This window comes from Acipenser ruthenus, chromosome 24 (assembly GCF_902713425.1).
Source record: "Acipenser ruthenus chromosome 24, fAciRut3.2 maternal haplotype, whole genome shotgun sequence".
Lineage (NCBI taxonomy): Eukaryota > Metazoa > Chordata > Actinopteri > Acipenseriformes > Acipenseridae > Acipenser > Acipenser ruthenus.
This window is the reverse complement of record NC_081212.1, coordinates 11,608,546-11,752,724: the sequence shown is the minus strand read 5'-3', so window position 1 is coordinate 11,752,724 and position 144,179 is coordinate 11,608,546. Positions and strand designations below refer to the sequence as shown.

Genomic DNA, 144,179 nt, shown 5'->3' with positions numbered 1-144,179 from the left:
ATTGTACAGATACTTTGCTCATGATCATTTTTATGTTCAGTTTTGCAAATGCCGGAGATAAGTAGATGAAATCCCAATATCTAATCACCAGGCAAGTTGATTGAAGGGTTGCTATAAATAGCTTTCACTAATGCTGTAAAGTGGGGCTGGACACGTTTGAATGTTTGATTTAAAAAACTAAAAAAACGGATTAAAGAGCTCAGGCAGAGGGAACGAGTGAAACCAGGCCACAATAAAACAAGCAAACAACAAAACTCAGCTTAAAAAGCAATGCATTGCGTCCTCATCAAAAGGCCATGGAATTATGTGTGTCAGTTTAACCGGGCAGCGCGCCAGCCAGACCCTGGCAGCATTACTATATAATGCACATCCTGCAATGGGAGATGTTTAGCAGCAGCTTCCTGTCAAGGAATACAGCAAAGGAAGGGCCGTGTTTTCTGCCTAGTCTGTTTAAAGACTAACCAAGTCTGCACCTCATAGCATTGGACAGCGGCACAAAAAACACATGCACTTCTGCTTGAAAATGTATTAGTAAATGCATTAGTAAATGCACTTGTAAATGTTTTAGTAAATAAGAACATAAGAAAGTTTACAAACAAGAGAGGAGTGATTCGGCCCATCTTGCTCGTTTGGTTGTTAGTAGCTTATTGATCCCAGAATCTCATCAAGCAGCTTCTTGAAGGATCCCAGGTGTCAGCTTTAACAACATTACTGGGGAGTTGGTTCCAGACCCTCACAATTCTCTCTGTAAAAAAGTGCCTCCTATTTTGTCTTCTGAATGCCCCTTTATCTAATCTCCATTTGTGACCCCTGGTCCTTGTTTCTTTTTTCAGGTCGAAAAAGTTCCCTGGGTTGACATTCTCAATACCTTTTAGAATTTTGAATGCTTCAATCAGATCGCCGCGTGGTCTTCTTTGTTCAAGACTGAATAGATTCAATTCTTTAAGCCTGTCTGCATATAACATGCCTTTTAAACCCAGAATAATTCTGGTCGCTGTTCTTTGCACTCTTTCTAGAGCAGCAATAGCTTTTTTGTAGCGAGGTGACCAGAACTGTACAAAATATTCTAGATGAGGTCTTACTAATGCATTGTAAAGTTTTAACATCACTTCCCTTGATTTAAATTCAACACTTTTTACTATACAGCCAAGCATTTTGTTGGCCTTTTTATATCTTCCCCACACTGTCTAGAGGAAGACATTTCTGAGTCAACATAAACTCCTGGGTCTTTTTCATAGATTCCTTCTTCAATTTCAGTATCCCCCGTATGGTATTTATAATGCACATTTTTATTGCCTGTGTGCAGTATCTTACACTTTTCTCTATTAAATGTCATTTGCCATGTGTCTGCCCAGTTCTGAATGCTGTCTAGATCATTTTGAATGACCTTTGCTGCTGCAACAGTGTTTGCCACAAATTTGCTTACTATACCAGAATCTAAGTCATTAATGTAGATTAGGAATAGCAGAGGACCTATACTGATCCCTGTGGTACTCCACTGGTTACCTCGCTCCATTTTGAGGTTTCTCCTCTAATCAGTACTTTCTGTTTTCTATATGTTAACCACTCCCTAATCCATGTGCATGCATGTCCTTGAATCCCTACTGCGTTCAGTTTGAGAATATATATTAGTAAAGCTTCTAGCAGCTGGTTTGCCTTTTTAAACAGACGTCTGGTTACATGCTAAGTTCTAGAATGGTCCCTGTTTGCAGTTCTAGAATGGTCCCTGTTTGCAGTTCTAGAATGGTCCTTGTTTGCATGCCTTTCTTCTCGGGGGTCAAACCATGTCACTGGCTTGGCTGCAAAGCATGTCAGTCATTAGGGGAAGCTGCTGGTTGTTAACAATAGGAAGTGCAACACTACCTCAAAGAAAGACATGAAAACACAGCTTCTTAACCAGTATGGTACCAGGTCAAATATTTTCTGTAAGGTGTTTCTTTCAAAACTTCACAAGCAGTGTGGAATAGTGGTTAGGGCTCTGGACTCTTGACCAGAGGGTCGTGGGTTCAATCCCAGATGGAGGACACTGCTGCTGTACCCTTGAGCAAGGTACTTTACCTAGATTGCTCCAGTAAAAACCCAACTGTATAAATGGGTAATTGTATGTAAAAATAATGTGATATCTTGTAACAATTGTTAGGTGCCCTGGATAAGGATGTCTGCTAAGAAATAAATAATAATAATTTCAAGACAGTTAAGAATGATGTCATTATTTCATAAGCCATAACCCCTTTCTATGAATTAGTTTTATAAATTTGAATTAAGTTCAACTGCAGCCCAGCACTCTAAACACTGAGCTATTCAAACCCACTGTCTTCCACACTGCAGCCCAGCGCTTTCTCTAACCAGAGCTACTCAACCCCACTGCCTTCCACACTGCAGCCGAGCGCTTTCTCTAACCACTGAGCTACTCAACCCCACTGCCTTCCATACTGCAGATACTCTTTTTGACCATGTTAAAATCTTGTCTTCTCAGGATGGAGCGGGATGCTAGTTTTGCACAGAAGAAGGCAGAGAGAGCCACAGTACGAAGTCATTTCCGGGATAAGTACAGACTGCCAAAGGTAACACATTTATTATACACATATCATCATCACTGAACATGCACAACCCTGTGCATTGAAACAACACCATCAATATTTATTAGAATGTTTGCATTTATTTTTGACAGCATAACAAACACCTGATTATTATGTTCCAGAATTAGTAGAAATAAAAGAATTTACTAAAGGGAATCATTCTTTCACCTAGGCATCATTCACGGTATTCATGATTCAGATTTACTAACACAGCACATTATAAACCCATCAGACATCTCGTAGCTGCAGATTTACTCACACAGCACATTACAATGTGATTGTCCACAGAGAAGCTGGTACAACTGAAGCCTGGTTCAATGGTCTTAGTAGAAACATATTGCCATGACCCATGCTGAGCTCAAACATGAAACGTAATAAAAAACAGAAACAATATAATAATTGGAAACCGTATGGAATGAATGATACATGGGTGAGAATGGGTCACATCATGGGTCATAGAGCTCTCAGAATCATGTCTAACCTACCGCAGGTACACCAGAGTGTAACCCTGTATCTGCTCCCCTGCAACACTGGTGAATGTAAGAAATACATCACAGAAATACACAGTACCACATATCCATCCATTAAAGTAATTGTAGTAAAGAAAATCCTTTCATGCATTTGACCTGTCCTGCGCTTTCCTTCGCTGTGCAGGCCTTAAACGTGCAGTTCTCAAACACTGATTTTCATTTTAAAACGTAACATCTGGTACAAAAATAGGTTAAAAAAAGCTCTCTGTTTGCTTGCCTTGCCTGCCAGGAATTCTGCTGCAGCTTCATTTCCAATGTAATTTCCACCCAGCAGTGTCTTGGGGGACAAAATGCAAAGCTGCAAAGCATGTCAGTCATTAGGGGAAGCAGCTGGTTGGTTACTGAAAGGGAAAAGACCCACAAGGGGTGGGGAAATGCCACTCTCTGGGTTCAAATGGCAGAGGAAGTGCAAGACAATCTGAAAGAAAGGCTTTCAAACAGAGATTTCTTTAATATAGCGTACTACCAGATGGGTTCAATTGAAAATGTGTTTCTTTCCAAACTACACATTTGAGACGTATCTATTATTATTATTATTATTTATTTCTTAGCAGACGCCCTTATCCAGGGCGACTTACAATCGTAAGCAAATACATTTCAAGTGTTACAATACAAGTAATACAATAAGAGCAAGAAATACAATAACTTTTGTTCAAGCAAAGTACAAGTGTGACAAACCACAGTTCAATAATACAGCAGATAATAGTGATAGTTACATCAGGGTATGATTAAATAGTGATAGTTACATCAGGATATGATTAAATACAAAGTACTACAGGTTAAACACTTGGCAGATTACAATATTCTGAAGTACAGGATTAAATGCAGTAAAATAGGGGGCAGATAAGAGCAAAATAAAGCACATTTACATGAAGGGTGATAGTGTCGCAGGATACAAACAGAGGAGTTCACAGGTGCTGTTTGAAGAGATGAGTCTTAAGGAGGTGCCGGAATGTGGTCAGGGACTGGGCAGTCCTGACATCTGTAGGAAGGTCATTCCACCACTGCGGAGCAAGGGTGAAGAAGGAGCGGGCTCTGGAGGCAGGGGAGCGTAGCGGAGGTAGAGCTAGTCTTCTAGTGCAGGCGGAGCGGAGAGGTCGAGTGGGGGTGTAGGGAGAGATGAGGGTCTGGAGGTAGCTGGGTGCAGTCTGGTCAAGGCATCTGTAGGCTAGTACAAGAGTCTTGAACTGGATGCGAGTGGTGATCGGGAGCCAGTGGAGCGAGCGGAGTAGTGGAGTAGCGTGGGCGAAGCGAGGCAGAGAGAACACCAGGCGGGCAGCAGAGTTCTGGATGAGCTGGAGCGGACGGGTGGCGGACACAGGGAGGCCAGCCAGGAGGGAGTTGCAGTAGTCTAGGCGGGAGAGTACCAGGGCCTGGACCAGGAGCTGGGTAGCATAGTGAATGGATGCTCATGGCAGGTAAAATGTTGAAATGATTAGCTGAAGTTTAAAGTGGCCGATGCAAGGTGCCCCTGTCTGCCCTCCCTACAGAATGAGCTGGATGACACTCAGATCCAGCTGGCGGGTGATGAAGTGGAGCTGCCAAAAGAGCTGGCCAAGATGATCGCGGAAGACAACGAGGAGGAGGAGGTGAAGGACTCGGTCATCGGGCAGCTGGCCAGCATCCAGAACCTGGACCTGGACTCTCTGAAGGACAAAGCACAGGCCACCATCGAGGAGCTCAAGCAGACTGCAGAGAAGTGCAGCGTGATGTGAGTGAGTGAGCTCTGTCTCTCTCTCATACACGCTCACTAACCCTAACCCTAACCCTCTCTCTGTCACACACACACTCTCACTACCCTAACCCTCTCTCTCTCACACATACACACTCACTACCCTAACCCTCTCTCTCTCAATCACTCTCACTAACCCTAACCCTCTCTCTCTCACACACACACACTCTCACTACCCTAACCCTCTCTCTCTCACACACACACACACACTCTCACTACCCTAACCCTCTCTCTCGCACACACACACTCTCACTAACCCTAACCCTCTCTCTCACACACACACTCTCACTACCCTAACCCTCTCTCTCTCACACACACACTCACTACCCTAACCCTCTGTCTCAATCACTCTCACTAACCCTAACCCTCTCTCTCTCTCAATCACTATGTCTCACTCTCTCATTATCTCTTTCAATCTCACTCACTCTCTCACTCACTCATTCTCTCTCTCACTCCCTCACTCACACACACACACACACACACACACTCTGACCTCACACACACACACTCTCACCTCACACACACACTCTCACCTCACACACATATGCACACACTGACCTCACACACACACACTGACCTCACACACACACACACTCTGACCTCATACACACACACACTCTGACCTCATACACACACACACACATACTCTGACCTCACACACACACACACACACACACACACTCTGACCTCACACACACACACACTCTGACCTCACACACACACACACACTCTGACCTCACACACACACACACACTGACCTCACACACACACTCTGACCTCATACACACACACACACACACACACACTCTGACCTCACACACACACACACTCTGACCTCAAACATACACACACACACACACACACTGACCTCACACACACACTCTGACCTCACACACACACACTCTGACCTCACACACACACACACACTCTGACCTCATACACACACACACACACACACACACACACTCTGACCTACACACCACACACTCTGACCTCACACACACACACACACTCACACACACACCACACACTGGTGCACACACATTGACCTCACACACACCACACACTGACCTCACACACACACACACACACTCACACACACACCACACACTGGTGCACACACACTGACCTCACACACACACACACACTCTGACCTCACACACACACACTCTGATCTGACACACACACTCTGACCCCACACACACACACTCTGACCTCACACACACACTCTGACCTCACACACACATGCACACACTGACCTCACACACATGCACACACTGACCTCACACACACACTCTGACCTCACACACACACACACACACACACTCTGACCTCACACACACACACTGACCTCACACACACACACATACACACACTCTGACCTCACACACACACTCTGACCTCACACACACATGCACACACTGACCTCACACACATGCACACACTGACCTCACACACACACTCTGACCTCACACACACACACACACACATACACACTGACCTCACACACACACTCTGACCTCACACACACACACATACACACACTCTGACCTCACACACACACACACTCTGACCTCAAACATACACACACACACACTGACCTCACACACACACACTCTGACCTCACACACACACACACACACACACTGACCTCACACACACACACACACACTGACCTCACACACACACACACACTCTGACCTCTCACACACACACTCTGACCTCACACACACACACACACACACACTCTGACCTCACACACACACACACTCTGACCTCAAACATACACACACACACACACACTGACCTCACACACACACACACTGACCTCACACACACACACTCTGACCTCACACACACACTGACCTCACACACACACACACACACACACACACTGACCTCACACACACACACACACACTCTGACCTCACACACACACCACACACTCTGACCTCACACACACACACACACCACACACTGGTGCACACACACTGACCTCACACACACTACACACTGACCTCACACACACACACACATACACTCTGACCTCACACACACACCACATACTCTGACCTCACACACACACACACACACACTGACCTCACACACACACACTCTGACCTCACACACACACTGACCTCACACACACACACACACACACTGACCTCACACACACACACACACACTCTGACCTCACACACACACCACACACTCTGACCTCACACACACACACACACCACACACTGGTGCACACACACTGACCTCACACACACTACACACTGACCTCACACACACACACACATACACTCTGACCTCACACACACACCACATACTCTGACCTCACACACACACACACACACACACACACTCTGACCTCACACACACACACACACTCACACACACCACACACTGGCGCACACACACTGACCTCACACACACCACACACTGACCTCACACACACACACACACACTGACCTCACACACATGCACACACTGATCTCACACATACACAAGTACAGAGAGAGCTTCACAGAGGTGTAGTAGACATTGATACTACCAAGCTGTTAATGAATTGCGTTTTGTATGAAAGTCTAGTCCATTGTGTTGTGTGTGCCCCCTGCCCACCCCAGCAAATCTGTTAATACTGAACCGTTTCAATAAAAAGTGGAAAGACATTTCACAGATTTTAGGAATATGAATGTTGATTCAACCTGAATTTTGTCTAATTCATTTATATGTCATCTGGTAAAAAGTCAGGGGAAGTTAGAAGTCATTACATAGACACTTTTTGTCTAATTTCTGTGCTATCTTCTTGATATCTTTACTGCAGATTTTACAATGAAGCAGTTTTTCATGAATTTCCTTACAGAATCCCACTGGGACATGATTCTAATCTCCAGTATATTACCCTGAAGAAACCCTCTGCTCACAGTTTTGGCTCATACACAAACTGACATTAATGTTAGCCAGGTTTCCTAGCCAAGGTTAAAATACATATCAATTGAAACCCATACTGGTGACAAACTAAAGTGTTACTGACATTCATCCTTTCATTGTAATTGTACAATTTCCAAGAATGATTGCATTCATTTACAGAACTAAGTTGTGTTTTGCTTTGTTCCTATGCTTTACTACACTGGGATTTGCCTACACACACTCAAAAGAGAGGCACATCAAAACTGACATGTGCATACTGACGTTCTTCCATTGCCCTAGTAACAGTTTGTAGTTTCTGTTTGTAGTTTGCAGTTTCTGTTCCCACTTTACATAGTTCTCCCCACATTCTGAATTCTCACACATTAGTGGTTCCGCCCACAAACTGGAGCTCCATCCAATGATCTGGCACCTTGCTATCTACCCCCCACCCCCATGGAAGTGCTGTATTATGTTGGTGGGTAGTCTTTAGCTGAGATCATTCATACAAAAGTGATGTATATATTGGGAGTACTTGTGTCTTTCTCAGTGTTGTTCCATTAAAGAATGACTTTTTTGTAAATAATCTGTGATACATAATAAATAAACTACATTTCTTTTTTTTTTCAATTTAGTGGTCGCCAATTATTTGTATTGTTTTCTCCCCAATTTAGTAATTAGCAATTATTTTTAGGCTCAGCCCACCGCTACCACCCCTGCGCTGACTCGGGAGGGGTGAAGACGAACACACGCTGTCCTCTGAAGTGTGTGCCATCAGCCGCCTGCTTCTTTACACACTGCAGAGTCACGATGCAGCCACCCAGAGCTACAGCGTCAGAGGACAACGCAGCACTGTCCTCCGACAGAGTGGACAGCATGGTCCTGGAATCCAGACGCACTCCTAAATAGGAGGCTGTCCTAGGGTGTGAGCTGCTCTTTGCTGTCTGCTAGGGTGTGAGCTGCTCTTTGCTGTCTGCGAGGGTGTGAGCTGCTCTTTGCTGTCTGCGAGGGTGTGAGCTGCTCTTTGCTGTCTGCTAGGGTGAGCTGCTCTTTGCTGTCTGCAAGGGTGTGAGCTGCTCTTTGCTGTCTGCAAGGGTGTGAGCTGCTCTTTGCTGTCTGCAAGGGTGTGAGCTGCTCTTTGCTGTCTGCTAGGGTGAGCTGCTCTTTGCTGTCTGCAAGGGTGTGAGCTGCTCTTTGCTGTCTGCAAGGGTGTGAGCTGCTCTTTGCTGTCTGTGAGGGTGTGAGCTGGCTCTTTGCACGGTTCACTGCCAGACCTAGCCGATGCAGGTGGTCTGTGATGAGTTCCGTGTGAGCCACTGCCTGCGCTGGAGACTGAGCACAAATGAGCCAGTCGTCCAGGTAATTGAGTACTCTGATGCTTCTGTCTCAATGGGGCCAGAATAGCCTCCATTCACTTCTAAAAGGCACGGGGAGCTAGAGAGAGGCCGAATGGTGGTACCCGAAACTCGTATGCTGTCCCTTGAAAAGCAAACCTGAGTACCTCCTGTGTCCTGGATTTATGGGGGTGTGAAAATAAGCGTCCTTTAAGTCCACCAGTCACCTGGTCTTTTTGACTGCAACAGGGCACCATCGCGTTTGGGCACCAGGAAGTACCTGGAGTAAAACCCTTCCTCCGTGAAGAGGATGAACTGTGCAAATAGCCTGCTTCTGCAGCAAGGCTGCTGCCACCTCCTGAGACAACACCAACGTGTCTCGCTGGTCTGTGACTAATATTTTAGTCACGTCCCAAAAGGGAGGAAAACAATAACAAAAACATACAGCTTCGCCGTCTTATTTATAAATACATATAAATAACTAATAATAGTAATAATAATAATAATAATAATAATAATAATAATAATAATAATAATAATAATAATAATAATAATAATAATAATAATAATAATAACCAAAAACATATATACAAGCAGGGCTTTGCCCTGCCCCTTTTTAATAATGTGCAGGGCTCTCTCCTGTTGCCCTGTTACAGGGCAGGTAGCATCTTTGGGGCTTGCGCACCAGTGATGCAATAGCGGCACTAGTACAGTGCTGTATAGAATGCTTTACCAACACCCGGCACAGTACTATAGCACAATGTACGGTACACAGAGAATGGTGTCAATGGTACGGTGTGGTGCACGGGTCATGGTACACGCAGTACGTGTAAACGGTGCGGCACAAATGGTACAGTGCACACTGCATGGTTTTTGCATGGTGCACGCAAAGTGTGCAATGCATGGTACTGTGCAAATGGTACAGTACGGTTCTCAATGTATGGCATGCACGGTACGGTGCATGGAGCACGGTACCCCGTTACGGTGTGGTGTAAACGGTACAGTACAGTGCACAATGCACAGTACCCCGGGTACAGTGCAAACAGTACGGAACGGTGCACAGAGCACGGTACCCCGGGTACAGTACGGTACACACGGTACGGTGCACAGAGCACGGTACCCCGGGTACAGTACGGTACACACGGTATGGTGCACAGAGCACGGTACCCCGGGTACAGTACGGTACACACGGTACGGTGCACAGAGCACGGTACCCCGGGTACAGTACGGTACACACGGTACGGTGCAGAGCATGGTACACTACCGTTACGGTAACATCGTTCACTAAGAACGGTGGTAGATCAGTTACCTACAGTTACTGAAGAAGCAATATGCAGGGATGCCCACCTGTATAGCCTCTGGCTTAACCAAGTACAGTCCTAAGACTGGAGGAAGCCCGCTGTCAAAGCCCCGACAGCCTTCGCTGTGGCACTGCAAGCAGAAACCAGATCCAAAGAGAGCTGAGCCTCTGGTGAATCGGAAAGGTAACCTCGTTCGATGTACAAAGCACCAGCGGGAACGCAAGCAGGTCTGGGACCTACAGTTACCACGGGAACGGAAGCAGGTCTGGGACCTACAGTTACCACAGGAACGGAAGCAGGTCTGGGACCAAAAGTTACCACGGGAACGGAAGCAGGTCTGGGACCTACAGTTACCACGGGAATGCAAGCAGGTCTGGGACCTACAGTTACCACGGGAACGGAAGCAGGTCTGGGACCTACAGTTACCACGGGAACGCAAGCAGGTCTGGGACCTACAGTTACCACAGGAACGGAAGCAGGTCTGGGACCTACAGTTACCAGTGCAGCTTTGATATACTGTATCTATTCAGGTTAGATGCTATTAAAAGATAAATACCCTATGAGGTATTGGTTACATTTCGTACTTGATATGAAACTACTTCACTAGAACCTGTGTGTGTACACTTCAACAGCAATTCAATACACTTCAATAGCAATTCAATACACTTCAATAGCAATTCAATACACTTCAATAGCAATTCAATGCAATTCAATGCAATTCAATAGCAATTCAATACACTTCAATAGCAATTCAATACACTGACAGCAATTCAATACAATTCAATAGCAATTCAATACACTTCAATAGCAATTCAATACACTTCAATAGCAATTCAATACACTTCAATAGCAATTCAATACACTTCAATAGCAATTCAATACACGTCAATAGCAATTCAATACACTGACAGCAATTCAATACAATTCAATAGCATCCAGTTCAAGACTCTTGTACTAGCCTACAGATGCCTTGATCAGACTGCACCCAGCTACCTCCAGACCCTCATCTCTCCCTACACCCCCACTCAACCTCTCCGCTCCGCCTGCACTAGAAGACTGGCTCTACCTCCGCTACGCTCCCCTGCCTCCCGAGCCCGCTCCTTCTCCACCCTTGCTCCGCAGTGGTGGAATGACCTTCCTACAGATGTCAGGACTGCCCAGTCCCTGACCACATTCCGGCGCCTCCTTAAGACTCACCTCTTCAAACAGCACCTGTAGAACTCCTCTGTTGTATCCTGGGACACTATCACCCTTCATTTAAATATGCTTTATTTTGCTCTTATCTGCCCCCTATTTTACTGCATTTAATCCTGTACCTCAGAATATTGTAATCTGCCAAGTGTTTAATCTGTTGTATTTTGTACTCAATCATATCCTGATGTAACTATCACTATTTAATCATATCCTGATGTAACTTTCACTATTATCTGCTGTATTATTGAATTGTGGTTTGTCACACTTGAGAATTATTGTATTTCTTGTTCTTATTGTATGACTTATATTGTAACACTTGAATGTATTTGTATTTGCTTGCGATTGTAAATCGCCCTGGATAAGGGCGTCTGCTAAGAAATAAATAATAATAATAATAATAATAATAATAATAATAATTCAATACACTTCAATAGCAATTCAATACACTGACAGCAATTCAATACACTGACAGCAATTCAATACACTTCAATAGCAATTCAATACACGTCAATAGCAATTCAATACACTTCAATAGCAATTCAATACAATTCAATAGCAATTCAATACACTGACAGCAATTCAATACACTTCATTAGCAATTCAATATACTTCAATAGCAATTCAATACACTGACAGCAATTCAATACACTTCATTAGCAATTCAATACACTTCAATAGCAATGCAATACACTGACAGCAATTCAATACACTTCAATAGCAATTCAATACACTTCATTAGCAATTCAATACACTTCAATAGCAATTCAATACACTTCAATAGCAATTCAATACACTTCAATAGCAATTCAATACACTTCAATAGCAATTCAATACACTTCATTAGCAATTCAATACACTTCATTAGCAATTCAATACACTTCAATAGCAAGTCAATACACTGACAGCAATTCAATACACTTCAATAGCAATTCAATACACTTCAATAGCAATTCAATACAATTCAATAGCAATTCAATACACTTCAATAGCAATTCAATACACTTCAATGGCAATTCAATACACTTCAATAGCAATTCCTGCAGCAATTATTCAAAACAATCCATGACTATGAAGCACACTGAAGCTCCGCTCAGATCGAAGCCTGCATCCAGGATCAGATCCCTTTAGTATAACTGGACCATGAGGCAGCGTTGAGCACTGGGGTGAGTGTGGCACAGTGCAGATTTAAAGAGAGGGATGAGAATTGCCCTTGAAATATATATCTAGAAAAGCTGAGGTTTCCCCACAATTAAAATACTTAAGATAAATACAGTTTTGCTATAAAAATGATGCCTGTACTGTATTGGTAAAAGAAAAGGGTGTTTTTAAAAAGTATTTAAGCTTCCATGCATTTGAAATATGCAGATGTAGCTTGAACCTCCAACCGCAGTGTATCGACGGTAATGTAAATAACACCAAGCTCCAGACAATGAGTTTCAAACTTTAAACATGCTTGTGTTTACAGGTAAGAACTCAACTTCACTATGATGAATACGATAATGTTCCTTCTGGTAATTGTCTATTTATTAGTTTAAAAATATTTAGTAAGATGTGACCAAGAGTGAGTTTTTGGAACATTGATAAATAGAGATGCGAGAGTCTGTGCGATGCATTTAAACACACAAAATAATTTAGAATCAGTAATATATTGCAATTAATCTGCTATAATAATCGTGTAAAACATTTTTGGTAATGTATTTAGTTGTTATTGATATATATATTTATTTGCACAAAATGTATTTAGTTGTTATTGATATAAGAACATAAGAAGAACATAAGAAAGTTTACAAACGAGAGGAGGCGATTCAGCCTATCTTGCTCGTTTGGTTGTTAGTAGCTTATTGATCCCAGAATCTCATCAAGCAGCTTCTTGAAGGATCCCAGGGTGTCAGCTTCAACAACATTACTGAGGAGATGGATCCAGACTCCCACAATTCTCTATGTAAAAAAGTGCCTCCTATTTTCTGGTCTGAATGCCCCTTTATCTAATCTCCATTTGTGACCCCTGGTCCTTGTTTCTTTTTTCAGGTGGAAAAAGTCCCTTGGGTCAACATTGTCAATACCTTTTAGAATTTTGAATGCTTGAATCAGATCACCGCGTAGTCTTCTTTGTTCAAGACTGAATAGATTCAATTATTTTAGCCTGTCTGCATACAACATGCCTTTTAAACCCGGGTCTTACTAATGCATTGTAAAGTTTTAACATTACTTCCCTTGATTTAAATTCAACACTTCTCACAATATAGCCGAGCATCTTGTTGGCCTTTTTTATAGCTTCCCCACATTGTCTAGGTGAAGACATTTCTGAGTCAACATAAACTCCAAGGTCTTTTTCATAGATTCCTTCTTCAATTTCAGTATCTCCCATATGATATTTATAATGCACATTTGTATTGCCTGTGTGCAGTACCTTACACTTTTCTCTATTAAATGTCATTTGCCATGTGTCTGCCCAGTTCTGAATGCTGTCTAGATCATTTTGAATGACCTTTGCTGCTGCAACAGTGTTTGCCACTCCTCCTATTTTTGTGTTGTCTGCAAATTTAACAAGTTTGCTTACTATACCAAAATCTAAATCATTAATGTAGATTAGGAATAGCAGAGGACTTAATACTGATCCCTGTGGTACTCCACTGGTTACCTCGCTCCATTTTGAGGTTTCTCCTCTAATCAGTACTTTCTGTTTTCTACATGTTAACCACTCCCTAATCCATGTGCATGCATTTCCTTGAATCCCTACTGCGTTCAGTTTGATAATTAATCTTTTATGCTGGACTTTGTCAAAAGTTTTCTGGAAATCTAAATAAACCATGTTGTACAGTGCCTTGCGATAGTATTCGGCCCCCTTGAACTTTGCGACCTTTTGCCACATTTCAGGCTTCAAACATAAAGATATGAAACTGTAATTTTTTGTGAAGAATCAACAACAAGTGGGACACAATCATGAAGTGGAACGAAATTTATTGGATATTTCAAACTTTTTTAACAAATAAAAAACGGAAAAATTTGGCGTGCAAAATTATTCAGCCCCTTTACTTTCAGTGCAGCAAACTCTCTCCAGAAGTTCAGTGAGGATCTCTGAATGATCCAATGTTGACCTAAATGACTAATGATGATAAATAGAATCCACCTGTGTGTAATCAAGTCTCCGTATAAATGCACCTGCACTGTGATAGTCTCAGAGGTCCGTTTAAAGCGCAGAGAGCATCATGAAGAACAAGGAACACACCAGGCAGGTCCGAGATACTGTTGTGGAGAAGTTTAAAGCCGGATTTGGATACAAAAAGATTTCCCAAGCTTTAAACATCCCAAGGAGCACTGTGCAAGCGATAATATTGAAATGGAAGGAGTATCAGACCACTGCAAATCTACCAAGACCTGTCCGTCCCTCTAAACTTTCAGCTCATATAAGGAGAAGACTGATCAGAGATGCAGCCAAGAGGCCCATGATCACTCTGGATGAACTGCAGAGATCTACAGCTGAGGTGGGAGACTCTGTCCATAGGACAACAATCAGTCGTATACTGCACAAATCTGGCCTTTATGGAAGAGTGGCAAGAAGAAAGCCATTTCTTAAAGATATCCATAAAAAGTGTCGTTTACAGTTTGCCACAAGCCACCTGGGAGACACACCAAACATGTGGAAGAAGGTGCTCTGGTCAGATGAAACCAAAATCGAACTTTTTGGCAACAATGCAAAACGTTATGTTTGGCGTAAAAGCAACACAGCTCATCACCCTGAACACACCATCCCCACTGTCAAACATGGTGGTGGCAGCATCATGGTTTGGGCCTGCTTTTCTTCAGCAGGGACAGGGAAGATGGTTAAAATTGATGGGAAGATGGATGGAGCCAAATACAGGACCATTCTGGAAGAAAACCTGATGGAGTCTGCAAAAGACCTGAGACTGGGACAGAGATTTGTCTTCCAACAAGACAATGATCCAAAACATAAAGCAAAATCTACAATGGAATGGTTCACAAATAAACATATCCAGGTGTTAGAATGGCCAAGTCAAAGTCCAGACCTGAATCCAATCGAGAATCTGTGGAAAGAACTGAAAACTGCTGTTCACAAATGCTCTCCATCCAACCTCACTGAGCTCGAGCTGTTTTGCAAGGAGGAATGGGCAAAAATTTCAGTCTCTCAATGTGCAAAACTGATAGAGACATACCCCAAGCGACTTACAGCTGTAATCGCAGCAAAAGGTGGCGCTACAAAGTATTAACTTAAGGGGGCTGAATAATTTTGCACGCCCAATTTTTCCGTTTTTTATTTGTTAAAAAAGTTTGAAATATCCAATAAATTTCGTTCCACTTCATGATTGTGTCCCACTTGTTGTTGATTCTTCACAAAAAATTACAGTTTCATATCTTTATGTTTGAAGCCTGAAATGTGTCAAAAGGTCGCAAAGTTCAAGGGGGCCGAATACTTTCGCAAGGCACTGTATACTTTGCAATCCGTATATTTATTTGCACAAAGGTCATTTTGCTGTTTAGTTTACTGTTTCAATTTCAAATGAAAAGTTAAACTGCAAGTAGACAGAAACCTCAGTGTGATAACATTAGTAAATAACAGGAGCTCTGGTGAATTACAATCTTAAAGCAGTGTGGAGTAGTGGTTAGGGCTCTGGACTCCTGACCGGAGGGTCGTGGGTTCAATCCCTGGTAGGGGACACTGCTGCTGTACCCTTGAGCAAGGTACTTTACCTAGATTGCTCCAGTAAAAACCCAACTGTATAAATGGGTAATTGTATGTAAAAAAAAAAAAAAAAAATTGTAAGTCGCCCTGGATAAGGGCGTCTGCTAAGAAATAAATAATAATAATAATAATAATGTTTCTGTGTTTTGGATACAGCAGCTTAGTGCATCCTCATCTATCTTTGTCCACCTGTTTGCCATTTTCCCAACGTTACTGTGATCTCATTTTTCTTCCCATTGACTTCTGTATTGACCAATACATTATAGTGAAATAAAAGTTTTAGTACACCTGCAATGTGAGGGGGACATTTCCCCATCATTGAAAAAGTGAGGGGGACATGTCCCCCATGTCCCCCTATAAATTCAAGTATATTTCTAGCCTGCTCATTGTTATTGTTGTACTAAGTGCACTTAATACTGTGGCAAACTTGTAACTACGTCACAGTGTAGTAAACATATCAATCAGGTGTATTCATTATTATTTTAATCCTCCCAGCCGTTTCCCTAAACTCCAACAACAGCACGGCGTTCCATTCCTATACAGCAAATTGTCCATTCTGAGCACCATCTGGCGCTTTACGAGCTAACGCGGCCTCTGCTTCCCAGAAGGAAGTTTGAAACTTTGTTTTGTAAAACAGCCAAAGAGCCCCCAGTGTCGCTGTGGCTTTCCCATTCCTTTCGCAAAGGAAAAAACCTCCCGCTAGTTTCCATTTCAATAGCAGGGAGACTTGCCTCTATGGCAGTTTTCAAGTGCGTGTTGAAAAGAGAGAGTGTAAAATATATTGCTGTGAACCCTGAATCCATTCACAGCCTGCTAGGCGTGAACAATCTTGCAGCCAACAAAGCACTATTCCAGGCAGGGCCAATCTAACACAAAGGAAATGAAACGGACCAGAAAATGCTATTCTCGTCAATTCACTGTTATCAATCACGGCTTAAAAACTCCATCCAAGAGAGGGGGAGAGCGAGACGAGTGCCCCCTTCACCAACACGCACAGCTCGTTAGTTAGTTTTCAATAACCCGACTGCACGCAGTTAGCCTCCTAAATTTGCGCCTCAATTTATCGCTAAGCAGAAACAGATTTGTTTTCTCGCGTGAAGTGCTCTGCAGATGTGCCATTTAAGAGATGTGCATGCGGGAAAAAATGCTCGGCAAAACAAACATAGAGGGAGCAGCAGCAGCAACAATGTTATGCTTTGCTTCCCTCTAGTGATGTTTTTAAAACTAACCGAAGCAGGGAGAAAGTTGAGGGGACCACACAGGTTGCGGGTTTCATAACATTTAGAAACATTTGATTCTGTATGTGACGTGGCCAGATTGCCAAAAAATTGCGTTACCATGGGAATGAATCCCAGGGATGACTCGGCAGGGAGAGCCAATCCGCGAGCAAAAAACAAAAGAAAAAAGTTTTCCTTTCTCTGTTTTGAAGGGAGGGGGGGGGGGTCGTAGAATGGAAAATAAGTAAACGAAGCGTGAAGCGCAACAGTGAGGGACAATGCTGCACGTACGAGAGAGAGAGAGCGAGAGGGAAAGACGAATGCTGCTGAGAAACTGCACAACCTGCATCCCATAAACCGAGACAAATTGATGTTTTGCTGACAGAGCCCGAGCCCGCACACAAAGCCCGAGAGTGGTTTAAATTCCACGTTCTTTTCTTTATAAAAAGCTGCAGTGTTTTGTTCTTACCGTTCTCCTTTCCTTGGAATCATGTTGCTCCTGTGGAAATGATCTCAGTCTATATACAATGTTTTATTAGTATTATTCTCTCACTGTCTGGATTTATTTCCTCTGCGAAAAGCGCTGACGTGATTTTAATCTCTGAAGTAAAGGCAAGTGACAGGGTGGGTGCACTGTGTACAGACTCCGTCTGAAATCAATGTAACTCACAGGCGGAAAGGGGGAGCAGCAGTGGAAGTAGCCGCAATGCTGCTGGCTGTGTTCGCACTGGTTTGTGAGACGAGGCTAGTCTGAAAGCACCGAGCGGAGCAGGAGCAGGAGCAGACGGAATATAATCGAACCACGGCAGCAGATCAGAGCAGTGCTCGAACCTGCCATGATAACTCTGTGCGGCGCCCTGGCGCTTTTCGGATGGCTGCTGGTGACTCTCGATGCCCAGTATATTTGCTGGCAAGCTCTGCTCAGGTGCCAACAGGAGAAAGACTGCGAACTGGCGTACAATCAATACCTAACAGCCTGTGATGGTTACTTGAAAGGCAACAGAAGACAATGCCCCAGCCACTGCATCAGCGCCCTGGTCAGACTGAACCAGACCCGGAATGGCCCGGACCTGGAGAGCTGTGACTGCGGTCAGGACGCGCAGTGCAGGAGGGCCAAGCGAGCCATTGAGCCCTGTCTGCCCCGCAGGTATCCTGGGGACGCGTCTGGTATTGGGTGCACCGAAGCCCGCCAACGCTGCGAGGAAGAGCCTGACTGCCACCCCATGCTTACAGCCTACCTCTCCAACTGTGGGCAGCTGTTCAACGGCAGAAAATGCACCATAAAGTGCAAGACCACTATTCAGCAGATGCTATTCATTCCAAACGGGGTGCTCCTCAACCGCTGCGTCTGTGACGGGGTGGAGAGACCCTTCTGTGAGGTGGTCAAGGAAAACATGGGGAAGCTGTGCTTTGGGGACCAGGGCTTCTCCACCATGGACCCAGACGCCGAGGACTTGTATGAAGACGAAGATTACGAGCTGAGGCCCGACAGGGAGGAGGTAGAGTCGGATACGGTGTACTCCAATCACCCGCCGTTCCTCGGCGCAGTGGGGCTGCAGATCGGGCTGATACTGGCTTGGGGGTTATTTTGCTGACTGGCAGCTCAAAACAAAATGGATTTAAAACGGAACAGTATTTAACGCTGGAAGATACAAAGGTGATATTTTGGACGCATTACATTATATACTTCATGACAGGAATCGTGGTTACTAAACGCGCCACATTGGAATACAGCGTTTGGGGAAATGCTTAAATTCTTCCCCAAGACTCACGAAACGACCGAGGGGGAGGAGGGGAGAGCGTTACTCTCGCTCTTGTCCCGGATAAACAGAGTGCACACGTGGAAGCAACTTATCTGTGTAACATTGGTGTCTGAGCGCTTCGTGGGGGCTGCGTTATTAAGACTTTAGACAAACACGACGAGGGTGCTGTTTCTGTTTACTCTCCTTCCTCGACACTTCAGAGCTGGCATTGTGGTGATCACACTTCAAATATTTGTGGTGAACCTCAAGAGAACAGGCAAGGAGTTCGGATCAAGCAGTTAAATTAACTCAAGTGCTTCCCCCCTCTCCCCCTCTCTCTCTCTCCTCGAGTAATTCCTGTTGAAAAGGACTCTCTCTCCCCCTCTCCCCCTTTTCTTTTGCAGGGGAGGAGTGCGGTCTCGGACGTAAGGCTACACGAAACGAGACGGGGGAAAGTTGAAGGCGTAATTGTTTATTTAATGTTAGCAATTTTAAGTGTTTTGCCAGAACACAGTGACCGATACTTTTTTTTTTTTTTTTTTTTTTTTTTTTACAGCATATCATACAGACATTCAAGGACAGGTTTTGTTAACCAGAGTCCACATTTGAAAACTTTAAACCCCTTTTTTAGATGCTCGATTCCCAGTAAACTGTTACAAGGATGGTTTTGTAAGTTTAAATCAATGGAACAATGGGAGCTCATTTTTCCCCAAACCATATACGGTGATATGCTGGATATGACGTTGGGTTCAATAAACAAGCTGTTTTTAGTCGAAAATATGTTTATGTTTTAGTTGCCGCGTTGTATTCGGGTCACAGAACTGTAAGGTGTGAATACGCTGTTCTTTTTACTCCGAACTTTATGATTCAGTCGTGTATATCTGAACTGCTGTTTATTGAGTTTACTTTTAAACCCAGACAGGCAGTAGTACTAATATGAACGGTTCATGACGTTTTGGCTATTTGAAGTACTTCAAAACAAACTGAAGCTACCGGTACTGTTTTGTTTGCTTGACTTTGTCCTGACTGTACGCATTCCTTCGGGGTCAGGCGGACACGTTCTGAATAACTAGGGCGTTATTTTATTCATTATAGCCTTATGACCCACACATACATTGAGAAAAGTGAACGACTTTTCAATTGAAGCTTTTAGAACTATCTAAATTGTTATTTTTGGTTTATGTGAATGTTTACATTTGTAACTTTTTCAACAACAAAAAAGGTTATTTTTTGTACAGGAAAAAAATAAATGAAAGCTATTTATGTGTTTTTAAAAATAAAAATTGAAACAATTGACAAGGTTCTGAACCTGTTTTATATATTATTCACCCTGAAGTATATATTAGGCAATAAAAATGTATCGCTTTGAAAACGTTTACTAATATAAACCCGAATTATTAAACGCGCGCTAGTGCTGAGTTTAGAAATACAAAGATACACTTAGTAAGTTAAATGACACACGTTTAGACAAGTAGTCTTTCTCAGTGAACTGGGATGCATTTGAACTGAGCCGCAGCATTCAGTGCACAAGGCGTTGCTTTAATTGGGAGATTGTCTCCCGAGTTTCCATTGAGAGGCTCTAATGTTAGCTGTGGAGACTGCCCGCAGGGGGCGAGGCAAGGAAATGGTTTGTTGGCGGTTAGCAATTCTTCACAAGGATAATCTGCATATCAGTGAGTGCAAATTATTTACCATTTAGCTAATCGAGACAATTTGCCTCCTTACAATGGTCGAATGGTGCTCGAATTTGAGGTAGTCTATCACCGTGCTTCCAGTGCAGTAAGCAGTGGAATCCATTCTCCGTTATGTTCATAGGATAAATGCTTTATGAATTGATAATTAGGCGCGCATTGCTATTATTTATTTCGTCAGTATGCACGCCATCTTGTTTATCTTTTATACGACCTGTCATCAGTGTTACTCACGAAACCACAGGTACACCTGTGCTGTATTGTGCACGAGTCTATATTTAAAATGCGCGACCTTTTTGAGAAACGTAGACATTCACTAACACGCTTTGGAGCTGTAGAAGGTAGCTATAGTGCGGAGTTACATATATTTTAACCGAATAACTAATTTACAGAAATGACAAGAGTGGAAACACGAAAGAACTGCCACTGTTCAATTTCAACCAGGGAATTAGAAAACTAAGGGGTTTTTTTGTATTCATTTATTCTATTTATGTTGTGTGTGTGTGGTGTGGTGTGGTGGTGTGGGGGGGGGGGAGTTTAAATAAAATTAAAAAGACGTTAAAATGATGTGGTTATATTAAGCTTGCCGTTATCCGCGTGAAAATGGAGTTACGTAATGTGCACGGGGCACGTTATACCAGTACACTCACTTCACCAGTGCTCATAAGCAGACAGACTGGAACACCAGCGTCGAGAGGCTGAATTAGCATCACCCAGCCCAGAGGCACACAGCTCCGGTGTTTGCATTGACATGAGAACACACTGAAGGTAAACATGCACTGTTCTGCTCCGCTACAGTAGTAAATGCACCAATTATCAGTACAAATGTTCAACGGTCTTCCAGAGCTAAGAATGTAAAACAAAGTACATAGCCAATCAACACGGTTATACAAAGTGACAGGAGGAGGGCTGCTCACACCCCCCGTGCTGCAGGTAGTGACAGGAGGAGGGCTGCTCACACCGCCCGTGCTGCAGGTAGTGACAGGAGGAGGGCTGCTCACACCCCCCGTGCTGCAGGTAGTGACAGGAGGAGGGCTGCTCACACCCCCCATGCTGCAGTTTGTGTAGCAAGGAGCAGCAGAAAGGTGAGTGAGTGTGTGTGTGTGTATGTGTGTGTGGCTTCCCAAAGCCGCACTATGTTTAGCAAACAAGAGCCCTCCAACCTGCATTTGTGATCCCCAGCCCTGGATAAACACGCTGAGAGGTCTGGAGAGATTGGGCTGAGTTCTGGGAATTCAATCAAAACAAACAGGGGGAGGGCTACAGTGGCAGCAGTGTGCTGCATTTTAAAGAGAGGCTCTGGTTTTCATCAAATTCTGTGAACCTGAGCGCCCCAGACACACGGGACAGAGTGCCAGCTTTGTTTTGCTGCCGCACAATGTCCCATTCATGGCTCTGAAATCTCCCTTTCACTCTCTCCCTGGGGCAGGGGGCTGGGATGAGGGCTTTGGGGGCTCGGGCTCCCTAAAGGATTAGCCTACCCCCTTAATAAGCAATCTGTTCTCAGTCGCTCTCTCAGCCTCTCGAGGTAATTAACAATATCAATAGGGGCAGGAAGGCCAATGATGGGAAAGACAGTTTCTCCAGCTTGAGAAAAGAAAGGACTAGAAACTGTGTGGCCTTTTGATGTGTTCATGATGAAATGGGGGCAATTGAAGAGACACTAGTAACGTACACATGGGTTTGGGGCTAAAATAACGCTTTGAAAGCAACAGAGTCTCACAGCAATGTTCACAACCATTCCTGTTTTATTGAAGCCTTTGAGCACTTTCATGTTTTCAGCTGCAGGAACACAAGACCCCATTAAAAGCTACTTGCACCTGCTGTTACAAGCTGCAGCAGCAGCACTGGAGGTAATGAACATGCAAGCTGTGTTACAGAAACTCAGAAATGAAATCCCTAACAACATGAACATGTTCAAATGGAATTAGAAAACGATTCCGTGCCATCAGCCAATCAGCTTCCAGCTCTAGTGGGCTTCTATCAGACGGAAGATGCCCGCTGGAATGTCACAGCATTAACTGTCAATCACATTTAAACTTATCCACACAGTACCAGCTTTTTCATTGTGACCTGTCTAATAAAATTAAACAAAAATCTATTGGACAGCAAATACTAAACAAAGACACAAGTGGTCTTAATTTATATTATTCTCTGCCAAAACCAGCCAATCAATACTCTGCACTGAAGCAACCAGTCCTGTACCTGCAACAACCAAATCAGCCAATCACAGCCTGTCAGCCCGACTAGAGCACAGTCTCTTTCACCAACAACAAAGCGAGACACGGACAGTTCAGTAATATTGCTCCATTTAGATATCTGCCATTGTCCAGACAAACTAGAAGTAACTATGACACGTACAAAGTTATTTGTTTAATAAAGTTATTATTTATTTTGTTTCTCTAATTATGTATGTGATCCTTTAAAAACATTTTCAGGACTATTTTCCTAAAATGTTTCTCAGCAGAAGGGTACCTGACGAATCCTTACAAGTTTAAGGTAAATCTAGGTTTAACACATTTAATGTACAGGAAAGTGCTGTGATGAAAGACAGGCCTTGTGATAGTTACTGATTATACACATTAAACATTTAATTTCACTGCAGTGTAGGTTTTCCTTGCTGTTTGCAATTTGCCTTTTCCAGTTTTCATGCTGTGTTTTTACACAGATAACATTCATTTATAAGTCATGTTGCCACCCTTATTGACAAAGCATGACCATTGGGTCCAGTTTAAAAAATATCCTACTTATTTGACAATCAAATACCACAGCTTTCAGGTGTTCATATTATTTAATTAAATAAGGCAAATCATATACAAATCAGTTCTGTTTATTTACAATCAAATTGAACAATAAATTAAATTGACCAATGATTAGAATGACTTTGCCTACCCAAGCACTCTAGCACTGTCCAGCTTGTCAGAATCACCATTCATTTGAGTGATTCAGCACACAGTACACAGTTCAATAGTACATTGAATGATTATCAAAAGTAATGTCAAGCTAATAGAAGCAGTTTTCTAGTATCCCAGCCCCCAGGGTGCAGGCTCAAGATGCAGACCTCCGGGAATAGGGAATGTGTTGGCAGCAATCTCTTCATAGGGTCTGAAAGGAGAATCTCCACAACACATTACTCAATTAACCCTAACCCTACCCCTACCCCTAACCCTTCAAATACACATACCCCTACCCCTAACCCTTCACCTACCCCTACACCTTACCCTAACCCTACCCCTACCCTTTTACCTAACCCTTCCCCTACCCCTACACCTTCCCCTAACCCTTCCCCTACCCCTTCACCTACCACTACCCCTTCCCCTTTACCTAACCCTTCACCTACCACTACCCCAACCCATTCCCATAACCCTAACCCTACCCTTACCCTTTTACCTAACCCTTCTCCTACCACTACCCCTTCCCCTACCCTTTTACCTACCCCTTCCCCTACCCCTTCACCTTTACATAACCCTTCCCATAACCCTAACCCTACCACTTCACCTACCCCTACCCCTTCTCTACCCCTTCCTCTACCCTCTTTTTGTGTTCTTGTTTTCTTTCACCCAGCTCCCCAGTCTAACCCTTGCAGCTACCTCTGGTCTAACTCATTTTACACAACCCTCACTACCCTGTATCTTTAACCTTCAGCTGCAATACATCCAGCACACCGTACATTTCATTAAGTAACCTTCAGCTGCAATACATCCAGCACACCGTACATTTCATTAAGTAACCTTCAGCTGCAATACACCCAGCACACCGTACATTTCATTAAGTAACCTTCAGCTGCAATACACCCAGCACACTGGACATTTCATTAAGTTCTCTATATAGCTCTAGGTGTTCTTTTGATTCCTTTTCAATATTAAAGTCTAGTCTATAGTTTCTTTTGTCCTACTGGATACATGAGAATTCAGATGACACGATTGAACTTGATCGATTTTGACAATTGTTTGCCCTTTTGGACGCTGCAATATTGCATTTAACTGTTTAACACTGCGCTCAACTGTTTGAAGTGGGAATATTGATCCCATTACTGTCCCATTAGTCAGGCATCATAGGCAATACCAGATCTTATTCAGACTAGGGTGTTCTCTGTTAAATCGGGTGACCACATCCTGTTGACTATCTGCACCACACACATCCATTCCTCTCTGTTAAAGACATTTCACAGAACTGAATTTCAAAGCATCTGGCAAGGGGGGTTTACTGAACTACTGTAGCTTCATGGCATCGCAGATATGTTGCCTTGATCAGCAGATCTCTGGGTCCAATATTGTCTTGAGCTTGCTGCAGTCCTGAGAAATCTGTGCCGGACTGGGGTCCCTGGGTCTTGTTCAGGGGGTGAGTTGCTGGGAAGTGCTGGGGTCCCTGGGTCTTGTTCAGGGGGTGAGTTGCTGGGAAGTGCTGGGGTCCCTGGGTCTTGTTCAGGGGTTGAATTGCTTGTGCTCCCTCACTACGAGGAAGCTGAGCTCCAGGGAGCCGGCCGAGTCACTGCACACAACAAGCTGGGACAGAAGAGAAGACACGCAAAGGGGACGGTTCATGAAAGTGTTACTTAAAGCGTACACGCAAACATCTTAATCCTGTTTGTCAAACAAACGCATCAACAAATAAATAAACACACATTTACAAAGGCATCCTTTTACTATCAAAGGGGCGACAGCATCCACCATGCAGAAGAAATGCAGCAGTGGGGCTGTCCCGCCCAGCCGTTCAGCATTCCTAGAAATGGATTGCTCCACAGGGATTGAAGATATGTACAACTCATGGGGATATGTACAACTCAATCTGTATTGGCTTCCCTCAGTCTCCTTAACCTCTCACAGTATCAGCATCATGACTCCTGCAGCACAGTCTTCAGGATCTAATTACTGCATCACTGAAATCATTCAAATACGAGTCCTCTGGAGTCATAACATTTCACACATAAATAAAGAGTAAAACTAAAGAGACTAGCCAACCTGCATACTGGATGTTTGCTTTCCACAACCCCAAGGCCTGTATTGATCATTTAGACAGTGGTCTGGACTCTTGACCGGAGGGTCGTGGGTTCAATCCCAGGTGGGGGACACGGCTGCTGTATTTATTATTATTATTTATTTCTTAGCAGACGCCCTTATCCAGGGCGACTTACAATTGTTACAAGATATCACATTATTTTTACATACAATTACCCATTTATACAGTTGGGATTTTACTGGAGCAATTTAGGTAAAGTACCTTGCTCAAGGGTACAGCAGCAGTGTCCCCTACCAGGGATTGAACCCACAGCCCTAACCACTACTCCACACTGCTGTACCCTTGAGCAAGGTACTTTACCTAGACTGCTCCAGTAAAAACCCAACTGTATAAATGGGTAATTGTATGTAAAAATAATGTGATATCTTGTAACAATTGTAAGTCGTCCTGGATAAGGGCGTCTGCTTAGAAATAAATAATAATAATAATAATAATAATAATAATAATAATAATAATAATAATAATAATAATAATAATAATAATAATAATAATAAAGTGATGCAATCCATGCCGCTGCCACAGGTCTCCATGGTGCAATGTGGAGTAATGGAGCTCGGTGGAGTTCCTGTGTTTCAGCTGCTGGGTCAATGCCCCAAGCTCCAGAGGAATGTGCTTCTCCGGCAGCAAGGCAGACAGCACAGGGAGCCTCAATTAGAACCAGACTGCAAAACCAGGCAGCACAACCAACACAAACTGCTTTCAATTAAACCAGCAGCTTTCAGTTTCTCCAATTAAAATGTAATCTCGTAAAAAACATTCTTCTATGTCTGCTATTGTGTGGTGTTGTGTGTGGTGTTGATTAACCCTGTCATTGCCAGTATCAAACTGAGCTACATTTCAGTAACAGGAAAACACTTTCCAAACAAAACATTCAGCAGCAGCAGCACTTATGGTTCTTATTTTACAGCAGCTTTTCACTATCACACTGCCTGTCTCCCAGTCCCTCAGCTCTAACAAGTAGACCACAATGCCAGTCCCTCAGCTCTAACCACTAGACCACACTGCCTGTCTCCCAGTCCCTCTGCTCTAACCACTAGACCACACTGCCTCCCAGTCTCTCAGCTCTAACCATTAGACCACGCTGCCTCCCTCCCCAGTCCCTCAGCTCTAACCACTGGACCACACTGCCTCCCAGTCCCTCAGCTCTAACCACTACACCACACTGTCTCCCAGTCCCTCAGCTGAGTGGTCTAGTGGTTAGAGCTGAGGGACTGAGAGGGAGGCTGAGTGATCTAGTGATTAGAGCTAAGGGACTGGGAGGGAGGCTGAGTGGTCTAGTGGTTAGAGCTGAGGGACTGGGATGGAGGCTGAGTGATCTAGTGATTAGAGCTAAGGGACTGGGAGGGAGGCTGAGTGATCTAGTGATTAGAGCTAAGGGACTGGGAGGGAGGCTGAGTGATCTAGTGATTAGAGCTAAGGGACTGGGAGGGAGGCTGAGTGGTCTAGTGGTTAGAGCTGAGGGACTGGGAGGGAGGCTGAGTGATCTAGTGATTAGAGCTAAGGGACTGGGAGGGAGGGTGAGTGATCTAGTGATTAGAGCTAAGGGACTGGGAGGGAGGCTGAGTGATCTAGTGATTAGAGCTAAGGGACTGGGAGGGAGGCTGAGTGGTCTAGTGGTTAGAGCTGAGGGACTGGGAGGGAGGCTGAGTGATCTAGTGATTAGAGCTAAGGGACTGGGAGGGAGGCTGAGTGATCTAGTGATTAGAGCTAAGGGACTGGGAGGGAGGCTGAGTGGTCTAGTGGTTAGAGCTGAGGGACTGGGAGGGAGGCTGAGTGATCTAGTGATTAGAGCTAAGGGACTGGGAGGGAGGCTGAGTGATCTAGTGATTAGAGCTGAGAGACTGGGAGGGAGGCTGAGTGATCTAGTGATTAGAGCCGAGGGACTGGGAGGGAGGCTGAGTGATCTAGTGAGTAGAGCTGAGGGACTGGGAGGGAGGCTGAGTGGTCTAGTGGTTAGAGCTGGGTATTTGTACTCATGCTTGTTGAAACACTTGTCTAGCAGTTTGTAATACTCACAGCTCCTGACAGACTCGGAGAGAGGCTCCCTGTCCATCGTGGCTTCAGTCTGGGTCTCTCTCATCTGCAACACAGACACACGCATTCAGAACCAGGCACACAGACAGGGAGTACTGCACATACTGCCCCCTGGTGGAGACTGTCTTCACACCAGGCACACAGACAGGGAGTACTGCACATACTGCCCCCTCGTGGAGACTGTCTTCACTCCAGGTACACAGACAGGGAGTACTGCACATACTGCCCCCTCGTGGAGACTGTCTTCACTCCAGGTACACAGACAGGGAGTACTGCACATACTGCCCCCTGGTGGAGACTGTCTTCACTCCAGGTACACAGCAGCCAAGAGATACAGAGCAGGTTCACCACTACAAACCCTTCAAATGTGTTGCTTGTTTTTGAAGAGGGGAGATTATCTATTCAGGAACACACAGTTAATTAGTAAACAAGGGGTCTGAGTTGGGATAACAGGCAATATATATCCTAATCCCAGTCGTTTGCCATTGCTACCCAACATTTAACATATAACATTTTGGGATACATTTAAAAATACTAAAGGAAACTCAATGACAATCGTTTTGACCATTTCATCACCGAGACACAGTTGAAACGCCTGTCACTGAATTTCTAAATGTACCACTACTTAGTGTTTAATAGGGAAGGATGAAACGTTTTGGGGTACCACTGCATTGTTAAATAACTCATCTGGATATGTTTGAGGGACGCTTGTCTATCCAGGGATACCACGACATTGGTTTAATCCTTTCAGAACAAACATGACCTTTTGAAAGCCTGTCGGAGAGTCTCCAATGTAATAAAAGTCTTACCTTCAGCTGCTCTTTGAGGTACTCTGCTCTGCTCATCAAGCTCTTAATCTGGACGATTAAAACAAAAGCATCACAAGAGAATCTAGTTTAGTGGCCACCGGTGGACATACACAACTGGGTGTCAAGTTCAAACACATCTGTAGTTTAATTAACTACAATGAAATGTTTAGTCATTCACTAAGCATTTACACAAAGCTGAAATACTCACCACGACATTCATTCACTATGTTATTTATTCACTTCGTTGTTACAGTTTATTTGAGATTATTCTGCACTATTTACTAAATTGGTTTATGCGTTTGTCTGTGAATTGTGCTGCTTTGAGAATGGCTCTGCAGACAGCGGTGCTTCTCCCTCTGGCTCTGCAGACAGCGGTGCTTCTCCCTCTGGCTCTGCAGACAGCGGTGCTTCTCCCTCTGGCTCTGCAGACAGCGGTGCTTCTCCCCCTGGCTCTGCAGACAGCGGTGCTTCTCCCCCTGGCTCTGCAGACAGCGGTGCTTCTCCCTCTGGCTCTGCAGACAGCGGTGCTTCTCCCTCTGGCTCTGCAGACAGCGGTGCTTCTCCCCCTGGCTCTGCAGACAGCGGTGCTTCTCCCTCTGGCTCTGGAGACAGCGGTGCTTCTCCCTCTGTCTCTGCAGACAGCGGTGCTTCTCCCTCTGGCTCTGCAGACAGCGGTGCTTCTCCCCCTGGCTCTGCAGACAGCGGTGCTTCTCCCTCTGGCTCTGCAGACAGCGGTGCTTCTCCCTCTGGCTCTGCAGACAGCGGTGCTTCTCCCCCTGGCTCTGCAGACAGCGGTGCTTCTCCCTCTGGCTCTGGAGACAGCGGTGCTTCTCCCTCTGTCTCTGCAGACAGCGGTGCTTCTCCCTCTGGCTCTGCAGACAGCGGTGCTTCTCCCTCTGGCTCTGCAGACAGCGGTGCTTCTCCCCCTGGCTCTGGAGACAGCGGTGCTTCTCCCTCTGGCTCTGCAGACAGCTACTCCTCCCTTGTGACAGCAACCACAACTCTCGCTGTCTGCGGTTGCCCTTAACAGTTCTTCCATATACTTTTTTTTTTTTTTTGCAGTTCGCAGCTGGGTCAGTAGGGTGCGCTATTCCCACCTGACACCATGTGTGGTAAAGTGTCCCGGCCAAGTCCAGTCAACCCCCTTTAAACACTAGACCCAGACACAGTAACTGCAAGCTTTACGCACGCTCACAGTACATACTTACACACATACACAACTGTGCACTAGTTTTGAGATGCTATGACATGAATTTTGCCTATAATGTCCTTTATCTTTCATGATAAAAAAACTCTGAACCTCAGTAATCCAAACTGGCCTATGATCCGAACCACACTGTCATGATGAAATGTATGCTCATAGCAGCTATCGAAACCAAACATCATTTTTAGAATTCGATAACTAGTATGTGTGTTTTGTCAAATGGCTCTCACTCATTATCAAATCACTAATCGGAGCAGGGTCCAGTCTCAGTTGCTTTGGGTTTGTACCGGGAACTATTGCAGCTTCTTATTTTAGCAGTTTTAAAGAAACTAATAATTGGAGACATGCAGTCCAGCTGCAGTGTAGCGGTGTATACAATACAGAGCAATCAGCAGGCATGCTCAGTCCTAGACAGTTACAAGACAAGCTCACAGACAGGTAAAGACAGATAAAGAGAAACATGACAAGAGCTTAAGAAGATCTACAGAAGCACTCAACATGATTGCAACCATCACAAAGAACAAGAGAATAAAAGGGCCACTTGAAGCTACTTAATTTGTATTTTTCTTCTAGATTTAGTGTGTCAAATTATTTTACCCCAATTATCTCCCAAATTTAGGACTGTCAAATTGTGCTCCCTCACCGCAGCAATCCCACGACCACTACAATTGGCCAGAGCCAACGATCCTGGTGGAATTGCCCATAGCTGCTTTCTCTTTATGGCGCGAAGAGACTGACCTGCTCCCTCTCACACCTGGGGCCCGGAACTCACCTCACTGTGAAGCAGATCCCTCCGCCTGCCTTGGGGTTCCGCTGCAGCAGGACAAGAGAAAACAAATCTCATCAAAACTGACAGGTTCTCAGATAATATATGTGACGGCGTCGTGTGCAGGGTGTCTCTTATTATAGAAGAGATGTAATATTGTGCATTTGGACAAGGGGACCGCAAAGCTCAAACTGTGTGAAATGAATACAGTAAGAGACACCCTACACATGATGTATTAACACTTATTATAAATCACACAAAGGAATAGCTTTAAAATGAAATATATTTATATTTTGTAAAAGATAACCCCCCACCCCCATTTGTGAAATGGTTCAGTCCAGAATCAACTGCTATAGTCCCTGAATAATGAATATAATGAATAAAGTGCAGCCAGAGAAACGTGTGTTTTTTGAAGTTTGTAGCAATTTCAGGAATATTTTCTTCAGAGAAACTAGTGTCAAGTTCATCAATATTTAAAGAAAGAGTGAAGTTAATAGGATGCTGATGTGTGGTGCTCCATGCACACAATGACGTCTGTACACATCTTAAGATATACTAGAATTCTGGCAAAACTTCACTGTGACTGGTTGATTTCTGATGCTTAAGTATGTTAGTGAAATTCATCCCCTGCCACGGCTGTAAATACAAAATCAGAGCATGAAACAGCAAATCACCAGCACCTCCAAATGTACAGGGTATGAAACAGCAAAATCACCAGCACCTCCATATGTACAGGGTATGAAACAGCAAATCACCAGCACCTCCATATGTACAGGGTATGAAACAGCAAATCACCAGCACCTCCATATGTACAGGGTATGAAACAGCAAATCACCAGCACCTCCATATGTACAGGGTATGAAACAGCAAATCACCAGCACATCTATATGTACAGGGTATGAAACAGCAAAATCACCAGCACCTCCATATGTACAGGGTATGAAACAGCAAATCACCAGCACATCCATATGTACAGGGTATGAAACAGCAAAATCACCAGCACCTCCATATGTACAGGGTATGAAACAGCAAATCACCAGCACCTCCATATGTACAGGGTATGAAACAGCAAAATCACCAGCACCTCCATATGTACAGGGTATGAAACAGCAAAATCACCAGCACCTCCATATGTACAGGGTATGAAACAGCAAATAACCAGCACATCCATATGTACAGGGTATGAAACAGCAAAATCACCAGCACATCCATATGTACAGGGTATGAAACAGCAAATCACCAGCACATCCATATGTACAGGGTATGAAACAGCAAATCACCAGCACATCCATATGTACAGGGTATGAAACAGCAAAATCACCAGCACCTCCATATGTACAGGGTATGAAACAGCAAAATCACCAGCACCTCCAAATGTACAGGGTATGAAACAGCAAAATCACCAGCACCTCCATATGTACAGGGTATGAAACAGCAAAATCACCAGCACATCCATATGTACAGGGTATGAAACAGCAAAATCACCAGCACATCCATATGTACAGGGTATGAAACAGCAAAATCACCAGCACATCCATATGTACAGGGTATGAAACAGCAACATCACCAGCACATCCATATGTACAGGGTATGAAACAGCAAATCACCAGCACATCCATATGTACAGGGTATGAAACAGCAAAATCACCAGCACCTCCATATGAACAGGGTATGGCATCGAGGCTCAGACAAGTTCCTCCATGTAACCCAAGATTACGATCCTCTCAATAACCAAGCTTCATTCCAACTGGTTAAGCAGTTCTTTATATGTTAGTAAACATGTGGGAGCTACATATGTGCATGTGTACATAAAGACAGAGGAACAGGCATCTCTATGTACCAGCAGACTCGCAATAATAAGAATGATCTTACCAGGTTTCACCTCATTGGATAAGCAGATTTGTATAAATGAGACAGAACACGGGACCCTGGAGAAACCTGTGCAAATCCACACCTTTTTTACAGACTTTTGGCACTGGGCCCAAATACGTATAGCAAAACCATAAACAAAAAGATTAACACAAAGACACATGTTATTAGATTTCTGTCAACAGTTTACATGACATTTCATTACACAAGTTTGCAATGTTGTGTGATTGCAAGTAACGAATAAACAATTACTACAGATCTAGAGTTTCCACAATATTTACGATGCTAAAATATCTAGAAAACTGTAAATAGCCACTTTGAGGACAAGTAAGCTATCTTGCTGTATATGCCCAGAATCTGATGTTCTCAATAACGCAAGCTAAATAATACGAATAGCAAGTTCAATTGGACAGGCGGCTCTTCAGATATATGCTGTAATGTGTGAAGTGGGACATACTGATGTATGGCCGCCTCCATTATATCACCTTCACAGGGGATTTCATACACAGAGGGAGACAGAAATGAATAGAAATCAAAGAGAGACTGGGTACCACATCTCATATATGTAAAACTGCACTGTGACATACATAGGGACACCTCCCCATACCCTCAGTGCCAGGGATATGCATCTCGTGTGGGAGATCAAAAGCACACACTCCCAGACAACTCTGTGTTCAACAGTGGTGTTCTAAAACCTATGTGAAGATACATATAGCATTAATATACTGAGGAGCTATATCTGATTCACAAGAAATACTAGAAGTAACCTTAATCTGGCTGACATGCGATGGCAAAATATCAAATTCAGCAGAAAGGTTTTTCAATAAACAGCAAATCACCAGCAGGCTTTTTGTTTCCAAAATGAAAGAACAGTAACATATGGGCTATGCAATTTCAATTTGAAACAGATGAGCCTGTGCATATACCACACACAGGCACTGGCATTCTCCGTGCAGCTAAGGCAGCCCACATCTGGCTTTCAAACTGCACTCGACTGGAGCCCTTTTTCACTGGGTGAGGTAAAGCGATGGCTCCGCTTATAAACACTAACCTAATAAGAACAACATGACACAGACAGCACAAGCAAAGACATCCGTTTGAATACATGCCGGTCCATGACTAGAAATACAAGTCAATCAGTATCATGAAAAAGATCACTGTGCCCTGCATCCATCGTGTACACATGTACAAGTCCAATGAAGATAGCCTGCACCATCATGTGCACATGCACAAGTCCAATGAATATAGCCTGCACCATCGTGTGCACATGCACAAGTCCAATGAAGATAGCCTGCACCATCGTGTGCACATGTACAAGTCCAATGAAGATAGCCTGCACCATCGTGTACACATGCACAAGTCCAATGAAGATAGCCTGCACCATCGTGTGCACATGCACAAGTCCAATGAAGATAGCCTGCACCATCGTGTGCACATGCACAAGTCCAATGAAGATAGCCTGCACCATCGTGTACACATGCACAAGTCCAATGAAGATAGCCTGCACCATCGTGTACACATGCACAAGTCCAATGAAGATAGCCTGCACCATCGTGTGCACATGTACAAGTCCAATGAAGATAGCCTGCACCATCATGTGCACATGCACAAGTCCAATGAAGATAGCCTGCACCATCGTGTGCACATGCACAAGTCCAATGAAGATAGCCTGCACCATCGTGTACACATGCACAAGTCCAATGAAGATAGCCTGCACCATTGTGTGCACATGCACAAGTCCAATGAAGATAGCCTGCACCATCGTGTGCACATGCACAAGTCCAATGAAGATAGCCTGCACCATCGTGTACACATGCACAAGTCCAATGAAGATAGCCTGCACCATCGTGTGCACATGCACAAGTCCAATGAAGATAGTCTGCACCATCGTGTGCACATGTACGAGTCCCACAAGTTTAGTAAAGAAAAGTCTTAATCATCAGTTATTAAAAGTGGGCATGACCTCTGGTATGATTCATCACAGCTTGCACTACACCAGCAGCTCTCAAACTTTTCCTACAGTCGTTGGGTCCCGCTTTAAAGTGACTTTGCTCTGGCACAACTCCCAGCTGAAAAGAGTAATTTACTAATAAATGACAGAAATCATTAGGTTATTATCATAACTCTGGTTCCCTGAAATAGAAATATATCCATTACACAATGGGTTACCCTATTACACCCGATTCAAATGAACACTCTACCAAAGCTGCGTCTTATGCCCGTGACATCAGCACGCCTGTCTCCACCCCCACAGCAGTGCCATACATCTTCTTCAGCCTAATGCATATAATTCAAGTACGAAATGTATTCCATTACACAATGGGTAAGCATACCCAAGCCGTCACAAGGAGATGACTTGCAGAACAGACGAGACCGATGGCTTGCCATACTTATAAAGCACGGTAATGTCCACAGAACATAGAATTACCTCATGCATGTGCTTCTGAATCCGTCTGCTGTCAGCACTATGGTTCCAAAGGCAGGGTTCTGAGGATCCAGGACATTAAGCCTGTAAAACCTTGTGAAGGTGTGAGGAGTGGCCCACACCATTGCATCGCAAATGTCAGAGACTGATGCACCCTGAAACAACACCCAAGAGGTAGCAAGACCCCTGGTGGAATGACCTGTGACCTTCTGGAGGGAGCAAGTTGGCTTGTTCGTAAGCAATCTTTACTGTCTCCACGATCCAACTGGACAGCCTCTGTTTTGATAGAGCTTGACCTTGGTTCTTAGTTCCACAGCACATAAACAGTTGCTCAGATTGCTGCCAACTTTTTGTCCTGTCAACATAATACGCTAATGCCCTAACCGGCAAAGCATATGGAGCAGACGCTCCTCATATGACTGGAATGGTGGAGGATGAAAAGCCTCCAGTTCCACAGACTGATTGACATGGAAGGTCGATAGGCATTTGGGCACAGAGGCCGGATTCGTATGGAGCATGACCTTAGTCCTAGACTCTGTAAAAAACAAACAAGCTTTTGCCACTGGAAATGCCTGCATCTCAATCACACGTCTGGCAGAGGTGATGGCAAGTAAAAAAGCTGCCTTCAGAGACAGGTATTTAAGCTCTGTAGAATGCAGAGGTTCAAAGGGTGGTTTTGTGACTGCACGCAGCACCACATTTAACCGCCACTGAGGAACTATGTCCTTCAAAAGGAGGCTGCAGCCTCCGCGCCCCTTTCAGTAACTGGTCAGCCAGAAAATGAGCCCCTGGAGACACAGAGTCAATTTTAACATGGCATGCAGAGATGGCTGCCAAGTAAACCTTCGAGGGGGACTTACCCTCATCAAAGAGCTCCTGCAAAAACTGCAGAATGACTGGCATGAGACAAGTCTTGGGATCAACCTGATGTGCCAAACACCAAGTTTGGAACACGCCCCACTTGTATCCATACTGAGCGCGTGTTGAAGCAGCTCTCACATTCTGGAGAGTCTATATGACTCTCTTCGACAAGCCTAACTAGCTGAACCAGAGCTGTTCAGGGACCAGAACCAGAGCTGTGGGCTCGATGGTTGGGGTGCCACAACGTCTCCTGCACCTAGCTGAGCAGGTTGCAGCGTGTGGGCAATTGACAAGTTTGGTGGCGCAATAGCTGGACCAGCGTGGAGAACCATGTTCTCCTGGGCCACCAAGGGGCCACTAAAAGCACCCTGGCTCATTCCTGCCTGATTTTCTCCAGGCACATTGGAAGCAACCGGTGGAAAGGCATAAAGGAGAATCCTCGGCCACTCGTGTGCAAGGGTGAGAAAATATGTTAATGAAGACAGCCGCAATATACTCATTTAAATATTTATTAAGTCTTCTTAGCGAGATCTCTACATTATACATTGCGAGAGTCGTGCGACATTGTTCAGATAAACAGCAGGAGTTGAGTTGTGGTTTGCTGCAGCAGAGGGTGCCCGAAGGATAATGTCTATACATGCAAATTTAAACGTCATCTGTACAATGCATTCTGTACATATGGAAAGGCATAAATAAATAAATATTGAATAAATAACCTTGCACTGCACACATCCGTCTGTATAAACACTCCAACGGACCTCTAGATTACATGCATGTCTTTAACAATGGTTAACCTTTTGAAAAATCTTTCTTTACACTGAAGTGGCCTTAAAGAAAGGCTTTGCTGTAATGTGTCCAAACATGAACGTGAACCCAGGATTAAATCACAAACATGAATGTGAACCCAGGATTAAATCACAAACAAGAACGTGAAACCAGGATTAAATCACAAACATGAATGTGAACCCAGGATTAAATCACAAACATGAATGTGAACCCAGGATTAAATCACAAACATGAACATGAACCCAGGATTAAATCACAAACATGAACATGAACCCAGGATTAAATCACAAACATGAACGTGAACCCAGGATTAAATCACAAACATGAACGTGAACCCAGGATTAAATCACAAACACAAAGGTGAAACCAGGATTAAATCACAAACAAGAACGTGAAACCAGGATTAAATCACAAACACGAATGTGAAACCAAGATTAAATCACAAACATGAATGTGAACCCAGTATTAAATCACAAACATGAACATGAACCCAGGATTAAATCACAAACATGAACATGAACCCAGGATTAAATCACAAACACGAACGTGAAACCAGGATTAAATCAGTCACCAAACACGAACGTGAACCCAGGATTAAATCACAAACATGAACGTGAACCCAGGATTAAATCACAAACAGGAACGTGAAACTAGGATTGAATCACAAACAAGAATGTGAAACTAGGATTGAATCAGTCACCAAATGGACTGGAGATGTGTTGATTGTGTTTTATTCACAATGCCTCTCATTCAAGATATATTGTCTTACTTTAGTTGACTGACCAGCAATATCAGTTCTTTGGTCGAAGTCTCTAAAGATGACCAAAAGCTGCTACGGCTGAGGTTCTCTGGAGAAGGTGGTCCAGTGACTATATGCCTGTACCATCGTCAAGTTTTTCTTGATAAGTATAAGCATCTCATAGTTCCGAAGTGGTGTGCTGATCCCACTAAAAGCCACAAGACACAAGGATCGGTAAAAGGCATCAAAGTTACTGAACTTTGTGATGTGTGGTTTCTATAGCAGTTGTTAACCAACTACATTCTGCATGTAACTTTTAAAATGTTGAAGAGTCTTTCCTTTTTGTGTAATTATATACTTAGATTCTTGTAGTTAGATTCTTGTAGGAGCGAAGTGAAATTCCAGTGACGGCGGAAGTTGTTAACCCCTCAAGTTCCTTAAGTTTACCATGGTAATCTATTTTTGGTGTTTTCTATCAGTTTGTAGTTTTCAGAACACACCTGAGTGAGGTTTGGTAATTTCAAATGTGTCACTGTAACAAAGAAATCTAAGTTCCACAGATAAGTTCATAACCCCTCAGCTCCAAGCTAGTGCCACTGGAAGCACACCCTGTCACGTTTTACTCTAGATCTAACCCCAGACAATGCGAAATTGAAGAATAATGCCAGTTCGGTTAGGACTCTGTGGTACTTTAGCCTCACCAAAGTGGCCATAAGCAATGCTTGAATGCATGACAAATGCAACTTCAAAAATCCGTAATCAGCGGATACTAAAAAGCCCCGCCACATCAGTTATTTTGGCCTAAACTTGGTAGAAATACCAAAACTTCAAATTTCTAGGGGGTTAATGACCCGTGGGGGGACCAAAAGTGTTTCACAAAATTCTGAAGCGTGGTCCCTAAGGTTCTTACAGCAATACTAACATTTTAGGACCAGCATCCCCTACAGGGTAAAGGGTTGGGCTGAAGTTCAAATAAAACTCGTCATTTACCCGTCGTCTGGCAACTTGCCAAAAGTGAGTTAGGTGCTCCTGGTATTTTTTTCTTGAAAGCCCTATTCATTACGAGTCGAACGAGGTACTACACATGATGGTAGCGTCTAAGTTGACCTTTGCCAGGTTACAGCTCAAAGGTGAAATTAAAAACAAAAAAATTATTGGCATTTCTGAACTCAGCAGGCCCGATAACCCCCTGGAGAATTTTTCTAGCAAAATCTGAGACGGTCGGGCAACAAAATGCCCCTTTTCTGGTTGAGTTGGTGTGGAATGACCCTAATAGTATAATAGTGATAACGCAATTGCTGAGGCAGGTTCCTTGTTAATAATGGTACTCCCTCCACTTTCAGGCTTTATTGACTCGTCGTATTACTATCTCGTAGCACGGCACAGCAATGTCATTATCCCTGAAACATGACATACCAGCCAGCATGAGCAGCAGCTCCCCCAGACTCTGCTGGTATAGATCCAGTGTGCCACTGCCATCCTCGCCCTCTTCCTCCTGCAGAGACACAGACAATCAATCACAGGGGAACAACTTCCAAATTCAGAATTTTCTTTGCTTGAAACCAGGAGACATTGCTCTTTTTTTTCCCCCCACCATTTAAGATTGTTTCCCCCAACTCAGTAATTCCCCAAAACAGCTCAGAAGAAGTGATGGTCAGTGGACATCCTCCGATCCCCAAGCCAGGAGCCCTGCACATGAAAAGGGGGCGAGGCAAAGCCCTGCCATAAATGTACTGTTTATTTTTAGAACGGGGTACCCCTCCACTCCTGTTCAATTTATTATTTTGCATTTGTTTTGTTGTATTATTATTATTATTATTGTTGTTGTTGTTGTTATAGAATTTTATTTATTTATAAATATGACGGCGTAGCCGTGTTGTTTTGTTATTGTTTTATTAAATGTGATGGTGAAGAGCCGTAGGTTTTGTTTGGCAGCGTGGATGGGAACCTTCATCCACAAATCCACTGCTCTGAGCGGGTGTTCTAGGAAGGAGGAACCAGAGCGAGGTAAACTGAAAAGAAAACAAAACTGAAAGAAATCTGTGTCAGTGAAGGCTACTGCCCAGCCTGACTAATTTATGTATTTTTGGGTTCGAGATTTTGTTTTGTTTAACTGTTTTATTTTCGCCCTGTAAGCAAGAGTGTATTTTTGTGTCTGAAAATAAAAACGGCTCACGCAGCGCCTTTTGCACCGCAGTATTTTTGTATGTTTCCTTCCTGCACTCTGGCTTGACGTCACCTCTACAGCCATCCCTGTCACATGGGGCTGTTTTGTTCAGAGTGCCTGAATACTTGCATTGTCTTCTAGTTCCATCAGTCAATCACCATGTTTGAAGGTCTCTCTCTGTTTTAAAACATGCTGTTCCAAGAGTCAAGGTCTCCTATAGGAGCCAGGCTGTCAGGTATCTTGACCCATCCCATTTATTTATTTATTGCATTTACATAGCACTTTTTACACAAAAGTATCGCAAAGCACTGTAAAGTACATAGCAGAAAAAAAGATATTTGTATAGCATGTCACACATACAACTGCCACAGTCAGACCATTTAAATAACAGTATACACATAATACAAAAACAGCCATTTTAAAGTTACATTTAAACCCACTAAGATAAGAAAGCCATTTTATAAAAGTGTGTTTTTATTGAAATTATTTTTTTAAATGAGAATTAAATGTAATTCAATTCCCACAACCTTAACAAAAAGCACTATCCTGTTTTTTAATCTTAATCTTTAAAGTGTGTCTAGGGTTTTGCCAAACTTGTGTATACAATTATGGATGCAGCTAAATGTCTAGCAGCTTAACTGAGAAAACGGAAATAATGTAATTTAGCTCCAAGCACCTGTTAGCGAAGTCCCCACTTGATTATGTGTTTCTACACGACACTGAACATGTCTTAAAACCTACCATTAGGAAACTTGGGGTTTTATTTGACTCAGAGCTTAACTTTAACCAGCACATAAAAATGATTTGCAAAGCCTTTCTTCATCTAAGGAATATAGCTAGGCTGAGAAATGTTTTAGACCAAGTCTCAGCTGAAGCCCTGGTCAATGCAGAGACTGCATGATTGTAACTCACTGCTCACTGGTCTACCACAATCCTCCCTGTCAGAAACAGTTGGTTGTGAAGCCTGCTGCCGGAGTGCTGACTCACACCGGCTCTACACAGCGCCTCACACTGTGAACCCTGGAGTGCTGACTCACACCGGCTCTACAGAGCGTCTCACACTGTGAACCCTGGAGTGCTGACTCACACCGGCTCTACACAGCGCCTCACACTGTGAACCCTGGAGTGCTGACTCACACCGGCTCAACAGAGCGTCTCACACTGTGAACCCTGGAGTGCTGACTCACACCGGCTCTACATATCGTCTCACACTGTGAACCCTGGAGTGCTGACTCACACCGGCTCTACAGAGCGTCTCACACTGTGAACCCTAGATTGCTGACTCACACCGGCTCTACAGAGCGTCTCACACGTTGAACCCTGCTGCCGCAGTGCTGACTCACACCGGCTCTACAGAGCGTCTCACACTGTGAACCCTGGAGTGCTGACTCACACCGGCTCTACAGAGCGTCTCACACTGTGAACCCTGGAGTGCTGACTCACACCGGCTCTACAGAGCGTCTCACACTGTGAACTCTGGAGTGCTGACTCACACCGGCTCTACATAGTGTCTCACACTGTGAACCCTGGAGTGCTGACTCACACCGGCTCTACAGAGCATCTCACACTGTGAACCCTGGAGTGCTGACTCACACCGGCTCTACAGAGCGTCTCACACGTTGAACCCTGGAGTGCTGACTCACACCGGCTCTACATAGTGTCTCACACTGTGAACCCTGGAGTGCTGACTCACACCGGCTCTACAGAGCGTCTCACACTGTGAACCCTGGAGTGCTGACTCACACCGGCTCTACAGAGCGTCTCACACTGTGAATCCTGGAGTGCTGACTCACACCGGCTCTACAGAGCGTCTCACACTGTGAATCCTGGAGTGCTGACTCACACCGGCTCTACAGAGCGTCTCACACTGTGAACCCTGGAGTGCTGACTCACACCGGCTCTACAGAGTGTCTCACACTGTGAACCCTGCTGCCGGAGTGCTGACTCACACCGGCTCTACAGAGCATCTCACACGTTGAACCCTGCTGCCGCAGTGCTGACACACCGGCTCTACAGAGCGTCTCACACTGTGAACCCTAGAGTGCTGACTCACACCGGCTCTACAGAGCGTCTCACACTGTGAACCCTGGAGTGCTGACTCACACCGGCTCTACAGCGCGTCTCACTCTGTGAACCCTGGAGTGCTGACTCACACCGGCTCTACAGCGCGTCTCACTCTGTGAACCCTGGAGTGCTGACTCACACCGGCTCTACAGAGCGCCTCACACCGGTCTTAAGAGGCCTCACGGGCTGCCTGTTTCAGTTTGGATTGATTTGAAAATGGTGTTGTTGACCCTTAATGGCCCTGCTCCAAGCGCCTCTCAGACATGCTGTTTGAATGCGTTCCAGCCCGTTCTCTATGCTCTTCTACTGCTGGACTACTGACCATCCCGAAACCTGGGCTCAAAACTGTGGGAGGCAGGGAGGGCGTTCAGGCACCGTGCTGCCTACTTATCCAATTCTCTGCTGGACTCAGCATCGGTGCCAATAATTAATTAAGATTAAAAGTCTATTTATTTGCCAAGGCATTTTATTACATTGTTTAACATAAGTACAGCGCTTTGAGGTGTTTCACGAAAGGCACTTTATGAATCTCTTTTGTACTGTATTGTCAGGGCTCTACGTTTAGATTTTTAACTACTGGCCCCTTGGGCCACTGAGCTTGTGTTTTTACTGGCCCGGATCAATTTTATCTGGCTCAATATATGTTATGTATATAATTTATGTCATTATGGCTTTTATTTTCACTGTGTTTCCAGCTGTGTAGGGTAACCGAAGATATCCCACGTCTCTCAAAAGAAAAAGAAAGTGGCTAAGCAAAGCCTTCAATATACGTTACTTCAGCCATTTAACATGCACACATTTCAAGCCCAGGTGTTAAATCAGGACAAAGAAAACAATGCAGAATCAATATGGTTCAGAATAATGGACACAAATTCAAAGGGCATAATAATAGGAGCATGCTATAGACCGCCAAATTCAGATGCTGAGCAAAATAATCTGTTGTACAATGACATTCGAAATGCGTGTAGAAAAGGAGAAGCCATACAAATGGGGGATTTCAACTTCCCCTGTATACAATGGGAGAACCCGGTGGGGTGCACGACGGACGAAATTGAAATGGTGGAAATGACAAATGACTGCTTCCTAACGCAATTTGTCAAGGCACCGACTAGAGGGGAGGCATGCCTTGACTTAGTCTTTTCAAATAATGAAGACAGAATAACTAAAACAGAGGTCAGAGAGCCATTGGCAAACTCAGACCACAACATGGTCTCATTTGAAATATTTTTTAAAACCCCAAAAGTAATGACTAAAGCTAAGGTTTACAATTTTAGAAAAGCAAACTATGAAGGTATGAAACAGAGACTAATAGAAGTAGATTGGAGTAAAATAGAGAAAACATCCACAGAAAAAGGATGGCTGTTTTTTAAAAATGTAGTACTAGAGGCACAAAACAATTACATCCCAAAAGTAGACAAACCTAAATCTAAAACAAAATGGCCAAAATGGTTTAATAGATCAATTAAAAAAAATATTCAGCGAAAAAAGGCACTTTACAGAGCGTTTAAAAGTGACCAAAAACAAAGCACACAGAAAGAGTACTTGGAACTGCAAACACAAGTCAAAAAGGAAGTTAGAAAGGCCAAGAGAGAGATAGAAATCAATATTGCTCAGGGGGCTAAAACCAATTCCAAAATGTTTTTCCAATATTATAACAGCAAGAGAACATTCAAAGAGGAGGTTAAATGTCTAAGAGACACAAATGGCAAAATCATAGATGAAGAAAAAAAATAGCAAATATATTAAATGATTACTTTTCACAGGTTTTTACAAAGGAGGACACGGACAACATGCCCCACATGTCGACCTGTTCCTATCCAATTTGAAATAACTTTATGTCACATAGACGGCCGGAGTGGGTGGCGTCAGACCAGAAGCAGGAAATAAACAGACAGAGAGGTGTGGTTTGGTGGAGCTGAGCGAATGGTTTCACTCAGCATTTAATAAACAGCACAGAAAATAAAAGGTTTTAACACAAAACACGGGACACGGCACTTACGTCAAAATAAACAGATAAACAAAACGAACAGACACTGACACACAGGGACGAACACTAAACAAACACGTACCACGTAGCAATTGCTTCTCTATAGATTATCTCCTCACTCTCTCCCGTTCCTTCGCCCTGAACACACAACCCTGAGTGAATGAAAATGTGTCTATATATACTGTTGTGCTGGGATTCAATTACTAATTAATTATTCACTTGAATCCCAGCACGTGAATTAATTCTGTGCAACCCCGTGCTCACATATTACATTTAACCAGCACGTGAAGTGATTTGTGCCCTCCTCGTGCCTAAATACAAATCTACACTTTTTAAATACACGTGAAACACAGACCCGTTTATATCCCGTGTACCAATGACTATACACCAACATTAACACACGCACGCAACATACAACACATAATATACACATAGGGGCGGGGCACATTGCCACACTTTAGCATAACAGAGGCAGAAGTGTTAAAGGGACTAGGAGCTCTTACAATAAACAAATCCCCTGGGCCAGATGAGATCCTCCCAATAGTACTCAAAGAAATTAAAGAAGTTATTTACAAACCGCTAACCAAGATCATGCAACAGTCTCTTGACACAGGGGTTGTACCGACAGACTGGAAAATAGCAAACGTAATACCAATCCACAAAAAGGGAGACAAAACCGAACCTGGTAACTACAGACCAGTAAGCCTGACTTCTATTATATGTAAACTTATGGAAACTATAATAGGATCCAAAATGGAAAATTACCTATATGGTAACAATATCCTGGGAGACAGCCAGCATGGTTTTAGGAAAGGGAGATCATGTCTAACTAACCTACTTGACTTTTTTGAGGATGCAACATTGACAATGGATAACTGCAAAGCATACGACATGGTCTATTTAGATTTCCAGAAAGCTTTTGACAAAGTCCCGCATAAAAGATTAATTCTCAAACTGAACGCAGTAGGGATTCAAGGAAATGCATGCACATGGATTAGGGAGTGGTTAACAGGTAGAAAACAGAAAGTACTGATTAGAGGATAAACCTCAAAATGGAGTGAGGTAACCAGTGGTGTACCACAGGGATCAGTATTAGGTCCTCTGCTATTCCTAATCTACATTAATGATTTAGATTCTGGTGTAGTAAGCAAACTCGTTAAATTTGCAGACGACACAAAAATAGGAGGAGTGGCAAACACTGTTGAAGCTGCAAAGGTCATTCAAAATGATCTAGACAGCATTCAGAATTGGGCAGACACATGGCAAATTACATTTAATAGAGAAAAGTGTAAAGTATTGCATGCGGGCAATAAAAATGTGCATTATAAATATCATATGGGAGATAGTGAAATTGAAGAAAGGAACTATGAAAAAGACCTAGGAGTTTATGTTGACTCAGAAATGTCTTCATCTAGACAATGTGGGGAAGCTATAAAAAAGGCTAACAAGATGCTCAGATATATTGTGAGAAGTGTTGAATTTAAATCAAGGGAAGTAATGTTAAAACTCTACAATGCATTAGTAAGACCTCACCTAGAACATTGTGTTCAGTTCTGGTCACCTTGTTACAAAAAGGATATTGCTGCTCTAGAAAGAGTGCAAAGAAGAGCAACCAGAATTATCCCAGGTTTAAAAATCATGTCGTATGCAGACAGGCTAAAAGAATTGAATCTATTCAGTCTTGAACAATGAAGACTACACGGCGATCTGATTCAAACATTAAAAATCCTAAAAGGTATAGACAATGTCAACCTGGGGGACTTCTTTGACTTGAAAAAAGAAAAAAGGACCAGGGGTCATAAATGGAGATTAGATAAAGGGGCATTCAGAACAGAAAATAGGAGGCACTTTTTTACACAGAGAATTGTGAGGGTCTGGAACCAACTCCCCAGTAATGTTGTTGAAGCTGACACCCTGGGATCCTTCAAGAAGCTGCTTGATGAGATTCTGGGATCAATAAGCTACTAACAACCAAACGAGCAAAATGGGCTGAATGGCCTCCTCTCGTTTGTAAACTTTCTTATGTTCTTATGTTCTTATGTTCATTTTTTCACAAGCAAACCCACAAGCAAGCTGTTACCATATGGTCACAGCAACGCGAAAACTTAATTATAATAATCCTAATTAGGGATGGGTCAGTGTAGTCAAATACAGATTACACGAAAATAAAAAATAAAAATATTCAAATAGCATATTACATATTCAAGTACACCAAAATATGTTTACTGAAATAAAACAAATGCTATAGCAAATGCTAAAAGAAGGACGTCATACTTGGGAAACATCAAAATCAGAAAGGTAATTTAACGTTATGATGAATATTAAAGACATACTAAATGTGAAGCAGAACAACGCAGTGGCTAATAAGAAAAAGCAAGATACTTGGGAGTTGGTTATTTTTTTAACTCTGGACTGCAGTTCTCAATGTAAAACATCTACTGTTGACACTTTGTGAATGGATAGTAACATCAACATTTTCACTGACCATTAAAAGTACTGTACAAGTATTTGCACTATTCAGATTATTTTATAAATGTTATTATTTGTTAGAATTAAACAGATGTAGAATATTTAGGTTGTTATGATAGGTGTTATGTTTTGTAAAACCTAGGAATTCTGTAAAAACTGAGAATTAAGGGCCTTGTGCATACCATACTGAAGTGTCATACTAACACTGCCATTGAAGTGCTATGAAGAGAGGACCATGGTTAATACCAACATAAGGAACGTTACCACAGGACAAAGGCTTGATCCTGGTATACCTGGGCTACAGCTGCTGACGCCACCTCCAGAGCTGCATAGAGCCGCGGGCGATCCCGGGACATTTCTGAAACACAGAGAGAAGAGAGAGCACACAGGTGAGCCCACTTTTTAAAAACGTTTTAAAGCTCGATATATAAATCCTATAAACAAAAACAGAATTTAATAAATATCAAAGACACAGAGAAAAAAAAAACCTTTTCAAAAAGTAATATATAATTGATTTTCTTCACTGAGTTCAGAAAGGGCATTGTTAATGCACCATTTTATTTTAAAACTTTCTAAGTCACCAGTCATTTTATAAAACCAGCACCTTTAAAATACACAACGCTTTGTCAATGCCCAGCCCCCCTCTCTTTGCCTTGTGGGATTTTAAAATAGCAAGTTTGGTTTGGCCCACAAATAAAATTAGCCAAACATACGGCAAAAATAAAATCCTCTTTTGTAAAAACAAAATGCAAAGCAGCGAGTATGTTCCCTAATAAATCAAAAACGAGAATAAGCCTTGAACAGTCGCAAAATCCATGGTAAACAGTGTCTCTTTCAATACATAAAGGGAACTGCTCTACTATTATTATTATTATTATTATTATTATTTATTTCTTAGCAGACGCCCTTATCCAGGGCGACTTACAATCGCACTATTGTAAGATCTGTTTTGCTCAGATTTATTCTTAAAAGAATCCTCTACTGTAGATCTCCCAAGCGTTTTGGGATAGGTGGCTTATACAGTGAGTGATCTCCAAACAGGGGAGACAGACTCAGAGACATACAGGTGTGCTCTCCAGCTAGCGTCAGCCCGATCTGTCAGCTGTTTAAACTCACATACACACCATACAGTTGTTTTTTCTCTAAAGGTTTAAAACATACATTTCCCAAACCCTTAAAAGTCAGCAGCGTCCCTGTCTCTTCCCTCTCCTCGCAGACCGAGGGAGTCACTACCAGAGAAGGTACATCGGCTGTCCCTCAGGCAATTGCTGCTTCACTAAAAAATGAGTTAAACAATGTAGGTCGGCCAGGGTGTCTTCAGCTCACCGCGCACCAGCGACCCCTGTAGACCTGCGGGCTTGCCTGTAAGCTGCCCAGAGCTGCGTTGTCCTCCAGGCACAAAACAAGTTATCATAAAAGGAAGACAAATAAAAAAAAAACTAAGTCTACTACTATCAAGGAAAAACAGGTGGCAATCGAAACCCAGCCTCCCTACTGTACGGAGGATGGAAAAAGCAAAGTGTCTCCAGCTCACACTGTCTGGAGAATAAAGCAGTTTCTGAGCTGTTGCTCTGCTAACCAGGTTAATCAGCCCCCACTCCCCTTCAGCCAGTGAAAACCACCCCACAAGAAGTCAACGATACATTTCTGAATCACTTCTATTTCTTGTATGGAGCTTGGCTGAGCTCCCAGCCCTGGAGAAAATAAAATAGCCACCCCAGCACTAACGTTAGAACCATGGCTTAAACAAAATGTCCCCCTCCCAATCTCTAACCCAGTCATTTTGATTCTCAAAATCTGTGCGTGTTTCCTGTAAGAATATTACACTAGCCCGCTTCGGTTCAATGAATTCAAAAAGTAAAGATCTTTTCTTTATATCTCTACAACCATTCACGTTGAGACATCCTATTTGAAAAAGTACCACGGAGGCTAAAAAGATGTTAAAACAAAACAGGCTAAAAAAAGCGGTTGAAAAAAAATATATATATATGAAAAAACGTAGCCATATTAAAGGCTAGTCTTCTTCACACGCTGCCGTAACAGACATCTACAGCACTAACAAACTTATTCAAACAACTGTTGACTTTCTTAGTAATATATTACTAGAAAACAGGAATAGTTCTAAATCAGGGAAGTATGACTCCACTTCTATCTTCCTTTTATTAAAAGTGCAGTCTAAAAAATCACTGATTTATTTCCATCAATTAATATTCAATATCATTGGTTGCAGGCGCTCCTCCCTCAGGCTGGGGCTGCACGTCAGCAGTGATAGGCTGAGACCCAGCGCCACTGCTCGCCCCCTCCGAACCACCACAGTGATAGGCTGAGACCCGGCGCCGCTGCTCGCCCCCTCCCTGAACGGGGAACCACCACAGTGATAGGCTGAGACCCGGCGCCACTGCTCACCCCCTCCCTGAACGGGGAACCACAACAGTGATAGGCTGAGACCCGGAGCCGCTGCTCGCCCCCTCCCTGAACGGGGAACCACCACAGGGACAGATTGAGATCCGGCTCCCACCTTCTACAGATACTGTGTTATCAGCGATACATTTAAAACCATGCGTACACGTTAGAGACCCAAAACAGAAAACATTTTTACAGAGCTTTTACTCACAGGCCCTCCTCACACACCACCACTCTAGTCCCTCCTGCTACCCATAATCCTTTGTGTGAGAGAGAGGAGAGAGAGAGAGGGAGCGAGAGAGCGAGAGAGGGAGCGATTGAGAGAGAGAGAGAGAGCACGAGCACAGACAGGTGAACCCAGCTTTGCACAAGCCAGCCCCCAAAAGGGAGGCTCTTCCAGTCCATGCTTGAGATTTAATTGAACTGTACCGAGTTCATTACTTCATGAGTACCTATTAATCATGGAGTCCAACTCCTGGGGCTGAAGATGGAATGGCTAGAGTCCTTTTTTGGAGCAGATACAAAGGCAAAGGCGAGTTTGAGGAATACAATAATTGCAACAGTATAAAACTAGCAAGAATCCACTTACTGTCAAGAAGGTATGCATTATGATATTATTACATCTGCGTGACAAACTATGAAAATCTTCCTGTGGACAGCAGTCTGCATCATAAACCACCAAACTGCCAGTCTCTGTTTGAGAGAGCCTTGGACTGAATGGCAGGTAGGGGGGCTGGGTCAGGATTAAACTGAATGGCAGGCGGGGGGGGGGGGGGGTTGGGTCAGGATTAAACTGAATGGCAGGCAGGGGGGGTTGGGTCAGGATTAAACTGAATGGCAGGCAGGAGGGGTTTGGTTCAGGATTAAATTGTATTGAGTGTTGAGAAAACAAATATGTGTGTTCTGTTAAACTTCTTTAACTTCTGTTAAAAAAAGTTACTGCTTGGATTACAATTGTGTTCATAATAAAAATTGTTTACAGTTTATTATACTGTAAACTGAAAACGTTCCCTGAAATAGAAATGTATCCATTACCGAATGGGATATATCTCTTATAGCCCGAATTACCTGAGCACTTCTATCAAAGCTGCTCCTTTAAGAGCCCTGTATGCGTCAGCGTCGTCTCCGCCCACAGGAGATATCAGCCACTGCCGCGTAGGGATCGGCGCCATTTTCTCTTCAGGCCAGCTGTGCTGGAGTGACTTAAAGAGTAGCGGGGTTCCAAAAAAACAGTTGGGGATGTGCAAGGCTACATTTTTCTTACTCTTTAAAGTGGAACACAATGAAAAGTATGTTAAAAGGGCAGAGTGTAGGGGCTCCCGAGTGGCGCATCCAGTAAAGGCGCTCCGCGTGGAGTGCAGGATCTGCCCTATAGTCTGGACGTCATGAGTTTGAGTCCAAGCTATTCCTTTGCTGACCAAGGACGGGAGCTTCCAGAGCTGCGTTGTCCTCCGACGCTGTAGCTCTTGGGTGGCTACATGGTGAGTCCGCAGTGTGAAAAAAAAGTGGTTGGCTGACGGCACACGCTTCGGAGGACAGCGTGTGTTCGTCTTCGCCCTCCTGACTCAGCGCAGGGGTGGTAGCGGTGAGCTGAGCCTAAAAATAATTGACCATTTCCAAATTGGGAGAAAATAATAAAAAATAATTGGCAACGACTAAATTAAAAAAAAAAAAAAAAAAGGCAGAGTGGCTGCCTTTAACACTCTGGTCCCAGAACCAGGGTTCTGTTGATCTACGACCTTCAGTCGGTAGAACCTGGTAAAAGCATGATGCGTGGCCCATACTGCAGCGCTGCAAATGTCTGTGACAGATGCGCCCTGGAATAATGCCCAGGAGGTTGCAAGGCCCTTTTGTGGGGGCAGGTTGGCTAGATCGTATGCAATCCTGACCGTGTCTGCAATCCACTTCGACAGCCGCTGTTTAGACAGGGCTTATCTGTGGAACTTAGACCCGAAGCAAACAAATAATTGCTCTGACTGCCGCCAACCCTGTGTGCGGTCAACATAATACACCAGTGCCCTAACTGGACAGAGCTTATGGAGCTTTCTCTCCCTGTCAGACTGGAAAGGAGGTGGATGGAAGGCCTCCAGTTCCACTGACTGGTTAATATGGAAAGCAGAAATCCTTTTAGGGATAAAAGCAGGATTATTGCGAAGAGTAACCTTAGTTTTGGCCTCCGCAAAATAACAAATAGGCGCCCGGCCAGACTACAGGGGTCACTGGTGCGAGGTGAGCCGCAGACACCCTGGTCAACCTAATTCAACACCCTTGTTTATAGCTTCCCCACATTGTCTAGGTGAATTCATTTCTGAGTCAACATAAACTCCTTGGTCTTTTTCATAGATTCCTTCTTCAATTTCAGTATCTCCCATATGATATTTATAATGCACATTTTTATTGCCTGCGTGCAGTACTTTACACTTTTCTCTATTAAATGTAATTTGCCATGTGTCTGCCCAGTTCTGAATGCTGTCTAGATCATTTTGAATGACCTTTGCTGCTGCAACAGTGTTTGCCACTCCTCCTATTTTTGTGTTCTCTGCAAATTTAACAAGTTTGCTTACTATACCAGAATCTAAGTCATTAATGTAGATTAGGAATAGAAGAGGACCTAATTTTTTTCTTCATCTATGATTTTGCCATTTGTGTCTCTTAGACATTTAGAATGTTCTCTTGCTGTTAGAATATTGGAAAAACATTTTGGAATTAGTTTTAGCCCCCTTAGCAATATTGATTTCTATCTCTCTCTTGGCCTTTCTAACTTCCTTTTTGACTTGTGTTTGCAGTTCCAAGTACTCTTTCTGTGTACTTTGTTTTTGGTCCCTTTTAAATGCTCTGTAAAGTGCCTTTTTTCGCTGAATATCTTTTTCAATTGATCTATTAAACCATTTTGGCCATTTTGTTTTAGATTTAGATTTGTCTACTTTTGGGATGTAATTGTTTTGCGCATCTAAGTACTACATTTTTAAAAAACAGCCATCCTTTTTCTGTGGATGTTTTCTCTATTTTACTCCAATCTACTTCTGTTAAGTGTCTAACAGAAGTAGATTGAACAGATTAGGCTGTATACAGCACTATGAACTTTGAATTTTCAATTCATTCATACAAAGTTACTGTAAGTATGACGATCAAACAGATCACCAGGATCCACAGCATGCACATGTAAAGGTTGGTTCATACTTCATACTTCATACTTCATTTCTGGTCGGAGTCGAGGGATTTCATCATGGAGCAAGACTTCGAGGAACTTTTAATAGAAGAAGTTTGTAAACATCCACATATAACCCCTCACTTAAAGAATATAGAGATGCCCAAATAATAGAAACAGCGTGGGTGTGTATTATTCAGAAAAAAATAGAAAAGGACAGGAGAGCAAAGCCTGTGGCCCCACTTTGCTGAGAATTACCAGTTGCTCTGTGCAGTGTGACTGCAACTGTGCATTGAAGCAATGGTCCCAATCTGTTTAACTGATCGTCAAACCTTTCACCTGTCATTCTAAAATACCTCTCACTGTCACATACTCACATCTCTCTCATTAATGCATAAAATTCTCCCTTTCGGATTCTCTGGTGGTTGAGAGGACAGATGTACCAACAACGTTGCTTTTGATATTTTTTAAAGCTGTGCAACTTCACTATCTGCTATATGAAGGATGCATCGTGTCGCAGCCTTTTTGACTGTGCAGCTGTCGTTCATACTTTAAATATAGACTGCATTCGCGGAATTGGAAAAATTAACATCTTAGGAGATGTGCTGAGTTAATTTTTCCAATTCCGCGAATGCAGTCTATATTTAAAGTATGAACGACAGCTGCACAGTCAAAAAGGCTGCGACATGATGCATCCTTCATATAGCAGATAGTGAAGCTGCACAGCTTTTATAGCTGTCTGCACCTGACATATCGCATTCATCTGCGACAGACATATGAACCAACCCTAAGTGTGGCTTACAGCTACAGCCAAAAATGTTTTGCATCACCCTATAGAATTGTATCTAATTTTGCTTCATAAAGTCAAATGAAACCTGCTGAATAATGTTAAGTTAACATATTGAATTCCACACCGCTTTGTAGTTTTCCATACTTAACAAAAAACAATTACAACATTTGACATTTCGAAATCCAACACGTCTTAATATTACTATTATGGCTTCCAGTAGACACTTGTGATGTCATTTTGTAGTGTCTTTGATTACATGATGTCCTATAAAATATCTTAATTATGTTAATATACACTGCTGTGCAAAAGTCTTAGACATGTTGCATTTTTCTACTCTGATGCATCAACAGTCCAAAGTACCTTTGACCATTGTTCCATAGTCCAATTTCTGTGTTCTTGTGCATATTTTAGCCTTTCAGTCTTGTTCCCCTTTCTTAACAGAGGTATTCTTACTGCAACACATCCTTTAAGTCCTGCTTTCAAGAGTGACCTTCATACTGTTGATTTGATGGACAACGACACTTGTGCCTTCTGTCAATTCTGTTGTCAATTCAACGCTTGTCTTCTTTCTATTCCTTAAGGATATTATCTTCAAGTATTGCTCATCCTTGTTAGGCAGCTTTTTGGGTCTTCCAGTCCTGGGTTTGTCAATTACAGATGATGTTTCTCTGTACTTGTTGATTATGCTTCGGTACCACACCTTGAAAATCGAGTGATGCGAGCTATTTCACTCAATGTTTTTCCTTCTTTACGCAAGCCGTTGTTATAATAGTAGAAAACACTAGTGGAGGCTTTGAGTAAATTTTTGATGCTCATAAGGCATCAAAGTAGAAAAATGCAACATGTCTAAGACTTTTGCACAGCAGTGTCTGTATTTTTTAAATTATGTCTCAATCTTAAAATTCTGGGGTGATGCAAAACCTTTAGCCATAGCTGTATAGTCTAGTCCTACCAGGTTTCATAACAACTGGCTTTACAGTTCTCTACATATCATTATTATACATACAACCAACACAAGCATACAGTATGTAGACACAACGGATGACCAACGGATGCTCTCAATAACTTGTGCTAAATAATGTCCTTACCAAGGTTCATCACAACTGGATAAGGAGTTCTCTGAATATATACTGCATGTGACATACATAGAGACAGACGGGTCGATGTCTCCACATATCTCAAGATAGTGACACTATCCTCCCATAGCTAGGAAGCAGGTTCTTTAGAACGATGTAGAAATGGAACTGTGACAAACGTATGAATGGAGAGACACCCCCATTGTATCCCTGCTGGCCTGAGATTTCTATCTTCCACATGTGGTATTTTTATTCATAGTTTTATTTGGAATATGACTACTCAGCATATCCATATTAGTCACTTAAACTCCAATGTGCTCCTCAGCTGAACCCATGACTGCTTGCACAGTTCCTACCTTTTAAAATGTCCCTGGCAGACTTGTCTTGCCCAAAGCTGATTTTATTACCCGAAGCTACCAGTGCCTTCAGCTCCTCAGCCCGGGAGACGTACTGCTTCACCTGGACACAGCAGGAAAGAGCCGCCCATCAGAACGGAAGGGTGTGCTTCTGTGTGAAATGAACCTAACAAATGACTCATTTGTAAATAAACTTACACATTCGGTTAAAATTTGCATTTGCAAATATTTTGTTTAAATGTGAATTATTAATTCTAGTACCCGCCACAGACATATGTAATGAGGGCTAGATCAAGCAAGGTGTCTACATTACTGTAGTAAGCACAATAACCCTCTTGTGCACATAAGTGTATTAAACTTTATCAAAGTGAAAGATCACTAGAAGGCTCTGGCCTTTACTGAAGTTACACGTATCTAAAATTGATTAATGAAAGAGATTAAGGTGTTGTAAAGGTGGAGAGAATTACAAATATACAAGTATTCAAACTGAGAGCTTTTTTAACCTAGCAAGGTGCCAAAAACTGAAAATGTGAGCCCTACTAACGGATGGAAGATTTGTGGAATGACTTCATGGCTAGAATCCCTTTAACATGTTTGTATTCTGTGTGTTCATGTTAATGATACAGGCAGTGTTTGTGTGCTGTGTGTTCATGTTAATGATACAGGCAGTGTTTGTGTGCTGTGTGTTCATGTTAATGATACAGGCAGTGTTTGTGTGCTGTGTGTTCATGTTAATGATACAGGCAGTGTTTTGTTCACACACTGTTTGTGTCCTGTGTGTTCATGTCCTGAGAGCAGCAGGGGGACGTTTATATTTTGTAACGTAGAGAAATGCCCTGCGGCTGAACATTCATGTTGAAAACTCTCCAAGTCTCTCCTGTTGCTACTGACCTTTGACCTGAGTGCTTCTTTCCGCTGGGCGTCTGCTTCATCTGGCGGATTGAGAAGACATTGAGAAAGAATGACAATGAAATGACATTTTAAACAACTGAGCACAAGCAACACCACCTCTCCAATTCAACCAGCTGAACACAAGCAACACCACCTCTCCAATTAAACCACCTGAACACAAGCACCACCACCTCTCCAATTCAACCAGCTGAACACAAACACCACCTCTCCAATTCAACCAGCTGAACACAAGCAACACCACCTCTCCAATTCAACCAGCTAAACACAAACACCACCTCTCCAATTCAACCACCTGAACACAAGCACCACCACCTCTCCAATTCAACCAGCTGAACACAAACACCACCTCTCCAATTCAACCAGCTGAACACAAACACCACCTCTCCAATTCAACCAGCTGAACACAAGCAACACCACCTCTCCAATTCAACCAGCTGAACACAAACACCACCTCTCCAATTCAACCACCTGAACACAAGCAACACCACCTCTCCAATTCAACCAGCTGAACACAAGCAACACCACCTCTCCAATTCAACCAGCTGAACACAAGCACCACCTCTCCAATTCAACCAGCTGAACACAAACACCACCTCTCCAATTCAACCAGCTGAACACAAGCAACACCACCTCTCCAATTCAACCAGCTGAACACAAGCAACACCACCTCTCCAATTCAACCAGCTGAACACAAGCAACACCACCTCTCCAATTCAAACTGATTGGGACCAGGTGTGTAACAGCAACTAGTTTTTGTAATCAAATTATTACTGTCAAATTGTTAAGATATTCCTAATAAAAAATCACCAAAAACTAGTTACCTTTATATATATATAACTTAACTGTACTGTAAACACCAGAAATCAAATAATGGGGGTTATACTGTACTGAAACATTAGCAATACTAAAATAAGCTAAATAAAACCAATGACAAAGTTTTTGACTGCAACTTGTACTGAATGTGTATTTGTGTGTTTCTGCGCTTGCTGTGGTTGAGTGTTTAACCTGGCTGAGCTTGCTTGCAGTCTATGGTTGAGTGTTTCACCTAGCTGAGCTGTCAGAAAATATATATTGTTAAAACAGCAGCACATTTAGTAAGAAATACTTACGGTTATATACAGCATCAAGAATCACTTTTCAACACAACACTACTGAACACATTTAGTAGTGGCCTCTCAGTTACGAGTTTAATTGAAATGTTTAGGGAATGGCTAATTGAATAGGACATAATAAACAATTTCTAGCCCAAGTATGCTCACGCACTCTAGAGTATATTGCTTTTAGCATGTTTTTTTTTTTTTTTTACAGTAAAACTGTGTACAGACAGTTTTCAAACTATAAACCAGGAGCTGGTATTCACTGTGGAGCGTGTAGATCCCTCAGAGAGTCTTGCAAATTGTACATGTAAAACCAGGGCAATGGTAAGGGAGCAGCTCACAGTGGATGGCAGGGACGAAGTGCTCCAGTGCCCTGCAGTACAGAGAGAGGGCGCCAGATTGCTCCCCAGCCTCGTCTTTCTGCACAGCCTCCAACACCAGCGCTGTCTGAGAGAGGGAGAGAGACACAAATGCATTTTTATGCACCCAAGTACGAGGCACATTCTTCCCCAAAGTCTTCTGTAAGATTAAAGATAACATTAAACTCACAAATGAAAAAGCGCTGCAATGTTGTTGGGAGTGTTGGAGTAAACAACAGAACTTGCTGCTGAATATACAGCAGCCTGTCACAGCCTGAGAGACCATTTAGAAGCACTGCACTTCCACTGTACATGTGTTCCTGTATATATACTACGTATAGTAACGTTCATGGGTTTTTTCACAGTGTGAACTCGTAGGATATGTAGACACATTGGCTTGTGTTGCTGTATTCTAATGTAAAGTTATACTGCGAGGGCATTTTACACAACTCTTGGAATTCCCAGATATGATGTGGGCTATTTTATTGTTTCTTGGTTTTGTATGTTTTGTCTTTTGGGAAGCACTTTTTTACACAGTTATACATGTATGGTATGGCCTACCAGGTGAAGTAGTAGTAACTAAACCAAGGAACATTTAAAAATCTAAAAAAATTAGATCCCTTCAGTAGAGCCAAATGTGTGCTAGGAAGAGACGTGCCTTGATGGAATGAACAGCCTCTTCTTATTCCCAAACTTCATTCATACATTTAGAGTGCCCAATTATTTTAGCTCCCATTGTCTCTCCAATTTAGAATGTCCAATTCCGTTCCCTAACCACAGCAACTCCCCACACTGCTCTGGAGGACTGCAGGGTAATTATCAGTCCTATGACTCCCCCTGCACAGCACACAGCCAGGACGTGAACCTGCGCTCCACTGACTGTATGACTCACCCTGCACAGCACCCAGCCAGGATGTGAACCTGCGCTCCCCTGACTGTAGGACTCACCCTGCACAGCACACAGCCAGGACCCTCTCCTGCGCTCCCTTGACTGTAAGACTCACCCTGCACAGCACACAGCCAGGACCCTCTCCTGCGCTCCCTTGACTGTAAGACTCACCCTGCACACCACACAGCCAGGACGTGAACCTGCGCTCCCCTGACTGTATGACTTCCCCCTGCACAGCACATAGCCAGGGTTTGAACCTGCGCTCCCCTGACTGTATGACTCGCCCTGCACCCCACGAGGCTGCGCTTTTGCTAGGTGAGCCACTGATCTAGCACAGTCGCTATAGTATACCGGGATACCAAAGACAACCCCACTGCTTCTGATGCTGTTAAGTCACGTTATTGATTGCAATTGATTGTAAGAAATCAATGAATCTCATTTTCAATAGGATACTTCCAGCTCAGGGGAGGCAGTTTGAGAAATGGTTTGTGGCCATGCAGAAGAGGAGCAGTGTAACTCATCACAGTGAGAAAGTGTCTGAAGTGCCATCCGTTTTGAAGACCACAGATTACATTTTCATAAGCATGTAAGGGATGACAAATAGCTAGGCTTGCTCCTTTTCAACCACGGCCTTTAGAGCAATGTATTTTTTTTAGAGCCGACAGACACAAGTTCTGAATTGAAACATCATGAAACCTGGTTGTGAAAGCTTTGCTACTCAATGCAATTATTTTCCATCTATTCTTTGCTTGTGACCAGCAGCTGACCAAATGCAGTCGGAGTGGAGACATCCAAGCTGAGTAAAATCACAGCAATTGAAAACGTGTGTCAATCATACCTGACACTTTCCTATTGGTGATTCTGCACAGCAGTGTCTCGCCCCACTCAATCACGACGTGTCGTCAGCTCAGCTGGTCAGAAACGACTCATAGACTGAAAGTGGTGAAACCGCTTGTAGAATTAACAGGTTTCACGCTTCCAATGAAGAACCCCAGTCAAAAAAGATTAGAGATTTATTATGGTATTTTGTGAGCCTATGAAAACTAAACGTTGAAAAGGAGCAGGACCACATATAACATCATCATTTTAAAACATGTTGAATCACTGAAGGAAGAGATGGGGTAATCCCTGCTGATGCATTTGGACTGGAATGGCCCCATATCAAGGCTGTGGACTCACTGCTTGGCCCAGACTCTCTGCGCTGGGCATGTGCTCCAAGTCCACGAAGGGGTGTGTGAAGAACTCGTCGAAGGAGATGCGAGTTTCGGGGTCCCTGTCCAGCAGCCGCAGCAAGAGGTCCCTGCACTCCCTGGAGACATGTGGACTTGGGCAGAGCTGCAACACAAGAAACACACCATCACACAACACAACAAACACACCGTCATACAACACGACACACAACACAACAAACACACCGTAATACAACACGACACACAACAAACACACCGTCACACAACAAAACAAACACACCGTCACACAACACGACACACAACACACACACCGTCATACAACACAACAACACAGCAAACACACCGTCACACAACACAACACAACAAACACACCGTCACACAACACGACACACAACACAACAAACACACCGTCATACAACACAACAAACACACCGTCACACAACAAACACACCGTCACACAACACGACACACAACACAGCAAACACACATCACACAACACAACAAACACACCGTCACACAACACGACACACAACACAGCAAACACACCATCACACAACACAACAAACACACCGTCATACAGACTTCTTATAACATAATATAACATTATGACTTCTTCTAACATAATGGCTTGTGATCTTCAGTGCTATACCCCTTTTCTACTCTCCTTTAAGAATTCAGCTGATACCTGTTCAGCCATCCGAGTATCTCAATCACAACTGAGAAATGTGGTAACAGTAAAAATGATTTAATTTACTTTTCTTCTGTGAGACAACTCAATTGGCTTTTTAATTGGCCAAGCCTTCATTTTTTATTAACAAGCAGAACAAACGAGATCGCAACATGTTAATAAGCAACTAATCTTTATTAAAGCTATCAAGACAAGAAAGTATGTTATGCTGGACACACTATTACAAGCATTCTGCATGACTACATTATAAAGAGAAGCCGCTTCTGCTTTGCAATGAAAAAGTAAGACTTACGATTTAAAAGCCCATGTAGTTGTTTCATAGAAAAACCCTGTAAATTAAATCAATGTAACTATTAACACGTTTCTCAGTTGTGATTGAGATACACAAAAAGCTTTACAAGGGTATTAACTGAATTTTTAAAGGACAGTACAAAAGTCTGTGGAAAACCAGAAGCCCTACATAATATAGACAAAAATCAGGATCATTGTACTACAGCTAAAACCAGACTGCAAGTGTGACATTGAGATAGAAGCCTCTATAACCTCATATTCGGATTTCCATACTAAAGAATGTCCTTTTCAAGCTTATCATAATCGGATATGCAGCTCTCTAGATATATGCACAACTCTAAAACAAAGTCAGACAGACATACAGCCTCCATATACCCCAAAATAACGATACATTCAATAGGTTGAGAACGTCCTCCTGAACTTCAGGGTTATTTATCACCATCAGAGGGCAGTAATAACACTGGATACGCGCTACACACTGAAATGCTGCGAAACATTGTTTTAACACTGAAGACACCGAGAAAGGCATTGAGAAAGACCTAGTGGAAATGTTTGTCAATGAACTTTTCAAGTTTCTTTCAGTACTATTGAGTGTTTAATGGTTATAGACACTCAACCAGAAAATAAGAAAAAAACAAACAAACAAACATTGTAGGTGCAGTCAGTACCTTACATTTCATAGGGAGTGATTTGATGACAGACAGACAGACACATTGTAGATGAAGTCAGTACCTTACATTTCATAGGGAGTGATTTGATGACAGACAGACAGACACATTGTAGATGAAGTCAGTACCTTACATTTCATAGGGAGTGATTTGATGACAGACAGACAGACACATTGTAGGTGCAGTCAGTACCTTACATTTCATAGGGAGTGATCTGATGACAGACAGACAGACAGACAGACAAACAGACACATTTTAGGTGCAGTCAGTACCTTACATTTCATAGGGAGTGATTTGATGACAGACAGACAAACACTAGTGCTGTCCATCCCTTACCTTTCAACACTGAATTCAGACAGACAGACATCCTTAACTATTAACCACTCATAGGACTACATTTAGAAATAATGAAAGTTTCTTTTAGACAGACAAACAGGAGACAGCTACACTTTGCTCTCCAATGCAGTCTGTCCATTTCCATTCACAGACACTGAATTCAGACAGACAGACAGACAGCTCCACTGCCCCAGCACTGTCACCAACCCCAGCCTCAGATTTCTCACATGGCCCCCCCTCCCCCTCTCCCACCTGGGCTGTGTTCCCCTCCTCCTGTCTGGAGATTCCCAGACTGTCTGAGCAGGCCGCGGCCCCTCGGGAGTGCTGTCTGAAGGTAGGAGAGCCTGGTCAGACAGACACAGCTAACTCAACCCCGTCAACGACACTGCAGAGCCTGGTCAGCTCCCCAGCTCCAGACAGACACAGCTAACTCTCTCCCGTCAACGACACTGGAGAGCCTGGTCAGCTCCCCAGCTCCAGACAGACACAGTTAACTCACCCCTGTCAACGACACTGCAGAGCCTGGTCGGCTCCAGACAGACACAGCTAACTCGCCCCTGTCAACGACACTGCAGTCAACTACTCGTGGGCATACAGCGGGGGGGGGGGGGGGAGCTCTGCTTAAGTTCAGTGTAAAATTCTACTAAGGCCTTCTCCTGGGCAAACAAATGAGAGTTTCTGTGAACAAAACAAAGCATCTCCAGTAGCATAATCGAATGATTTGTACACATGAAGCATAGTCGAAATACGAAAAATGGTACCGTTGCTGGATCTAGAGGTTAAAAACAATGTGGCATTGAAAGGGTTAATGTAGACCCCACCTGTAATAAATGACACGTATACAATAATTTACACAAGTTTCCTCATACCACCTACTGCTGTTTGAGTCAGAGTGAAACAGCAGACTGACACTGTGCAACACAGGGGTGGGATGAGCTTCCACACAAGCATCTTGAATAAGCAGCCAGTAAACCTGAGCAAGACTTCCTGTCCTTCCTGTCCATACTTCTGAAGGTGTGTTCTACATTCTACATCAAAGCTCAGACACAGACCCAGTAGTTTCCTGCTCATTAAACATGCTGCATGTTTAAACATCAACTTTGTTGCATTTTGACCGGACCTGCTTCTACATGAGACTACAGATTGTCCTTGCAGTCTTTTCAAACTAAAAACACTTCAAAAGAGTCATATCAAAGTGCCGTATATAGCCCTAGAGCCATGTGTCAAACAGCCATGTGTCAAATAGGATTTGTTCATTTCATCTGAAGCTGTTCATTAGCAGAAGATATCAGACTGGTGTTGATGGGGCACCCTCAAGTGGTCAGCATGACTGGAGACAACATTTTTTACTTTAGGAGAAACTTATTACAAACAACTAATCATGTGTAAAGACTAAAACATTGTTTGACTGCCATCTGATCTAACAGTAACACTCCTTTGTGAGATCTGAGTGTTAAAATTCCAAACAAATATGGGTGGCAATTTTTTACATGAAATTAAACTTGATAGGTGGCATTTACAAAATGCCACGTTATTTAGCACCAGCATTGTAAAAAGGCATTACTTATTGAATAGGTTATTAGTGTCCAACACAGAACACCTACAATAAACCAACAAGAGCAATGCTGCAGATTGAAGAAGAAAGTATTCCTGGGAATCAAAAATTTCACACAACCAATCCGGTTTACAGCATTCTGCCAATGGGAAATCCCATTTCAATACAAGGGACTGAAACGTCTGACTGACGGAAAATACTCCCCCTATGGGCCACAAAGAGGGGCACATCATAACTGTTAGCGTAAGTGGGCAAACCTGGGCTTTCCACAGCCCATATAAGAACTAAACTGGAGTGGATCTTGCTTAACAGACAGCCCTGGTAGCTCCCTGGGGCCTGTGTCTCTGTGTGCCAGCAGGAGGCACTGTGGGGTTTCCTCACCTCAATGGGTTTGTCACTGCGGATCTTCTCCTCCAGCTCCGTGTAGGAACGGGAAGCGAAGGGAGGGCGTCCAAACAGGGCCTCTGTAAAGAGACACGGGGGGAAGCATCAGGCCCTGTCTTTCACCTCTCAGCCTAGAACTCTAAACACTGCACAGTGGAATATGGCTTACCTTGGGCCTTCACAAGGGCATTCCTTACCTCTAGAACTCTAAGCACTGCACAGTGGAATATGACTTACCTTGGACCTTCATGAGGGCACTCCTTACCTCTAGAACCCTAAACACTGCACAGTGGACTATGACTTACCTTGGACCTTCACGAGGGCATTCCTTACCTCTAGAACTCTAAACACTGCACAGTGGAATATAGCTTACCTTGGACCTTCACAAGGGCATTCCTAACCTCGAAATGGTCTTTGAAATGGGAGTGCTAACCAAGGCTTTAACCCATGTTCTAACCTCTTATTAACATTACCATCAGCAGTCCTTGTTTGTTTATGTTAGTATGCAGACACACACAGCTCTGGAGACACTGCTGCTCCTGGTACCTTTGCTGTAGTTTGAAATGCAGCCAGCCAGATCAGTGCAGTGAGCATGACGTGGGAAAGATCTGCACAACTCAGATCTTCAGCAAAGAAAACAGGGGACCACGAATAGCATTACTAATGCCAGAAGAAGAACACGCTGGTCAGCACTCTTTTAATAATGACTTGTTTGACTACTTCACTGCAGTCACTGAATTACCAGGTAACTGGGTCCACATGTTTGTACTTTGTTGTGTTACTTTTCCAGTCCCATCCTTATATCACAACAAATCCAAGACAGTCTGAATTCCATGTCCTTAGCAATGAAGGACAAATAGTAAAACTGCTATATTGCTAAAATATGAAGCTCAAGTAGGGTTTTTGCTTACTAACTAAAACCTATATCAATCAAGGGGCTAATTTTGAAGATTCTTTATGCAAAGAATGTGCAAATGCAATTCCAACTGTGAGTAAGTGAAAGGAAAATCTCTATACAAAATCAAAGACAGAAAGAGGACAGAAATTACACCTGCACGCCCCCTAGAGGTAATTTTTCAAACCACCTCAGCTTTACAGAGCCTCTTCAGATGCAGCCCCCCTGTGGTTGAAAATGGACACTACTGCTGGAATAGTTTGTAAGCTTGGTGAAAATGAATCTCAGCAGAAACATCACAGAATGAAAGAACACACTAACTAGACATTAAAAATGTAAGAAAATAAATATTCTGAAAATGTAGACAATATAGGTTATTTTAATATCAAATTAATTACAGTAGTTTCCCGATTTTAATAATAATAAAAAAAAAAAATAGCCACATAGACAGACAGACAGACAGCTAGACAGATTTCAGTGTGTTTGTGTGGGAATTTCAGTGTGTTTGTGTGGGAATTTCAGTGTGTTTGTGTGGGTATTTCAGTGTGTTTGTGTGGGTATTTCAGTGTGTTTGTGTGGGTATTTCAGTGTGTTTGTGTGGGTATTTCAGTGTGTTTGGGGATCTGTGTGGGATATTGTCTTCCTTGGTCTCGGCTGGGGTATACAGCAGCCATGTTGTGTGTCTAGCTAGATGCACAGATAGGCAGATAAACTGTCAGAGAGCTAAAAAAAATAAATGACATTAAAAGTGGCCTTTCTATGTGTTTTGGAGTGGTGTTCTTTAACTATGATTTCAATGAACTTTCCAATACATGAAGCCAAGACAGATGTAACAGAGTCACACGGTGACTTCTGAAACCGATTCTCTCCTGCAGGAGCCGTGGAGACCCTACAGGGCCAGACAGCAGCCTTACCGTAGAGAATGACCCCCACTGACCAGAGGTCAGCACGAGCGTCGTACTGCTGGCTACACACCATCTCGGGAGCCATGTAGAGAGGAGAGCCCCGCAGCACGTGCTTCTCATCCCAGGGAGACATGTACTGAGCAAAGCCGAAATCTACAGGGAGAAAACACACCGGCTTAGCACTGAGAAAACACCATCTTAGCACTGAGAAAACACTGGCTTAGCACTGAGAAAACACTGGCTTAGCACTGAGGAAACACACTGGCTTAGCACTGAGAAAACGCTGGCTTAGCACTGAGAAAGCACACTGGCTTAGCACTGAGAAAACACTGGCTTAGCACTGAGAAAACACACTGGCTTAGCACTGAGAAAACACACTGGCTTAGCACTGAGAAAACACATTCCCTCAGCACTGAGAAAACACATTCCCTCAGCACTGAGAAAACACACTGGCTTAGTACTGAGAAAACACACTGGCTTAGCACTGAGAAAACACACTGGCTCAGCACTGACAAAACACACTCCCTTAGCACTGAGAAAACACACTGGCTTAGCACTGAGAAAACACACTGGCTCAGCACTGACAAAACACACTCCCTTAGCACCGAGAAAATGCACTGGCTCTCAACACAGTATCTCAATTGTTGTCAGTATTTCACGTACAGATGGGTTTGTCTACAGTAAAAGCCAGCCCAATGCATTCCCTTAAGTGTTGCGATAGCCTCAGCCTTTCCAGGAGTATTTATTAAGAAACCCACAGATTGCAACTAGCAAAACAATTAGTTTCATGGTCACATTTTTGGCTGTTGCAACAAAACTAGTCTACATCCTGTGACATCACACCACAGTTATAGCTGTGCTCCTGTACTGTACCAGCATACAAAAAACACAGGTCTTTATAGTTGAATGTTTCTTAGAAATGGTAAAACAGTGACATCTAGTGGAGAAAAGAAAATACTAAAAGGATGTAACATTTAAAAGGAAATCTTCCACCAAGAAATGTCAAAACGTCAACCTAGTTTCCAGTTTCAGGTTGCCAGTGAGAGAATTTTCTGAGCAGCTGGGAAACACAAGTAAGCGCTGCTGCTGAGAGTCCAAATATTGTACCAACATTTTTATAATGCCCAATGATGTCCTCTGAACACAGCAATTCCCCACAGCAGCTCAGAAGACCTGAAGGGTCAGTAAGAGTCCTCCTATCCCCTGAAGGTCAGTAAGGGTCCTCCTATCCCCTGGGGTCCTCCTATCCCCTGAAGGGTCAGTAAGGGTCCTCCTATCCCCTGAAGGTCAGTAAGGGTCCTCCTATCCCCTGGGGTCCTCCTATCCCCTGAAGGGTAAGTAAGGGTCCTCCTATCCCCTGAAGGTCAGTAAGGGTCCTCCTATCCCCTGGGGTCCTCCTATCCCCTGAAGGTCAGTAAGGGTCCTCCTATCCCCTGAAGGGTCAGTAAGGGTCCTCCTATCCCCTGAAGGTCAGTAAGGGTCTGCCTATCCCCTGAAGGTCAGTAAGGGTCCTCCTATCCCCTGAAGGTCAGTAAGGGTCCTCCTATCCCCTGAAGGTCAGTAAGGGTCCTCCTATCCCCTGGGGTCCTCCTATCCCCTGAAGGGTAAGTAAGGGTCCTCCTATCCCCTGAAGGGTCAGTAAGGGTCCTCCTATCCCCTGAAGGTCAGTAAGGGTCCTCCTATCATCTGGGGTCCTCCTATCCCCTGAAAGGTCAGTAAGGGTCCGCCTATCCCCTGAAGGTCAGTAAGGGTACTCCTATCCCCTGAAGGGTAAGTAAGGGTCCTCCTATCCCCTGAAGGGTCAGTAAGGGTCCGCCTATCCCATGAAGGTCAGTAAGGGTCCGCCTATCCCCTGAAGGTCAGTAAGGGTCCTCCTATCCCCTGAAGGGTCAGTAAGGGTCCTCCTATCCCCTGAAGGTCAGTAAGGGTCCTCCTATCCCCTGAAGGTCAGTAAGGGCCCTCCTATCCCCTGGGGTCCTCCTATCCCCTGAAGGTCAGTAAGGGTCCGCCTATCCCCTGAAGGTCAGTAAGGGTCCTCCTATCCCCTGAAGGGTCAGTAAGGGTCCTCCTATCCCCTGAAGGTCAGTAAGGGTCCTCCTATCCCCTGAAGGTCAGTAAGGGTCCTCCTATCCCCTGGGGTCCTCCTATCCCCTGAAGGTCAGTAAGGGTCCTCCTATCCCCTGAAGGGTCAGTAAGGGTCCTCCTATCCCCTGAAGGTCAGTAAGGGTCCTCCTATCCCACGGCCTCTTTCTAGCCAGAAACTCGAGTACAGTCCACTGTAGCAAGTTCAAGAGAAGCAGTCTCTGCCTATGTAGCCTCCTAAGCAGTGAGACAGCCAGAGCCAATGCTCCCTGTGGAATGCCCAGCCAAGACCAGCAACTTGGCACAGCCAGGACCTTCAAACCACGCTGATCTGACTAGGGTTTTATTTCAATTCAATTGTATTTATTTACCACGCTGATCTGACTAGGGTTTTATTTCACTTCAATTCAATTGTATTTATTTACCACGCTGATCTGACTAGGGTTTTATTTCACTTTAATTCAATTGTATTTATTTACCACGCTGATCTGACTAGGGTTTTATTTCACTTCAATTCAATTGTATTTATTTCTACAGCACCTTTCATACCAGAGTATCTCAAAGCGCTTTACATGTTGGTGAAAACAGAAAAGTCTGCAGTTTCAAGAAATAGTAAAAATTACAAAATAACATCACATAATTATAATAACAATATCAATGCATAACAACAATTATTTATAAAAACAGCTGAAGAAAACAGGAAATGAATAAGAATAATAGATAAAACACAACATTACAAAAATAAGCAAGTGAAATAGATAAAAAAAAAAAAAAATTATATTTCTAAGTCAGGTTAAAAAGGTTAGACTATAAAAGTAAGTAATCTTGACTTAAAAACATTGACCGAAGCAGCATGTCTAATAGAAAAGGGCAATGTCTCACCCTGCATTGAAGCAGCATGTCTAATAGAAAAGGGCAATGTCTTACCCTGCATTGAAGCAGCATGTCTAATAGAAAAGGGCAATGGCATACCCTGCACACCATGTGGCCGTGTCTTTACCACTCTGCAACCCACAAAATTGCACTTCTAGGCTTACATTTTAAGCCACTTAAGACAAGACATGGTAACTCCATGTCACACGTCTTCAATGAGAGTTGTTGTTGTAATGTGGTAGCACCCACCTGCCAGTTTGAGCAGCCCTCCATTCAGAAGGATGTTCTGAGGCTTCAGGTCCAGGTGCGAGATGTTGCGCTCGTGGAGAAACTGCAGGGCACAGGCTGAAGGGACGGTGGGTGGGAGGGAGGGAGAGAGGGAGGGAAGGAGAGAGGGAGGGAAAGAGGGGAGAAAGGGAGAGAGAGAGGGGGGAGCAAAAGGGAGGGAGGGAGGGAAGAAGTGAAGAGAGGGAGGGAGGCAAGGAGAGGGAGGGAGGGAGGCAAGGAGAGGGAGGGAGAGAGAGAGAGGGAGGGAGGGAGGGAGAGAAGGAGAGGGAGAGAGAGAGGGAGTGAAGGAGGGAGAGAAAGAGAGAGGGAGTGAAGGAGGGAGGCAGAGAGAGAGTGAAGGAAGAAGAAAGAGGGAGGGAGAGACGGAGGGGGAGAAGGAGTTTTAATTACCACCATGGCCACTGGGGATTATCATAAAGTAAAACAGACATTTGGAACATCTGAGAAGTGATATCTGACCAAAAACATTTCAATGTGTAAAAAAACAGCCAAGTTAGAATAAACGATCAGCCCTAGAAATCCAGCAGGGTGTGCAAAACAAATCCCCAGGCCCTCCTTACCAAGCTGCTGCAGGAAGCTTCGAGCCACGCGCTCAGGGAGGAGCCGGCGACTGCGGATGAATCTGGACAGATCCCCCCCGGAGCAGAACTCCAAGATCAGGTAGATATTCTCAGAGTCCCACTGCGGAGCCGGAACACAGAGAGGAAACTCCATCAACGCTCACAGACTACCTCTCTTATTCCATGAGGGGGGGCTCACGGCTAAGGGGCTGCTCTCTCCATGAATAAAATAACCACAGCACACACATGCATGTTCAATAACCACAGCACACACATGCATGTTCAATAACCACAGCACACACATGCACGTTCAATAACCACACCACACACATACACGGTAACAACTGAGAATGGCACGGCTGATGTCATGAATAGGGTTTCTTTGTGATGTGTCGTAGAATATAGCACTGTGATTGGCTGACAGATCCGGAGCAGTCTATAAATAAACCAGTTTATAATATGAAATGGCAATGCAGAGTTTCCTGAAAATTGATTCCCAAGACAGTGTGACATATCTTCATGTTTCCCCAGATTGTGTTACTCTCAATAACTATTATATATTCTGAATTACTTCTGCTAAATAATGCCAATACCAAGCTGTGTAACAAGTGGATAAGCGCTTCTCCAGATATACGGAAAAGTGTGAAGTGTGTGTACACAAGCCTCCACTACTGCATATCATGTGTGTGTACACACGCCTCCACTACTGCATATCACGTGTGTGTACACATGCCTCCACTACTGCATATCACGTGTGTACACACGCCTCCACTACTGCATATCACTTGTGTGTACACACGCCTCCACTACTGCATATCACGTGTGTGTACACACACCTCCACTACTGCATATCACTTGTGTGTACACACACCTCCACTACTGCATATCACTTGTGTGTACACACGCCTCCACTACTGCATATCACGTGTGTGTACACACGCCTCCACTTCTGCATACCACATTTACAGGGTACTGAATCAGAAGACAGGATAATAAGATGAACTCTAGAACAAAGAGTGTCTGTTGTGTTTCTGCGAGCGTGTGGTTCTGGTGGATATCTGAGCTCTATAGAGTGTCTGTTGTGTTTCTGTGAGCGTGTGGTTCTGGTGGATATCTGAGCTCTACAGAGTGTCGGTTGTGTTTCTGTGAGCGTGTGGCTCTGGTGGATATCTGAGCTCTATAGAGTGTCTGTTGTGTTTCTGCGAGCGTGTGGCTCTGGTGGATATTTGAGCTCTATAGAGTGTCTGTTGTGTTTCTGTGAGCGTGTGGTTCTGGTGGATATCTGAGCTCTATAGAGTGTCTGTTGTGTTTCTGTGAGCGTGTGGTTCTGGTGGATATCTGAGCTCTATAGAGTGTCTGTTGTGTTTCTGTGAGCGTGTGGTTCTGGTGGATATCTGAGCTCTATAGAGTGTCTGTTGTGTTTCTGTGAGCGTGTGGTTCTGGTGGATATCTGAGCTCTATAGAGTGTCTGTTGTGTTTCTGCGAGCGTGTGGCTCTGGTGGATATCTGAGCTCTATAGAGTGTCTGTTGTGTTTCTGTGAGCATGTGGCTCTGGTGGATATCGGAGCTCTATAGAGTGTCTGTTGTGTTTCTGTGAGCGTGTGGTTCTGGTGGATATCGGAGCTCTATAGAGTGTCTGTTGTGTTTCTGTGAGCGTGTGGTTCTGGTGGATATCTGAGCTCTATAGAGTGTCTGTTGTGTTTCTGTGAGCGTGTGGTTCTGGTGGATATCTGAACTCTACAGAGTGTCTGTTGTGTTTCTGTGAGCGTGTGGCTCTGGTGGATATCTGAGCTCTATAGAGTGTCTGTTGTGTTTCTGTGAGCGTGTGGTTCTGGTGGATATCGGAGCTCTATAGAGTGTCTGTTGTGTTGCTGTGAGCGTGTGGTTCTGGTGGATATCGGAGCTCTATAGAGTGTCTGTTGTGTTGCTGAGAGCGTGTGGTTCTGGCAGCAACTCGTTGATTTGGCAGATATCTGACCTGGAAGTCCTTGAGCTGGACGATGTGTGGGTGCCGCACTGTCTTCAGGATCTCGATCTCAGTCAGCAGGTTCTCCACTGAAGCCTTGTTCAGACCCTTCTTCCCAACCACCTTCACCGCCACCACCTCCCTGCTGTCCTTCTGCAGGACAAGAGGAAGGGAAAGTGATCGGAGATAACAAAATGCTTCCTAGAAATCTTACCAGTTGTGCCCCTCCATTAGCTACTTAGGTCTCAAATGCACCGTTTTCAAAGAAACATGTGTTATAAAAAACCTGTATTTTCAATTTAAAACATATCTGGTACAACTAGGTTAAAGAAAGGTTTGGTTTCTATGCCTTATTCTCAGGACATATGTTGCACTTGCTGGGATACTGCACCTTAGCAGTGTCTGTCAACTGGGGAAGCATCTGGTTGGTAAATTACAGGAACGAAGCCATTGAAGGGGTGGGGACAATTACCCCCTCCAGGTGCAATCACAGAGCAAGCGCAACACTACCTGAAAGCATTGACATCAAACAGAGGTTTCTTAATCGAGTGCAGTGCCAGATATCATGGTTTAAAATGAAAATGCATGTTACTGTACAAGTTTATTTGAAATTGGGATATTTGAGACGTGCAAAGCAGGCTAGATTTACAGAATTATTGTGTGACCTACTTTAATTCAAGATTACATACTTACATCTGTAGGGTTCTATAATTATGTTTTATTTTAGACTAAAATATGATTCCTGGGTAAATATTTACAACACTCTTCCACAGCCTTCTGTGCATGAGATAGTGTTGGCTTCCCAGTTTGTTTACATTACTTTAGGTATTGTTTTAGTTGTAGGCACACACGCTTCCTCCCTCCTTGAGGCTTTCTGGTCAAAATAAACAGCTACCCCCAGCTGCTGTAGCTGCAGAACAGGGGGGTATGAATAAACATCTACCCCCAGCTGCTGTAGCTGCAGAACAGGGGGGTATGAATGAACAGCTACCCCCAGCTACTGTAGAGAACAGGGGGGTATGAATGAACAGCTACACCCAGCTACTGTAGCTGCAGAACAGGGGGGTATGAATGAACAGCTACCCCCAGCTACTGTAGAGAACAGGGGGGTATGAATGAACAGCTACACCCAGCTACTGTAGCTGCAGAACAGGGGGGTATGAATGAACAGCTACCCCCAGCTACTGTAGAGAACAGGGGGTATGAATGAACAGCTACACCCAGCTACTGTAGCTGCAGAACAGGGGGGTATGAATGAACAACTACCCCCAGCTACTGTAGAGAACAGGGGGGTATGAATGAACAGCTACACCCAGCTACTGCAGCTGCAGAACAGGGGGAATATGATTTCTTACAAGAAACAGTTATAAAGCGTACATATGTTCTACATGGGCTTCTAATTGCATATTATTCATAATTTAATTTTCCGTATGAAACAGGACTGTAGCTAAACTTATGGTTTCCGCTAGTTTACTCACGAGAACGTCTTGAAAAAGTATAGGGATGGTTGATTATTGTAACCGTTCATTAATGCTCGTAAACATTTGATAAGCGCAGGTCACAGTGTTGTTAACTTAGTCTAGGAACACAAGGTGTAACCTCAATCCGGGTACCACCATACTGAAAACACTGCTGTGTGTCCTAAATAACTTTCACTGGGTCTTTAGTGTTCCCCGAACACCTCCGCTGGGATCTCACCTTCCTGTATGCTTTATACACCGTGGCGTAAGTACCGCTGCCCAGCCTCTCAGTCAAAATAAACTCCGCCAATTTCGGAGGGGCTAAGCCCCCAGCCATCTTTGCCCCGTCACACAGCAGACAGCTACACAAGAAGCGACCCTCGCGTTGCCCGTGGAGCTACTCCATGCTGCCTGGCACTCCGGATGTTGTTGTGATGTAGCGTTAAGACATCGTCTTAGCGAACCCGACACTTCCTGGAGGTCGACAGTAAACACTTCCTGATTTCAGCCGAAATTAAAGGGTCAGTAGCATTTTGTGTCGGCCGAGGGTTTAAAGAGACAGCATACCATAGTGTCATCATAAAGTGTAGCCCTTTACAGGCGCTGTTAATAAGGGTTAACCATGTTGATAACACTATGTAACACAATTTTTGTTCCTGGGTAGTAAGTGTTATTTCCTAATTGCTTATGCCTCAAAAGTATAGAAAATGGCTATTATCCCCAGTCAGAAAAAAACAACATATGAATCCAAATTAACATGTATTTATACTAAAGTAATACAAAAATGACTACAAAAGATTTAGAAGTGAGTAGTTTTTCGAGATTTACGATTATACTGTAAATCACTTTCACGAATCAGCCCCCAAATGTAGTCTCCCATCATGTTCTCGTTATACTGTCCTTGGTAGCGCCGTTCAAAGTCCAGTATATCCTGGTGGAAGCGCTCGCCTTGCTCCTCCGAGTACGCTCCCATGTTCTCCTTGAATTTATCAAGATGAGCATCAAGGATATGGACTTTGAGGGACATCCTACAGCCCATTGTGCCATAGTTCTTCACCAGAGTCTCAACCAGCTCCACATAGTTTTCGGCCTTGTGATTGCCCAGGAAGCCCCGAACCACTGCGACAAAGCTGTTCCAAGCCGCTTTCTCCTTACTAGTGAGCTTCTTGGGGAATTCATAGCACTCCACCGGCTTTGACCTTTGCCTCAGACAGCTTAGGGAAGGAGTCTTGAAGGTACTTGAAGGCTGCCGACTCCTTATCTAGAGCTCTGACAAATTGTTTCATAAGGCCCAATTTGATGTGCAGTGGTGGCATCAGCACCTTCCGGGGGTCCACCAGTGGCTCCCACTTGACGTTGATCCTCCCCACAGAGAACTCGGTCCGCTGTGGCCAGTCCCGCCTGTGGTAGTGCGCCTTGGTGTCCCTGCTGTCCCAAAGGCAAAGATAGCAGGGGAACTTGGTAAAACCGCCTTGGAGACCAATCAGGAATGCCACCATTTTGAAGTCTCCTATGACCTCCCAGCCGTACTCATCATACTTCAAGGCGTCAAGCAAGGTCTTGTTGCTGTTGTAATCCTCTTTGAGGTGCACCGAGTGAGCCAGGGGAAGAGACAGGTACTTGTTACCATTATAGAGCAGCACGGCTTTGAGGCTCCTGGATGAGCTGTCAATGAAGAGACACCACTCATTCTGGTTACAGGCGATTCCGATTGCCTCGAACAGACTGGTCACATTGTGGCAGAAGCAGAGCCCATCTTGACGGGTGAAGAAGCTGGAAAAAAGTTGGTGACGCTTCCTCTGATCTGCGACTTGCACACTTTCATCCAAAAAGTTCCACTGCTTGAGCCTAGACGTCAAAAACGCAGCATTGGACTTGGTGAGACCAAGATCTCTAATCAAGTCATTGAGGTCTTTTTGGTTGGGGTAGTATGGGTTTCTCTCCTCAGCTCCACCTCTGAAATTGTCATCTGGATCTACAACGTCTTCCTCGCTCTCTGACTTGCTGCTCTCTTCTAAAGACAGCTGCTCTCTCTCCGGAGGAGTGGGTACGGGGAGCTCATGGCAGTGTGGCACCGGGGCGATGGATGAAGGAAGGTCCGGATACGTGATAGCAGGTGCATTCTTGCCAGTCCGACGTTTGGAAGGGTCCACCATGCAGAAGTAGCAGGTTCTTGAGTGGTCAGTGGGTTCCCGCCAAATTCTTGGGATAGCGAACTTCATGGCTCTCTTTTCCCCTCTGTACCATCCTACAAAAATACATTTATTTCACCCATGACTAATGTGTAAGAGATTCTCGCAACATTTTTCATATATGATATATTTTTTCAATAACATTGAAAATTGTAAAACATTTTAAAATTAAAAATGTTTACAATTTAAAAATTTTTAACAAATTTTATAACATAAAATTCCGAGCAACAATTGTCCATCTTACCTTCCAGTTTTTTTGCAGTGCTCGTAGGTGAAATGAGGTGCCCAGGGTTTGTCTTGATCCCCAAATATGCCTTGTGGCAGATGCTTCCACGGAGTACTTTTTCTCTCTTGTCTTGATAAATTGGCCGCAGACATAGCAAAATGCGTCTGCCGGATGCTTGCAGCCTCTTGATGCCATCTCAGAAAAATGCAGATATGTATCCACTTAGGCAGATGGAACTAAACTGAACTGGTGGGCTTAAGGCCCCTGTATTTATACTACTATTTATATTACTGGAAAGTTCTAGAAAGTTCTAGAAGTTACTCCAAGTTTACTCAGCACTGAATCTATCTGGAATGTTCTGGAAAATAGGTAAATTTCAAAATATCACTGTCCTGGTCACAAAAGCAAAGTTTGTGGGGATTAACAGCCATTTTCTATACTTTTGAGGCATAAGCAATGAGGAAATAACACTTACTACCCAGGAACCAAAAAAAAAAAAAAATTTGTTACACGGTGTAACCTTTGTGCTTGCACTGGTTTACATCTGTGCAGGCCATGGGGTCGCATACAAAATAAAAACACTGTCATCCGCAGCACAGCCTTTATGTAATGAAACGAAACGAAATGTGTACTTTGAGAGCAACATTTGTCTTCATTCGGGTTCTGTCACAAGCAGAAGCTATCTGAGACAACTACCGTCCGGTTTTAATAAAGCCTAAAAACCGGATGTTCTAGTGTAAATTCATTTTCCCACATATATTATAGAATCATATCTGTTTGACAAAGCAGCTAAAGTTTGGAGCAAACATGTTTTACACGAGATTGAGCAATAATTAATCTACGTTTCTCTTAATATACAGTTTTTTTTTGTTTTAATTAAGACTGTTTTATACAAGTGTATCATATTGTATAGATCTCTTAGGAAAAAAAAAACTACACAAAAAGGACATTGCATTGGATGTGCGTAAACAGGATATTGTCAGAATATTAGTGCTATATAACCTAATGACACATTGTAATTGATATGAGAAAATTGCATGTGATGCATTTTTCATTGTTTTATTTTCTGTTTATTAAAAAAAAGTAAACAAGTACAATCCAACTGAAAGCCTCGATTGAACACAATGCTAGTTCATTTTTCAATCTGGGTAAAGCCGTCCGGACAGGTCACTAAAACAATGCGAAACGTCGTTAAAGCTATACCACACAATTACTCCATCACTATAAATAATAAAAAAGAATAATCATTAACATTTCATATGTTTTAATTAATCAAAATGGTCACAGAAAACCTGTCCGAGCATGGCACGACATCAACGAGACACGTCTTACAAAATCTACCACATAATTAAAAAAGGACGAAAACTAATAATAATCATTTTTATTGTGCAGACTAGAGATTTTTCAAGGTGTTTTGCATTACCTCTGTGCCCTGTCCGTGCACTTTTGTCTCCAGTAGGAGTTAGAACATTTTGAGTGTTGAGTGCCAGCACTCTGCTACAGGAAGTGCTGAGAGTGCCAGCACTGCTACAGGAAGTGCTGAGAGTGCTGGCACTCTGTTACAGGAAGTGCTGAGAGTGCCAGCACTGCTACAGGAAGTGCTGAGAGTGCTGGCACTCTGTTACAGGAAGTGCTGAGAGTGCCAGCACTGCTACAGGAAGTGCTGAGAGTGCCGGCACTCTGCTACAGGAAGTGCTGAGAGTGCCGGCACTGCTACAGGAAGTGCTGAGAGTGCCAGCACTGCTACAGGAAGTGCTGAAAGTGCCAGCACTGCTACAGGAAGTGCTGAGAGTGCCGGCACTCTGCTACATGAAGTGCTGAGAGTGCCAGCACTGCTACAGGAAGTGCTGAGAGTGCCAGCACTCTGCTACAGGAAGTGCTGAGAGTGCCAGCACTGCTACAGGAAGTGCTGAGAGTGGCAGCACTGCTACAGGAAGTGCTGAGAGTGCCGGCACTTTGCTACAGGAAGTGCTGAGAGTGCCAGCACTGCTACAGGAAGTGCTGAGAGTGCCAGCACTCTGCTACAGGAAGTGCTGAGAGTGCCGGCACTCTGCTACAGGAAGTGCTGAGAGTGCCAGCACTGCTACAGGAAGTGCTGAGAGTGCCAGCACTCTGCTACAGGAAGTGCTGAGAGTGCCAGCTCTGCTACAGGAAGTGCTGAGAGTGCCGGCACTTTGCTACAGGAAGTGCTGAGAGTGCCAGCACTGCTACAGGAAGTGCTGAGAGTGCCAGCACTCTGCTACAGGAAGTGCTGAGAGTGCCGGCACTCTGCTACAGGAAGTGCTGAGAGTGCCAGCACTGCTACAGGAAGTGCTGAGAGTGCCAGCACTCTGCTACAGGAAGTGCTGAGAGTGCCGGCACTCTGCTACAGGAAGTGCTGAGAGTGCCAGCACTGCTACAGGAAGTGCTGAGAGTGCCAGCACTCTGCTACAGGAAGTGCTGAGAGTGCCAGCACTGCTACAGGAAGTGCTGAGAGTGCTGGCACTCTGTTACAGGAAGTGCTGAGAGTGCCAGCACTGCTACAGGAAGTGCTGAGAGTGCTGGCACTCTGTTACAGGAAGTGCTGAGAGTGTCAGCACTGCTACAGGAAGTGCTGAGAGTGCCGGCACTCTGCTACAGGAAGTGCTGAGAGTGCCGGCACTGCTACAGGAAGTGCTGAGAGTGCCAGCACTGCTACAGGAAGTGCTGAGAGTGCCAGCACTCTGCTACAGGAAGTGCTGAGAGTGCCAGCACTGCTACAGGAAGTGCTGAGAGTGCCGGCACTCTGCTACAGGAAGTGCTGAGAGTGCCAGCACTGCTACAGGAAGTGCTGAGAGTGCCAGCACTCTGCTACAGGAAGTGCTGAGAGTGCCAGCACTGCTACAGGAAGTGCTGAGAGTGCCGGCACTTTGCTACAGGAAGTGCTGAGAGTGCCAGCACTGCTACAGGAAGTGCTGAGAGTGCCAGCACTCTGCTACAGGAAGTGCTGAGAGTGCCGGCACTCTGCTACAGGAAGTGCTGAGAGTGCCAGCACTGCTACAGGAAGTGCTGAGAGTGCCAGCACTCTGCTACAGGAAGTGCTGAGAGTGCCGGCACTCTGCTACAGGAAGTGCTGAGAGTGCCAGCACTGCTACAGGAAGTGCTGAGAGTGCCAGCACTCTGCTACAGGAAGTGCTGAGAGTGCCGGCACTCTGCTACAGGAAGTGCTGAGAGTGCCAGCACTGCTACAGGAAGTGCTGAGAGTGCCAGCACTGCTACAGGAAGTGCTGAGAATGCCGGCACTCTGCTACAGGAAGTGCAGAGAGTGCCAGCACTCTGCTACACAGGAAGTGCTGAGAGTGCTGAGAGAGTGTGGAGCACTGAATACTGGAGGTGCTGAATGGCTTGGCACGGAGATTCCAGTGCCGAGAGGCTTGCACGTGTGTGCTGGCAGTGCTGAATACCTTACATTGTGGGTGATTTAAATAAGAAAATAAGAACATAAGAAGGTTTACAACCGAGAGGAGGCCATTCGGCCCATCTTGCTCGTTTGGTTGTTAGTAGCTTATTGATCCCAGAATCTCATCAAGCAGCTTCTTGAAGGATCCCAGGGTTTCAGCTTCAACAACATTACTGGGGAGTTGGTTCCAGTCCCTCACAATTCTCTGTGTAAAAAAGTGCCTCCTATTTTCTGGTCTGAATGCCCCTTTATCTAATCTCCATTTGTGACCCCTGGTCCTTGTTTCTTTTTTCAGGTCAAAAAAGTCCCCTGGGTCGACATTGTCTATACCTTTTAGGATTTTGAATGCTTGAATCAGATCACCGCGTAGTCTTCTTTGTTCAAGACTGAATAGATTCAATTCTTTTAGCCTGTCTGCATACGACATGCCTTTTAAACCCGGGATAATTCTGGTTGCTCTTCTTTGCACTCTTTCTAGAGCAGCAATATCCTTTTTGTAACGAGGTGACCAGAACTGAACACAATATTCTAAGTGAGGTCTTACTAATGCATTGTAAAGTTTTAACATTACTTCCCTTGATTTAAATTCAACACTTCTCACAATATATCCAAGCATCTTGTTGGCCTTTTTTATAGCTTCCCCACATTGTCTAGATGAAGTCATTTCCGAGTCAACATAAACTCCTAGGTCTTTTTCATAGTTCCCTTCTTCAATTTCAATATCTCCCATATGATATTTATAATGCACATTTTTATTGCCTGCATGCAATACTTTACACTTTTCTCTGTTAAATGTCATTTGTCATGTGTCTGCCCAGTTCTGAATGTTGTCTAGATCATTTTGAATGACCTTTGCTGCTGCAACAGTGTTTGCCACTCCTCCTATTTTTGTGTCGTCTGCAAATTTAATAAGTTTGCTTACTATACCAGAATCTAAATCATTAATGTAGATTAGGAATAGCAGAGGACTTAATACTGATCCCTGTGGTACACCACTGGTTACCTCGCTCCATTTTGAGGTTTCTCCTCTAATCATTACTTTCTGTTTTCTACATGTTAACCACTCCCTAATCCATGTGCATGCATTTCCTTGAATCCCTACTGCGTTCAGTCTGGACATGGGGAGGACCCAATGGAGTGAAGAATGAAATTGACTACATACTCACCAACAAGAAGCACATCGTACAAGACGTCTCAGTACTAAACAGCTTTAACACAGGAAGTGACCACAGACTTGTAAGATGCAAAATACACCTAAACACAGCACTGGAGAGAGTGAAACTTGTGATGACGAAATCCAACACAATCAATGTAGAAATGGTCCAGAAGCAAAGCCTGGTGTTTCAACTGGAACTGAATAATAGAGTCAGTGCTCTTCAAGATCTGCAAAAAGATGAAGCAATCGAGGTAAACAAAATCTATAAGGAAGTGATGCAAGTAATTGCAGGAACATCAAAAAACATAAGTACAAAATGCAGCCAGAAGATCACGCAAGAGACAAAAGTCCTCATGATGAAAAGAAGGAAGGAAACAAAACAAACAGTAGCTCTGAAGTCAAAGATTGAATACATTGAGCTCAGCAAGACAGTAAGAAAACACATTACTGAGGATATATGGTCATTCAACTGTAGGTTGGTAAAGAAAACTATTGAAAACAAATGAAGCATGAAGCAAAACAAAGACTAATCGTCAGGAAAAAAAGATTTTAGCAATCAAACAAGAGGACGGGACTGTCATCAAGAACCACAAATTGATTTTGAAGAGAGTCGAAGACTTCTACAGAAAATGATATCAAGATGAAAAGATCAGTGTAGCAGATGATGAAGACAAGACGGAAAACACGCAACCCGAGGAAGAAGATCCAGACATTCTACCGGAAGACGTGAAACATGCTGTCAAACATATGAAGACAGGAAAGACACATAAAGATTGACATCGTGAAAGAAGGAGGTGAAGAACTGACAAAAATACTGTCGCATATTTTTACAGATTGTATTAAGCAAAAGAAAGTGCCAATGACTGGAACAAAGCATCGGTGATACTTTTACATAAGAAAGGAGCGAAAAGAAAGATTTTTTTTTTTATCAAGATACTCTCCAACAGACTTCAAGAAAAATTTGATGGCACAATCAAATGAACAAGCAGGATTCTGGAGTGGAGTTAGCACAGTGGATCATCTTCAAGTTGTAAAGTAAGTGATTCAAACCAGCAACGAGTACGAACTACCACTTTGCTTGAGATTCATTGACTATGAAAAAGGCTTTGACTCTGTACAGAGACTTGATCAGCACCATATACAAGAATGCAACTTCCACAATAAAAACAGTGACAAAATCAAGATTTAAAAAGGAGTTTGTCAAGGAGATACAATTTCCCCAAAGCTCTTCACGGCCACCCTAGAAGACATTTTCAAAACAATGGATTGGGAAAGTAAGGGGCTGAAGATCAATGGAGCCTACTTGAATCACCTACGATTTGCTGACGACATCCTCATATTTACAACGTGTCCAGAAGAATTACAAACAACAATACAAGAAATACACAAGGCTAGCATCAAAGCAGGTTTGAAAATGAACCTGAAGAAGACTCAAGTCACGTTCAATAACTATAAAATGGGTCTTTTAAATACTCTATCTTGATTGGTCAAAGCAAGTCACATGGGGGTGTGAATATTACATCATATTCCCATGGGTTGAAACTTTTTTTCAAAAAGGGGCGAATCACTTTAGATATCCATACACCACTAGAATTTTAAAAAATAAAAAATCGGTAGCCATATTTAATTTATCTTAATAAACATGACTAGACACATTTAATATATTATTTTGAAAAAAACGGTAGCCATATTTAAATTCGCAATAAAGATGACTGACAAGGTATATCGATTTTGATCTTTTGGGAAACCAAACTCTAGATGAGATTTTGGATGAGACTGAATCAGACACCAACACCTATTCAAGTGGTGAAATAAAAGTAATACTGCTAGACATCGAACTTACTGAAGCACAGCTTTTGGACATAGAAAAACAAAATGAAAAAAATACACAGGAGTCCACTGCCTGGGCATTGGGTGTGCTTTTTATGCCACTGTCCGAGTATTTCAAAATGCAATCAAATCTTTGTTACCACTGTGAAACGGTAGCGGAAATCTGGCATGGATACCTCCTGTCACTACTTCCGGATCACAAAGGATGATTAAAAAAATAATAATAATAATAATCTTCCCCAACACTGTCACCTGACACTGCCGCAGGTCTTCTGAGAAAGGTTTGTTTTGATGTGCAACTAAACATGGCCAGACGTGGCAAAGAAGCTCTGTGTGACTGTCCTGCTGCACTTCCTCAGACAACCACAAGGACAACAATGACTCAAACACCACGTTGCTCGAAATCGCTTGCTGCAGCTGTTCAGAATGAGCATCTAAAAAAGGGCCTGTAAATCTTCAAAGCTGCAATTTCAATGGCAGTGTTCAATTTAACATCTATAAATAGGGCTTCTTGTTTTTAATCAGTTCAATGTTTATTAAAATAATAATAATAATTTAATTAATGCATTTTTGGTTTTATTTTTTTATATTTTTTAAGTTTTAAGGGACTATTTTTTAGGTCAAAGGCAGAAGGATATTTAATAAAAATTACTTGTTTGTTAATTAAAACATGTTTATATATATATATATATATATATATATATATATATATATATATATATATATATATATTAGTTAGTTGACCCATTTTGTAAGCGCAACAAGGCACTTCAGGGTGTAGGATAAACTCTAATATCCACACGCCCTGGGCCTGTCGTGCCTTATTGCTTACATATACCACTCCACAGGCAATTGAAGTCAATGAGATCAAGCTTGATGAAGTCAATAACTATGTATACTTAGGAGAGTTAGTTTCGTCAACGGAGAACCAAATGTGCAAAATCAACAGAAGAGCAAAAATGGGCTGGAGTGCCTTTGGAAGAGTAAGCATGGTTCTGAAAGGGAAGCTACCCTTATGCCTCAAGAGGAAAATTGGAACTTAGGGTCTTGTCCTGTTTTTGCTCTTGTAATATGCTGTTTGTTACAAAATAAAAAATAAAAAATGATCACAAAAAAAGAAAGATTTTTTTAAAAGCACCGATCTCAGCATCTATTTACTGTAATTTTATTCCACAGGTAGGGAGAATGGAGACAGGAGAGGCGATAAAAAATAATAAAAAAAAAAAACATGGGTTAATAGCAAATACCAAATTTAGTCCAATTGATAGGTGAATTGCAACGTTCTATTTAAACCGGTTTAATTAAAAACGAATCTTCAAAAAGTCAAAAGTTTTCAATTTAAACGTGTCAGCAGTGGTTTCATTTGACCCCTGTTGCAGTCTATTATAGTCCATCCAGCAGTAGGTTTAACTGCGGTTTTTCCAACCTCGGAGTAACACTGCAGTTGAAAACATTGTTGGTGCAGCTCATGTTATGCCTTAAGCTATGTCACTATAGATGTTTGTATTGTGCGCACATTTTAGTTTCGTGAATATGATTTATATTTAGTTGCTGTTGAATTTGATATTTTAACGTTTGTTATTTTTTCAGGGGTTCTTTACATAGAAAGGACAGCCTCAATCAGCTGATACACAGGTGCGGGTGAGTGCGTTTTCATGTTGCATTGCCCCAAAACACGCTGTAAGATATATGTGCGCACACTGTATAAAACATTTGAAATTACTTTGTGACAATCCGTTCTTCATATAGGAATGACACCTTTAATGACTGTAGACATCTTTCTGAGGTCATTATAATAAATAGAAATACGTCATTGCTCCAAACTTTTATGTATTTTATTTTCAGAGACATTTGGCTATGCAGTATAAACATCATAAATGGGCACGGCATATAAAACAACCTTCATTAAAAACCCTATACAGTATTGCCTAAAGAGAAACGTAGATTCATTATTGATCAATCCTGTGTACAACATTACTCCAAACTTTAGCATCACTTTGACATTTTTATGTAGGCAATAGACATAAATAAGTTTCACAGAAATTTCAATTTTCACGCCAGCAATGGGCGATAATTTGCCTGTAATTAAAAATGCTTTTGTCGTTGATGCCAATTGGATCCACACAATAGGGGGCGCTGTGGGCGTATTTATCCAGGACTTATTCCATCCCAGATAACAGCTTCAAGAACAAGAGGCATTTAGTTGAGAGGTTAAATGAACAGGGGTTTAAAAATGGCAGACTCCATAGCTGCACGTTTGTCTTTCCAGGAGAAGCAGATATCTCTGCTGACCCAGGAGATCGGGAGGCTGCGAGCCGCGGCCGGGGCCGAGGGAGCCGCCTTATCCGCCTTATCCGCCTGCTGCAGCCCGAGCAGCCCTGAGCTGGAGATCCTGCGGACCGAGAACGAGAAGCTCCGGTATCAGATCGTGCACCTGCAGCGGAGCATACAGGCAGAGCTCGCCCGGGAGACAGTCGCGCAGGACGGCAAGGAGGCTGCGAAGAAAAACGAAGGAGAAGCAACAGGGAAACCGCAACTGGAGAGGGGCAAGGACAAGAGAGTGGTCGAGAATAGCACACAGGTACCGCCACCAGGCAAACTGTGTACAGTCCTGTATTCATTAATAATAGTAGTATTGACAGTGGTACTGTAATATTAGTAGGCAGTGCAGTGCCCGTGACCATGTGATCATTCAAATACAGTATATATAGCTATACAGCTGTCCAGAGTAATGCGTGGGTCACGTGAGCTTGCGAGCGAGTTCTAGATATCTGTGTCATCTGTTAAGCTAGCCGATATACAGGTACCGCACTGCAGTCTATTCAGCACGTCTTGTGCCACAATGGGCAGCACTGTAACAGTGCGTTGGGTGTGGAACTCTCCTGAGTCTGATCTCCAGATCGCCTCATATACAATATCTATCACCTTTGAGACTGTTTCTATAAACACGTCCAGCATTTGTACAAGCACCTGCTAACCAAGCATTTATTTAATCCCTCTATCAAAGGCAGGGCTGCTGCCTTGCCCATCTTAACTGAAACTGACTTTCTAACTGCAGCTGGGAGATGCAGATTCTATGCAAATGGCTTTCTTCATATAATCCCAATGTTACTGTAGAGCTGTTCCCTTGCCAGTCGAAGAGTAAATAGCTTCTAATGCTAAATGGCGTTTTATTGATTTGGCATGCATGCTGTTTCCAATAGAGAAACAATAGAGAAACATGCTGTACACAGAGACTTGTACAGCATGTTTCTCTATTGAAGAGAACTCAGAAGCTTCAGAAACAGGGAAGAGTAATGAAAAAAAGAAAAACATGGCATTGGACACAGTGACAGATTACCAGGGGCTGTTCAAGAAGGGCTTTCAAATGTTACTGCATTCCGAATCCCTAGACTAGTCCCATTCATTGTGGGGTTGCCACCGTATGACCCCGAGCTTCTTGTGCTGCTTGCAGGGCCCTCCCGACACCTCCAAGCAGAACGAGAAAGACAAGAAGGAGAAGAGAGAGAGCAGCGGAGGAGAGGGGCGCTCGAGAGAGGTAACGCCGCTAGCTGGGAGGGGAGATAAGTCAGTAGCGGCTAGCGAGGTCAGAGCACAGGAAGGACACCTCCACTCTAGCAGCTAGCGAGGTCAGAGCACAGGAAGGACACCTCCACTCTAGCAGCTAGCGAGTTCAGAGCACAGGAAGGACACCTCCACTCTAGCAGCTAGCGAGGTCAGAGCACAGGAAGGAGATCCCCACTCTTACTACACACACACTTGTTTAGATTACAAATTAGAATGGAACAGTGATATTTTTCATAACTTTATTTTTTGCATGTGACCCCAGTGTTATCTCCACTTGCCTGCACCTAGTCATTTTTTTATTTGATTTTTTAAAGCAGCATTTCCAGTATTTCAGTTTGTTTTTTAAATTGTACTTGGTACTGGTATGGGAAAGCACAATTAGTTTAGGTTGAAATAGAGAACATCAAAACACATGTTGTGTTTAGGCCTGCGTCTTCAATGATGCGCATGTACTGTATCTGGCACATTTTTATTGCTTTGTGTTTTGGGGGATTAAAAGAGTGATGACCAGTGTCTTGATTTACATGACTGCAGGTTCTGCTGAGAATATCCAGGGTCTTGTAACGTTTTTAATTGTAACATTACTTCAGCATATTCCTGTGCCACTGTTTTAAACACAACCCATCCCAGTGTATTTCTGTAGGTCTCATGGTCTCATTGCAGCTTGACCATTGCGGTCAGTTTGAACTGCAGCGAAGCTCTCTACCACGAAGCAGCACTCAGCAGTCTGTGAGATCTCTTCATATTCCTAATTGAAGTATAAAATACAGGCAAAGAACTAAACATCTTCAGCAGAGGAAAGGGCCAGCTCTGAGATTGCTATTGCTAATGGGAGGCAGGGTTTGAAACTCTCCTTCGCCCTGCAGCCAGCCCTGGGTTTCAGAACCTCCCTAGTTTAGGTATATTATTAAAATAGGCCCCTGATAAATCTCATCACAGCATGAATTAATCACACCCCTAGAGTTACTAACAGTAGTTGTTCATGCAGCTATAAGGGAGGAACAGTTTGTTTCACATCAGACTCCTGGCTCCTGATCTCTGAAATAATACACTTCGTGGAAGCTGGTACTGAAACCCTTAGCACTTCTTTAGCAGGTAGTTCATTATATTTAAGTGGGACAGATTGTGGGTGAAAGTCAGTGAAAACTAGTTTTAGGCCATTGATGCTTGCAGAAGCTGAGCGGGTGTCCTGTGTCTTCCTGTCAGCTCCACCCCTGGCCTGCATACATCGAGGAGCGCTTGAAGCTGTACGAGGAGCTGAAGAAGGAGAGCGACTCCATCCTGGCAAGCAGAGCGGCCGCCCACAGCAAGCCCATCACAGTCACACTGCCTGATGGGAAGCGAGTGGAGGGCCAGGCCTGGGGGACCACACCCTACCAGATTGCCTGGCAGATCAGGTACCTCCTGAAGATGAGTGCTGCTCTAGAACACAGCCTCCCCTGAACACACATTCATTGTGCTGCTGTAGAACACAGCCTCCCCTGAACACACATTCAATGTGCTAGTCTAGAACACAGCCTCTCCTGAGAACACATTCACTGTACTGCTCTAGAACGTAGCCTCCCCTGAGAACACCTTCATTGTGCTGCTCTAGAACGTAGCCTCCGCTGAGCCCACTTTCACTGCGCTGCTCTAGAACGTAGCCTCCCCTGAGAACACTTTCATTGTGCTGCTCTAGAACGTAGCCTCCGCTGAGCCCACTTTCACTGTGCTGCTCTAGAACATAGCCTCCTCTGAGAACACCTTCATTGTGCTGCTCTAGAACGTAGCCTCCCCTGAGCACACATTCACTGTGCTGCAGTGTAAGTAAGTGGGTTCCTATTACCTGTCAAACATCTGTATTTGCATTATTCTGTCTCCCTTTCTTCCTCAGATAAAACTTTAAATCTGCATTGTTGCTTGTTTTGGAATGACGTTGTTTTGCTGCGTACATGTGGTGATGGTTCCAGAATTCATTTTGAAAAGCTGACACCAGTCAGCTGGCCTCCAGGGGCACGTGCCTCCTGAGCTCCATTCCACACTTGCCCAGGCCCTCTCAATCACACAGTTCATGAAGTAATCAAACATCAAACCAGGTGGCAGTGCAAATGGAGTCTGACTTGGTTCCAGGCTGTCCCTTCACTAAGATGGCCGCCAGCCACCAAACCTTCAACCCCACACACCCGTGTGCAGAGCCTGTGTTGTCACTGCTAATGTCACACACCTGTTTCACAAAACAACTGCTAGCAGCCCCATGTGATGCCTATGTATTCACTGCAAACTGCTAAGTGTCATTATGCCCTGGACTTCCCTAACCTATGCACATGTTACTGGATCCTCAGCTGATGCACTATCCCTGCACGATTGCACTACTATGTCATTGTAGATAGAACTTGTTGAAATCTTAACTTGTTGCATCCTAGTTTATATTGTATTTTAGTAGTATTGTTTGCACTTACTGTAAACTACAATGTATTTAAATATGAAGCTTGCATTGTAACCGTGTACTGCCCTGTAACACCTGTGAGTCGCCTGTGTCTCAGTCAGGGCCTGGCAGACAGCGCTGTGATCGCGCGGGTGGACAGGGAGCTGTGGGATCTGGACCGGCCCCTGCAGGGTGACTGCTCCCTGGAGCTGCTCCGATTCGACCATGAGGATGCACAGGCCGTGAGTCTCGTCTCTTTACGTTACCTTTGAGCAATGCCATGAAGAAGCAGTACAGTGTGCCAGATGAACAGCAATGTGTTTGAAACCCTGGACTGTATATCTGGAACTGAAGCACCAAAAGATAACTTCACAAAAGGGGGCCAGCGGTAATCCTGTGATCTCAGAGTGCGGTTTGGAAGACACAGGGTCAGTAACTCCTGCAAATAACTAGGTGCTAATCCATTCAGGGCCTTGTAAGTTAACAGCAACATCTTAAAATCAATTCTATACTGCACAGGGAGCCAGTGTAAAGAGGACAAAACAGGGGTAACATGTTCACTTTTACTGGTTTTAGTCAGACTTCTAGCAGCGGTATTCTGAACAAGCTGCAAGCGGGATACCACACGTTTTGGGACACCAGAAAAAGGTGCATTATAATAATCAATTCTAGATGAAAGAAAGGCATGCATTAGTCTCTCGGCATCAGATACAGAAATAATTGGTCTAAGTTTCTCAAATGCTAAAAAGGTACTTTAGTAACTTCCCTAATATGTGTCTCAAATGATAGATCAGGGTCAAACTCTTAATTTCTAGTTTAAGTTTTGATGAGAGACTGCAAGGGTCAAGCTCATGTAAGCCCACATTTCCTTCTAGTTGGTTCTGTGATCCCACTAGCATAACCTCTGTTTTATCTGAATTCAACATTAGAAAATTCTGTGACACACAGATATATACACAGTCAGACACACACACACACACACACAGTCACTCTCACAGACAGTCACACAGATATACACACAGTCATACACACACACAGTCACTCTCACAGACAGTCACACTGATATACACACAGTAACACACACACACACACAGTCACTCTCACAGACAGTCACACAGATATACACACAGTCACACACACACACACAGTCACTCTCACAGACAGTGACACAGATATACACAGTCACACACACACACAGTCACTCTGTCACACAGATATATACACAGTCACACACACACAGTCACTCTCAGTCACACAGATATATACAGTCACACACACACACAGACAGTCACACAGATATACACACAGTCACTCTCACAGACAGTCACACAGATATACACACAGTCACACACACACAGTCACTCACACAGTCACTCTCACAGACGGTCACACAGATATACACACAGTCACACACACACACACAGTCACTCTCACAGACAGTCACACAGATATACACACAGTCACACATACACAGTCACTCACAGACAGTCACACAGATATACACACAGTCAGTCACACACACACACACAGTCACTCTCACAGACAGTCACACAGATATACACACAGTCACACACACAGTCACTCTCACAGACAGTCACACAGATATACACACAGTCACACACACACACAGTCACTCTCACAGACAGTCACACAGATATACACACAGTCACACACACACACACAGTCACTCTCACAGACAGTCACACAGATATACACACAGTCACACACACACAGTCACTCTCACAGACAGTCACACAGATATATACACAGTCACACACACACACACAGTCACTCTCACAGTCACACAGATATATACACAGTCACACACACACACACACACACACACACAGTCACACAGATATATACAAAGTCACACACACACACAGTCACTCTCACAGTCACACAGATATATACACAGTCACACACACACACACACAGTCACACACAGTCACACAGATATATACACAGTCACACACACACACACACACACACACACAGTCACACAGATATATACAAAGTCACACACACACACAGTCACTCTCACAGACAGTCACACAGATATACACACAGTCACACACACACACACAGTCACTCTCACAGTCACACACACACTCAGTCAGTCACTCTCACAGTCACACAGATATATACACAGTCACACACACACAGTCACTCTCACAGACAGACACACAGATACCCACGAGCTTTGCCTTCTGGGATGTTTTTCTAAACCCTAAAAGCTGGATGTCTGTCACTATTTATTTAATAATGTGCCCTTCTGTACAGTGTATTCATTAGAAAGCAGACACGCTTTTATGAATAGAATACAGTTTCAAACTATTCTAAAGCACATCTCTACAGGAGGTTTACAATCATTTTTCTCGCCCTCATTATTCCTAGAGTCAACAAAAGCAACACAGGAGGAGGCAGGGCTTTTTCTTGTAGAGCTCCTAAATTATGGGATGCTCTGCCTTTGTTTGTCAGGGAAGCTGGGACCGTTACAGCTTTCAAGTCAAGACTAAAAACGCACTTAGTGGGTTTTAATGTGACTTTAAAATTGAGTGTGGCGGTTGTATGTGTGACATGCTATATTATTATTATTATTATTATTATTATTATTATTATTATTATTATTAGTTTATTTAGCAGACGCCTTTTTCCAAGGCGACTTACAGAGTCTAGGGTGTGTGAACTATGCATCAGCTGCAGAGTCACTTACAATTACGTCTCACCCGAAAGACGGAGCACAAGGAGGTTAAGTGACTTGCTCAGGGTCACACAATGAGTCAGTGGCTGAAGTGGGATTTGAACCGGGGATCTCCTGGTTATAAGCCATTTTCTTTAACCACTGGACCACACAGCCTCAAATGTATCGTGGTTTTTTTCTGCTATGTACTGTACAGTGCTGTGCGATACTTTTGCATAAAAAGCGCTATATACATGCAATAAATAAATATGTGACTGTGTATCTGTGAGACTGACTGTGTGTGTGTATCTGTGAGTGTGTCTGGGTGTGTCTGACTCGGGGGTGTGTGTTTCTGTGTGACTTATGTATCTGTGTGACTGTTTTTTTTTGTGACTGACTGAGTGTTTTTGTGTGACTGTGTGTTTGTGACTGTTTCTGTGTGTGTGACTCTGTGTTGCTGTGTGAGACTGTGTGTGTGACTCTGTTGCTGTGTGTGTGACTCTGTGTTGCTGTGTGAGACTGTGTGTGTGACTCTGTGTGTTATTATTATTATTATAATTATTATTTATTTCTTAGCAGACGCCCTTATCCAGGGCGACTTACAATTGTTAGCAGATATCACATTATTTTTACATACAATTACCCATTTATACAGTTGGGTTTTTACTGGAGCAATCTAGGTAAAGTACCTTGCTCAAGGGTACAGCAGCAGTGTCCTCACCAGGGATTGAACCCACAACCCTCCGGTCAAGAGTCCAAAGCCCTAACCACTACTCCACACTGCTGCCCTACTACTCCACACTGCTGCCCTTGCTGTGTTGCTGTGTGTGTGACTCTGTGTGTGACTGTTGCTGTGTGTGTGTGTTGCTGTGTGTGTGACTGTGTTGCTCTGTGTGTGTGACTTTGTGTGTTGCTGTGTGTGTTGCTGTGTGTGTGTGTGACTGTGTTGCTGTGTGTGTGACTCTGTGTTGCTGTGTGTGTGTGTTGCTGTGTGTGTGTGTGACTCTGTTGCTGTGTGTGTGACTGTGTTGCTGTGTGAGACTGTGTGTGTGACTCTGTTGTTGTGTGTGTAACTCTGTGTGTGACTGTTGCTGTGTGTGTGTGTGTTGCTGTGTGTGTGACTGTGTTGCTGTGTGTGTGACTTTGTGTGTTGCTGTGTGTGTTGCTGTGTGTGTGACTCTGTGTTGCTGTGTGTGTGTGACTCTGTGTGTGACTGTTGCTGTGTGTGTTGTTGTGTGTGTGTGACTGTGTTGCTCTGTGTGTGTGACTCTGTTGCTGTGTGTGTGACGCTGTGTTGCTGTGTGTGTGTGAGACTGTGTTGCTGTGTGTGAGACTCTGTGTTGCTGTGTGTGTGTTGCTGTGTGTGTGTGACTTTGTGTTGCTGTGTGTGTGTCTCTGTGTGTTGCTGTGTGTGTGTAACTCTGTGTGTTGCTCTGTGTGTGTGACTCTGTTGCTGTGTGTGTGTGACTCTGTGTTGCTGTGTGTGTGTGACTCTGTGTTGCTGTGTGTGTGACTTTGTGTGTTGCTGTGTGTGTGAATCTGTGTTGCTATGTGTGTGTGACTCTGTGTTGCTGTGTGTGTGTGTGACTCTGTGTTGCTGTGTGTGTGACTCTGTGTGTTGCTGTGTGTGTGTGTGTGTGTTGCTGTGTGTGTGACTGTGTGTGACTGTGTTGCTGTGTGTGTGTGTGTGTGTGACTGTGTTGGTGTGTGTGACTCTGTGTGTGTGTGTGACTGTGTGTTGCTGTGTGTGTGTGACTCTGTTGCTGTGTGTGTGTGTGACTCTGTGTTGCTGTGTGTGTGTGACTCTGTGTTGCTGTGTGTGTGTGTGTGACTGTTGCTGTGTGTGTGAGACTGTGTTGCTGTGTGTGTGTGATTCTGTGTGTGATTGTTGCTGTGTGTGTGTGTTGCTGTGTGTGTGAGACTCTGTGTTGCTGTGTGTGTGACTCTGTTGCTGTGTGTGTGTGTGACTCTGTGTTACTGTGTGTGACTCTGTTGCTGTGTGTGTGTGACTCTGTTGCTGTGTGTGTGTGACTCTGTGTTGCTGTGTGTGTGACTCTGTTGCTGCGTGTGTGTGTGACTGTTGCTGTGTGTGTGTGACTCTGTGTTGCTGTGTGTGACTCTGTGTTGCTGTGTGTGTGTGACTCTGTGTTGCTGTGTGTGTGTGACTCTGTGTTGCTGTGTGTGTGACTCTGTTGCTGCGTGTGTGTGTGTGACTGTTGCTGTGTGTGTGACTGTGTTGCTGTGTGTGTGTGTGACTGTGTGTGTTGCTGTGTGTGTGACTCTGTGTTGCTGTGTGTGTGTGTGTGACTGTGTGTGTTGCTGTGTGTGTGACTCTGTGTTGCTGTGTGTGTGTGTGTGACTGTGTTGCTGTGTGACTGTGTGTGTATGACTGTGTGTGTGACTGTGTGTTGCTGTGTGTGTGTGTGTGTGACTGTGTGTTGCTGTGTGTGTGACTCTGTGTGTTGCTGTGTGTTGCAGGTGTACTGGCACTCTAGTGCTCACATTCTCGGGGAGGCGATGGAGCGGTTCTACGGGGGCTGCCTGTGCTACGGCCCTCCCATTGAGAACGGCTTCTACTACGACATGTACCTGGATGACAGGTGAGTGAACAGGAGATGCATGTCCTATAGCTTGCCTCTTAGATAGGGATAGAATGGAACGGCCATACATGGAGCTCCTTTTCACTGAGAAAACTCGTGTTCACCAAATATCAATGAAGTATCAATTCGTTCAAATACAACAAAAGGGTTTTAAGAAGAAATGTGTCCCACAAATGCATTAACTGCCAGTGGAGAATGACTGGCTGGGATATTTGTTTCTGCCATGCTGACTGCTAAGACTGCTGCTGGGATTGTATATTCTGATTGTTTCTTTGTTGGAACGTGTTTTGCTGCTGCCGTCAGGATATCTCTATAAATAAGGTGCTTGGAACTAAATACATGTTTATTGCCAGGCTGTATCTGTGTGTGTGCTGGAGGCTGCATCTGTGTCTGTGTGCTTGAAGCTGTGTCCTCAGTCTGTGCTGTGTCTATGTCATGCTGTCTGTGTGTGTGTGTGTGTGTGTGTGTGTTTGTGTGTTGGAGGCTGTATCTGTGTGTGTATGCTGGAGGCTATGTCCTCGGTCTGTGCTGTGTCTGTGTCATGCTGTATCTGTGTGTGTGCTGGAGGCTCTGTCCTCGGTTTGTGCTGTGTCTGTGTCATGCTGTGTGTGTGTGTGTGTGTTGGAGACTGTGTCCTCAGTCTGTGCTGTGTTTTTCTCTTAAGCAGTCAGTCGGTTGCAGTCAGATGATTGTGCTGTTTGTGTATCACAGTTGTTTCCATGGCCTCTTTCAATGTTCTCTTGCTGATTATAATATTAGAAAAACATTTTGGAATTGGTTTTAGCCCCCTTAGCAATATTGATTTCTATCTCTCTCTCTTGGCCTTTCTAACTTCCTTTTTGACTTGTGTTTGTAGTTCCAAGTACTCTTTCTGTGTACTTTGTTTTTGGTCCCTTTTAAACACTCTGTAAAGTGCCTGTTTTCGCTGAATATGTTTTTTTAATTGATCTATTAAACCATTTTGGCCATTTTGTTTTAGATTTAGATTTGTCTACTTTTGGGATGTAATTGTTTTGCGCCTCTAGTACTACATTTTTAAAAAACAGCCATCCTTTTTCTGTGGATGTTTTCTCTATTTTACTCCAATCTACTTCTGTTAGTCTCTGTTTCATACCTTCATAGTTTGCTTTTCTAAAATTGTAAACCTTAGCTTTAGTCATTACTTTTTGGGTTTTAAAAATCACTTCAAATGAGACCATGTTGTGGTCTGAGTTTGCCAATGGCTCTCTGACCTCTGTTTTAGTTATTCTGTCTTCGTTATTTGAAAAGACTAAATCAAGGCATGCCTCCCGTCTAGTCGGTGCCTTGACAAATTGCATTAGGAAGCAGTCATTTGTCATTTCCACCATTTCAATTTCGTCCCTCGTGCTCCCCACTGGGTTCTCCCATTTTATACGGGGGAAGTTGAAATCCCCCATTAGTATGGCTTCTCCTTTTCTACACGCATTTTGAATGTCATTGTATAACAGATTATTTTGATCGGCGTCTGAATTTGTGTCCATTATTCTGACCCATATTGATTCTGCATTGTTTTCTTTGTCCAGATTTAACACCTGGGCTTCAAGACTATTTCTTATGTATAGCGCTACCCCTCTGCCTCTTCTGTCCTGCCTGTCTTTCCTATACAGTGTATACCCACTATTATAATATTAGTCTCCATCACTCTCAGACAACCAAGTTTCTGTAACATCTATCACATCGTAGTTACTTGTTAGTGCAGTAGCTTCAAGTTCAAACATTTTGTTTCTGAGACTTCTAGCATTAAGATAAATACATTTAATGGCTGTCTTACCTGAGTTGTTGCCTTTGTTTTGATGTGGTCTCCCTTCTGTTTTTTTTGTTTTCTCCCCCCTTCCTTTCTAGTTTAAATGCTTCTGGACCTCCTCAAGGATCCTTTCTCCTGAGTAGATTGGTTCCCTTTTTGTTTAAGTGCAGTCCGCCCCGCCTATATCGATAGTCCTATACACTTACCCGTCCCGCCTATATAGATAGTCCTATACACCTGCCTGGTAATCTTCATATATCCTGGACTGTGTGAGGATGTGCGAGTCCAGCTTCACGTACGCCTGCCTGGTAATCTTCATATATCCTGGACTGTGTGAGGATGTGCGAGTCCAGCTCCACGTACGCCTGCCTGGTAATCTTCATATATCCTGGACTGTGTGAGGATGTGCGAGTCCAGCTTCACGTATGCCTGCCTGGTAATCTTCATATATCCTGGACTGTGTGAGGATGTGCGAGTCCAGCTTCACGTACGCCTGCCTGGTAATCTTCATATATCCTGGACTGTGTGAGGATGTGTGAGTCCAGCTTCACGTTCGGTACCTGCTGTAAACCGCGGGAAAACATGGGTTGGGATATCCCACCAATTGCTGACAGTTTCCTGAAATGACCCTGAATCTAAATGTAGTGTGCACAGAAATTTCACTAGCCCTGGCACTGCATGACTCCTAGCTGCAAGTGGCTCAAGATCAGATCTGATCTCCTCCTATAAGACTAGTACGATCTTTGTGCTCAATCTATATCTAGTTATTACCTCCTCCTCACACAGCCCTGGTAACGTCTGCCTGGTCCCAAGTACTCTCTCCATGACTCTTCTCACTCCCCTGTGCAGCTCTTCTGCTGGTTCTGTGACACCACCTGGTTTCAATAAGCAGTAATTTTAACACCTAGTAAAGTTAGCACCCTTAAGTGAATATGGTTTGCATATCAAATACCTCCCTTGCGGTATTTTGTGATGTAATTTGCTTACATTTCCACATATTAACATTATTCATTCTATTTAAATGACTTGAACGCGGTTCTTTTTCCACACGCTAGGTTGCCTGCAGCAGGTGTACAAAGCACACAGTAAAGGGGCTCACTGCTTGTAAAACATGTTCCCCCTGTTCAGTGAATGAGCCTCTTAGTGTCTTCTGGGTCCTCGTCTTCACACACTAATCTGTCCACCATTGCAGGTCCCTCTCTTACTGATGTTTTAAGAAACTGCACAGGTGGTTAGGTGCCATGCAGAAGAGTGCGCTGTCTAGAAGATTAGGTTGGTTTTGATCTGGAATAGTCATTTAGAGCAAAATCAGCAAGCAGGACTTCTGGATTGTTTTTAAGGAAGTTGTTTTTAATATCTTCAGGATGATGGATTTTGTAGCTCTGACTTCTACACGGATGGAGTTTACTTACAAAATTCTGTTAATTGTGAATGACTTCCATTCTGTTGCGCCTCAGACACACACAGGAATAAATCACAGCTTCCAGTGAACTCGCACAATAAAAGGAACTAAATATGTTACTCTTACCTTTAGGTGTCTTTATATTTCTTTTGTATTATTCATTCTAAAGTATTTTTTATAAAATCACTGAGTTTCACAGCTTTTATTAGAAGATGTTCAGCAGTTGAAAGTTGTTATTGTTGCCATGATTACCAAATATATCTCTCTTTCTCTCTCTCTTTGCAGAAGTGTCTCCAGTAACGAGTTCCCTTCCCTGGAGTCTCTGTGTAAATCTGTGATGAAGGAGAAGCAGCCCTTTGAGAGGCTGGAGATCAGCAAGGAGACCCTGCTCAGGATGTTCAAGGTGAGACCAGACCCTGGACACTGCCTGTCAGTCTGTCACAAGGCTGGGGTGGCCAGCACTGTCTGTCACAAGGCTGGGGTGGCCAGTACTGTCTGTCAGTCTGTCACGAGGCTGGGGTGGCCAGTACTGTCTGTCACAAGGCTAGGGTAGCCAGTACTGTCTGTCACAAGGCTGGGGTGGCCAGTACTGTCTGTCACAAGGCTGGGGTGGCCAGTACTGTCTGTCACAAGACTGGGGTAGCCAGTAGTACTCCCTGTCACAAGGCTGCGGTGGCCAGTACTGATGTTGCACAAATACAAGTTCAGAATAATTTAGTGAACAAACCCTGAGTGTGGATACTCTTTGTTGCTTATATACTAATTGTATGCAGCGCAAGACACTTGGACTTTACTGAATTCTTTCTGTCCTGTCTTTACAAACCAGCTTCTTTGGAATGGCAGACAGGGGTTAACCCTAACCCTAACCCTAACCACATCGTCCCAGCTGTCATTTATTGAAATTAACATGTCTGCACATAGGAGGTCTACATACAATTATTTCATTAGCTAAAACTCAAAATGCAAAATCCATTGTTCCGGTACAGATTTGCCAAGTGCAACGCTACAGATCACATTGGTAACTCTTGCTTAGCACTCCTTTAATAAGAGCGGCTCAGTAATAATGAGGGACGACACATCCTGATTTAAAAAGCATGGAGAGCAGTAGAAACAAGACCATACGCTCACAGCAATTGAAACGCTGAGTTTGTCCAATTTCTTTATTTCAGTACAACAAGTTCAAGTGTCGGATATTGAATGAAAAGGTGAACACTCCAACTACGACTGTGTACAGGTAATGTTTTCACCCTGTGGACACTCCGATGTGACGTTCCCATACTGATTCAGGATTACAACCCATTCACCATAATAAGACATCATCTGAAATTACGCTCCCTGGGATGCTTTGTTTTTGTTCACAAACACATTCTAGTTCATAAAGGAGCCCTACAAAACAATAAGAATACATATGAGATAAGATGTACTAGAATTCTGTAGCTCTGTCTATACCAGTATACTTGTAGAATATACAGGAAAGATTTTCTCTGTTCAAAGCAGTTTTGTGCAACCATGTCTCTGTGCTCAGTGCACTGCACTAACCTGCTCCTCTCTCTCTCTCCAGGTGTGGGCCCCTGATTGACCTGTGTCGAGGCCCTCACGTCCGACACACTGGAAAAATCAAGGCCTTGAAGCTCTACAAGGTAGGGAGCTGGGCTGCACTGCACTGTGGAAAGCTCTCAGTACTGGAGCTGCGTCTCACACACAACATCTCTGCACTGCACTGTGGAAAGCTCTCAGTACTGGAGCTGCGTCTCACACACAAAATCTCTGCACTGCACTGTGGAAAGCTCTCAGTACTGGAGCTTCGTCTCACACACAACATCTCTGCACTGCACTGTGGAAAGCTCTCAGTACTGGAGCTGCGTCTCACACACAACATCTCTGCACTGCACTGTGGAAAGCTCTCAGTACTGGAGCTGCGTCTCACACACAACATCTCTGCACTGCACTGTGGAAAGCTCTCAGTACTGGAGCTGCGTCTCACACACAACATCTCTGCACTGCACTGTGGAAAGCTCTCAGTACTGGAGCTGCGTCTCGCACACAACATCTCTGCACTGCACTGTGGAAAGCTCTCAGTACTGGAGCTGCGTCTCACACACAACATCTCTGCACTGCACTGTGGAAAGCTCTCAGTACTGGAGCTGCGTCTCGCACACAACATCTCTGCACTGCACTGTGGAAAGCTCTCAGTACTGGAGCTGCCTGATCTCTCATCACTGAGTCTGTTCTGAGTTCATAGAAAACACCAGCACTGCTTGAGCACTGTGAAATTGAAACAACTGTAACATTGCATAAGTCATCAATATCAGTCGACTGGCAAGACCAGAACTTCTTGATCAACATCTGTAATTAGGATCCCCACACAAATCTTAGGCTTGCCATTTGTAGAGTTTTAAACCAACTGCACTGCAGTAAACTGGAGAGAAACAATGGGCAGGGCATTAAGGAGGCTGTGTGGTCCAGTGGTTAAAGAAAAGGGCTTGTAACCAGGAGGTCCGTGGTTCAAATCCCACCTCAGCCACTGACTCATTGTGTGACCCTGAGCAAGTCACTTAACCTCCTTGTGCTCTGTCTTTCGGGTGAGACGTAATTGTAAGTGACTCTGCAGCTGATGCATAGTTCACACACCCTAGTCTCTGTAAGTCGCCTTGGATAAAGGCGTCTGCTAAATAAACAAATAATAATAATAATAATAATTAAAATAAAAAAATAAAACGGGTTAAATATTACATTTCATAAAATAGAAAAAAACCTTAGAATTGCTGATTAAACCGAACTTCACATTTTCTACTGAGCAGTACATAGTACAGTAAGTTAGAAAAACGAAATCAGCTAACATAAGAGAAAGTTAGGTGCTTTCTGTGCTGGAGTACAGAGCAGTCCTGAAAGCACATGGCTAATTAGCATAGAACATACTGCTTTTACAGACAATCTGACATTGTGCAAATCTACAGGCAACTTACACAAGCAAACTAACAATACAAAATGACTGTTAACACTATATTGTCAATAAAACTGCTTGAGATTTACGGAAATTGGGCAATGCAAACAAACCAGAGAGAGTTACTTTATAGTTTGTGGAATTTATAAATGTTTATTAGTAGTAATCTAAATGGAGGAGTTACTGATCAGCGTAACAAACCAGCCATTTGTAATGTACTGTCCCTGCTACATTTAGAATAGACGTATCTGCACGTACAGGTAGTGGACAAATAATGGAAACACCAATGTAAAGTCACTTAATAGGGCGTTGGGCCACTATGGTATCCTGCTCTGTGGAGTTCTCGGCGGACCGTTTTTGATTAAACTGGCTGCTCGGGCCCCAGGTTGAAATTTGCAGTCAATTGATCTGCAGTTGCTCGTCTGTTTTGCCTTGCACTTTGAATTAATGCACGGATATCACGATCCTGGCGTATGCGCTTCCACCCACTGTTGCCCTTTGCTGACGTCTTTCCCTCGCAGTTCCATGCCAACATCACCTTAGACACCGTTGCTCGTGAAACATCAGCAAGTTGAGCTGTCTTGGTCACTGAAGCTCCTGCCAAACGCGCCCCAACAATCACCCCTCTTTCAAAGTCACTGAGGTCTCCTCTTGCAGCCATGCTAGCCGTAATTATAGCCTGTCCAGCATTTTTATACATGCTGGGATGTTATTTGCTTAATTAATGCATGAGCCACACCTGTGTGGAAACCCTTGCTTTCAGTATACTTGGTGTCCCTCTTACCCAGGTGTTTCCATTTTTTTGTCCACTACCTATATGAAACGGTAAGCAGCTTCAATGTTGAGTTCTCATTTCTCTCTGTATCTCCCTGTGAGCTTGTCTGGAGAACTGGAACTGCCTCGCACTAAACAGGCTTCTTCATTTCCATTCAAATCATGGGACAAAATGGTCTTTCGACTTGGCTGGTCTCACCTGCTCACCCACGCTATGTATGTCCTGCCTGCAGCTGCTGCTCTTTGCTGGGGATTCCAGAGGGAGCAGTGGCTCTGGAGCTCCTGCAGAATCAGCAGGGAATGTTTCTCCTCCTTGCGCTACAGCCCAGATCAGAGAGTGCTCTCCTTGAGATGATGTTGTCTTGTGAACTGTGTCCAGTTAATAAAGAAATAGCAGCCCAGCTCTTGGCTCTGCCCCTCAGAACTCATCCACGTACTGGGAGGGCCGTGCGGACATGGAGTCTCTTCAGCGCATCTACGGGATCTCCTTCCCTGACTCCAAGATGATGAAGGAATGGGAGAGAGTCCAGGAGGAAGCCAAGAACCGCGACCACCGCAAAATTGGCAAGGTAACAAACCGATGGGAATGCCAATCACTCCAGGGAAACAGTGTAGCCAGGCATACGTACGAATGTGACACAATAGAGCTTTACATACATCGAGAGAAGCGCTTATCTGATTGTGAAGAAACCTGGCTCAGACTTATTAAGAGTATTAGAATGGGAGCATATATAGGAGATTCTTGAACTATAAAACATGGAAAGTAGACTAGCCAGCGTGTTACTGAATGTGTATGTAACAGGGCGAGCAGCCCTGTACAGGGTTTGTTTATTTTTAGAACGGGGTCTCCCCCTCCGCCCCTGTGTTATTTTGTTTTTGTTTATTAAGATTCATTTATTGTATTTGTGACGGTGTACCGCCGTGTTATTGTGTTTTATATTTGTCGGCGAAGCACCGTATGTGTTATTGTTTTGTTTATAAATATGACGGTGTAGCCTATTTGTTTTGTTTAGTAGCGTGGATGGGAAGCCCCATCCACACAGTAATTAATAAACTTGTGCAGATTGTGGCCGAGGGGTAATAGAATAATTCCTAACCAGTTAAACCCCTCGGCCACGATATAAAAGCCTGCAGCTCGCTGCACTCGGGGGTGGGTGTATGAGGAGCGAGAGTAGAGAGCGAGGAGCGAGAAAAACATAACTAAAAGAAGATACAGGAACAGTGACGGCTACAGCCCAGCCTGACCTGTATTACTTATTATTTTGTGTTCGAGATTTGTTTCTGTTTGAACCTTTTATTTTGCTCTGTGAGCACAGTTTCTTTTTGTTTAAACCTTTGATTTATTTTTGTATTTAAATAAAACGAAGGCCAGCCGCGTCTTTTGTTTTGAAACTGCATTTTGGTGTCAGTATTTCCCTTCCTGCTTCTGTCCTGATGTCACCGCCCAGCTATCCTGTCACAGTGTATTACTTGGATTACTTAGTCTGTATGTTAATGAAGGCAATATGACCTACAGGCATAAATGGTACTGTCATACTTGTTTGTATTAACAGCATTGTGAGTTTTAATCTTGACATGGACAAGAAATTCAGTGTGGAAAACAAAGAGCCTTACACATTGTACCCGAAACAAAAGCAAGCCCTTTTTCTTCTGAAATGCACTGTTTGAGATGCCGGGGTGGTTGATGGTTCTTGTGTTTGAGATGCCGGGGTGGTTGATGGTTCTTGTTTGAGATGCCGGGGTGGTTGATGGTTCTTGTTTGAGATGTCGGGGTGGTTGATGGTTCTTTTGTTTTGAGTTCCCGGGGTGGTTGATGGTTCTTGTGTTTTGAGTTCCCGGGGTGGTTGATGGTTCTTGTGTTTGAGATGCCGGGGTGGTTGATGGTTCTTGTGTTTTGAGATGCCGGGGTGGTTGATGGTTCTTGTGTTTTGAGATGCCGGGGTGGTTGATGTTTCTTCCTTGTTCTGTGACTCTCTGCCCCTGCAGGAGCAGGAGCTGTTCTTCTTCCATGATCTGAGTCCTGGAAGCTGCTTCTTCCTCCCGAAGGGGGCCTTCATCTACAACACACTCATGGACTTCATCAGGGTAAGACAGCTGCACACAGAGTTCAGACCCACTCCTTTCATCTAGTTTAGCACTCCTCTCTTGAATCAGTCACTATTGAACAATCAGTTGCCTATAGGAATAGAGAGAGAGAGAAACCTCTCGGCAGCAATGGACACCTTTATCGACGACAATACATATTGTTAATCAAAACAGATTATCATTGACATCACAATAATGGATTATTGTCATTGTGTGACAGGAGGAGTACCACAGGCGGGACTTCCTTGAGGTGGCCTCACCCAACATCTACAACGCCAAGCTGTGGGAGACCTCTGGCCACTGGCAGCACTACAGCGACAACATGTTCTCCTTCGAGGTGGAGAAAGAGACCTTCGCACTGAAGCCCATGAATTGCCCCGGACACTGGTAGGTCCCAGAAACTGTAGACTGGCCTGTATACCATCAGTGCTTATGAAAGATGAGAGACAGTGGTACTGGTCATTTTATTAGAACTCTTTATTATTTGTATGCATTATGCACCCACGACCAACCCGGTATTAGTTGGGGGTTCCTAATAAAGTGTCCAGCGAGTATATTTCGACTGCTATCACATAACTTATATATTTAAAATCCAGAACTGGACTACCTTCCCTCTTCCTTTCTCTTCTCCTTTCTTCTGTCCCCCACCTTCCTCTCTGTGTCTTCCTTTCTCTTCACCTTTCTTCTGTCCCCCACCTTCCTCTCTGTGTCTTAATTTCTCTTCTCCTTTCTTCTGTCCCCCACCTTCCTCTCTGTGTCTTCCTTCCTCTTCTCCTTTCCTCTGTCCCCCACCTTCCTCTCTGTGTCTTCCTTTCTCTTCTCCTTTCCTCTCTGTCTTCCTTTCTCTTCTCCTTTCCTCTGTCCCCCACCTTCCTCCCTGTGTCTTCCTTTCTCTTTTCCTTTCCTCTGTCCCCCCACCTTCCTCTCTGTGTCTTCCTTTCTTTTCTCCTTTCCTCTGCCCCCACCTTCCTCTCCGTGTCTTCCTTTCTCTTCTCCTTTCCTCTGTCCCCCCACCTTCCTCTGTGTCTTCCTTTCCTCTGTCCCCCACCTTCCTCTCTGTGTCTTCGTTCCTCTGTCCCCCCCACCTTCCTCTCTGTGTCTTCCTTTCTCTTCTCCTTTCCTCTGTCCCCCACCTTCCTCTCTGTGTCTTCCTTTCCTCTGTCCCCCCACCTTCCTCTCCTCCTCAGTTTGATGTTCAGTCACCGGCCGCGGTCGTGGCGTGAGCTGCCCATGCGCTTTGCTGATTTCGGAGTGCTGCACCGGAACGAGCTGTCAGGGGCGCTGACCGGACTGACCCGTGTGAGGCGATTTCAGCAGGACGACGCCCACATCTTCTGCACCATGGAGCAGGTGGGGCTGTGCTGCTTCCACTGGGCCACTTCACTTGCCCCTATTATATTGCTAGTTGTTAAATGTATTTAATTTAATATTCATATTTAAGTACCATCCACTTCATGTGCTATAACTTTAGAAGTATATCAAGCTTTGTATTTGAAAAGTCTATTTTGAAAAAAAAAAAAAAGTACTTCAATCTCTCTCTCTCTCTCTCATCACAGATTGAGCAGGAGATGAAGGACTGTCTGGATTTCCTCCGCACAGTCTATGCAGTCTTTGGCTTCTCCTTCCAGCTGTACCTCTCCACTCGCCCGGAGAAGTTTCTGGGGGACATTCAGATCTGGGATCATGCTGAGAAGGTGCTGCTCTGACACTGTGGCAGACTGTGCCATGGAGATGGACACTATGTTTGGAAATGCAGTTCAGCCCACAGAGCGGCTGGCTGGAACTTTACTGAGCTATCAATAAAAAAGCAATCCCCAGCCACACTGTGCACAGTGTCAAAATGTGTCCTTCTGCTTTCCTTCAATTGGTACTGAAAATTACAATGAGTACCTACAGTATACAGGACAGGACTGTCTGGGATTTGTAGGGAATTGCCACAGCTAGTCCAGTCGTTTCAAATGATTTTCTGAACTGCTCTGGACATAGCAAATGAAGATGTATTTTCATGTACTCTGCATACTAGTAGGCTTTAAGAACATAAGAACATAAGAAAGTTTACAAACGAGAGGAGGCCATTCAGCCCATCTTGCTCGTTTGGTTGTTAGTAGCTTATTGATCCCAGAATCTCATCAAGCCGCTTCTTGAAGGATCCCAGGGTGTCAGCTTCAACAACATTACTGGGGAGTTGGTTCCAGACCCTCACAATTCTCTGTGTAAAAAAGTGCCTCCTATTTTCTGTTCTGAATGCCCCTTTATCTAATCTCCATTTATGACCCCTGGTCCTTTTTTCTTTTTTCAAGTCAAAGAAGTCCCCCGGGTTGACATTGTCTATACCTTTTAGGATTTTGAATGTTTGAATCAGATCGCCGCGTAGTCTTCTTTGTTCAAGACTGAATAGATTCAATTCTTTTAGCCTGTCTGCATACGACATGCCTTTTAAACCTGGGATAATTCTGGTTGCTCTTCTTTGCACTCTTTCTAGAGCAGCAATATCCTTTTTGTAACGAGGTGACCAGAACTGAACACAATATTCTAGGTGAGGTCTTACTAATGCATTGTAGAGGTGAACTTCGTTTGCACTCTGTAGCTCTTGTATTAGTTTTTGTAATGAATTCTTTTCCATGTTTCTTTGAATGAATTGACATCATGACCTCTATGTAATAACCTGATATGACCTTGCAGTTAGAATAAACAGACCAGCCATATAAAGATGCGAGATCTACAAATACATGCCCACCGTGTGTAAAGATGTCATGTCAAGTTAAAAAGCGCTGACCCGTTTGGCCCAGTTGTGTCTGGTTGAACTTTTCCATTGCCCCTTGACACTTTACAGGGCTGACCCTTTCTTGTATTTCAGTCTGCCCGTTTATAGATATCACATCTTTATATCCCTGCTCCATTTCTTCTAACTGGGGTTGTTTTTGCACAAGTGAAATGTGTTTGAACAGATAAGAAACACTTTGTGCACTTACAAACCACTAAATTAAACATCACAGTTGGTTTGAAATTAGGAGTAAAACGCTTGGACCATGTAGTCCACTGTGTTTAAATACTGAAATGTGTATTAAAACACAAATACAATATTCAAATGTTTGTATCTGGGTCTTGGTTTAAGAGGTGTAAGAGGTTAAGAGTGTGCCTGTAATGGATTTACGATATGGACAGCGCTGTGTCCTTCAGCACTAGTCTGTTAAAATACTTTAAATAAAGTACAGTACAGATCCCTCATGGGCTGCAGCTCAGGAGATGAAGTGCGGGACACTCCTGGGATTCAGGGATCGCTACCAATACAGAGTTAGGACACGTTTCTTTAGTATCTGTATGCTTCAGCATTGGAATGAATTTCCCTGACTACACAGACATGAAAGAAAGCAGACACACTCGTTCTTATTGAAATCCATCTTTTTCCTTTGTTTCCAATAGCAACTGGAGAACAGTCTGAAGGGGTTTGGAGAGCCGTGGGAGCTGAATCCTGGGGACGGAGCGTTCTACGGACCTAAGGTAACGGAACACTGTCGGAATTATTCAGGAAGCGCTAATGGAGCGTTTCTGGGTGTTCTGAACTACACATTACAACAGAGCCTGTAGGTCACCACAATGAGATCACACGTAGGGTACTGTGTACTGTCCTGGACATTGTGACCATGCTTAAAGGAATGAGCTACGAAGATAGGCCGAAAGAACTGAGTCTATTCAGCCTGGAACAAAGAATGAGGAGGGGGGGGGGGGGGGGTGCATGACTGAAGTGTTTCAAATGAAAAGGAGTTGACAGAGTTAACATGAACCAGTACTGTCAACACAGCATAGAAACCAGGACCGCAGGACACAACTGGAAACCAAGTGGAGATAAACTTAGAACAGAGGGAGGGAGTCGCTTCTTCACACAGAGAGGGTGAGGGCTACGGAGTCCTGTTGAGGCAGAATCACTTGGACAGTGGGAGGGAGACACTTCACACAGAGAGGGTGAGGGCTACGGAGTCCTGTTGAGGCAGAATCACTTGGACAGAGGGAGGGAGACACTTCACACAGAGATGGGTGAGGGCTACGGAGTCCTGTTGAGGCAGAATCACTTGGATCCTTTCAGACCCGACTTGACAAAGTTTTGAGATGAAGCAGGTGCTAGGAACCGGACGAGCTCTGATGGGCCGAACGACCTCCTCTCGTTCATAAATGTTCTTGTGTTCTTAAGTATAGGGAGCACAAGAACCAGCGGGCAGGTAAGGGCTTGCTTTTAGACCCATGTGGAGTTTATTATACAGCAAGTGTTGAGAGATCTAGCATCGAGCAGCTCTTTAATATTCGATCCAGCTGAGTGACTGGATCTAATTTGGAATCTTGCATTTATTCAAATCCAACAACAGAATGACCGAGCGAATCGCATTGTTCCATAATATTATCACAGAATAGTTATGTTTAGGTTTAAACCCTCTTTCTTTTCCATTTACGTTGTATCTTCCCTCAGGAGGCTCGTAGCTTATTTATACAACCTCATTCTTGGAGTAAGTGCAGTACTGTTGTGAAGCCTCTATTCATCTCTGTGACTGGGTACAGCCCGCCCCTGTGTGTATTATATTAAAACGTATTGCTTATGTTCATTTATTTGTATTTATTTATTGTGTTTGTAGAATGCCTTTCATACCATGGTATCTCCAGAGATTTACAGAAAGTGTGCATCATCATCATCAAAAAACTAAAAAAAACAATCAGTAAAACCACAAAATGAACAACATACAATTGTATTAATGATAGCAATAAATAACATAGTAAATATCTAGATAAGACCATTATAAAAAAAATACAAGGAAATAAATAAGAATGATAGATAAAATACAAAATTTAGCAGATAAAAATAGGTACCAGCAACTTTGTATCTAAGTTAGGTTAAAAAAGCTAATCTATAAAAGTGAGTCTCTTAATCTTGATTTAAAAATACCGACCGGAGCAGCGCCTCTGATAGAGGGAGGCAAAGAGTCCCACAGTCTGGGTGCATTAAAGATAAACACACTTTCTCCTCTCCTTTTCAGTGTTACCTCTGGGAGGCACAAAAGTCCAGCGTTAGCGACCTCAATGTGCGCCGAGGTTTATATGGGGACAATCTCTTTTATGTAATCTGGTGCTAAGCCATTTAGTGCTTTATATGTTAAAAGTAAGATTTTAAAATCCATTCTAAAACGCACTGGAAGCCAGTGCAGAGAGGCCAGCACAGGAGTTCTGTGATCCCGTTGTTTCGTTCTAGTCAGAACCCATTCTGAACAAGCTGTAAACGTGATGAGGCGTGATGACGAAGCTCAGTAAATCAAGCATTGCAGTAATCAAGTCTAGATGAAACGAAAGCATGGATTCCTTTCTCTGCGCCAGCCACAGAAAGAAAATACCTCATTTTAGCAATGTTACGAAGGTGATTTTATAATTTTTCGAATATGTGCCTCAAAATTCAAATCAGAATCCAATATAACCCCCAAGTGTCTCGCATCAGGTTTTATATTAGAGTTCAGGTTGCCCAAATCATTTTTGAGGGAGTTTGCATGCTCTAGTTGTTGTCGAGAACCTAACAGCAAAACTTCTGTCTTATTTGAGTTTAATTGCAAACATTTTTTAGACATCCGACTTTTGATGTCAGCAAGACACTGTAGTAAGACTGAAATTGCAGCGGTTTTACAGAAATCTAAAGTTGCGTGTCATCGGCATACAGTGAAAGTTAATACTATGTTTACAAATGCTTTCCCCCATATACAAAGAAAATAATATTGGACCAAGAATAGAGCCCTGGGGGACACCACAAGCAATATTGGATAATCCTGATATAGACTCCCCTAAAGAAACAAAATACTGTCTGTTAGTTAGATATAACTTAAACCAGTTGAGAACAGTTCCTGTCAGACCAACCCAACTTTTCAGATGATCAATCACAATAGCATGATCCACAGTATCAAATGCAGCACTGAGGTCTAAAACAACTAGAGTGGATATGGAGTTAGAGTCAGCACTCATCAGCAAGTCATTCACCACTCTGACAAGGGCAGGCTCTGTAATACGAGCAGATCGAAACCCTGACTGAAAGTTGTTTGACTGCTACCTTTTCAAGAACTTTAGCTAAGCAAGGCAAGTCAAATCAGTAGAATGTAAGTTAAGACCATAAGACCATAAGACCATAAGACCATAAGAAAGTTTACAAACGAGAGGAGGCCATTCAGCCCATCTTGCTCGTTTGGTTGTTAGTAGCTTATTGATCCCAGAATCTCATCAAGCAGCTTCTTGAAGGATCCCAGGGTGTCAGCTTCAACAACACTACTGGGGAGTTGGTTCCAGACCCTCACAATTCTCTGTGTAAAAAAGTGCCTCCTATTTTCTGTTCTGAATGCCCCTTTATCTAATCTCCATTTATGACCCCTGGTCCTTTTGTCTTTTTTCAGGTCAAATTAGTCCCCTGGGTCGACATTGTCTATACCTTTTAGGATTTTGAATGTTTGAATCAGATTGCCGCGTAGTCTTCTTTGTTCAAGACTGAATAGATTCAATTCTTTTAGCCTGTCTGCATACGACATGCCTTTTAAACCTGGGATAATTCTGGTTGCTCTTCTTTGCACTCTTTTTAGAGCAGCAATATCCTTTTTGTAACGAGATGACCAGAACTGAACACAATATTCTAGGTGAGGTCTTACTAATGCATTGTAGAGTTTTAACATTACTTCCCTTGATTTAAATTCAACACTTCTCACAATATATCTGAGCATCTTGTTAGCCTTTTTTATAGCTTCCCCACATTGTCTAGATGAAGACAATTCTGAGTCAACATAAACTCCTAGGTCTTTTTCATAGTTCCCTTCTTCAATTTCACTATCTCCCATATGATATTTATAATGCACATTTTTATTGCCCGCATGCAATACTTTACACTTTTCTCTCTTAAATTTCATTTGCCATGTGTCTGCCCAATTCTGAATGCTGTCTAGATCATTTTGAATGACCTTTGCTGCTTCAACAGTGTTTGCCACTCCTCCTATTTTTGTGTCGTCTGCAAATTTAACGAGTTTGCTTACTATACCAGAGTCTAAATCATTAATGTAGATTAGGAATAGCAGAGGACTTAATACTGATCCCTGTGGTACTCCACTGGTTACCTCGCTCCATTTTGAGGTTTCTCCTCTAATCAGTACTTTCTGTTTTCTACATGTTAACCACTCCCTAATCCATGTGCATGCATTTCCTTGAAACCCTACTACGTTCATTTTGAGAATTAATCTTTTATGCGGGACTTTGTCAAAAGCTTTCTGGAAATCTAAATAGACCATGTCGTATGCTTTGCAGTTATCCATTTTCAATGTTGCATCCTCAAAAAAGTCAAGTAGGTTAGTTAGACATGATCTCCCTTTCCTAAAACCATGCTGGCTGTCTCCCAGTTAGACTTTTTGAGTAGTGGCTGAACCAAAGCAGTTTTGAAAGCAGCTGGAACTATTCCTGTTGACAGAGGTATATTTATTATAGTAAGAACATCGATACACAAATAACTAAATACTTTAAGGAGTCGAGTAGGAATTGGATCCAGTCAGTCTAGGGGCACATTTAAATATGAACCATCTTGAGGAATTTGATCCCTAATGTTAATAATGTTGTTCTGAGAATACTTGAGGAATTCCTCACACCTAGCAGGAGAGGCATCAGTATAGGGAAGTGCAGCCAGCGATGGAGTTGTTAATCTGTCAATAGTTGAGAAGAGCACTGTGGGATTATTTTTATTAACATCAATGAGATTTGAGAAGTAGCAACGTCTGGCTGTCCTCAAAGCTTCATTGTATTTTAACAGATCTTTTTTTCCAAATCTCATAGTGAATATGCAACTTCATAGCCCTCCATCTCCGTTCAGATTCGCGACATTCCCTTTTCATGAGGTTTGAGGCACTATTAACCCAAGGAGCAGTATTTTTAGAAAGAGCTTTGCCAGTTTGAACTGGGGCCACAACATCAAACGCACTTGATAAAAGGTGTCAGCTAACTCGTCAGTAGAAAGAGAATGGGGAGTGGTGATAGTCTCACTATTTCAGAAAACCTTATTGCTGTTGAGGAATGTATTCTGCGAGTTTTAATAGTATGTGCCACCCTCTTGTTAAAGGCAGTGTAGCATCAAAAATAATGCAAACATGATCAGAAACCATAAGATCTACACATTTTGAATAACAAAGCCCCGGGAAATGTCCAAATCTAAGGTATGTCCACGATTGTGAGTGGGTCCTGTAACACACTGGGTATAATCAAGAGAATCTAAAGGCCTTAACAATTCCACAGGCTTCGGATCAATTTAATGTCAACATGTATATTAAAGTCTCCTAGCAAAATAATTGGATCATGTTTTGCAGATAATGTAGACAGGAAATCAGCAAATTCTGATAAAAAATAGTGTTTGGATTTGGGCGAGCGGTAAATAATTACCATATGAATGGGTAAATAACCATTTAACCATAGAGATTAAATGAAGAGTGCTTATCAACACTTTCATGTTTACAGTTGTAATCAGTACCAAAAATAGAAGTAATCCCCTCCTCTATTTCTTCTAAGGCTTCCCATCCCCTCCTAACCACAGGAAGAGGGCCAGAGAGCATTACATTATTACATCATTGTTGTGCCTTTAGACAGAGTGATTTCAAATGATCCTTGAATCTCAGATTTTCTAATTCTAGTATCATTGGTGCCCACATGGACAATCAACCCAGACATTGACCATGGTTTCCAACCAGGATTTCCAATTGTGCAGCAACATCAAGGACTCTAGCACCTGGACAGCATTCAACAGAGACCTTTTGTGTGTTTGCAAGTACTGGGCTGACCTCTCTAACAACAGAGTCACCCACTAAGAGCACCTTGCTGAAAGTAGTAGTTTCATGTTTCTCATTGTGGATAAGAGGGTTACATCTATTCCTAGTCTCAATAGTACATGATGAAGGTGCAGAAACCCTAGACTTTGAGCCCCTTCTAACGTTCACCCAGGAATTTCTATTTAGCGGCTGTGATGATAAAGCAGCTTGTTCATGCTGTGCCCTGGGCGCATGGAAGCCAGCTGGGGTAGAAGAGGGGCCCCTGCGTTCAGAGGATCTGCTAGAACTGAGATTGCTTCTATACCAGAACCAGAGGGGCCTATGCATGTAGTAATTTCAAAATGAAAGCTGTCATCAATCCATTTCTCAGTCTTATTGATATCTCTGAGGGGTGGATATGTGTTCTTCGAGTGAACATATTTTCTCTGTCAGAATTTGGTTGAGCTTACATTTTTCGCAGATGAAGCAATTGTCATATTCAACTAACAACAATAAACATCCTTAAAATTTAAATAAAATACCAAATGTATTCTTAAAAGGTTAAAAAAAAAAAAGTTTTAGATTGACAAAGTCATTGATTAGTCCAGGCAAAAGATCCCAGGAAGGTTTAAGACCATGGGTAACTTCTAGTTAAAAATAATAATATAATATCATTACCAAGAATCCAAGGAGTCCCCAGCAATGTCCAGAAACCCTACTGATCCAACCAAGCCAGCCCAGGAGAAGAGCAGGCCTCCGGTCCAGCCTATTATTGCTGCTGCTGATAGAAATGCAGGAGAGCAGGCCTCAGAGAAACCAAAGTCTTTTCTGCTGCTTGAAGTGGATTGCAGCCTCTGAAGCACAGAGCTCCCTGCTGGTTTGGAATCTGTTGCTGCAGTGAGTGGATTGCAGCCTCTGAAGCACAGAGCCCCCTGCTGGTTTGGAATCTGTTGCTGCAGTGAGTGGGTTGCAGCCTGTGAAGCACAGAGCCCCCTGCTGGTCTGGAATCTGTTGCTGCAGTGAGTGGATTGCAGCCTGTGAAGCACAGAGCCCCTTGCTGGTTTGGAATCTGTTGCTGCAGTGAGTGGATTGCAGCCTCTGAAGCACAGAGCCCCCTGCTGGTCTGGAATCTGTTGCTGCAGTGAGTGGATTGCAGCCTCTGAAGCACAGATCCCCCTGCTGGTTTGGAATCTGTTGCTGCAGTGAGTGGATTGCAGCCTCTGAAGCACAGAGCCCCCTGCTGGTCTGGAATCTGTTGCTGCAGTGAGTGGATTGCAGCCTCTGAAGCACAGAGCCCCCTGCTGGTCTGGAATCCGTTGCTGCAGTGAGTGGATTGCAGCCTCTGAAGCACGGAGCCTATGTGTGTAAAAACACTTTTTATTGTTAATTGTTTTGCAGCATAGGGTTAAAATTCCCCATCCATGCTAAACGCATGCAGAATGTGACCGTCTACAGATTTATTAATTTATTACTAGTTTGGAGACGGTCACATGTATATAAACCTGCAGCTTTGGCTGATTTGAGGTTAGTGTGTTCAGAGGGGGAACGTGACGTTCAAATGGACTCCTTTACCCAGAGCGCACTAGAAATGAACTTGGTAAGTCCAGCCGCTACAGTGTGTGTATCAATGAAACAGAAATAAGTAAATCATGTCAGTGGTTATTTGTGTCTCTTTTTTATTTTACAGATTGACATCCAGATCAGAGATGCGATTGGAAGGTATCACCAGTGCGCCACCATCCAGCTGGACTTCCAGCTCCCCATCTGCTTCAACCTGAGCTTCGTCAGGTGAGGAAAGCAGAGCCCCAGCGTGGTTCAGGACTGAATGGCAAGGAGTAAAATCAATAATCAAATAGAAAGGCCCTCCCAGCCCTTCTGCATTGGCAGTTAATACATTCCATTTTGGCGAGTACTGCACTTGCATGACAGATTGCTCAGTAAAATCCTTGGTATATATTTCTGCAGGGAAGATTATTTAATATACCAGGAAGTTTGTGAATCTCTGTAAAATATATATTTTTACTACAGCTATAAGACAGGGCAGTACCTGCAGTATTGACACCAATACAAGGTCAATGTCTAACAACTGGCACTCGCTCATTATGTGATTGGGGGTGGAGACTGCACCGACCCAGTGGTATGAGAATGCGATCCCAAACTTATTTCAATATTACAGACATTGAGATAGCCCTTACAGTTTTTCTCAATTGTTAAAACACAGTTACTGATACTATTAACACAATTCTTAAAACAGTTAACACAAATGGCATTTGCAAAACATCAAGTCCAATTGCAAAATGAAGCAAACATCTCAAATGTATTCATACATCTTACAACATCTAAGCTTTACATACATTCTTCAAACATTTAGGCTCTTTAACCAAAATAAAATACAACATTCAATTGTAAAATTCAAAGGCTTATATTACAGGCTTAACAGAAAACCAGTATACTCAAAACTTTGAATGTTTCTGTCATTTCATGGGCACTGTATTTAGTCATTCAGTTATAATTAATTCAAACAATAATAATAAAGGTTGCAATGATATTTTCATTCTGCATCACAAAGCCCCTCCGCTGGGTCTGGCCACATCGTTTCATCTGTGTCACAGCGGATCTTCTTCTTAGCAAGGCACCTGGGCAAGAATCGTCTGGCCTGACGAATCCAGCCTTGGCAGGCATCTGCCCCAATGTGGGAACAAGCCAAGTCCATAGCTTGGAGAAGTGTGGCCTGAAGCTGGGGGCTGTAGTCATAAACATTCCCCTTCCTAGAGAAAAACTCCTGGATTGTCTTGAGAGGGAGAGTAGAGTGGAAAGTAAGGAAGCGCGCGCGCTGATGTGCCATTCCTGCACATGCACTGTGATGAGCTGACATTGTCCCAAATGATGACCAAATTCATGGGCTGGGCTCCTTCCCTGCCTTCCCGTTTTCTTCTATGAGTTGGACAATGCGATCATGCAGTGCGTCCAGAAAGACCAGCAGTCGCTCCGTATTATAAGAGCCAATCATCAGAGAGTGGGCAGCGACTGTGCTCTGAGAACTGTATCATATGAGCCAATCATCAGAGAGTGGGCAGCGACTGCGCTCTGAGAACTGTATCATATGAGCCAATCACCAGAGAGTGGGCAGCAACTGCGCTCTGAGAACTGTATCATATGAGCCAATCACCAGAGAGTGGGCAGCGACTGCGTTCTGAGAAACGGCAGCGCACACAGTGCCGTTCCCTCCACGTTGGCTAGGCACATTCACAGTGCAACGCTGTCCGATAAGGGGCCGGCCCTGGCAGCACCTTCTCCACAAGGTGAAACCAGCCTCATCCACAAGGAGGTATGGCTGGGTTGAAATGCAAGCTCCAGAATTCTCTGTGTACAATTCAGAAAGATCATCAGATATGTTGTGAAATAAAATTGCAAAGTATTGTTACAGAATCCGCCATGAATATTACAGTGACATTAGACCCGAAACACATGGTCGATTCAGTATGAAATGACAATTGTAAATTCAGAAGGGTGATTCAGAACTGAGTGAGTGCAGATCTCAGCAATATCTACTGAGCTCTGATGTTCCCCAAAGCTTGATACTGTATGTGCCAGAACCAAATCTGTGAATTAGTTTACCAGACTTATTAACAATAGTCCTAAGAACATTTCCATCAATTTCTACGTACTTGTACATTCTGATAGCCTAATCCCTTCAATAAATGAACATTGATATGCTAATGTACAATCCATATGCATGGTTACTTTATAAAACAAAGTAGGGAGCTGCATCAGCATGCAAGCTGCAGACTCTATAAATACATGTAACTGGTTGATAAAGTACTGCTGCTCACACTGGCCTGTTCTCAGTTTGGAATGCACACATTCTAGATGCAGCTGTTAATCGCTGCAGATTTGGTTGCACTGCCAGCCCTGCTTCCTTCATGGTCACACCACGGTTGATGACATGGTCCACAATTGTTGCTTGGATTTGATTTGTTACAGCAATACGCTGTGGTCTCACCCTAGCTGGCTGTCTCCTGTGTCAAGTACCACGGCCACAATCGTCCCTCTGTCCACGTTCAACAACGTGCCTCCCTTCTGCCTGCTCCGTGGTGCAGCACCATTTGGGATTTATTTTGGGGTTAACATCAACCTTGTATGCATGAGTGACATTTGATTATTGATTGATAAATTGTGCAATTTGCATTTCCACATGTGGAATGTTTATTTAAAGTAATGAGCAGTCAATGTGAGCAGCAGCACACAAATATATGTGTTCTGAAAACAAGACACTCACTTATGAAACTTGTATTAAAGTGAATGAATTGCATTAAGTGAATCCTACAGATGGTTTAGAATTCTGCATTTTGTGTGTTAACCGGAGAAATGTGTGAGTAGTTTTGCAATGAGGAGTCTGTTTCAGTGTTTGTGTTAACTGTGTTGAGAATTGTGCGATAGTTTCAGGAATTTAGCTTTAGTAATTAAGAAAAACTGTAAAAAGATGCCACAGTAAATTTAAAGGTATTTTTGCAGTTTCCCCATGGTTATACTATGCATTTACCACAGGTGATATGCTTTTATCATAGCTGATATGCTTTTATCATAGCTGATATGCTTTTACACTGTGATATGCTTTTACCGTAGCTGATATGCTTTTACACTGTGCTATGCTTTACTATGGGACACTTTTATAAGGAGACTTCTAGTTGAAAATGTTTGGATTATGTAGGTCTCTGCAGATACCCCTGAGTGTTTCAGCTGTGAATGAAGGGCTTTGTGACGTGGAGGACGTGCTCAGCCTGGCTCGCTGTGTGCAGTGCTGACGGGACTCTGTCTTTGTGTCTCACAGCAAGGACGGCGATGACAAAGTGAGGCCTGTCATCATTCACAGAGCCGTGCTGGGCTCAGTCGAGAGGATGATCGCCATTCTCACCGAGAACTACGCAGGGAAATGGTAACTAGAGTCTGAATGCTTTCCTCACAACAAACTGACATGAATAGAAGATAAGGGTGTCGTCACCCTGTTTTACTGTCACTTTCACCACTTTTCACAGAACACTTGATTTCTTCTTTTGCTTGGGTAAAACTTCAAATGATAAAAGTAGCTTCACATTTCTTTTTTCTTTACTGTTCCCTTACCTTTCAAGATGTTTACAGCAACTCAAATCTTGGGATGGTTTCTGTTTTCTGTGAAGTGCTTTGAATAAGAGTTCAGGGGCTGCTCTTCTGTTCTGCTTTCCTCCATAGACATACAGTATGTAGGGCTTGACTTTTCTGGTTTTCATTTTCCAGATCTCTACCTCCCTTTTAAATGTTCATTAGTGGTAGTTAAGCTGTCTCTGCATCCTAATAACGAGAAAGCTGTTCATTACAGACTGGGTTTAAGATCTGTTCTCCTGTTTGCTAAAATCAAATGGGTTTAAGATCTGTTCTCCTCTTTGTTGCAATCAAGGAGATTTGAAATGCTGGACATGCTATCAGTGGCACTCAGGACCGGGTATGTTGTGCTGAAAAGAAAATCTGTCCGGGTAACTCTGTTAAACGAGTGAAAATAACAAAAGAACAACGATATACTAGGAGTGCAAGAATGGAATGCGATTGGGATCAGTGATGAGCCATTTAACATAATTTGTCACGTCTGTTAGAAATAAAAAATAAGGCGAAACAGAATCAGGCTGTCAAGATATGAAGGTAAAAACAAGTGGCATTGTTTTGATATTAACAGCTTTTTCAGAGTTTAATTAAGAAACAGAGTCGGCTTAAAATGATTTTAAAGGGATTTGATGTGATCAAAAATAAAACCTGAAAACTTCAAGCCCAAGACATATGTAACATATGCTAGACCAGCTTAAGTGACTTTACATTAGAAGTGCTAGTGCCCTCTACTGCACAGCTGAGTGTTGCCAGCAATATAACAGAAACTAGTTTACAAAGTAGGGGTTCACAGGATGTTGCTGGCTCTTGCTTCTGTGAAGGCTCTGTGGCTGACCTGTCTGTCCACTGTGTGAAGACTCTGTGGCGGATCTGTCCACTGTGTGAAGGCTCTGTGGCTGATCTGTCTGTCCACTGTGTGAAGCCTCTGTGGCTGATTTGTCTGTCCACTGTGTGAAGGCTCTGTGGCTGATCTGTCTGTCCACTGTGTGAAGGCTCTGTGGCTGACCTGTCTGTCCACTGTGTGAAGACTCTGTGGCGGATCTGTCCACTGTGTGAAGGCTCTGTGGCTGATCTGTCCACTGTGTGAAGGCTCTGTGGCTGATTTGTCTGTCCACTGTGTGAAGGCTCTGTGGCGGATCTGTCCATTGTAATCTGTGGCAGGCAACTAGAATTGAATCGCTGCAACAGAACTCCTTGTCAAAGCAGCTGAACACGACTTCCACACGGCAATAAGAACCTCCCAGAATGAAATATCATGCAAGGTAACGGTAAGGAGAAAGAACCTGTGGAATACTATAGAAATAGAGCATGCCACTCAGCTAGTGCTGCTTGTGGACTGCAGGGAACTACTGTATTCAATTAACATTCAGGGAGCACCTTTAATTATTCAGAATCGGACCAGACCGGTTCTTATTTAATTCCTGAAGATATCTAGTTGAGTCTCTCTGTTCAGAGATGGGCTCACTGAGAGAGCTGTGTGTGACCCTGTGTCCCCCTCCTGCTCCCCCAGGCCCCTGTGGCTCTCCCCCCGGCAGGTGATGGTGGTTCCTGTGGGCCCCCGATATGATGAGTACGCTCAGCAGGTACTGTACCCCTCAACACACACAGCACAGCCTGATACCTACAACACTCCAGGGCCTTCCTGTACCCCTCAACACACACACACACACAGCACAGCCTGATACCTACCCCACTCCAGGGCCTTCCTGTACCCCTCAACACACACAGCACAGCCCGATACCTACCCCACTCCAGGGCCTTCCTGTACCCCTCAACACACACAGCACAGCCCGATACCTACCCCACTCCAGGGCCTTCCTGTACCCCTCAACACACACAGCACAGCCTGATACCTACCCCACTCCAGTGCCTTCCTGTACCCCTCAACACACACAGCACAGCCTGATACCTACCCCACTCAAGGGCCTTCCTGTACCCCTCAACACACACAGCACAGCCTGATACCTACCCCACTCCAGTGCCTTCCTGTACCCCTCAACACACACAGCACAGCCTGATACCTACCCCACTCAAGGGCCTTCCTGTACCCCTCAACACACACAGCACAGCATGATACCTACCCCACTCAAGGGCCTTCCTGTACCCCTCAACACACACAGCACAGCCTGATACCTACCCCACTCCAGTGCCTTCCTGTACCCCTCAACACACACAGCACAGCCCGATACCTACCCCACTCCAGGGCCTTCCTGTACCCCTCAACACACACAGCACAGCCTGATACCTACCCCACTCCAGTGCCTTCCTGTACCCCTCAACACACACAGCACAGCCTGATACCTACCCCACTCCAGTGCCTTCCTGTACCCCTCAACACACACAGCACAGCATGATACCTACCCCACTCCAGTGCCTTCCTGTACCCCTCAACACACACAGCACAGCCTGATACCTACCCCACTCCAGTGCCTTCCTGTACCCCTCAACACACACACACACACAGCACAGCCTGATACCTACACCACTCCAGTGCCTTCCTGTACCCCTCAACACACACAGCACAGCATTATACCTACCCCACTCCAGTGCCTTCCTGTACCCCTCAACACACACAGCACAGCCTGATACCTACCCCACTCCAGTGCCTTCCTGTACCCCTCAACACACACACACACACACCACAGCCTGATACCTACCCCACTCCAGTGCCTTCCTGTACCCCTCAACACACACAGCACAGCCTGATACCTACCCCACTCAAGGGCCTTCCTGTACCCCTCAACACACACAGCACAGCCTGATACCTACCCCACTCCAGTGCCTTCCTGTACCCCTCAACACACACAGCACAGCCTGATACCTACCCCACTCAAGGGCCTTCCTGTACCCCTCAACACACACAGCACAGCATGATACCTACCCCACTCAAGGGCCTTCCTGTACCCCTCAACACACACAGCACAGCCTGATACCTACCCCACTCCAGTGCCTTCCTGTACCCCTCAACACACACACACACACAGCACAGCCTGATACCTACCCCACTCCAGTGCCTTCCTGTACCCCTCAACACACACAGCACAGCCTGATACCTACCCCACTCCAGTGCCTTCCTGTACCCCTCAACACACACAGCACAGCCTGATACCTACCCCACTCAAGGGCCTTCCTGTACCCCTCAACACACACAGCACAGCATGATACCTACCCCACTCAAGGGCCTTCCTGTACCCCTCAACACACACAGCACAGCCTGATACCTACCCCACTCCAGTGCCTTCCTGTACCCCTCAACACACACAGCACAGCCCGATACCTACCCCACTCCAGGGCCTTCCTGTACCCCTCAACACACACAGCACAGCCTGATACCTACCCCACTCCAGTGCCTTCCTGTACCCCTCAACACACACAGCACAGCCTGATACCTACCCCACTCCAGTGCCTTCCTGTACCCCTCAACACACACAGCACAGCATGATACCTACCCCACTCAAGGGCCTTCCTGTACCCCTCAACACACACAGCACAGCCTGATACCTACCCCACTCCAGTGCCTTCCTGTACCCCTCAACACACACACACACACAGCACAGCCTGATACCTACCCCACTCCAGTGCCTTCCTGTACCCCTCAACACACACAGCACAGCCTGATACCTACCCCACTCAAGGGCCTTCCTGTACCCCTCAACACACACAGCACAGCCTGATACCTACCCCACTCCAGGGCCTTCCTGCAGCATTATGTTTTTAGGTCTAAACCAGAAAAATAGCAAGAAATTATAGGAAATAGTTTACAACAGTGTGGTTGAGAATTGTTGTTATTTTTAAGGGCCCGTACGTAGTGTAATAGTGTGTCCCTCCCTCCCTCCCTCCGTCTGCCAGCCGGCCTGTCAAACTGTCGATGGTGAACACAATCACTGCCTGGATTCTGCACCAGTCTTCACCACACTTTGATCAGACACTCCCAGCCTCCTATAGACGCTTCTGAAATGTTTAAAATATATATTGAATTTAGGTGCTGTGCAAATAGTATGTGATTGTGTGTGTGTGTGTGTGCGCGGGCATTGGGGTTTACTTTCTCCACATTTGTATTAAGAACATAAGAACATAAGAAAGTTTACAAACGAGAGGAGGCCCATTCAGCCCATCTTGCTTGTTTTGTTGTTAGTAGCTTATTGATCCCAGAATCTCATCAAGCAGCTTCTTGAAGGATCCCAGGGTGTCGGCTTCAACAACATTACTGGGGAGTTGATTCCAGACCCTCACACTTCTCTGTCTCCATTTGAGACCCCTGGTCCTTGTTTCTTTTTTCAGGTCAAAAAGGTCCTCTGGGTCGACTTTGTCTATACCTTTTAGGATTTTGAATGTTTGAATCAGATCGCTGCGTAGTCTTCTTTGTTCAAGACTGAATAGATGCAATTCTTTTAGCCTGTCTGCATACGACATGCCTTTTAAACCCGGGATAATTCTGGTTGCTCTTCTTTGCACTCTTTCTAGATCAGCAATATCCTTTTTGTAACAAGGTGACCAGAACTGAACACAATATTCTAGGTGAGGTCTTACTAATGCATTGTAAAGTTTTGACATTACTTCCCTCGATTTAAATTCAACACTTCTCACAATATATCCGAGCATCTTGTTGGCCTTTTTTTATAGCTTCCCCACATTGTCTAGATGAAGACATTTCTGAGTCAACATAAACTCCTAGGTCTTTTTCATAGATTCCTTCTTCAATTTCAGTATCTCCCATATGATATTTATAGTGCACATTTTTATTGCCTGCATGCAGTACTTTATACTTTTCTCTGTTAAATGTAATTTGCCATGTGTCTGCCCAGTTCTGAATGCTGTCGAGATCATTTTGAATGACCTTTGCTGCTGCAACAGTGTTTGCCACTCCTCCTATTTTTGTGTTGTCTGCAAATTTAACAAGTTTGCTTACTATACCAGAATCTAAATCATTAATGTAGATTAGGAATAGCAAAGGACCTAATACTGGTGTGTGGTACACCACTGGTTACCTCGCTCCATTTTGAGGTTTCTCCTCTAATCAGTACTTTTTGTTTTCTACATGTTAACCACTCCCTAATCCATGTGCATGCATTTCCTTGAATCCCTACTGCGTTCAGTTTGAGAATTAATCTTTTATGCGGGACTTTGTCAAAAACTTTATGGAAATAAACCATGTCGTATGCTTTGCAATTATCCATTGTCAATGTTGCATCCTCAAAAAAGTCAAGCAGGTTAGTTAGACACGAGCTCCCTTTGTCTCCCAGGATATTGTTACCATATAAGTAATTTTCCATTTTAGATCTTATTATAGTTTCCATTAGTTTACATATAATAGAAGTCAGGCTTATTGGTCTGTAGTTACCTGGTTCGGTTTTGTCTCCCTTTTTGTGGATCGGTGTTACGTTTGCAATTTTCCAGTCTGTCGGTACAACCCCTGTGTCAAGAGACTGTTGTATGATCTTGGTTAGCGGTTTGTAAATAACTTCTTTCATTTCTTTGAGTACTATTGGGAGGATCTCATCCGGCCCAGGGGATTTGTTTATTTTAAGAGCTCCTAGTCTAGTCTCTTTAACACTTCTGCCTCTGTTATGCTAAAGTTATTTAAAATTGGATAGGAACAGGTCGGGCATGTTGTCCGTGTCCTCCTTTGTAAAAACCTGTGAAAAGTAATCATTTAATTATTATTTTATTATTTATTTCTTAGCCAACGCCCTTATCCAGGATGACTTACAATTGTTACAAGATATCACATTATTTTTACATACAATTACCCATTTATACAGTTGGGTTTTTACTGGATCAATCTAGGTAAAGTACCTTGCTCAAGGGTACAGCAGCAGTGTCCCCCACTGGGGATTGAACCCACGACCCTCCGGTCAAGAGTCCAGAGCCCTAACCACTACTCCACACTGCTGCCCATTTAATATATTTGCTATTTGTGTCTCTTAGACATTTAACCTCCTCTTTTGAATGTTCTCTTTCTGTTATAATATTGGAAAAACATTTTGGAATTGGTTTTAGCCCCCTTAACAATATTGATTTCTATCTCTCTCTTGGCCTTTCTAACTTCCTTTTTGACTTGTGTTTGTAGTTCCAAGTACTGTGTACTTTGTTTTTGGTCCTTTTTAAACGCTCTGTAAAGTGCCTTTTTTCGCTGAATATTTTTTTAAATTGATCTATTAAACCATTTTGGCCATTTTGTTTTAGATTTAGATTTGTCTACTTTTGGGATGTAATTGTTTTGTGCATCTAGTACTACATTTTTAAAAAACAGCTTTTTCTGTGGATGTTTTCTCTATTTTACTCCAATCTACTACTGATAGTCGCTGTTTCATACCTTCATAGTTTGCTTTTCTAAAATTGTAAACCTTAGCTTTAGTCATTTTTTGGGTTTTTTTTTAAAAATACTTCAAATGAGTCCATGTTGTGGACTGAGTTTGCCAATGGCTCTCTGACCTCTGTTTTAGTTATTCTGTCTTCATTATTTGAAAAGACTAAATCAAGGCATGCCTCCCCTCTAGTCGGTGCCTTGACAAATTGCGTTAGGAAGCAGTCATTTGTCATTTCCACCATTTCAATTTCGTCCGTCATGCTCCCCACCGGGTTCTCCCATTTTATATGTTGGAAGTTGAAATCCCCCATTAGTATGGCTTCTCCTTTTCTACACGCATTTCGAATGTCGTTGTATAACAGATTACACCGTGTAACAATTTTTTTTTTTTTGGTTCCTGGGTAGTAAGTGTTATTTCCTAATTGCTTATGCCTCAAAAGTATAGAAAATGGCTATTCCCCACAAACTTTGCTTTTGTGACCAGGACAGTGATATTTTGAAATTTACCTATTTTCCAGAACATTCCAGAGAGATTCAGTGCTGAGTAAACTTGGAGTAACTTCTAGAACTTTCCAGTAATATAAATAGTAGTATAAATGCAGGGGCCTTAAGCCCACCAGTTCAGTTTAGTTCCAGCTGCCTAAGTGGATACATATCTGCATTTTTCTGAGATGGCATCAAGGTCATAGGAGACTTCAAAATGGTGGCATTCCTGATGGGTCTCTGTGACAGGATTGACCGAGGTTTGAGACTCAGAGACAGTATAGAGTTCAAAAATAAAGTTTTTAATAAACAAAAATACAAAATAAACCAGCACAAGGGCCAAACAAAAAGGTTTAAACATAAAACAAACACAAAGCAAAAAGCAAAACTTACAAAAATAAAGGTTTCCAGGCTGGGCGTTGCCTTCACTGGAACAGAAAAACACAGCACAAACAAAACACTCCTTCTCCTTCCAGAACTCTCTCTACAATTCTCTCTAGCCAGGGCCTCTCCCCTGGCTTTTATCCCCTGTGGCTGGAGCCCAATTATTCAATAATTGCTGATTAGTCAATTAGGGCTCCAGCCACATTCTCACGTGTTTTTCTGGCAGGGAGGAATTTTAGCCCCCTCCCTGCCAGTCCCAACCATGATCATAAAGACGGGGCAGTCCCCCGTCACATATCCCCCCCCTTGTGCCAAGCACAACATGGCCTAAATGGCCACCTCCCCCCTCAGTCTCAGTCCCGGAAGAGGGGGAAGCGCAGTGTCCATGGGGGTGGCCATGGTGGGACGTCCGGCACCACCCAATTCTTCGTGGCCGGCAGCTCCCTCTTCCGGGGCTCCGGCCACACACTATCTTGCCACGAAAGTGCCACTGGGGGAGCTGGTCTCCTGACCTCCCTCCCCCTCTTCATGGCCAGCAACTCCCCTCCGTGGGGCTCCGGCCATAGTGTAGCGACCCCAGGCGAAGCAGGATCCCTGGCAACCCCAGGCGAAGCAGGATTCCCGAAGATCCCAAGCGACGGCAGCAGCAGCGGACCCTCGGGAGGCGACGGCAGCAGCAGCGGACCCTCGGGAGGCGACGGCAGCAGCAGCGGACCCTCGGGAGGCGACGGCAGCAGCAGCGCTCCCTCTGGTGGCGGAGGCGGAAACAGCAACTCGTCTCCCTCTGCTGGCGGAGGCGGGAACAGCAGCTCGTCTCCCTCTGCTGGCGGAGGCGGGAACAGCAGCTCGTCTCCCTCTGCTGGCGGAGGCGGGAACAGCAGCTCGTCTCCCTCTGCTGGCGGAGGCGGGAACAGCAGCTCGTCTCCCTCTGCTGGCGGAGGTGGGAACAGCAGCTCGTCTCCCTCTGTTGGCGGAAGCGGAAACAGCAGCTCGTCTCCCTCTGCGGGCGGACCCTCGGGAGGCGACTCCTCCCCTTCTGGCTCTCGGGACGACAGCTCCTCCCCTTCTGGCTCTCGGGACGAATGCTCCTCCCCTTCTGGCTCTCGGGACAGCGGCTCCTCCCCTTCTGGCTCTCGGGACAGCGGCTCCTCCCCTTCTGGCTCTCGGGACGGCGGCTCCTCCCCTTCTGGCTCTCGGGACGGCGGCTCCTCCCCTTCTGGCTCTCGGGACAGCGGCTCCTCCCCTTCTGGCTCTCGGGACGGCAGCTCCTCCCCTTCTGGCTCTCGGGACAGCGGCTCCTCCCCTTCTGGCTCTCGGGACGGCGGCAGCAGGGGAACCAGCAGGCATGCTCCTTCTGCTGGTGACGGTGATGGAGGCAAAACCAGCAGGAATTCTCCCTCTGCTGGTGGACACCTGGACCGTGGACGTTGGGCCTTCCCCCTCTTGGGCTCTGGACGCACGACTCCCCCCTCTTGGGCTCTGGACGCACCGACTCCCCCCTCTTGGGCGCAGGACGTTCGGGCTCCTCCCACTCAGGCGCAGGACGTTCGGGCTCCTCCCACTCAGGCGCAGGACGTTCGGGCCCCTCCCACTCCAGGTCTGTGTCCGGTAACACCTCCGGGCAGTGGTGCTCCTCATGCCCGTACTGCATGCACTGGGTGCACCACTCCTCTTCCTCCCATGTCTTCCTTCCTCTCTGTTTGCGTGGGGCAGATGGCCACTGTGTGCCCATATGCCCCACAGCCAGTGCACAACTCTGCCGCGAGACTTTTTAAAAACAACTCCCTGTCGTCATCTTCCTCCTCCTGGGCCAGGGCGTAGGGGCGTCCTGCCCAGTTGTGGCCATAGACTTCACCGTGCCCAAACCAGTCCGCTGGTAGCACTTCTGGGCAGGATCTCCATCGATGGTCCAGCATCCCGCACCATGAGCACCAGGGGAAAAGACTGGCTGGGTCCTCCAGCTGGGGTGGCTGTTGTTGCAGCAGCCTACATTTCTTCGGCTGCTGCATCTCCTGCCTTTGCCGCTGTCTGCTCTTCTTCCCCATTTTCCAAAAAAAAAACCTCCCAAAATTCAAGAGAAAAAACAAATAATAATAATTACTGCTCTGAGCCTCCAGGTGGCGCTATCCCACTTCTGACACCAACTGTGACAGGATTGACCAAGGTTTGAGACTCAGAGACAGTATAGAGTTCAAAAATGAAGTTTTAAATAAACAAAAATACAAAATAAACCAGCACAAGGGCCAAACAAAAAGGTTTAAACATAAAACAAACACAAAGCAAAAAGCAAAACTTACAAAAATAAAGGTTTCCAGGCTGGGCGTTGCCTTCACTGGAACAGAAAAACACAGCACAAACAAAACACTCCTTCTCCTTCCAGAACTCTCTCTACAATTCTCTCTAGCCAGGGCCTCTCCCCTGGCTTCTATCCCCTGTGGCTGGAGCCCAATTATTCAATAAATGTGGCTGGAGCCCTAATTGACTAATCAGCATTCTCACATGTTTTTCTGGCAGGGAGGAATTTTAACCCCCTCCCTGCCAGTCCCAACCATGATCATAAAGACGGGGCAGTCCCCCGTCACAGTCTCCAAGGCGGTTTTACCAAGTTTCCCTGCTATCTTTGCCTTTGGGACAGCAGGGACACCAAGGCGCACTACCACAGGCGGGACTGGCCACAGCGGACCAAGTTCTCTGTGGGGAGGAACAACGTCAAGTGGGAGCCACTGGTGGACCCCCGGAAGGTGCTGATGCCACCACTGCACATCAAACTGGGCCTTATGAAACAATTTGTCAGAGCTCTAGATAAGGAGTCGGCAGCCTTCAAGTACCTTCAAGACTTCTTCCCTAAGCTGTCTGAGGCAAAGGTCAAAGCCGGTGTCTTCGTCGGACCACAGATAAAGAAGATCCTGGAGTGCAATGAATTCCCCAAGAAGCTCACTAGTAAGGAGAAAGCGGCTTGGAACAGCTTTGTCGCAGTGGTTCGGGGGCTTCCTGGGCAATCACAAGGCCGAAAACTATGTGGAGCTGGTTGAGACTCTGGTGAAGAACTACGGCACAATGGGCTGTAGGATGTCCCTCAAAGTCCATATCCTTGATGCTCATCTTGATAAATTCAAGGAGAACATGGGAGCGTACTTGGAGGAGCAAGGTGAGCGCTTCCACCAGGATATACTGGACTTTGAACGCCGCTACCAAGGACAGTATAACGAGAACATGATGGGAGACTACATTTGGGGGCTGATTCGTGAAAGTGATTTACAGTATAATCGTAAATCTCGAAAAACTACTCGCTTCTAAATCTTTTGTAGTAATTTTTGTATTACTTTAGTATAAATACATGTTAATTTGGATTCATATGTTGTTTTTTTCTGACTATGTGAACGAAAAGACACAAATTCGCCCGTTTTCTCATTGGAAATAGGTAAATTTCAAAATATCACTGTCCTAGTCACAAAAGCAAAGTTTGTGGGGAATAATAGCCATTTTCTATACTTTTGAGGCATAAGCAATTAGGAAATAACACTTACTACCCAGGAACAAAAATTGTGTTACATAGTGTTATTTTGCTCGGCGTCTGAAGTCTATAGCATGCTCCTATTATTATGCCCTTTGAATTTTTGTCCATTATTCTGACCCATATTGATTCTGCATTGTTTTCTTTGTCCTGATTTAACACCTGGGCTTCAAGACTATTTCTTATGTATAGCACTACCCCTCAGCCTCTTCTGTCCTGCCTGTCTTTCCTATACAGTGTGTACCCACTAATATATTCGTCTCCATCACGCTCAGACAACCAAGTTTCTGTAACACCCATCACATCATAGTTACTTGTTAGTGCAGTAGCTTCAAGTTCTAACATTTTGTTTCTGAGACTTCTAGCATTAAGATAAATACATTTAATAGTTGTCTTACCTGAGCTGTTGCCCTTGTTTTGATGTGGTCTCCCTTCTGTTTTTTGTTTTCTCCGCCCTTCCTTTCTAGTTTAAATGCTTCTGGACCTCCTCAAGGATCCTTTCTCCGAGTAGATTGGTTCCCTTTCTGTTTAACAGTCCGTCCCGCCTATATAGATAGTCCTTGTTGTAGAATGTGCTCCAATGTTCAAGACCTCTGTTTTAGTTATTCTGTCTTCGTTATTTTAAAAGACTAAATCAAGGCATGCCTCCCCTCTAGTCGGTGCCTTGACAAATTGCATTAGGAAGCAGTCATTTGTCATTTCCATCATTTCAATTTCGTCTGTCGTGCTCCCCACTGGGTTCTCCCATTTTATACAGGGGAAGTTGAAATCCCCCATTAGTATGGCTTCTCCTTTTCTACACACATGTGATTGTGAGGTTCGTGTGTGTGTGTGTGTGTGTGTGTGCATTGGGGTTTACTTTCTCCACATTTGTATTTTAAATTCAGATGTTTTACACAGTTGTTCTTATCATAACTGAAAACTACAAGTGTTGTGAGGAATTTTCATACATAGTAGCATGCATTTTCAATATGAATTGGAGCATACATAACAGATTGTAATGCTGAAATACATAAATTTGGTTACTATGCCAATGATAGGTCCCTATAACCCTAGATCACTGCTGACCTACCATTTTATCTTCAATGAAAACTACTGGTATTATTATACCAACAAATAATAATAATGACTTTGATCTCATTATATATTGAAAACTGGACTATAGGTACTCTTAAAGGTATTATTAAATAATCGTCCTAATGTAATTTACGAAATGATGTTGATTTATGAAACAATGTTAATATCTTAACGAGCAGTGCTTCTTACGACTATTTCTTTTGTTTGTGTGGGAATTTAAAAGCAAATCTGTGTTAATGGTTAATTTATCAGGAGTTCATTTGCACTTGGAAAAGGAGGGTTTTAATTAATGTAAGAGTATAACTCACCTTGAAACAGAAATTTAACAGACCGCAGCAGTGACGCCGACGATACAGAGACTACCCAGGTAATTCAATATTTGTAGTAATGGAAATATTTTAAACTTTTATGTACTTGTGGCTATGATTGAGATTTATTCACTTGTTTTAACAATTTGTAACCTTAAGCCCGGAACACACTGCCCGATGACATCACATAAAGTACAGTGGCAATGGGGCGAATCAACAGGCGAAAAGATAAGGCTATGGCAGTAATAAATATCTACAATTTTTGGCTAGAACTTAAGGCGACATGATCGTGAAAACCACATATGACTGGAGACATGCATGTATTCTCTCTATTAAACACACACACACACACACACACACACACACACACGCACACACACACGGTATTCCATTGGTTTGTATATAATGTCTGTGCCGATATATTTTAAAACAAGACCTGACAGCCCCACATTGTACTTTTTAACTATTAGACAAAATATTTACAGAATACTTAAAAACTGCTGCTATAATCATGATCCATCCATTATTAATAGCGTTATCATTAAATTATACCAAATCATGGTTTTTATTTACAATGAAGGTACCCTGTACTGTGTCGCCCAAATGATTATAAAGTCAGCAAAAACATGTTTTCCCTTTTCGTTAATTATAACGCTATTAATAATAAACACATCATGCAGCATGGTCCTAATAGCAGTTGTTAAGTATTCTGTAAACATTTCCTCTAATAGTTAAAAAGTGCAATATAGGGCATGCTTTCAAAAGATATCGCCACGGACATGAATGGAATACCTAATGTGATCGAGATCATTGCCATGGATTTTGCCTAACGTATTTGTAATATTGTCAGACTCCTCACACTGTACACTCCCACCTTCACACGTCTGTATGCACATATTATAACTGCTTCATATAATACTGTAAGTATTCGGTGGCTACTTTTATTCATGTTGAGTTGATTTATCGCAGAGGCGAGCAAACAGTACCAGAGAAAAGGCATGATTAGAGGAATTCACTGAACAATTAACTATAAACAAATTGTGTATTGGGTTCTATCATTTTAAAAGCTTAATAAATGTATAATTTATACATGTATAATAACTAACAACTACAAACACCAATGACACTTAAAATGTGCATTATAAATATCATATGGGAGATACTGAAATTGAAGAAGGGAACTGCTGCTCTAAAAAGAGTGCAGAGAAGAGCAACCAGAATTATCCCGGGTTTAAAAGGCATGTCGTATGCAGAAAAAAGAATTGAATCTATTCAGTCTTGAACAAAGAAGACTGCGCGGCGATCTGATTCAAACATTCAAAATTCTAAAAGGTATAGACAATGTCGACTCAGGGGACTTTTTTGACCTGAAAAAAGAAACAAGGACCAGGGGTCACAAATGGAGATTAGATTAAGGGGCATTCAGAACAGAAAATAGGAGGCACTTTTTTACACAGAGAATTGTGAGGGTCTGGAACCAACTCCCCAGTAATGTTGTTGAAGCTGACACCCTGGGATCCTTCAAGAAGCTGCTTGATGAGATTCTGGGATCAATAAGCTACTAACAACCAAACGAGCAAGATGGGCTGAATGGCCTCTCCTTGTTTGTATTTATTTATAGCCTTCAATCGTACATACTAAAATACATACAAAAGTAGATGTCAACATAGAAAATAAATTCCAACCAATATAAACAGATGGCTTACCCCCGACCCCAACCAAAAAATAAATACAAAAAGTTATTTTCTTTTAAATCTGTGCCGTCTGATTTTTACCCACATGCCAGATAATCATAAATCAGCATTGTATATGTGAAGTTATCTAAATAAATGTACATTCTGCATGACAAAATGCACATTTTTAAATGAAGTTTACAAATTATACACAAAGTAGATATTCCCATTATTTTTCATTTCCATTTGGCTGTTGCTCGCTGGTGGGAGAGCCGTCTCGTTGAACGCTAGTAGTTTCCATAACAGTGAATTATGCTTCCATTCATTTTTCTTGATCTCGTTAACATGCATTTTGATTAACGAGTTCCCCTTATTTAGTTGTTGAGACAGGAAGTGATGTACATGACCTGCGACAAATAACTTTTTAACTAGAAATGTGTTCATTAATGACCTCACCGACTCAATTTCAAAGCATTAACGGATTGATTTAATTAACACATTTCGTTTGAATCTCACTTGCTACTAAAGCTCTCGTTACTATACCACGAGTTCGATACAACAACACTGGCTTTTGAAAATCCTGCCCTATGTATCTTATCCATGTAATATTATACCAGGTGTGTTCTCATCATTCTCAAGCTACCAGGCTTACTAACTAATGTCCTTTATCAGCCACGGAAACTGCTTTTCTGAAGTGAGGTGGTTTTAGAAATGCCCAACAGGGAGTGCAACTGCAATTTCTGCTCCATCTGCAACAGAGTAAGTAAGAGGAGAACCGTTACAGAGGGGACAGCAATTCCAGCTGCGCATCACTTGTGGTCATTTTTTAAACCACCTTGCTTCATAAATTCAGCGTTTAGGAGTGTTTACAGAAGCAGAGCGAGTGATTAATAGATGATCTAAGCAGGGTGATGTACAAGTGAAGTGGTTTTAAACCTCTTCATTGTCTGCTTCCTTTATGATGTTTCTCATTGCAATTACTCAAATACAGTACGATGTTATGTAAAAACATTTGCTAAGTCTTTGTTAAGTAGATTCACAGTTTGTGTTCCTGAGCTGGCAAAGATGACTGACAAATGAACCAATCAAAATGCTGACATTTGTGAGAGGAGTCGGGAACCAATGAAATGCTTCTGATTGAACACCTGCAGCTTCCAAACACTCCTCCTCAAAACACCTTCACAAATATATATTATACACTATTTTAGTAGTTGCAATAAGACTGGAATGGTTGCAAAAATCATAATTAAAAGGAACCTTAACAAAATATGAATTCAAATAAATAAGCCGAATAGTGCACTGAATACAGACCTGTGGAAGGGCAGCGCTGCGGTCAAGGCCAGCGGTGGTAATAGCAGAGGGAGGAAACGGAAGATTGCAGCTTTCAAAAAGTGCATTTCAGGCACTTTTATTATTAACAAAAATAAATGAACAAAATAGTCAAACAAACAAAAATACACAAAATAGCACTGTGGTGTCGTGGCGGGCAGTCAAGGCTGGTCAACAGCAGGAATAGCAAACCCAGACTTAAACTGCAGTTTAAAGCACTTTTAATAGTCAAACCTGCTCATGCAACCACCTCTAAGCAACCACTTTAAATTCCTCCCAATGATATCTGTGCTTTTATTTAACTGTATTAAGCGACCACCTGTCTAACGCGACCAGCGACCACAATCCTCTTACCCAGCAATGGACTCAAACCTGTATTAAGCACCCTTACACAGGGCTATTGTTATAAGAAAAATATGGTTTTAAATAGTATGTCCTAATTTTCAAAGGAATAACCATTTTAGCGGTCTTTTATCCGTAATCAATAAAACAGTAAGTGCCAGAAAAACTGCTGCACAATTCGGCTCTAGAAAGACACAGATACAGCATTTTGAAACAGAAAGAACTAGGGCTTGAAGTTTTAGGTTTTTAGTTTTGTTCATGTGACCGTGTTTTGAGCTGATTTCAATGTATTAATTAAACTTTTAATTACTAAACAAAGTCGCTTCTTTTTACCTTGATGTCCTGATTGACTTGCTGGTTCTCGCACTTGCCTGGGAACTAGGTAGCTTCCAATGTGTCATTTCGTGTTGTGTTGTTCTTTGAATGTTCTCATAATTAGGATGTGGCGGCTTAAGACTTAAAGGCAAACCGTTAAAAGGAAAATAAACACTGAAACATTCAAGCCATACTTATAAGAGCATGAAAACAATGTGCGTGGTAATCGAAAAATATCTTATGCTTATGCTGGCGTTGGTTTCAGGATGCAATGAATCAACACGTACCTGAAAGGCAGACACAGGCATTGAAATTTGCAAAGGATTTTGTGTGACCTGAGACAGGCAGGCAGGCAGGCAGGCAGGCAGGCAAGCATTCATTACTTTCACAAAATAATTTGTTTTGTAAACGCATTATCTAAATGAATGTTATTAAATTACATACTTCCTTTTGTTCATATTACATCTTCTGGCTTTTACAGTGTATGTAAGACATACATAATTACAGGAAAGCATGTCTGAGACAAATAGAAAATTCATAAGTTATGGGCCCTCTTTTAAGAGACCACCTGTGTTATTAGACTGTCCCTTGAGTTGTCTCTTAATACAGGTTTGTCTGTAGTTCACAAATAAAGGTTTAAACAAAACTCTTTAAAATAAAAAAAAACCAAAACACCCAAGCTGTGGCTATTCCAGGGTTTCCTTTCACTTTCTGTCCTCCTCTCCCCTCTCCCCTCTCCCTCTCATACCATGTGGCCAGGGGCTTGATTGATTCAATCCCCACCTGGCCACATTCCACACTTTTCCAATCACTCTCAATCACAAAATTTAATTATTTAATTAATTAATCAATCAAACAATTAACTAGGTAGCTGTGCAACTATGTGCAGAGCCTATGCTCTGTCACAAGCACCCACGCAACAGTGAGGGTACAGTGAGTGAGCACAGCCTGCTGCACTCAGTCCTTCTCCTAAACTAACCATCGTTGAAACAATTAGCACATTCCACACGTATTGTAGCACAAAAACATGCAAATGCATGGCCTCAGCCCCGTTACAGGCCCTTAAGCAATTCAAGTATATTTCTACATAAAGTGTGGTTCTCTCAAAGAATTTGGCACTAACAGCGCACATGGCACCTCATTCAGGAACACTTACTACCTGACTGTACTACCTCTGCTGCTTCCGGTCCTTTTTGAAGTGTGTTGTATGAGCCGGCTTTCGGACCCAGGCTCAACTGCATCCTGTAGCTGACGAGGGTCAGTCTCCCTCCCTCCCTCTCTCTCAGGTTTGCTCTCAGTTTGTGATATCTGGCCAGCAGTTTGACGAGGGCAGTGATAGTCAGTCTCCCTCCCTCTCTCTCTCTCAGGTTTGCTCTCAGTTTGTGATAGCTGGCCAGCAGTTTGACGAGGGCAGTGATGGTCAGTCTCCCTCCCTCCCTCTCTCTCAGGTTTGCTCTCAGTTTGTGATAGCTGGCCAGCAGTTTGACGAGGGCAGTGATGGTCAGTCTCCCTCCCTCCCTCTCTCTCAGGTTTGCTCTCAGTGTGTGGAAGCTGGGTTCATGGCAGATGTGGATCTGGATGCTGGCTGTTTGCTGAACAAGAAAATCCGGAACGCCCAGCTGGCCCAGTACAACTTCATACTGGGTAAGATCCACTGGCAATGAGAGTGAAGAGATCAGCATCTTTCATTTCTAATGTTGCAGCTCTCCCCTGCTCTGCACTTCAGTGAGCTACACCGTCTCAAATGTGCACTTTTTATAAGAAACACATTCAGCAGCAACATGGCTTTTCATGTTGAAACATTAGATCTGGTGCTACTAGACTGAAGAACATTCTCATTTTCATTCAGTTAAGCTTGTAATTCCAAGGTCACTACACCTCAGAAGTGTCTTCTGCGACATGTTACTGGCGGAAAGCATGTCAGGCAATAGGGGAAGCAGCTGGTTGGTTCATGACAGGAAAGACGAGCTGACTGGGTGGGGAGAATTTCACCCTCCAGTTAAAATGACCAGGAAAGTGCTACAGAGAGCATGGCTTGCGAACAGAGATTTCATGATATTGTATTTTATAATAAACATACTTGTTAACTATACATATGTTTCTTTCCAAACTGCACATTTGAGACCTATATAACATTTGGATCACCCATGTGCCCTCATAGAGCTCTCAGAATCATGTCTAACCTCCAAAATACATTTGTAGAGTGTAATCATTAACCTGTCCCCTGTATCACTCTGCCCCTAGTGAATATAATTAAAAACACACATTCGCTCTAATAACATACATTTCTGCATGGAGCGTGGTACTGTATATCTTATATTGAGGGTCTGGATGTCTCAATTTTTTGCAGTTAAACTCAGATAAGACAGAAGTTTTGATTTGGGTTCTCAGCCAGTTTTATAAAAACAGAGTGGAGTAATTTTTAACTTCAAAACCAAAATCACAGGGCAGAAATGTGGGCTTCATATTTGATTCTGATTGATGTTTTGAGGCTCATACCCAGAATGTCACCAAAGTGTCTTGTCATCTATGAAATATTGCTAAGATGAGGTCTTGTCTTTCATTGCCAGATTCTGAGAAGTTCATTTCATGGTTTTGTCTCATCTAGACTCGATTTCCTGCAATGCTGTTTTTGCTGGGTTACCAGACCGTGGGGGTCATGTATCAGGCATTTACGACGGCATTAAGGCCATAGCACCAAGTTTACTCCGGCCTTAAAATTGCCCCGTATGTATCCTGACACTTTTTGCCTGTATGTATCCTGACACTTTTTGCCCGTATGTATCCTGACACTTTTTGCCTGTATGTATCCTGACACTTTTTGCCTGTATGTATCCTGACACTTTTGGCCCGTATGTATCCTGACACTTTTCTTCAGAGTTCTGCTACGGGGAGGAACTATTGGTTACAACACCGGCCCTAAAAGTGTCCACAAATAAGACCGATTTCAAATTGGTCTTATTTGGGTGCAAAGAAAAAGTCAGAAAGCAGCTGATAGGAAAGAGCATTATGGCAACAGTCATATAGGGGCCTGGAAAATTCACTGTATTTTTAAAAGAGATTCACAGGTGACAAAAAAAAAGAATTTCATGCAGTGTCACGAAACTGCCATTTTGTTAAAAAAAAAAATCCATTTACATGATATTCTACTGATGTAAGTTGTCTAAAATGTGTTATCATTGATAGTTCATCAAGAACATCACCCAAAAACCAAGGCTGAAATATTTATTTATTTATTTATTTATTTATTTATTTATTTATTTTAATTTAGTCGTCACCAATGGATTTTACCCCGGTTTTCTCCCCAATTTGGAATGTTCAGTTATTATTTTTGTCGTGGTTCACCACTGGAACTCCTGCGCTGACTCGGGAAACGGCGGCAGACACACGTGTCCTCCGAAACCTGTCCTGCCAAGCCGTCTTCTTTCACACTGCAGGTCTACAGCGAAGCCACCAGACCCATAGTGCCAAAGGACATCTGAGTGGCTTCTACAGCTGACCCGCAGGTGCCCTATCGGCTACAGGAGTCGCTGGTGCGTGGTGAACCGACGATTACCCTGCCGACCTGAACCCTCCCCACCAGGGCGGCGCTCAGCCAATTGTGCGCCACCCCCTGGGAACTCCCGGCCACGATCGGCGATGGCATAACCTGAACTCGAACCAGCGATCTCCAGGCTTTAGGGTGCATCCTGCACTCCACACGGAGCGCCTTTACTGTAGTATGTAGAAATGTCATTGTACAGTATGAGGAATTCACCAATCATGAAGCCGGTATTTGTTTGACCCCGTTGCCGTAGTAACCAAATGCACGTCATTGACGCCGGACCGTGTACAGCTACTGTAGCGCTGCTTCTACTTGATAAAAGAATGAAGTGAACAGGGGAGGTGAAGAGTAATGGAAAATACTGTAAGGAAAATAAAAGGCATATGTTTCACGGTAGACAGTCAAATACACGATTTCCGTGAAATTACTGATATCGTGAATGTTCAGGGGCATTTCTTACAATGGAGAGTGCAGACTCCTAGACACTTAGTCAGTACGGGTCATTGCCTCTCCAAACGACCTACCTCTTGTTCACTTGAGTTAGCCCATTTGGAGGGGAGGTGCTATTTTTCAGATTAGTCTGTTAATCTGTTTTACCGGTAGCCCATTTTGAGGGTTTCAGAACACCGGCACAGTGCATTTACGTATTTAAATATGGCAGCTTATGCCGTGCCTCATTCATTTTGGGCCAGTTAATACATTCGGGACGGGGTCCAATTTGTGCCACGGCAGAGCGCTACTTTACACACCGCCAATTTAGCACTGTGTCGGTTGGTCGATCGATTGTGATACATGTCGTCTGTCGTCCGTCCCCCATCCCTTCTTGAGGTTACAGCTTACAGGGACATGGGTGCTTAGTTTAAAAAAAAAAAAATAAAATAAAAAAATAATAAAGTCCACATAACTCCCGTGCTGGCTTCTCTACACTGGCTTCCAGTACGATTCAGAGTTAATTATAAGATCACTTCAAGGCCTGGCACCTGATTTATCTAAAGAGCTCTCGTTCCTGTATGTACCGAGACGTGCTTTAAGGTCTTCTGATTCTGGTCTTCTGTCCCTCCCAAACATTGAGACAAAAAGGAAAGGAGAGAGCTTTCAGTTACAATGCTCCCAGGTTATGGAATATACCATCTGACGTTAGAGCTGCAGTGTCACTTCATATTTTTAAATGAAGATTTAGACTAGCATTTTATAAAAACATGTAAATGTGTTCTTTCTACTTCTCTTTTTATTTCTCTGCTTAATATTGAGGTTTTTATTGCTGTCAGATTCATTTTATTAGAACTTTTTCATGTTCATGTTTAATTGTTTTAATTCATTGTAACTTTTATTTTTATTGACTTGTAAACGCTTTGAGATACTGCACTATGAAAGGCGCTATGTAAATAAATAAATAAACGTACTTACATTCACTAGTGCCTAGTTGCAGAGGGACATTTTAACAGCTACACTTCAGTGTACATGTAATTTAGACATTTGAATTGAGAGCTGAGAGCCACAAGGGGTGATTATACAAATCCATGTATACAAAGTGTATCTAAACAAAAAGAAGACATCAGTTCAATGACAGAGCAGCTGTCTTCTCTTCACAGTGGTCGGGGAGAAGGAGAAAGCATGCGGGGCTGTGAACGTGAGGACCAGGGACAACAAGGTCCACGGTGAAGTGTCTGTCCCCGAGGCCATCGGCAAGCTGACCAGACTGAAGAAATCCCGCTCCAGGAACGCTGAGGAGGAGTTCTAGAACCCAGCACGTTACCAAGCCCCATGGGAGCCAATCCAAGCAGGGGCTTTTAAATTGCATCTGGTGTGAAGGGTTTGACCACACAGGGATTTAGAATACAATTTGATCCAGTTGAAAGTTTGCCCACACCCTTCTAAAATAGAGTCTGTATAATAAGTATGTGAACACAGATCATTCCATTCAAATCATTGTATCTAACAAAAGAAATCTGACCTGTGTTGCACCTCCATGAGCTACACGGGTCTCACATGCAGTTTTGAAAGAAACACATGTTATAGCACACACACATTTTCATCTTAAAACATTTTCATCTTAAAAGACTAGTCTGGTGCTACTTTGTGTTGAAGAAAGTTCTCTGTTTCGATGTCTTATTGTCAGGATATCTGTTGCACTTGCACTTGACCGCAGCAGGGTCTTCTGGGTCAAAGTCCTATGCAGTGGAAAACACAGAACTTGTTACTGTATGAAATTAGTGTTCACATACTTACTGAACACACTGTACATTGAGGTTAGTTTGTTTAAAAAATACTTCAAATCTATTAAAAAGGGCCAGAAAATATTTGGATAAACTTGATTTCAGTTGATTTGAATTGATATCTCTATCGTTTTTCGCATGGGTTACCTAATGTGACAATATAACCAGAAGATATACTCCTCAAGAGTTAGATCGATCAGACATTGACGTTTTAATTTATTCTTTTACAGTTCACAATTTCAACATAATTAAATCTGGAAGAAGAAAACAACGCAGGGTCAGAATAATGGACAAAAATTCAAAGGGCATAATAACAGGGGCATGCTATAGACCACCAAATTCAGATACCAAGCAAAGTAATCTGTTATACAATGACATTAAAAATGCGTGTAGAAATGGTGGATTTCAACTTCCCCCATATAAAATGGGAAAACCCGGTGGGGAGCATGACAGCCGAAATTGAAATGGTTGAAATGATAAATGACTGCTTCCAAACACAATTTGTCAAGGCATCAACTAGAGGGGGGGGGAGCATGCCTTTCATTTAGTCTTTTCAAATAACAAAGATTGGATAACTAAAACAGAAGTCAGAGAACCATTGGCAAACTCACAACATGGTTTCATTTGAAGTGCTTTTTTAACCACCCCAAAATAACAACTAAAGCTAAGGTTTACAATTTTAAAAAGGCCAACTGTGAAGCAATGAAACAGAGACTAACAGAAGTAGACTGGAGCAAAATAGAGAACACAGAAAAAGCATGGCTATCTTTAAAAAATGTAGTACTAGAGGCGCAAGACAATTACATCCCAAAAGTAGACAAATCTAAATCTAAAACAAAATGGCCAAAATGGTTTAATAGATCAATTGAAAAAAAAAATTCAGCGAAAAAAGGCACTTTACAGCGTGTTTAAAAAGGACCAAAAACAAAGTACACGAAAAAGTACTTGGAACCAAACACAAGTCAAAAAGGAAGTTAGAAAGGCCAAGAGAGAGATAGAAATCAATATTGCTAAGGGGGCTAAAACCAATTCCAAAATGTTTTTCCAATATTATAACAGCAAGAGAACATTCAAAGAGGAGGTTAAATGTCTAAGAGACACAAATGGCAAAGTCATAGATGAAGAAAAAAAAATAGCAAATATATTAAATGATTACTTTTCACAGGTTTTTACAAAGGAGACGGACAACATGCCCCACATGTCGACCTATTCCTATCCAGTTTTAAATAACTTTAGCATAACAGAGGCAGAAGTGTTAAAGGGACTAGGAGCTCTTAAAATAAACAAATCCCCTGGGCCGGATGAGATCCTCCCAATAGTACTCAAAGAAATGAAAGAAGTTGTTTACAAACCGCTAACCAAGATCATACAACAGTCTCTTGACACAGGGGTTGTACCGACAGACTGGAAAATTGCAAACGTAATACCGATCCACAAAAAGGGAGACAAAACCGAACCAGGTAACTACAGACCAATAAGCCTGATTTCTATTATATGTAAACTTATGGAAACTATAATAAGATCTAAAATGGAAAATTACCAATGTGGTAACAATATCCTGGGAGACAGTCAGCACGGTTTTAGGAAAGGGAGATCGTGTCTAACTAACCTGCTTGATTTTTTTGAGGATGCAGCATCGACAATGGATAATTGTAAAGCATACGACATGGTTTATTTAGATTTCCAGAAAGCTTTTGACTAAGTCCCGCATAAAAGATTAATTCTCAAACTGAATGCAGTAGGGATTCAAGGAAATGCATGCACATGGATTAGGGAGTGGTTAACAGGTAGAAAACAGAAAGTACTGATTAGAGGAGAAACCTCAAAATGGAGCGAGGTAACCAGTGATGTACCACACAGATCAGTATCAGGTCCTTTGCTATTCCTAATCTACATTAATGATTTAGATTCTGGTATAGTAAGCAAACTTGTTAAATTTGCAGACGACACAAAAATAGGAGGAGTGGCAAACACTGTTGCAGCAGCAAAGGTCGTTCAAAATGATCTAGACAGGATTCAGAACTGGACAGACACATGGCAAATGACATTTAATAGAGAAAAGTGTAAGGTACTGCACGCAGGCAATAAAAATGTGCATTATAAATATCATATGGGAGATACTGAAATTGAAGAAGGGAACAATGAAAAAGACCTAGGAGTTTATGTTGACTCAGAAATGTCTTCATCCAGACAATGTGGGGAAGCTATAAAAAAGGCCAACAAGATGCTCGGATATATTGTGAAAAGTGTTGAATTTAAATCAACGGAAGTGTGGTAGGGTGCGGGAAGACACAAGACAGACACAAAGTTCAAATATGAAACGTCGGCACAGGCGCCCAGATTTATTAGGGTGAGCTTGGTTGGCAGATGTTTTGTTATAGTTCGGGGCACTCTACCAACAATGGTATTGTGCCCCGTCTTCATACAACACACACAGGTGTGTAATCCAAAGGAACAATAAGTGAAAAGGCAAAAGGAAAAAGGAAAACAAAATACTTTAAGGAAAAACTACAAAATAAAGTGTGGAGGTTTTTACCGCGGCTCGTTGCTCCTTCTAGTGGTGGGAGCCCCGAGGAACAGGCACTGCTCTGCACCCTCTCGTACAATGTGGGACGGCTCAGTCCCGCTAAACTCACTCACTAAAAACAGTGTCACAGTAAATAACCTGTGTGCTTTGCTTGCACCCTGGGCCTGTAAGCCTCGCGCCGGAATTGCCACTCCGTCTCTCCGAGTCGCTGCTCCAAAGTCTCTGGTATTCAGGATTCGGCCATGAAGTCACGCTCCACTATGTTTCCTGTATGAGCCAGAGAGGATACAAAACAGCGCCTTTTTATTAATTCATTCACCCCGTGTAGTCCCACCCCCCAGCCAATGACAGAACGTCAGCCGATTTCCTCACAGCTGAGTCCCGTCAACAAAACATTGCCTGACAGCGTGGGAATACACAGAGATTACAAACCCCCTACAGGCTCCCGCATGCACCTGACGGTCAGTCCAAATCCCTCCCCTCTCACAGGAAGTAATGTTAAAACTTTACAATGCATTAGTAAGACCTCACCTAGAATATTGTGTTCAGTTCTGGTCACCTCGTTACAAAAAGGATATTGCTGCTCTAGAAAGAGTGCAAAGAAGAGCGACCAGAATTATCCCGGGCTTAAAAGGTATTTCGTATGCAGACAGGCTAAAATAATTGAATCTATTCAGTCTTGAACAAAGAAGACTACACGGCGATCTGATTCAAGCATTCAAAATCCTAAACGGTATAGACAATGTCGACCCAGGGGACCTTTTTGACCTGAAAAAAGAAACAAGGACCAGGGGTCACAAATGGAGATTAGATAAAGGGGCATTCAGAACAGAAAATAGGGGGCACTTTTTTACACAGAGAATTGTGAGGGTCTGGAACCAACTCCCCAGTAATGTTGATGAAGCTGGCACCCTGGGATCCTTCAAGAAGCTGCTTGATGGGATTCTGGGATCAATAAGCTACTAACAACCAAACGAGCAAGATAATAATAATAATAATAATAATAATAATAATAATAATAATAATAATAATAATTTATTGATTTTATATAGCGCCTTTCAGGAATCACAAAGCACTTTACATACATAAATGACAATAATCAAAAATAATAAAACAGCACTACAGGAAAATTACAAGAAAAAGAAAATATAAACAGATAAAAACACACACAGAACTAAAAGCAATTTAAAAAGTCATAGTAAAAAGATGTGTTTTTAAAAGGGATTTAAAAATACCTGGGGACCGAGCTTCCCTTATTGCAAGGGGAAGCATGTTCCAAAGACGAGGCGTGTAACTGGTGAGCGCAGCCTCATCGATCTGTTCGCAGCCTCATCTTTAGAACAACCAACAATCTTTGGCCGCTGCGTTCTGGACCATCTGGAGTCTCTGCAGGAGCTTACCAGAGACCCCTGCTAATAGTCCATTACAGTAATCAATACGAGAGGTAATGAACACATGGACCCGTTTCTCTGCATCAGCAGCTGTAAGGGAGGATCTTAGTCAGGCAATGTTGCGCAGATGGAAAAAGGAAATCTTGGTGGTATTTTTAACCTGGGACTCAAAAGAAAGTACCGAGTCAAAGATCACACCAAGATTGCAGGCTTCAGAAGCGCAACATACTTCAACCCCATCAATTTTTTGATTGACACTACCCACTTACAAAGCTGTGGGGGAGAACAAATTAACATCACCTCAGTTTTATCACAGTTTAATTTAAAAAAATATTTGCATCCAAATTTGAATATCAGACAGGCAATCAAGAAGAATCGAAAAATCAAGATTTGACTCGGGTTTGGCCTGTACATAAATGTGCGTATCGTCGGCATAGCAATGAAAATGAATTCCATGGCTGCAAAGTATTTGAGCTGAAGGTAGAAGATAAATACTAAAGAGAATAGGTCCCGGTCCAGAGCCTTGCAGAACACCAGCTGGAACCAGCATTGTTTAGACCTGGCTCCATCCATTCCTACACACTGCCTTCTATCAAACAGGTAGGATCGAAACTATTGGAGTGCAGTGCCGGAGATGCCTACATAATTCTCAAGACGACCCAGTAAAACCTCATGATCAACTGTATCAAATGCTGCGCTCAGGTCCAAGAGGACAAGTATATTAATAAGGCCAGAATCAGCGGCTATCAAAAGGTCATTTAACACCTTCACCAGGGCCGTCTCTGTACTGTGCTTGGCTCTAAAACCTGATTGAAATAGTTCGTAGAGGTCATTAGACAGCAGATGATTTTGAAGTTGACGTGCCACTACCAGTTCCAAAAATGCTGACAAGAATGGAAGATTAGAGATGTAGGCCTGTAATTAGATGGTGTATCTGGATCCAAATTAGATTTTTCTAGTAAGGGGGTGATCGCAGCAATTTAAAATGGGGACGGAACGACTCCTAAGTGAAAAATCAATTAAGAAGACTCGTAACATAAGGGCAGAGAGTTTCAAAACTAGACTTAAGCAAGGCAGTTGGAAAAGGGTCAAGGAGGCACGTTGTAGATTTAGATTTACTTTCTAGCTGAATAATGTCAGAAAGAGAAACCTCAGCAAAAGCAGTAAAAAAGTAACCTAGGTAAGCAGAAGAAATGAATTTTGGGACAGAAATAACAGTGGGTAATAATTGGTTTCTAATGTTAACAATTTTATCCTGAAAGAATTCAGCAAATGTATTACACTGGTCAATAGATATGAATGGAGAAGCTTTGCTTGCTGGCTGTAGCATTTGATTTATAGTAGAAAAGATACTTTGGGTTGCCACGGCCATTCTCAATCAGCTGGGAATAATAAGAGGCCCTAGTTGAGTTTAAGGCATCCCTATACTCACACTGATGCTGTTTAAAGGCTTGAGAAAAAACAGTTAGCTTAGATTTTCTCCACAAACACTCAAATTTTCGCCCCTCAGCTTTCATAGATCGTAGTTCAGCTGTGTACCAAGGAGAGGAGCGAGAGAAGGAAACAGAGCGTGTTTTCTGGGGGGCTAAATGGTTCAGGATATCTTTTAATGTGTCATTATACAATTCAACTGCATTCTCCAAGGACTTAGGCTGTGCCTTACATAGGGGGGTCTGAATATTACTATTATTTATTTCTTAGCAGACGCCCTTATCCAGGGCAACTTACAATTGTTACAAGATATCACATTATTTTTACATACAATTACCCATTTATACAGTTGGGTTTTTACTGGAGCAATCTAGGTAAAGTACCTTGCTCAAGGTTACAGCAGCAGTGTCCCCCACCTGGGATTGAACCCACAACCCTCTGGTCAAGAGTCCAGAGCTCTAACCGCTACTCCACACTGCTGCCCTGAATAGCACCAGAGTGCCGTGGAATCAACTGATTTTAGATTACAAAATGTAATAATGCGCAGCTTATTAGACAGAGCTACAGGGATTTCCAAATCCAGTAGCACAGCTAAATGATCCGAAATGCCCAACTCATATACTTGCAGGTTAGAGACTGATAAACCAACAGAGTTCACCAGATCAAGTATATGACCGCGATTATGCGTAGGGACATTGACATGTTGAATTAATCAAAACAGTTCAACAGAGACAAAAAATCAGCAGCAAGGTATGGGAATCTACATAAATATTAAAATCACCAAGGAGTAAAATCCTATTATATGAAATAAACAAGGAAGTTAATAGGTCAGCTAGCTCTGAGAAAAATGTAGTATTCACTTTGGGAGGGCGATAAATTAAAACTACAATCATAGGCAGGGCTGTCACTATTTTGAATGTTAGACATTCAAAAGAGCTAAATCTTGGAGAGGACACCATTTTAATTTTAGTGTCGAGCCGATGAATAACAGCTAGTCCACCACCATGACCAGTAGCATGAGATTGTTCTAAAAAACTAAATCCCTGAGGAGCTGCTTGATTAAGCATAAAATGATCCTGGGGTCGGTTCTATTTTCAGAGATGGTACAGAGTGTCTATCCAGCTCTAAAGGCTGGCGGGATCTTGGAATATTGCGTAAACATGATAAATCAACACCATGGCGCTGTTTTAGAGTATTTCTACACCGAGAAAACATAGTGGTATCAGTGGCATTATAACTACCGTATACGAAACCACGCCGAGAGCCTCTGTGCTGATAAGGCGGCCTACGCAAAATCCCAAGACCACAACAGGACATTTTTAACTCATTTTATATAAAAGAACCAATCATTTGTGCACCTAAAATGTTGATCAATGAATAAGTAGCCATGATTCAGAATAATAATAAACGATAGTAGAATCATTGTCACTTATAAAGGACTGGTTCAAGCCAGCGGCAGGCAGACAGACAGCTGACAGACAAATCGGTAAGAGCAGATAGCCAAAGGCACAGGCAAAAGTCCCGGCCAAACCAAGGCGGCAGGTTAACTGCAGAGCATCCCGATGTACACAGTTAACAGAACAGCAGCAGCAACTAGAGCAGATCAACCCCGGTTTAAAACAGGTACCTGAACAGAGAGAAACAGCAGTACAATCTCAGTACACAGAGGCAGGTCGAAGTCCCGACTCTGAAGTGGTTGAAAAGCAAGCCGCAGCAGGTGCAACAATAGCAGTAGCAGATCAATCCATAGAAGCGGGCACAGACAACAGGGATAGAACGACTCCGATACACAGAGGGGCAGGTTAGCAGGTCCCCAATCGGCAGTGGCAGCAACAGCAGAACAAAGCAGGCATCTGGAGCCGACAAGCAGCAGCAGAGCGGCCTCTATCAGGAGGAGATAACTCAGCAAACAGCAACAGCAGAGCGGCCTCAATCAGGAGGAGATAACTCAGCAAACAGCAGCAGCAGAGCGGCCTCGATGAGGAGGAGATAACTCAGCAAACAGCAGCAGCAGAGCGGCCTCGATCAGGAGGAGATAACTCAGCAAGCAGCAGCAGCAGAGCGGCCTCGATCAGGAGGAGATAACTCAGCAAACAGCAGCAGCAGAGCGGCCTCGATCAGGAGGAGATAACTCAGCAAACAGCAGCAGCAGAGCGGCCTCGATCAGGAGGAGGTAACTCAGCAAACAGCAGCAGCAGAGCGGCCTCGATCAGGAGGAGATAACTCAGCAAACAGCAGCAGCAGAGCGGCCTCGATCAGGAGGAGATAACTCAGCAAACAGCAGCAGCAGAGCGGCCTCGATCAGGAGGAGGTAACTCAGCAAACAGCAGCAGCAGAGCGGGCTGGTATCAGGCAAGTACATAAACCTAGAATAACAAGTAGTGCTAAAACTAAATACGTAGAATAAACTAATAACATTGTGTAAAATAACACAGTGGAGAAGCGGCAGCTAAAAATGCACCTGTGTCCTCTCACACCGGAAACAAACAGCTTGTTTGGCCGAATGGCCGCCTCTCGTTTGTAAACTTTCTTAGGTTCTTATGTTCTTATGTTCTTAGTAATCAATGGACTTTTCAATCACATTTGGATGTGTGGGAGACTGGAAATATAGACCCATAGCCTATAACATTCTCTCTAGCCCACTCCTAGATGAGAAGTTCATTGAATACACTCCATGTAGGACAAATTAAATCTGACATGGTCTTATCTACTGCAGTGAGCTGTGTGGGGCACATTCTCACAAGATGCCACAGAAGGTTAATATTCTCAAGTGTTTCATACCTGCTTCTAGAGTGGTCATACAGCAGTTTCACCCCAGTTAAGGACCAACCCTTTCTCTGATCTTTGAGTCAAATTGCTGCTTCAATCTGGAATGGACCCGGAGCTTGAATAGATGTCTTCCGTGTCTTGATCAAAGGTACACCACTCATAAGCTTTGCCTCTTCCCCTTCACGTAAATATTGGTAGATGTTAAGGGTTGTTGCATGAAGGGTACTGCCATCTTTTGTGTGTTCTTGGAAGTCTAAGTTGTCAAGTTGCAAAGAGGGTAAAGTGACCAG

General features: G+C 43.5%; 4 protein-coding genes across 10 annotated transcripts in view; 3 read left to right on the top strand and 1 right to left on the bottom strand.

Annotated features, from left to right (window-relative positions):
* cplx3a (complexin 3a) overlaps positions 1-5,498 on the top strand; it is a 15,420-nt gene extending 9,922 nt beyond the window's left edge. Inside the window, exons 2-3 of the mRNA XM_034907634.2 lie at positions 2,477-2,564; positions 4,600-5,498. Coding sequence (XP_034763525.2) covers positions 2,477-2,564; positions 4,600-4,824 — 313 coding nt within the window. The 3' untranslated portion in view covers positions 4,825-5,498. The remainder of the gene's footprint in view (positions 1-2,476; positions 2,565-4,599) is intronic.
* Positions 5,499-17,771: 12,273 nt separating this feature from the next.
* On the top strand, positions 17,772-19,793 carry LOC117398716 (growth arrest-specific protein 1-like). Its single transcript, XM_033997788.3, has one exon. The coding sequence runs from the start codon at positions 18,339-18,341 to the stop codon at positions 19,095-19,097; it is 759 nt and encodes a 252-aa protein (XP_033853679.2). The 5' UTR covers positions 17,772-18,338; the 3' UTR covers positions 19,098-19,793.
* Positions 19,794-25,238: 5,445 nt separating this feature from the next.
* LOC117398692 (serine/threonine-protein kinase ULK3) lies at positions 25,239-71,792 on the bottom strand. 6 transcript variants are annotated; one of them, XM_058998382.1, is made up of 16 exons: positions 71,544-71,792; positions 69,858-69,998; positions 67,880-68,000; positions 67,281-67,376; positions 64,086-64,229; positions 62,274-62,356; positions 58,344-58,499; positions 56,258-56,363; positions 54,799-54,839; positions 53,908-54,010; positions 46,428-46,492; positions 38,864-38,942; positions 30,774-30,814; positions 28,798-28,845; positions 27,971-28,034; positions 25,239-25,440 (listed from the first exon to the last, which is right to left on the bottom strand). In XM_058998382.1, the coding sequence occupies exons 1-16, from the start codon at positions 71,640-71,642 to the stop codon at positions 25,424-25,426; spliced, it is 1,404 nt and encodes a 467-aa protein (XP_058854365.1). In that variant the 5' UTR covers positions 71,643-71,792; the 3' UTR covers positions 25,239-25,423. The 6 variants fall into 6 exon arrangements, 2 of the variants coding, with proteins under 2 accessions (XP_058854365.1, XP_058854366.1); XR_009308407.1 differs by lacking the exon at positions 38,864-38,942; XR_009308406.1 differs by lacking the exons at positions 25,239-25,440; positions 30,774-30,814 and adding an exon at positions 37,492-37,655.
* Positions 71,793-82,290: 10,498 nt separating this feature from the next.
* LOC117398660 (threonine--tRNA ligase 1, cytoplasmic-like) lies at positions 82,291-135,886 on the top strand. Of its 2 annotated transcripts, XM_033997692.3 has the most exons (19): positions 82,292-82,708; positions 83,582-83,665; positions 84,901-85,091; positions 86,217-86,340; positions 91,260-91,381; positions 94,834-94,951; positions 95,718-95,782; positions 96,110-96,188; positions 98,689-98,835; positions 100,253-100,351; positions 100,572-100,738; positions 101,539-101,701; positions 101,908-102,045; positions 103,775-103,852; positions 110,828-110,928; positions 113,972-114,076; positions 115,787-115,859; positions 131,541-131,655; positions 135,148-135,886. In XM_033997692.3, the coding sequence occupies exons 1-19, from the start codon at positions 82,343-82,345 to the stop codon at positions 135,294-135,296; spliced, it is 2,484 nt and encodes an 827-aa protein (XP_033853583.2). In that variant the 5' UTR covers positions 82,292-82,342; the 3' UTR covers positions 135,297-135,886. The 2 variants fall into 2 exon arrangements, with proteins under 2 accessions (XP_033853590.2, XP_033853583.2); XM_033997699.3 differs by lacking the exon at positions 83,582-83,665 and having other exon boundaries at positions 82,291-82,708.
* Positions 135,887-144,179: the final 8,293 nt, after the last annotated feature.

Bases quoted from the DNA above. Each gene is read 5' to 3' on its own strand.
- LOC117398692 (XM_058998382.1), bottom strand. From the start codon at position 71,642: ATGGCTGGGGGCTTAGCCCCTCCGAAATTGGCGGAGTTTATTTTGACT. The intron at 68,001-69,857 runs GTCAGATATCTG...CCGGCTCCGCAG, and splicing joins TCCAGCTCAAGGACTTCCAG to TGGGACTCTGAGAATATCTA. The intron at 38,943-46,427 runs GTATACCAGGAT...GTGTCTCTGCAG, and splicing joins CGTCAGCAGCTGTAGCCCAG to GAGGAAGAGGGCGAGGATGG.
- LOC117398716 (XM_033997788.3), top strand. From the start codon at position 18,339: ATGATAACTCTGTGCGGCGCCCTGGCGCTTTTCGGATGGCTGCTGGTG.
- LOC117398660 (XM_033997692.3), top strand. From the start codon at position 82,343: ATGAACAGGGGTTTAAAAATGGCAGACTCCATAGCTGCACGTTTGTCT. The intron at 102,046-103,774 runs GTGCTGCTCTGA...TGTTTCCAATAG, and splicing joins TCTGGGATCATGCTGAGAAG to CAACTGGAGAACAGTCTGAA. The intron at 110,929-113,971 runs GTGAGGAAAGCA...TGTGTCTCACAG, and splicing joins TTCAACCTGAGCTTCGTCAG to CAAGGACGGCGATGACAAAG.